Genomic DNA, 119911 nt, shown 5'->3' with positions numbered 1-119911 from the left:
TTGAGTTTCGTGGGGTTTGGTTTTTGTAGCTCTGCGTCCAAGTAAAATGCAATTACACTCGTATCTATTGCACAGCAATTGTTCCACATCTGTAGCTGTGGTGGTGGTGCTGTGTGTGTGTGCGTTGAAGTTATGTTGTGCAATTTCATATTGAGGTCACTGCTACTGACAGTAATTTATAAAAGTTTTGATTATTTTTTCTACCCGCTCGCAGAAAAAGGTCAAGAGTTTTGCTCATTTGTAGTCACTTGATGTTGGTTGTTTGGAGAGAAAGAGAGCTGTGCTAGATTAAATTGGAATTATGTATAAACAATAACTTTGGTAATGTACTATCATAGTTGAATAATGTAATTAAATATAAGAAATATAAATGTAATGAAAAGGAAGCTGTGCTAGATTAAATTAAGATTAGATTAAATTAGATTAACTTTGGTTATATACTCTTGAAAGGGTTTTTAGTTGAAAAGGATTTTAATTAATTAAGTAAATATAATATAAATGTAATTATTAAATTAATTTTATGTTTTAAAACAAATTTCTATATTTTCTATTTGATTTAAATATGGGAGGTACCAAGGCTATTTAAAACTTATATTTTATAAAATTATATCTGCCAGTCCAAGCTGTTAAAAACTCTGCTTTTCATTTGAAAGGCTTTCAAAATATGTCTAAAATATGTCATAAAATGTGTAAGGTATCCAATTCAAAGTAAACATTTATCATTATTTCCAGAAAACCCCCTAGAATTGTTGATACGCTTAAGAAATTTATTGTTAACTTCTTTAGTTACTTTTATAATGTTAAATTATATATTTATATATAGTATATAATAAACACATGTTATCTTGGATTTCAAAACTCTAGCACCTCTCATTACTGGCTTTTTAAAAAATGTTCTTTTAAAACAAATTCCACAATCGACGAGAACTTCAACTTCCCGCTGGCGCCATCTACTTTCTCGCTGGCTGAAAATCCCCATTTTCACTCTCATTTTCCTCAGTGCGCAGACTCAACTCATCTCGGAGTCCCGAAGCCATTACTCATTCAGCTCAGAGCGGAGTTCGTACTTCACTTCTAATGTGAAACCAGGGGGAGAAGGATGTGTAGGCGGCTCAAAGGTGGGCAGCACTCGAGGCAAGTGCCAGCTTTGGCAAGGGTCTTGTTTTTAATGTCGAGAAGCATAAAAAATTATATATATAAATACGCATAAAAATAAAAAATATTAATAAAGGTTTTTGTCTGAGAGAGCGTAAAACTGATTGCGTGGCACTTAAATTTTTTATGGTCCTTGGCCGTTTTGGCCTTCAAGTGCTGCATTAACCTGCACCCTGTTGGTTGTATCCCTGGCTGTATTTAAGCGGGCCATGAAATATGCATGAGAATCTGTCTGACTGACCGATACGCCGCGATATGCGGATGCAGAAGTTCGGAAAACAGAATGTGCGACAGCTGGCGGGAAATCGGGGGACAAGGCCAAGAGTCGTCGAACTGTGAAAGCGGCTCAAACCAACTATATGTAACACCCCAACGCCCACTGCCCACTGCAAGTTTTCATATGTCTGAGAGCCAAGTGTTAAAGTATTTCGCAAAATTATATTTTCACCCGTTGCGAACTTTATTAATATTATTTTTATGATTATTATTGCGACCCTGGACGTGTGCTGGCATAATTACCCCAACGCCGTCCGGCTCGAAATTGGCCAATCTCTGTGATAATAAAAACGCATAAATGCCAGGGCAACAACTCCTTTGCCGCCAGCACATGGAAGCTCAACGGACAGCGACAATATTTTAATTAACTTAATTAAGCAATTTTTATTTGCCCACAGACAGGTGAGGCTGCCAACTCCCCCTTTTCGCTTCTGGATATGCGTGCTTCCATTGTTTGCCTTGTGATGAACTCGAAAGGACATTATGAATGCTGGAATTAACCCAAAAAGCATTATCTGTTGTGTTCGGGTTCGGCTGAGTCAGCAGAGAAAATTGTCACTGAATGTTGGGATAAAAGTAAGCGAACTTGAAGTGATTGTGCTAGATGTTCTTTGAATGAACATTAACTACATTGAAACGAAGTTGAAGATAAGTTTTCTATTTCCCATTAGATGAACAAATAGTTTAAGGATTAAAAACTAGTTTTATTTATTCAACAAGTTAAAGATTAGTTCAAGATATTTGTTTTTTTTGGCCTAAAAATAAGTCAAAGTCTAAGATTTGGAGGCGCTTTGAATTTTGTAGAGATTAGCTTGGTCCAGAATGGATAAGACTGCAGTGAAAGGGGTCGCAAATAGAACTGTAATGCAAAAGCTTCCCATGATGGTGATACTTCTCATTCTGTTTTTGACGATCGTCAGGGATTGAGTACTGCATTGTGGTTCTAACATTGCTTAGCCGCTTTTGAAAAGCAAAACAGCCAATTGCCCCAAGTAGAAGTATACAAAGTGGCGCGTCTCGTGGGTCACATACGAACCAAAGTGGTGGCCCACAATGCAGTGCCAGGTGGGATGGTACTTCCTGTCGAACTCCTTCTTGATGTACGCAGCAACGTCCTTCTCAATGTTATGCTTCTCCATTGCCTGGGTGGCAGATTCGATAGCATCTTGCTGCATCTCCTCGCACATGTCTGCATTCTTAATCACTGCCTTGCTATCCGACATCCTGAATCTGGACTTTAGGCTTAGATATACCCTATATGTTCTTTGGGTCGCGATTTTATATTTACCTTCTTCCCTGAGACGTCTTACTTTGGGGTTTGCTCAGTTCTGCTCTGCTTTGTTTTGCCCCACTACCATTTAATTTTTTAAAAGAAGATGGAAAATATTTCCTTTTTGAAGTATAAATCAAAAATGACTTTGTGTTTTCTATAAAAAATAGAAATCATATCGTTAGAGTTCACAATCAATACAAATGTTTTGTGGCTCAGAAAATTTTGCAGAATGGTTAAAAAATAAGATTCCAATCTCTTTTTATTTTTAGTATTTCCACCGTATAGTTAAGGGTTACTTGATTTTTGAACGACTCTGTTGAAAGTCACGTGATCAACATTTGAGGGTGGGAAACTCCCTACGTCTCCGGACCTAGGACGCCTTCAAATCACAATCGCATGACACAAATGGGAGGCCGGAATTTGCACTTAATATGAAATCCGTTAATTTCCTGACTGCTCCTTTATCCTTTATGCTCACTGCAAAAGGTTGTTAAATTCGATTAGACATGCAATCAGTGCACGAGACTTCAACGGCTGGGGGGAAAATTTTAGATTGAATTTTAATAACAGCATTGCGCGGACACTAATCAAGTAATGCAACCAATTTGGAGGGGCCTTGATGTGCAGGTGGACATGTGAGTGTGCTCCTGCCTTAACAACGACAACATCGTGAACAAATTTTACTTGTTTTTCCTAATGAATACGCTAATTTAGTGGACACACGCCATGTTTATGGTCGTGCTTATTTCTTCGGGCCCTGGTCTGGGCTTGGTAATCTAATTTATGGCATGTCTACTACGGGGTTTAAAACGGGTTTGCTCCTACTTCCTCAAATTTGCCATACTTCCCACTTGGCTAAATCATTTCCTATGCATCCTGAGACTGGATAGTGGAAGGATTTGGTAATTAGAAATGATTGAATGGCTGAAAAAATCACTTAAAGGGTTTAGGTTAAATATTTTAATATTTTATTTTCTCAGGAGAATGTTCCGTTTTCATTTATAATAATTATAATTTGAGTAATTAAACTTGTTATGAATAAAATAAGAAGAACATCAAATCCATCCATATTCTTTAAAGACTATCCTACTTTAAAAGTTCTCAAAAATACCTTGCTTTCTTTGAAGTATCTCTTGAATTCCTCGGACCGACTACCACCTTTATAAAATACCCAAGAACGAGTTGATCCCACTTCAAGCACTTTGCCTGCAGTGCATTTTCTGACAGGACTCAATTGTGGAAATGAAAAATAACTTCATAACCGCATGTTAAATCTTTTCTGGCCCAGAACGCCCCGTTTCCTTTTCGGGCTTTGTGCCACATCCGCAGAGCAAAAGCTCAGGGAGAGGCAACACAATCGCACAATATTTCCGGGCAGAGGTAATAAATAAATTGCATACGTAATTAAAATCGACGACTCTGCACAGGACTCCTCCGACTTGGGCACCTCCTTCTCGTGATGCCGACGCAGCAATTACACCAACATCGGCAACAGCGGGAACAATGCCAGGAACAAAAGTTTTCCGACTTGACTTGTGTGCTGTGTGTGTGCTTCCCCTTTAACGTCAACTGTATTTCTTTTCCCATTTCCCCGCTCCTCGGCGGCTTTTGTTGCTGCTGTTGCCTGTTGGCAGCTCTTTTGTTTTTAAGTCAAGTTGCATGCGAACAACATGGAAATGGTTAATGGAGGTAATGGCGAAATGGGCTGGAAGGTAAGCAACGCCATGTTGAGTTCCCTCTATGGTTCCGAGAATATTCCCTATATAGTCTGGAAAGAAGTCTTTAAATTTTACGTAGATAATCTTTGTTCTTTTAATTATAAAATAAATAAATTTAAAAGCTAAGAAATTACATGATTATTAATTTCCAGAGAAAATTTTAGTTTAGAGAAATTTTTAGAAGACTCTTCGAGCTTTCTTCATATTACTAAGTAAAGATAGAACAAAACCTTTTTTTTTAACATTAAACTCTTTGCTTTATTTCTCTTAATACTCCATCAAATATTTTAAAAGGGCATCCCAAATTTGGTGACAAAAAACCGTAACTTTTTGTTGCTTTTAATTTCACTTCATGAGCAATCAACGTCAGCGTCGACGTTACGCCTTACTTGTTCAACAATTTGCATGACAAAAGCCCAGACTCGAGGATAGACCACGTCAAATGTCGAATATCTTTCACGATTCTGCATTGTTGTTCTTTTATTTGACAAAAGTCGCGAAAAGAATTCCAACGCTGAATTCGAAAACAAATGTACAATGCAAACATGCCGTGAGAGAGAATTTCAGAATTCGTGGAGCCACTTAAAGACCTTAAAGACGAGAATTATGAAAACGTAAATGCTCTGGTTGTCGTCGTCAGGCGAGCCATTAAAAAATCAAAACAAGTTAACGGCAACGGTAACCCAACTAGCCGAGGCGATGGCGATGGCGAAAGGCGAACCGGAAACCGGAAGTGAGAACAGGGCTCAGTGCCGCAAGTTTGCGGTGGCGGCATGCGGCATGTGCAGGAAGTATACCCCTCACTGGCGTACACACAGAAAACACAGCAAGGAACCAGGTCTTTGGCGATGGTGTACAACCCATGTATGTTGTTGTGGTTGTGCACTCCAAGAACACTAGTCGAGCTTCTTATATTTTAAAATAGGTTAATTATGTTAATCTTATTAGAATGTTTTGAATACTAAGTCTGTCAATATTTTGGCTTTAAAAACCATCCTAAAAGATACTAAGAAGTTTGGCTAAAATCGAGTTGAAAAAAAGACAAAGATTTCGAGGATTTAAAGAGAGAATAATTATTTTAAATGAAAAGAAATAAGTTATTGTTTTCGCAACATTTCTCTATTGATAAAAAACCATATTGAAACCTAAGAGTAGAGTCAAATTTTTATAGTGTGACTTAAATCCCGTTCCTGGCGACTCCAGACTCGCGATAAAAAAGAAAGATTATGGAAAAAGACTCAGGGTCTGGGGCTGATGTGTGTTAGTCTCTGCCAGAGACCGTGTGTGAGTTGTGCTGACATCGGGTGACCCTTGTTCGCGACGGAGGACAACAAACGAGGGTCACTTGTCCTGCCCACACCCTATACTTCCGCCTTTGGGCAACGAGTCATTGACAACAGCAACAGGAAGAATAAACTCTAGTCCGACATCTCTGGGCTTTAAAAGTGGCATTCTACTTGCCCTTGACCAACTTGAATTTGGCCCAAGCAAACGACTCGTCGTCTTCTGCGAATATCTACACACTCTACACTCCTGACTGGGGCAGATGTCAGCGTTTTGGCATTATAATGCCATTAACTTTGCCATAATTCAGTGCTGCTGCGTAGTTTCCCAGCGACAATTTATGCATAATGAGCACGGTCTTGTCCTGCTCCATACTCCATGCACATGCAACTGGCAACTGGCAACTTGGAACCCAATGAACAAAGTTGGCGGCAGGAATTCGATATCTTAAAAAAACAAATTTATAATTTAAAAGAGAAGTAAAGTGTATGTTATACCAAAAATAAAAGTTAAATATACAAATCCTACTTCAATATTCAAATATTTCTTCTCTAAGCTTAATTTAACCATCAAAACTGAAAAACCGTTCGCTGGGTTACACAGAAGCTCTCCGAAAATGAGCTTCTTGTTGGCAATGTCGCCCGCTGGGTAACTGACTGTAGTCAGCAGTAGTTGGCAGAGTCATAGCCACATAGCTGGCAACAAGCTGACTTGAACTAAGCCAGCCCGGGCATATTAGCAGGGCATATGGAAGCTGTACCTGAGAGGAGGGGGCTGGTTCTAGGGGGGACCAGAGGCAGGTGCAATTTCTTGGAAACAGCAAACTGAAAACGGAGTTTCGGTTAGCATATGACTTGCATTCTGAGCTTAAATTTCCTACTCCCGACTCGTCAGCGAATATTTTTGTAGTTATTTGCGTTTCATGGTTTTCGGGGATTTTACTCTCGACTCGAAAAATATATATGGCACCGTACACACACACACACAAAAAGTGGGAAAAGGGACACGAAGCGGGGCAACATTTTCACATCCTGCATATTTGCATTGGGCAAATTAATTTTGCCTGCCATATTTACACTTGCCACTCGCTCTTGGCTCTCCTTTGCCTCCATTTTGAATTCGAGTGTAATTGTGTGCGTGCGCACCCATACAAACATATTTGGTTAATTAAAAATGGCTGCAGAAATATTTGACTTTTATTGCAGAAGGCCTGTTGCTTAAAGTTTCGTGTTGATTAAATTAAAGTCATCTATCTCAGGTCGTAGATTAGCTTATCTGGGCTCGAGGGAATTGTAGCAGGCTAGTTTATAGGGTTTAATTATAATTTCATTAGGAAAAGGTGGTCACAGGTTGGCTGAATAAATTCTTATGCAAACAAGTACCGTGTAAATGTCAACAATATGTGCAACATACAGAATATTTGTGTACGCAACCCGCGCAATATTTTATTTCTCAATTCAAACACTATATTTATTTTGGTTGACATATCAAATATTTGCGTTCCATTAGAAATATTTATTGTTTTCATTACTTTGCCACAGCAGAGTTAACAAGTTCAAGTTCTAGAAAATGTACCTCTCTGCAAATAGAGCAAAAATACCATCACATGGCAGTGTTTGCATGCCCTTTGCATACTTTTTCCAACTGTTTTCCCACTACTTTCGAGTGCATTGGGGAAACTTTCACATTTGTCTGTGTCGCACAAGGCACAGATCAAAGTTTTCGGCTTAAATTTCTGCATGCACTTCAAACACGCAATTGGCATGTGACGACAAAACATACGAATCGAATTTTTCTTATCTGTCTGCTCAACTTTTTTTTTCGCCTTGTTGATATTTCAATTTGAAAAGTTTGACTTAGTTTCCTTAGCGTTGGCAGCTTTTCGATTAAAGTTTTGCATGCGGCAGATTAAAAACTTTCCTTTCCAAAGTTGGTGCAACTTTTGTTCCTCTCTCTCGGTTATTTTTTCCGTTTTCTGTGGGATTTTTAACATTTCTTGGCAACAATTGCAGGCATCACATCCAATTGCCAAGTGGCGGCAGCAACAAGCCACATAAAGTAAATATGTTCCCTAAAATGGGTTACTAGAGGAATTTTCTAAGAGAAAGGTCTAGCCACTAAAGTATTGTAAATTTGAATATAAATAGGAAAAAGTATAGTAAAAGTATAGTTGATATTTTACTCATAGAACACAGCACAATGCAATTATCAGATCTGTTTTCAATAGACACGTCACCTTTATTATAAATATATTCAAAATGTATTCAAAAACAACTTAGGAGTTCAGCCAGCCTTCTCTGAATTATTTTCAATAGATTTAAGTTAACTAAATTTCTTGTACGAGCCAAAAGATACTTACAGGCCGACAGGGAAAAACATTTTCCTTTTTAATGTCATTTAGGACTTTTTGGCATTTTCACTTTTGACGGTCCACAAAAAGACACAGCCGGCTGGGAAAAAAATTTAAATTTTTAATGCTATTTCAGCGTAATTTGGCAGTTCGTTAGGCTTGTTAAGAAGGCACTCACGCACGTAGCTACATAAATATGAATACCAACAAAGGCCGAGAGAGGAAGAGATGGCTAAAAGAGGCAAAACCAAGTGCCATATTTGTGGTTATTTGTGTGTGCGAGTGAGCCTCATGACACATCGTTACGCTTTGTTAATGGACCCAGGGCCTAAATAATGTGAAACGGAAGCGGGGAGAATGTGTGGTGGGTATTTCTCAGCTGGAAAAGCACTTCAAATTATATTTAATTATTTAGATCATGTTAATTTACAAGCATTTAAAAGGATGGTGACAAAAATCGTCAATTACACTTGACGGGAAAATAAAATGGCAAACAAAATAGGTGTTGTAATTGACAGTATTTCAGATAACATAAAAAATGTTTGTGTACAAATATTACATTTGTTGTTAAAAAACGTGTAAAATTTTGTGGTTTCTTAACAAAACAAACTGAACTTGTTAAACTCAAAATAAAATTTTTGTTAACGAGTGCAAGGACCTAAGGCTACTCTCGCACAATTTAATTTTTGATTTTGTTTGGCTTAAAGCGATGGCCCTCTCTCTGGTTCTCTGGCTGTCAGCACAAACAAACTCACCTAAGCAAATACGTCGAACACTTGGAAATGTCTGGGTGCCACACCCCCAACCACCCGTCCCTTTCCAATCCCATTTCCATATATCCAGAGAGGAGATCCTAAAATGTAACTTTAAACTGCCTGAAGCTAAGGCAACAACATCAAACACTTTGCTTCCAGCGTCAGCTCGAAAACTGCATGCGTGTGTTTACTCTGCGTTAATGAAGTTGTGCGATGGCTGCACTCGGAGAAAAATTGGAAAAGAACAAAATATTTTGTTTATTAAATATATTTTAATTTAGAATTATTTAAGAAAATGTAAATACGAAAGTGCTAAAGGAATTACTAGGCTCTTTAAAACCTCAAAGAAGAAATTAGGCCACAAAGATATATAAATATACACTGAATACGGTTTCTTTAAGCAATATCATTGCATACTTTTAGACATCTAAAGCAAAAAATTGCATACTTTTAGACACTTTTTTAAGGGTTTTTGAGACCCCTAATGATTTAAGCTTGGTATAAGATGTCTTGCCGCCCAAATCTATTGAATCTATTATAAACTCAAAGATAATATATTGTTTTATTTTATATTTCATCACATATTTTCTAATTTAATTTTCTCCTAACCCCACTTTTTTAAAGTGTAACCAGGGATGTTGGAAATTTTGATCTGGGAAAGTGGAAGGAAAATGAAGGCGGGCAGTGGGTGACGTTGTCTACGCATGCAGACAGCTTAGCGTCATCAGCGCCCTGGTTGGCAAAGGTAAATGGCAACTGTAACGTTAATACCGCTGCACATGAAGCGCAAATGGAATGAAATCGCAGGCAGCCAGACAGAGATAACGATAGCTATGCACTCTCTTTCTCTCCCCCCATAACTCCCGGGCATCAGACATCAATGTCAGAGCGTGTCTTCTATGCAATTAGTGCTTTTGTTGATTATGCTTCAAATGTGTGTTGGGGATTTTCGCTTATTTTTGTAGCTCTTGCTTGTAGGGTAGCAAGTGTATATTGGTGTCCTTTGAAAGCGTGAAATAAGGCTTCAAAAAGCAATGAAAACACGAGTCCTTTTACAGAGTCCTAATTATCAACTCATTATGTGTCAAAAGAAGACGGGATTTCTAAGTCTGTGTTTTCTATTCTTTGCTGTATTTTACCTTAAACATTTAACTTTATTTTCTTAAAGGGTATTTGTTGTTCGTACTTATTCTACATTTGTTGTAATGCTGTTAGGGAAAAACTTTGTCGTTAGCTGTTTGAGCATGCTTAATTAAAGAGAATTTTGAAATGATGAGCGAAAAATGTTGATGAAATATTAATACAGATAATGAAGGGTTGTGAAGAAGCTAACAGTGCCAGAAGATGAGAGATTTTACATATGTTTAATAACACATAATTTGTTCTATGTAAACCCAAATATTTAATTTTTTATGGTTCACCAAAGCACTTTACTTATCTAGACACTGGCAGGCTCACAATCCCTCATCAAAATGATCTATGTAGCTAATCGTGTAAAAAATTCAACAATTTTAACAAATGGCTCTCTAAAAAAAATATATTTATGTGTATTGAAAATAAGAGAAAATCGGAAATGGAAGCCTTTGAAAACAAGTTAAAGGGCGTACAAAAAATGGGAAAACATTAAACAGATTTAAGCAAATTTGTTTTGGTGCGTGGGCCATCAATAACTTTGGCAGCATATTTGACTTGTTACCCCAAGGTTTTTCAACCCTTTCCGGGGGTTGGTTACAAAAAAAAAAAAAAACAACAATTTCGTTTGGCTTTTCCGGTGGCTTCCACTTTCATGCTTTTGCTATCTGACTTGGGCTAATGTTTGCCCATCTCCAACTTCAGTTTCATGCAAATGTGCCCCACTTCGCTGTTGTTTTCCCCCGAATCCGCCCGTTTTTCACCCAAAACCTTCGACTAGGAGGGACGCTCAAATTGCCCGAAAAAGTATGCAACACTTGACAGTCTCTGGCAGCGACGTGGCCTGTGCTAATTTTGTGTTTCCTTTGCCTTAACTTGGCCCTGTGTAATTTTCAAATCGATAAGCAACAGAGTATAGAACCTACTCTGCTGCCTTGCCCTGCTTTCCTTTGTTTTCGCACAAAACTCACACACATATAGCCATATAATTTTGCATGAAAATCACGAAGTTGTTGTCAAAAAGGCATTTTCATACCTTAACGAATTTTCGCTCTGACGCTGTCGGAAATTTGTTGGCCACTTGAAAGTATTACCACAATGGGCGTGGTCGCACTCCCCCCAATATGGCGGCACAAACAATTTCCAAAGTTGTCAATAAAAAAGCCCAAAAAAATAGAAGGCGGTTTCATACTGCTTGAATATCTGAGCAGGTTGAACTCCCATCGGGCCCCGTGGAAATTATTTGTTGTCCTCGCCACCCGACTTGTCACCTGCAGTGAGATGAGCCGCAGCAGCGACAAAGGATTGACATACTTCAAGTGCCAGAAACTCAGAAACTGGAATACGCTGAAACCGCATTTCGTATTCATGAGCTTGCCAGCTTCAAGACACGTTTGTGAGCTACTTTTCCCGGTGACTAGAAATACTTTTATTTATTGCAATCAATCAAAACTTTCACTAGGATTTTCACATGGGGAAAGGAACACACTTTATCAGCAGAAAACCATAAAAAAAATAAGTTTATGAAAATTTAACATAAACTTGAAGAAACTATTTAAATTAAAGGATAGGTTGTACATCTGATGAGCCTGAATAATAAGTTTGTGAAGTATATATTAGTATATAATAGTGCTTTGTTTTTTAAACAAAAAATTGATAAATGTAGAATTTTTCCCTTTCCTTCAAATTTTTTTAATTTAATTTTTAAAACCTTTTATTATTTATCCTCAACTTTATACTTAATTATACTTTATACTTAATTAAATTTTTAATAAATGTTCTAAAAACTTTCTTTTATTTCCAAAGAAATTGTTTTAAAGTTTCTTGAGATTTAAAATGTAAATAGCCGGCAATTAGCTGGAAAACCGGCGGCATATGCAGGCTGAAAATCGTACACACACACACACTCTGGCACTGAAGCACACAAGGACTCACACGGCCGCATACGCACCTGCATAGTGCCGTCTGTCACCTGGCATCAATGCCCCAGATGCCGCTGGCGGTGTTTCCTTCCCCCGCATTTCCTTGGCCCCGCTTTTCCGCTTTTCCCCCCTTAAACTGCGAACCAAACAATGCAGGCAGCCAAGTGGGAGAGCTCAACAGTGGCCAGGAGGGGGATAGAGGCGAGGTGGCGTCATTGTGCCTTTGTTGGCCACTTTTTTTTCGCCTCCACTGTGTGTTAAGGGTACAGCTATGAGCAACATTTTAGTATAATGCACGGCTAACTTTAAAATTTATATTAATTTGTATGATATAAAGACGAGAATTAAGAGTTGACTTGGAATTTATTAAAGTTTCTTATATATATTAAATTTAACCTATACCACTATTATTGTACACACGCCTGTAGTTTTGTATGTGAGACCCTGTGCTTCATGGGGCATTGTGCGAAAGTGCGGCCCGACTCCGACTTGTTGCCACATCATCATCGTCATTACCATCGTCGGCATCGCAGTCCAGCACTTGGCTTGTAATGAGTTTGCCATTTTATTTTATTTATTTGTCCGCGCTTTGTTTCAGACGACAAACAGCGACAGCCGTGGAAAATTCCTTGCTGCATTTTAAATTCAAATTAAATAATGATTTAAGTGCCCCAAGAGGCTTTGTCAGCACACAAACGCAGTCGGCTGACAGTTAGGTAGGCGTTCAGGGAGGACCTTCTGGATGTGAATAATCCTGTGGTGGTGGGAGGTGGCGGTCAGGTGCCTCAGGTGTGCGCAGTCAGATAGTGGCAGATTCGCTTTATTCAAATGGATCTGTTTTAATTAAATTATTCTTTATTTTAAGGATACTTCACGAAAATAACCTTTAATCATATCATATTAACAAATATTGATAAATATTTAAAGAAAGAATATTTAGGATCTTATCAAAGTCAGAAATAAGTACATAATTCATCAGTATTGCCTGCTGACATACCTTAAAACTATTCCAGAATAGACAAATTGTTTTTAAATATTGAATTATGTGGAATAAAATTCAATTCAATTCAATTCAAATGTATGATATCGTTGTAGTATATCCTAATTCTAATAAAAATTCTCATAAACCTAACTAGTTTTCAAAATCACCAATATCCTTTCATTTTTGGCCTGACCCAGTTTCATTCGTTCAACTCTAAGCGAGTTTATTCAGTTGCAACATACGCACCTGTCGGTACTCAGGGCAAGAACCTCTCTGGCATGCAACCTAGTATAGAAATACTACCAAATCGGACGAAAATATAGAATGGAGAGAGTGTGCCAGCGAGGGAGACACGGAGATAGACAGCTGGACAGTTGGTGGCAAAAGGCAGAAATCAAATTACAATTTCAATATGCGATGCGTACTAAATGTCTGCTGGTGTCAGTTTTGGCTTTCAATGTGCAACATGCAACATTCAGCTTGATGTTTACAGTTTGTAGATGTGTTCCCATATATCGGGTATGCCTGTGTGGGTGAGTGTTTAAGAGTGTGTGTCTGTTTCTGGCTGGTACATTTTGATTTGGCGCACACAAAATGGATTTCTTGCCTGTCCATTCAAAACATTTCTATGTGGAGTCTAGAGATGGCAGCTGCTTAGATGCAAATAAATTATGGATGGAAAAAACCAATATTTATTGAGCAATAAAATGTAATTTTAAGGCGAATGTTAAGTATAACAGGTCATCATTTCCGAAAATTATTATTAATCAATTATTTTTTTAAGGTATAATATGGAATTATTCAAAAATACCTATTATTATCGCTAAGGAATACTGTTACTGTTAGAATTCCAACTTATCCGAGGGTTTTACTCATCTCTAATCCCAAATACAGTTTACGTTTGCATTTTGTGTGCGTTTCTCTGTCACTTAATGGAATTTATTACATTTTAACTGTGTGACAGGAGCTGCTGGTTGCAGGTTCAGACAGTGACAGTGGCTCCTGCTGCTCCTCCGGACTCCGTCTCAACTCCCCTTGAGCCCGCGCCCTGCCTGGTTCCGGGTGTCCAGCTCCTGCTCATCTGCATCAGTCATTGCCATGCATGGGAAATGCTAGCCAAAGTGTCACAGTTATTGATTCGACGCATAAATAATGCATGGCCAACAAGTGTGCCGGCTTGTTTATTTATTACATGATTTATTCAGGCAAACAACGCTCCAATTAAAAGCGTTTTTGAGCGATTAAGTGTAATGTCAAATCCCACAAACTATCCGGAGCAACTTTGCCGCAACTTAACGACTCCAGACAGCGATTATTAAATTAAAACGTGTAAGGAAAACTTTCATGTCCCGCCAAAAGATGGGCAACTTTTAACTCCTTCGTCCTCGTCTCTCATTTTTCTTCTCTTTTAATTTAATTTTAGTTTTCTTTTTGCAGCGCATAATTTATTGTGCGAGGCAAAAATCTGCTGCACCAAATTTGTCACATGGGATAAATAATAAGAAGAAAACTTTATCCGCAAAAAAGGCTGGCAAGTGGAGGAAGAGAAACTGCTCGGGGATTTGGGGCAGATTACTCATACGCCCGTTGGCAACTTCCACGAGCGGCGGCTGGAAAAAAACAGCTTCTTGTAATAGTGAGATCAGGCGAGCGTGAAATTAGAGCTAAGCTCATGAAGATGATGCGTGGAAATGAGCAAATTATCGTAGCCTTATCAACGGAAGGGATGAAGGGGTACCTACAAAAGTGACTAGAGTCTCCTTCAAAACTGTACAGTATTAAGGATATTTGCTAGCTGAAGTGCTGGGTATCTCCTAGTCGGGCATACAAGACTGTAGCTTTCACTGCGCTAATACGATCGTCGATCTGATCCGCCAGTATAAAACCTTAAGTTAGATTCCTTTGAACCATTTACGACACTTTAAGTTCATCTTCATCTCCTAGTTGAGAATCTCTGTGTTTTAATCTCTGTTCTTCTCAAATAGAACTAGTTATAGCTACTAATTTATACTTGAATATATCACTGGCCTTATTTGAAATGTATATAATTCAGTCTATATCCTATATAGCCTCAGTTTCCGACTAAATCCAATTTTCATCTCAAATTGCGGTCTGTATATGGCTTTTTAATGGAGTAACAAGAAAATCAAACCCAGATCTTTGAGCCTTTTATCACCGAGACAATTGTCTTGGAACCGCCACTAAATATGTCAAAATAAAGGCAAATTTATACACAAACTGATAAACACAAAAATACCGGGCCAAAGGGACCCGGAAAAGAAGTGAAAGAAATATAAAAGAGGGTACGACTTTTTGGCTGGAGGGGTGCAAAAGCAAAGCTGCAACAGTTCTTATCTTGACACTGTCATCTATCCGGCTGAAACTGGGGAAATTGGCCCGACACCGGAACTTTTCCGCCTCGGTCTGCTCTTCAGTTCCAGCAGCCATCTTCATCTCCGCTTGCCATCTCGGGCCGTTTGTTGTTGCCTTGGCATGCCTATCACTCGAATTGAATCAAATTACCTTGTAATCTTAACCTTAAGGTTATTTGCCATTGCCCACAAAAAGCGCTTTGTGCTCGACTGCGTTTAGTTACTATTTGAGTGGTGAGTGGAGAGAGCTGGCGCAGGAAGCGAAGGAAAGTGGGGGCAACTCCACCCCCTCCGGGAAGGTGCACCTTTCACACTTGTTCGAGTTTATATAAAAGGAAATCTAACATTACGCCCTATCGCGATTGCAAAGTTTAAGTGAGTTTTGTGCCAAGTGCAAAGCCGCTTGAGGTACCTGCCTTTTCAGGGCTTGGGGGATTAGGAAAGTGTAGCAAGTCAATCAAGAAGTTCGTGGGAGGATGAAATAGAGTATATTATTGCACTTTGCAGGGGAGAAGTTCTGCAATCCATCAGGCAATCGACACAGGAAATATCGGATAGCAAAGAGGATAAATAAATAAACTGTTTTTTGGAATGCTCATCTAACTAATTTATTTAACAGATATTATACAGTGAAGAACAGATTTGTGTACAACCAAGGAACATATCAACCGCTTATCATCCAATCGCCTCTAAAAACCATCGATCTCTACTCGTTGACTCCGTAAAGGGTCTTCATCAACTCGGGAACATACTCATCCCACCTGGATTGGAATACATTCCCTGCCACAGGACTTCCCAATTCGTATTTTTCAGCGAATTTCTTCACCTCGAAGTTGCTGTGACCATCGGCATTGCTTAGCTCAATTTTCTTCTCGTCAAAGTCCAACTTATCCGATTGCTGATATACCAGAATAAGGTAGCGCTGCATGCCGCTGTCCTTGGGCGGAAGAGGTCCGAAATAATCAGATATGGGTTGTCCCTTCATGATGTCCAGACCGGGCACATTAACCACCAACCAATGCAGCCAGGAACGGTACATGGGATTTTCGCGGTTCGGAGCATCGGGACAGATCATAACCACTGTGTAGAAGGACTCGTGATCGGCATCCCAGTCCAGTCTGGGTTGGAACTTTAGCTCTGTTGGGGTGTATGTCTTGCCCTCTTCAATATCAAAAGTGTTGTCGTATCTAATCTATTGTATATTTTTCATTAGATCAAATAATATTATCATAATTAAACTTACCCTGAGTAGTTCTTTTGGTGGCTCATCTAAAATGTCCGGCATTACTTCCATTTCCTTCATTATCCTTCGAACATTATCGTTATCCTCTTGACTCCGACTCGGGCAAAAAAAGCCCAAGAGCAGCAAAAGCAACCCCAGCGATTTCATAGCTAAGCTCTTCTATAAACTCCACTTCAACGGCTCTTTATATAGTCGCTTTATCAATAGTAAATACTATTAAGATAATTGAGTCGCAATTACGGCAATTTTCCACAGCGCTTTAAAGGGTTGCCGCACGACTAGGCAAATATTTACAATATATTTTGGCTGATTGGCTTAACTGCAATTGGAGCAGTGCAATTGATATTCATTCATTCTGACAACTAGCGGAAAATTACAGATAATGGGTAATGATCGAGCAGTTTTTGCATTGGGAGGATATTATATCTTTTTTAAAACTATTTAAGTTGTTTGTTTTCAAGCTAATTCCATTGGAACAATATTTTATATCGACATACATTTAATTATTACTTTTGAAGAAACTTAATCCATTATTTTAATTGCTTGCATTCACTTAAATTTAAACTCTTTTCCCCCCAATTAAAACAGTTAAGGCTAAATGAGTTCATTCAAGTTAAAACAATTAATTTTAACTTAATCAGAATGACTCTTGGCCTTGCTCACATGACTTCTCTCGGTTAAATCCAAGGCAAAAAAGTGTATATATATTATTTCATTATGGCTGGTAACGGATTACACAAGCTAAGCTAGCCATAAAATGCATTTGCATGCCAATTATAAAATATTCCAGCTGCTTTACACGATTTCCCTCCCCGAAGTGGAAAAAAGTGCGACTGGAGGAAAAAAGCAAACACAATTCAGGACTCTGGCAGGAGAGTTGGCAGCATGTGCGTCTAATGTGGGCACATTAGCAACACAAATGCAGGACGAAGACCGTACAAGACGAGAAGCCAAAACCGAGCTCCAAGCAGGAACTGAAACGGGAGATGGATCGGGACATGGAGGAGCCACCGGAGCGGAGGACTAGGACCAGAGCCACTCAAGCAAACGAACGCACTTAATTTATGCAATTTGGTTAACAACGTTAAAATAGTAGACGAGGCCAGGAGAGGGGCCCAAGGATGCCAGACATAAATCAAAATGGAAACAATAACCCGCCAGCGCAGGATGAGCGAGATAGCTCCACGTAGAAAAAATCACATTAATGAAATACTAATGGGTTTATAAATCACTAAATTATATTTAAAAATGGCAATTTCGCTGACATGGCGAAATGGAACGTGTTAATTAGAATCTATAAATGTTTTATTAATATAAAAAAGAGTGTTTATGTTCATCCTATATTCAATTACAGATACTCTGTGTTTACTCAACTAAAATGTAAATTTTTTAGGATAATAAAACCTTTTTTGTAAAATTAGTTACGATAGAATGTAAAAATACTACCAAAGAGATAAGGCTATCTTAACCAAGTCCTTTCATACTTCTTTCTCCCTGTGTACCCACATGTGCGGAGCGAGATGGGTAGTTTGGGAACTGTAGCGAAAGGAGTAATAAGGATAATGAAGCGGCAACGTTTGCGGCATGCAACCATGAGGCACTTGCCATGTAAACGATGATGAGCACGATAATGATGGCATTTCAATGAAGACACACACACTCTCCGCCTCTCTCTCAGGCTGGCGGGCTTTAGCCTGGCTTTCCTGTCACCGACATCGCAATTTCCATCGTCCCAGCTTTTGCTGGCCCAATATTTGCTCAAATATTGGCTCATTATTTGACATTATTATGGATTAATTAGCTTATTAATTATTTCAGCATACGAAGTGGGGCCCTCACTTGTGTTTGTGACATGTTGCCGTGATTTGGAAAAGGTTATTAATATTCCAGAAAGTAGTTGAAGCAACTGTAATTTATTTCACCGAAACGTGACTTTATTATTTTCAGGTTTTCAGTAAAGTTATTGCAAATAGATTTGTCGTTTTTAATAATTAAGAAATTATATTGTTATATATTAGATATTTTGTATATTTTTGTATAAGAAAACACCTCCAAATCGCGGCAGTTCAATGAGTTAGCAAAGGTTTCCGAATCAAAACTCAAGTGCCGGTCAGTGACCTCGTGCTCGGCTGAATATTCTTTGGGGCGCAATCCTGTGGTCCCCTCTACCACCCCTTTGACAACTACTTAGTTTGTTGGTAGCTGCGTTATCTGGTTACTTTTGCAAGTTTTCCCCAGCCAGGATTACTACCAGCATCGAGATAGAGTCTGCGTCCAGAGTTGGCAGTTATCCTATTCAGGAAACTTTCTCGTTGTTGTTGGGGTTCCCCGTAGCTGCGCACCGTTGTTGTCGCACTAATTTGCGTGACCTTTCGGGATGCCGGGCGGGGGGGTTAGTTGGATAACCAGGTAACCAACTAACCGGAGAACAGCAGCCCCAACCGGGCGGAGCAGGCAGCCAAAGCCTTTTGAATGGCATTTCATTTGCGACGCCTTTCAACGCTAATGCCATGGAAAATGCATAAATTGTGGCATCCAAGTGCTGAACTTGCGGCCAGAACAACGCTTCAGCAAAGATATCAGCTCGTTTAATTTTCCAGCTTATCAGTGCAAGGACTTCACTTGAATGCAGACTGCAAAATGTTTTTACAGAGAGCTTTGTTTAAAAGGGGAAAGTATAAACATTTTTAGTAGAAAATTTAGTTGCAGGGCTTCATTTGCAAGAAAATCGGAGTTCTTGTAACAGCAATGAAGAAGTATTTATATTATATTTTGTATTATTAAGATTGTAACTCAGAGATACAGAGAAAATATTTACAATAATGTAGGTATAATAAATTGAGAAAATATTTACAATGTGAAATATCCAATTTAGAAAAACATTTTCATTGAAATTGTTTCCCTATTTCCATTTGCAAATAATATCTTCTCAATTTTCTTCACTGAACTCAGCTTTGTATGTTTAGCTATCCCAACATCAAAATGAAGATGCCAATAAATGAAATCAAATCGAATGCAAGTCAACTGGAAACTTGGATAAGTCAAGTCAAACATTCACAAACATTCACACACACTTTTTATAACAAAATTAGGCAACTTTAAAGCGAGGAGCTATCCCAGTGGGATAACCCTTTGGTACCACATTAGGCTATTTGCATACATAAATAAATCAAGCTGATCGAAAACATATTCATAGTGCTAACCAGCTCTCAAATGCTTACAACAAAACGATTTTCCACTTGACAAAAGCTCAAGTGGCCCACGCCCCGTCGACAGGAGGAAATTCAATCTGTTCTTTCCATTTAAACAATTTTCAAAAAACTTGTTTATAACTCAATTTTTGCCAACACACACACATACATGCGAAATAACACTTAAATAAATAAACACAAAAAGTGCTTACCCAATGCCAAAGTTGGAAAATGAACAATTCCATTTTGCGATTGTGAATGGGTTTGTTTGATTGTGAATGGAAAATGGGGGAATGGCTGGGGGAATCCCCTTGTCTGAGTTTTGGTTCGCACGCATGTAATACACAATTGTTGTTACTGTAGTTTTCATTGTTGTTGCAGCTCTTAACATGGCACGCGAAGAATCCTCCAAAAACGAAATGGATATATCCAGGCGCTTTTAGCGCTCCTTCCTGCCCCACCGCCCCCGCGCGCACTCTGTATGTTTGCCAAGGGATACAACATTGAAATTGCCAAATGGTATTTCATACATCTATATCTATACGTTTGAGTGTGCCTTGTTCAAGAGGCGTGGCTCTGGGAATTTCTGAGTGCCCTAAAAAACTTTTTGCTTACTCCTTTTAACACAAAACACTTTTTATTTAATTTAGGCAAGAAATATGTGGGGTGAAGATTGCGATTCATCGGTTAACGAAGGTATATACATATACTATGGTTTTTACACAGAAAAAATTTTCGTAGGTTGAATATACTATTTTTGTTGGTTGAATTACAGTAAAGTACAGTCAATGTATTTTGTTGATGGATTTTTGACTGTATGAAACTGTTCAAAACTGTTGTTACAGTCAATTACAGTAATCCTTACGTTCCAAATGATGTGTGTATTTTGTTTTTGGCTTTGGAGATTGTAAATTACTGTTAGCTGCAGTCAAGATACTGTGCGTTTTACGTAGCTCAGAGAGAGAGAGAGAGAGAGAGAGAGAGAGAGAGAGAGAGAGAGAGATAGGAAGAAAGAAAGAGATACATTTTATTTTTATCTTTCTCTCTAGAAAGATCTAAAGTGAAACTGTAAAATACTGCATTTCACAATTTTCGTAGGTTGGGGCCTTTTTACGGCAGAATAGTGATGGATGTGGTTGGATTTACTGTAGAGCAGTCATAAAACGTAAAGCTTTACGTCGTTATACTGCAATCTACAGTAAAATCAACCCATGATATTAGAGTGGGGCACTCTAACTGTGAAATTGGTTGGACTTACTACAGGAATTTGTTCTGTGTATTAACAATCTACTGTAAATAATATCTTAAGCTTTATAGTTCGTGTATATAATATAACTTCTATCTTTCGGGCTTTAAAATATACGTTTTTCCATAAACTATTGATAACAAAATCGATCCAAGCACAATATTTATTAATATACTTAAGGGAGCATCTCTCCGATTCCGTTATAAAAAGAACACGCAGTTTGAATTTATGCGTGCCACAAAATCGGGGGATTGTTAGGGCCTCTCTGTTTCGCTTTCCATCATTCGTATTCATATCTGTTATTGACATTTTATGCATGACATTCTTTTACTTGCTCCGGTTCCCATTTTCCATCCCTTTCGGCTTTTCAGCATTTCAGCATCCTTATCCCATGTCAAGAGAGCAGCGGGCAAAAAGTTGGCCTGAAAATGACGCGAGTTGTCAACGTGAATTAAAATAATTGATTTATTTTAACGCAAGTTAAGCGAATAAACAATCCGAGGGAGAGTGGTGGGGGAATGGTTTGTTTTTCATTTTAAAAAATAAGTAAAAGGGAAAGCCATGAAAAGGGCAACCGCACTTGAAGTTGTCAGTGGCAGAAGAAAAACAAAAAGCCGCTCTTCTCCTTTTTGCGCAGTTAAAAAACAAATATAAATTTAAGGACAAAGAAAGTGGAAAATGTGCAGATGATGAAATTATTAGCGAAATGGACAAATTACTTAAGGGTTGAGGAACATTTCTTATCTCTACTGATGCGCAATGTTGTGTAAATTGTCAAAAATTATTAATTGCCTGGCTTGATGGCCCGGGGCTGGCTTTTAGGACTGTGGCCCTATTTTCCTCCCACCAACTTTAATTGGCCAATAAATGCCGCTACGAATGAGAATTAATGCTGCTGTTAACCGTCGGCGATTTGTTATCGTTAACAGCAAGTATTTTCTTGTTATTTTCGTTGCATATTCCTTGGCTTTAGGCCCTTTTCGGGAGAAGTGGCTGGGATCCTTCTGGGTTAATCGTTTTGTTGCCTGCTGGCTGGCGAATATTTTCTTTACTCACTCTTTTTATTAGTCGTCATTAATAATTTTATTGGATTTGCCTGGCAACTTTCGGCTGCGGTTCGTTAATAAAGACATAAACGCGAGTTATGCCATTCGGTGGTAGGGGAAAAGCATATTTTTTAATTTATGACCTGTTAATTTCAACAGAAATGGCTGGGATTAAAATTTTAAAAGCTGAGTGGGCTTGATTAAAAGTAATCGCAATTATAATCCAGAAGTCGCAATTGGGTTGAACTCATATTGGGCTTACCAAATATAACATTTATTTTGGGAATTTTGTCTGATATGTACATATTACCCACAAATTCAATTTTTCAATTGAATTAAATTTAAATTTTCGACTTTTCATTATTTTTCATATAAATAAGATACTTTTATTAACACATTCTATGTTTAAGCAATGTAGTTTTTCCTCCCTTAATATATAAAATTTAAACTTAAATCAACCTAGTTCAATGTTCTGCAAACAATTCCCCAAAAACCACTCTAAAAGTTTAAGGTTTATTTGGCTGAATTGCTATACCTTTATCTAGACATTTCATTTGTCCATAAGCCTTGCCTATTGCCTTAGTTTTTATCTCGGCTTTTGCCACAAATTGCATTCAAATGCAAACCGCAAGAGTCACATTAGGATGCACGGAGTCGTAACCCGATGCGGCCATACTTTGTCTTCTAAAACCTCTCCGCAAAAGTCCCCTACCTACCGCCGTTCACCCTCGATTTTTGGCCAAAATTGGAGCAGAATCAGAGTAGAAAGAGATAGCAAGGAGCTGGGAAAGAGAGAGGGAAGACTGCATGGAGCGAAGCTAAATTTCTGTTTTATTGCGGTTTATGAAATGGTTCATAAATAAGCATATGTGTGAGAGAAATGCATTTGCAGTGATGGTGTACGTGTACGGCACGTTTCATAGCAATAAGGTGGTAAAGATGAGCATCATTTTTAGATTTACGAACATTTTTTAGATAGTTTAAGGTGTTTAAAGTAATAAGTAGCAGCAAAAAGAAGTTTTTCTTAAGTTAATTAAAGAAAAGTAGGCACATTTTTCAGAAATATTGAATTTAATTTTGGGCTAAAAAATATTTGGTTTATGGTTTCAAGTTTTCCTGTTTTTTTTCCTTACAGCCCTGAAACGCACATTATATGGTTAGGTATGTAACCCCAATTTACGTCAGCATAACTGAATTTTTGCGGATGTGGAAAACCGAGGGAGACGAGAAGAAATTGCAGAAGGACACGTTGGGTGTTTGGGGATGGAGAACAAGTAAAATTTTACTACTGACTGAGTTTCTGGTTTTGCTTATTTCCTGCAACCAAAACCTCATTTTGGGGTATCATTTGAAAACTTCGCTTTAAATTTCGGAAGCTCAAAATGTGCTATTGCATTAAAAATTAAACACCAATTTGAAAGACTTTGTTATCGAAGCGAACGCCTTTCGTTGCCTTCCAGCGCCACAAAAGTTTTCGCCAATAAATAATGAAGAAAAATTTAATAATACTTTGCCGAGATGAAACTTGGCCATTATCAAACATTACCCGAAAGTTTGCTGTTCAAATTTTACAACAAATTTAACATTAATTTGACAATTTACATCGCAACAGCCAAATGGCCCCGGGACAGCGACACAAACCAAATGAATGGCTAAGTGAGAGACCGAATGAATATTCAATTTCAAGCTTAAAGTTTGCCAAATTATCCAAAGTAAATATTTTTTCTTATTCGCAATTTTCCAGCGGCGCTTTTTGATTGGAAAATTTCGGTTTGATTGGATAAGCAATTGGTTGTGGAATTTAAATAACAGTGCCACATTGAATTTGAGAGAATTTAAGTCGGAAAAGTTTGCAAATACCTAAGAGATGGTGTCAATGATATTACTTTAGAAACTTTTAATAGCTTTCATTAATTTATTTTATTTTTACTGTGAAGTGCAACTATAACACGCAGTGGAAAAGATTCCTAAGAGTTCCATTTTTCCCAGAAGAGCCCTTAAATTTGATTCACAAAACCTAGCAACCACTATCCATCAATAACCCTTTATTCGAGCATTCAAGCACTCGAAATATTTATCACTGCCTTCCAAAGGAAACAACGAAAAATGGGAAATATGTGTGCACTTTCATTGATTGAACGCTGGTGGACCCGACTGGACCTCTATTAGGCGCCCATTCACAGAGTCCTATATCAAATTTCACATCTATATTTTACCAAAATTCGCATGCACAATTCCCAAAGTGAAAAATCCCCGCCGAAAAGGGAAATTGGAACAAAAAAAATACAAAAAAGGTGAGGGCAGACCATAGAGAGACCATAAATTTTCCACTCTGCCTACGCTCATTTGCACAGCGGATTAAAGGGTCTCGTCGGGGTTTTGCACTCCGCAACTCCCCAACTCTCGGTGTCTCACCCACCATTTATTATGCCTTTGCGTAGGGATTTTCTTGGTTTTCGTTTCGCTATTTCTTGATTTTTTTGTTCAGTTCCCTCGTAGCGGAAAGCTTGCAAAAGTGATTAATGCAAAAGTCGGACTACAGGACTGGGCACAACAGACTCCCTGTCGATGGGACCAAACAAATTTGCCAGCGCGAATAGAAAACGCCGCACAGCTCTGGCATTTTTATTGAATTTCGAGCTCTGGAATGCGTCGTCTGCTGTATGGCCAGTCCTTTTACCTGAAAGGGCTGCCACTGGGCGTGGAAGCTCGAGTTTTGACTACAGCTGCGCGGATTAAAGCATGAAATACTCCGAAAAGCGGCTATCGACAGCAAAGAGTACTCGGGACAGGTGGCCACAATTGAACCTTAAAGCTAGGATAGAGAGAGAAAAGGCTGACTGAATCGAAAATTAAATACCCTTTAACATCGAATCTGGCCAAAACATCATGTTAAGTGGTCAAGTTAAAGGTAATAGCTTGCCATATTCTTGTTACAATTTGTTTTATGAAATTTATATAATAGGTAACAATTAGTATAATGCTGAGTAAAACAACATTTCGCATCTTATCTGACGATTCTTAGCTTAAAAATGTATTAATAAACATTAGTTATCTCATTTAAGCTTTAGGTTTTAGCTATTTACAATTAAATTAAATTTAAAATCAATTTCCTACCTTTTCAAGTAACAAGTTTAATTGAATAGCTGAAATGCCTTCGTTTTAAGCCCAAAACAAACACATTTTCAATAAATACGATAGGAGCTCGAGACAATAAAATGTCAACCGAATCAGGAATCAAAGATTCCAGACCACCCACACCCCCTGAGTCCTCTAAAAACTGCAGAGGGGAGGCACAAGGACTGATTCCTATCAAGCCATCAAACTGGCAAACGAGTCCTGTCGCTGGGGCTTAGACAAAAGTCAAAGGACCGGGGCCAAGTGTCAGTGACATCGACTGGGAAAATCGGAAAAGCGGATGGAAGGCAAGGTGGAACCACCCCTGGAGGTCTGCTCCATTTTAGCTGATGTTAGCCTGCATTATTGATGGTAATTTTAAAACGTGCCCTACAATATTTTACACATTTGCCGGATTTACAGTTTGTGTTTCGTCTAAAAAAAAGGAATTTGGGCTGTGGGGACCAAAAGCCCACGGATATCACCCCCAAATATACTATACCCTGTACACACCTCCCAGCCCAATCTCCCTTTTGTTTCGTTCGATTGACGCTTATCTTAATGGACCAAACATATGGCAATGGCGACCCCGTGGAGCTGAGTGTCGAACGTGTTGATAATTTAAATAAGCTACTTTCCATCTCCATCCGCCTCCACATTGCGCATACGCAGCGTTGGCCCGCCAACCTGCCTGTCGCCGTAGCGATAAGCGGCGGTAAATGATTTTTCGATTTCATATTAATTTTCTCTCGTCAAATCCCAGGGAGATTTGTGCACGAGGCGTGTGCCGGGCTTCATTAAAAGAATCTTTAGCATTTTTGCATGTATAGATTTTCCTTGTTTTAAGCGTTTGGGGGGAAGCACCATACTCTGGCGGAATTTACACAAATTCCGCAGATATTTGGTTAGAACAAGGGATGTGTTTTGATTGCTAATAGATCTCGGAGAGGGTTACATTAAATTGATCGGAAGCTCCCATGGGGCAGATATTTATTAAAATATGAAGAGTGTGTATACATTTTGAAGCTAAGTCCACAGTAAGTATATTTATTTGGCTATTTAATCTGTGTAAACTTCGTTTTTTTACTTTACTTTTCTGTTATTTGGAAATTAAAATTCCTTGCCTGCCTTATTAACAAAAATACCAAAGATGCCAAGGGGACAAAACCGTCCGGCATATGTGCAATTTGAGCGTATTAAGAAAAGCCCAAAAACCAAGGAGCGCACACACAAAAATCAAATCAATTTTAATTTGGGGAAAACAAGCAGCCAGAATAGCGGGGAAAATGCCAAGGCAAGCGAAAAGCGAAGGCAGGGCGGCAAAGAAAACAGAAGTCGGACAGGGACAGAAGAGCCAGACGACCAGGAGTCCACAGAGGGGCAGCAGACAACCCCTTGTTCCAGATACAACCCCTCGAATGTCTGTGCTTAGCATATGTGCATAAATCTCAGGGCAGGCGAGCCAAGGGGCGATATGCCGGCATTGGTCTTTAGAACAATCTAATAAAATGTCTAAACGCTTCAATGACAATTCGAGCATGTAAAATGGATGCACAGAAAAAAATACTTAATCATATCAATTCTTAATATAAAATACACTAAATAAAATGTCCTAGAACTGATTTCTGTTAATGAAAAACCACATATTTTAATTTGTATCCTCTAACTTGTACATTTTTTTTCTTAGTGTAGTGTATATACAGGAAAATACTGGGCAAGAAAATACGGAAATGGAGAGTATACATGTTGCATGTGGCGCTTAAACCTTGTTGTACACTCGCAATCAGCTCGGACCGCCTTTATTTCCCGCTCCACCACCCTGAAAAGTAGGCAATAATCGTAAGTGAAACTCCGAGAGCGGAGGAAAATCTGAGGGGGAGAGCTCAGTAGCTGACCCCTCAGCCGGGAAGCCCTTAAGACCTTCGCCTGCTTTAAGTTGTGGCGCTTTGTAATTGAATTAAATGAGATTTCAATATGCGGGCACATGCTTCAATGGATTGATTTAATCGGAACGGAAGGGGAGCATCGATGGTTGGAGTTCGATTATATCTTAAAGTTTCGCTATTGCTGCCACGGGCTATTTAAATGGAAATCTGTTCCTGTAAATGTATTTGAATTGAATATTACTCAAAAGGCCTTTCATCCTGTTTACCATCTCAATGAGCAATTTAAGTTGTCATGCTTCATGGAATGTGTACTTGAAATTCAGGTGAATGCTTGGGTTAATTAGACGAAAGGAAAATTGAGAAGAAAACCAGTATTAAAATAGTTCTTTTCAGGTTCTTTAATTTGTAGATGACTTAAAAAGTTATATTAGAGATATAAAATATTGAATAAGTATTCAATAAAGTTAGAAAAATGTATGTTTAATATCTTCAAGTCTGCATTTCTGGGAACAGTTTGTTGGAGGAGTTCGATCGTAAAGGTTCTTTGTATGATGATTGTGTGTGATCATTTTAAAGAAAACCCATTACAAGCTTTATTTCTTCCTTCCTTCCTCCTTTTTCATGATCATTTCCCATTCCAATTGTCTCATTTCAATTTGTTAACTCCCTTGCTAACTTTAAGGTTACATTTTCCAACTTTTTATTTAGTTTCTCGTTTTTTCTTGATAGACAACATGCAAACTTCAATCAACACCAGCAAATATCAGCTGACCAAATAGGGAATGGCCAAAAAACTTGGCTTTTCAAACTGTCCCGCATTGTGTAATTTTTCAACTTGAGACTGACAAAAAGAAGTGAAGGAAACTCAAGGAAATGAGGAAGAAGAAAAGTGAGGTAGCAAAAGAAAAGTTTTTGTGACTTCTTATCGTTTCTTCTGCTGTGGTGAAGGTTTTTCGGTGCCATTCAGGGTTGAAGGGGTGCTGACTTTGACCATTGTTTTATTTACCTGGCCACCAACTTTCCCGTCTCAGTGTGTGTGTGTGAGAGTGTGCTTGCTTATTTATATCGCATGATTGAATCTTGGCCAACAGGAACTTTTTCTATTAACTTTAATGCCAAGCAACCAGCAGCCCCTAAAAAAGACTAACCAGGTGTGTGTAGCTGTGGCTGTGCAGGGTATCTGTCTGTGTCGCTGTTTTTGTCTCTGCCTCCGACTGTTCGAGGACCCCTGTCCCGCCCGAGTCCTTGGGTCTGCCAAATGAACTTGATTTTTATCGTTTTCGTCTTGCAATTCCACTTTTCTTTTTTCCTCTCTAGTTTTGTGTGTGTGTATTGATTTCCGAAGTCTTCCACTTGACTTGACTTGACTTGTTCAAGTGGTTTCCATTGGCGTTGCCATTATTTATACCCTTAACTAGGGGTAATTACTACAAATTACTTTGGTTTCAGGTTAAAAATACTGGAAGCAGTCTAGGTAAAAGGGATTTTAAATTTAGTGTAAAAAATAAACTTTTCTTAATAGAAAATTTTAGTAATACAGAAGCTTCTTAGCATTCTATTCAATTCGTGAATAAAAGCTTTATATATTATTAACTTTGTAAGAAGTATTTAAGTTATAGATCAATCTACAAAAATTAAGTTAGAGCATCACAAACTCTCTTTAATTGTATAAAAAATCTTTTCAATTGTTTTTGCGCCACAGTTTGAAACCGCGAGCTAATGAAAGGTAACCAAAAGTCAAAGCTTTTTTCTGCTGCTTCAACAATTTTTTTGGTTCGGGGTTTTTCCCCGTTTATTTGGACAGTTTTCAATGAATTCCGCAGGTCGTTTGGCAGCTCAATTATTGATGACTTGTCAAGTTTCGGCTGGTAAGAACCGCAAGTAACAGGGGTGAGAGTTAATTAACACAACGAACTGTCCCACCCAAATATCTCTATAAGATTTGAGGGTTACGACGAAGACTGCCCTGCTGTTGCTTGGGAATTGAAAGCAATTATCTCAATTTAATTGCATGGCTTGGAGCAGGATTTCGAGTGCATTATGTAATTTACTCATTAAAACCATTACACATTTGCCTTGAGTACACAATGCACATGTCAAACATGTCTCACTCGCCCGGCTTGAGAGTGCGTGAGTGCGTGCGTTTAATGTAAAATATTGGCATTGTATGACAAGCTCATTAATTATGCTGCATATCGCAGTTTATCAACACAATCGTCTACTTTGAGGAGCCTAAGCCCCTAGCTCCCCGCCCCTCTGACATGGCCTCGCCTCGTATTTAATTTATAACCCGAAAACCCAAAGTTATACATTTTAACAGGATATGAATAAAGTTGAAGACAATGAAGGCAAATAAAGCAGACAGACAACTCAACAGAACCGGCAACACAGATAGACGGTCTGATGAATGGAGTGTGGGCACAGAGAGAGGTTAAGGAGATAGGAAGAGTCAGAAGATTCATTATCTAGCACAACAGATATCCAAGTGTGTGCGTGTCCGCAAGGAAGAGCAAGGATACAGAGGCCTAGATTTAGGGGAAGGGGTCAGTTAAATAAGCAAATTAAATGAAACAAGCAATTACAATTAAGAAATCGAATTACTTTTCTTTCTAAGTATATATTTATATGTTTGGTAAGGAGTAAGAGATGTTTTTAAATATTTATTTCAAGTTTTCCTTAATAGTAAAAGACTATTGTTAAATTGTAACTGAATCATCTCTTAAATAAGTAGAAACTTTTTATAAATTTGTAAAGAACTCTAAGAAGGTCTTGAGTATATTAAGACACGTAGTTTTTAGTTAAATAAATATTTATTAATTTTTGATCATTTCTATATTGGACTCCTTTAGGATAGGGACCCCTTCTTCTGATATCCCTGAGCCCATGGAGCATCTATTCTTTTCAGTTTTGCTTCTATGCGTATTTAATGAGCAGACGTGCGTGCAAATTTTGGCTGAGAGCAGCTGGAGTCTCGGGTGCCGCTTATGTACTTAAAGGAGTCTTGGCTCCCAACAGCCGTGTGTGTGGGTGCAAATACGTGAACGGCCAAAATGAAACCAAAACTTTTCATGCTCGATCGCTGAGGCAACAAAATAAGCAGCAGCAAACGTGCATTCCTCGACTTGGCCACTTAGAGAGCCAAGGACTACGTGCAAAAGTTTTCCATTTCCGCTTTGGCAAACATTAAAGCTGCCAGAACGAATTTACAACGAGCTGCGAGATACAAGGATTCGGATTCGGATTCGGGGATACAAGCATACAGGACACACACGCACGCCCGAGTCCTGCGAGGCTGCTGGGAGATAATCAATGGTCGAAAAAGGAAATGAGTAGCGCAGATAAATCAAATGCGAAAACGAGAATTCAGCAAATAAAACAGAGCGCAATAAATGGAATGCCAGAAAAGTTTAATTGCAAAAAGCGAAAAAAAACCAAAAACTGAACAATGAAATAAAATTATTGTGAAGAATTTCGGAAAAGCGAGTAATGGATACCACAAGTTAATGGAAATTTCTTTCGTAATATCTAAATATAATCTGAGAATTAGTATGTCTTAAGAAGGCATTCTATTATTATTTGAAAAGTTCAAGGTACCTTTTCAAGCAATTTATATTAAATTTCAGGCAGAGTCCTGCTAGAATAATCATTCTAAATGTATGAATTTCCACGAACAAAATTGAAAAAACCAGTTGTACGAGTCATCAGGATAAGTATTGTTTATGTATTTAAATCTGTATTATTTTCTTTCATCGTTCATATAAATTATTCAAGGAAATTTCTATAAAATCAAAAAACACCCAAAACCTGTTGCCCCAGCTAATCCTTCCCGATTTCTCTACAGTTTCCTTCAGCTTCCGGCTAATCCTCCGTATAAACTTTGCCCACTCTCAATTAGCGCCTTTTATTTCGGGGCGCCCCCAATTAAAGTCTTAGGGCGCCAGCCCAAAGCCGACGCCTTCGCCGTTCCGCGATTGTAAACAGTTTTGCCGCTGGCCCATAACTCTAAGCCAATAGTCAACATGGGAAAATAAAACAAAAACAGCGGCCAGACGACACACTTGACGTTGGGGCTGGGGTTTGGCTTGGGCTGTGTGGCCCAGGGAAGCTACTTCAAATTTTCAACAATAGCAAAATGAAGCAAACGAAGCAACGAAGCCACTTTAAGCCCCGCAAATCCATAAGGCAAACAAAATGGATTTCAAATAGAGAAGCGCGACCAGGATGAGGCTGAGTACCCCAGCTCCCCGACTTTTCCCCCGTCCACAAGCTTCACTGTAGTGCGCGGCAACCGACTGAGACGAAACATGGACGAAGGGATCCATTCCATGGCGGTTGCCATTGTTACCCAAAACAGTGGGTCAAGTGTAAGAGGATAAGGGAATATAAATACTTTATAAACAAATATTTTAGCTACACATTTTAATAAAATTCAGAAAAAATATAAAGACACAATAGAACTTATAATTTAAGTATGTATTCTTTACTTATATCTTTTAATTGTTTGCCCCACTGTGCAGTGTCGATAATGCCACACAATATTTTCACAGCGGTTACACCAAGAAGGCAAATTGGCATAGAGTGCGGGGTGGAGTCAAAAAATAGAGGGGATAAGGGAAAAAGCCGCCATCGGGTGTCAACATCGCCAGAAGCGCAAAACCAAAAGTTTGTTTTTCCGGGATTTTCCGTTTTTTTTTTCTTTGGTGTTGCTCCATTTCTTTGTTCTTTCCTATATTTGTGTGTACAGCTTGAGGCTGCGCCGCTAGTCTGACATTTCTGCCAAGGAAAATTGAAAATTTTCTACTAATCGCAATCGATATGCCTTGCCAAATGTCACTCAACCAGCAGGAATGGGGAGCAGAGCTAGAATGGGAAGGACGAGGGGAGGGCCTTGCTCCACTGGCGGCTGTCTGAGATTCGTTTGCTGTGCAAACAAATAAATTGAAGAATACTCGAAAATTAAATAAATATTTGGCATTTTTCAGCTGCAAATAAATTACAATAATGAATGAGTCGCAAGCGGATGAATAAGGCATTGTCTTGGAGTCAAGGAGTGAGACAGATAAATTACAGTTGAGTTGACAAATTAAGTTGCCAGCAGCTGAGGCGCTTATAAATGGCTAGCTAATAAGATTTTCCGTTTTGGTTACATTTTAGCAAGCTTGGAGAGTTAATTGAGATGGGTTTTACACAAGTTTATTGATTGAAAATGGCAAACTGTCTTTGGAAATAAATACTAGGAGAAATAGTGTAAAGAACTTTATTAAAATATAAATAATAACATATATTTGAGGTCCCCAAAAACATTGCTTTTCTTGTGGTGAATCTTTCTTACTTATTGGAAATTACTAAAATTATAATTTCCTTTTACCCATACATTTTTTAGGGAAGCTACACTATTTTGGCATATCGTTGTATTTTATATATATTTTTATATATTATTTTTTATATTTTAGCTTAGCTTGATTTCCACCTGAGGTGCTCCTACATTTAAAGAATCAATCGCTTTAATACCCCAACATCCTTTGGGCGGCCAAAAGTCACACACTCGACTGGAGCCGCATCGGGGGCAAATTAAAATCGACGCCCAATAACGAGGCCATGCCACGCCCACCATCAGCGTCACATGCGTCCATTCATGGCAGCCACTGCCACTGACTTATATCCCAAGGACCCTCTCAGCCAAAGGCGTAGCTGAATATATATTAATAGGGATATAGAGCTTTAAACTAAAATTATTTAACAAAAATATGATTAGTCTTAAATTGGCTTAAATAAATTACAGATTTGTATCTCTTAAATATGAAAACTTTAAATAAATACATAAAATTGCTCACAACTTCTTTAGAGAGGATGAAGGGTCCCCTCTAGGCGACGCCACTGGGTTATATTCACCGCCCGGCAGACTCACCGTGGAACAAGAACAACACTTTGCGTCGTGAGCATAATTCACAGCTGAGTGAATTTTAAGTGGTTATTGCAAAAGTTGGGAAAAAGGCGGCATCAAGTAGCGAAAGTGTTGGGCTTTCTCCTTTCCCTCTCGCTTACGTATTGAGCGCACTTTTTATTGAGTTACATAAAGGAGTCGTGTGATGGGACGCCGGTGAGGGGGCGGCAGGGACTGACGTTCGTCTAGGAGAAATTAGGTTAAGCATTATAAATAATTTTATTAGCCCTAATTGGCATGAACTTGCAGCAAATGCCAGTCTCTCTCGATAAGATTGGCAAAGCTCAATATTTTAGAGATGACAAAGTGAAAATAATTGTACAAAAAACCTTAAAAACAAATTGATTTCTTTTCTTGAATTAAGATTAAAAGAAGAGATATATTTTTATGATTTAAATTGGTGCATTTCTGAACTAAATAAATCTTTTATGTAGATTACAAAATAGTAGAAACTCAAGACTTTGTGTTGTGTGTAATACAATTTTCTAAATAAATCTAAAAATTAAGATCAACTCTAAGCTAAGAGTCTTTTTGTTTTAAAAATAAAGAAAAAGACTTAATCGCTAGTTATATTTTAGAAAGCAACACCTTTTCCAGCAATCACACTTCCATCTCTAGAATTTGCGTCACGCCGAGCCTTGGCAGTTATGATTGACTGACACGCGCTCCCCGGGAAATTCGACGGGAAAGTGTTCGGAACCGGCGCCGCCAGACGGAAATGATTATTATATAATTGAAATTGATAGAGGGCGGGACTCATTGGTTAAGTTGCTTGGCCCACTTCAATTATTCATAAATGGGAAAGAATCCAATTTAATTCCAATTAAAGATGCAAAACCATCTGTGCTCTCGGTCTAATGATAAGCCAAAGGCCAAATGAGAATCTTTGAATGGGGACTTTTCACATCTTTTGCCCACGAATCCGAGTCTCCAAGCAGGATCAGGAGGGAGAAACGTGCTCAAGTCGTTTTGGAGTCTTGCCAGTTGAGAGGGAAAGCAAAAGAGTCGACGGATAAAAAGTATTGGGAGTGAAAAATAAAACAATGTCTGAGCTTAAATACGTTATGTTAATTTAAATGGTTTTTAAAATTATACAACCAACCCTATAAGGCATATTTTAAATTTAGTATCAATAAATTCTCTCTGTATTATTTTCATTCAAACAATTTTATAATCCTCCCCGCCGTCAGTTTAATTTTTGATGTATTTGCCAAAATTTAACTGGATTACATTCGAATCAATTTCATGCCAATTTCCAAATACCAAAACATTTGGATTTTCGTTTTAATTATCACAGTTCCACAACGAAAACGCAATGCAATTAGCATGGAATAGAACATAAAACCGAGTATACCAAATACCGACAATTACAAGGAATTTCAGCTTTAAAATGGCCAGCAAATTGCCGAGTCAGAAATTAAATGAACTGATCAGTAGTTTGAGCTCCATGTGAAATGGTTCGAATGAAAAACGGGGGGTGGCCTGTCCAAGGCCTTTGTAAAATTTCCAATTGCCAGTTGCCAATTACTGAGAAAAGTGCACGGAAAATTCTGTCTGCCTGCCGGCGCTTTTTTGTGATGCTGTACCAAATTGAATATGAAATGAAGAGAGTATTTTTTGGGAAAATTGTGAAATTCGGCAGTGATGAAACTAAATGCCCAGCAGCTAGCTTACCAGAGGAACGCACTAACAATAAGCAAACATTTTTGCAATGACAACTAAATAAACTAAGCAATCCTAGATGGAGACAGAGGTAGTGAGCAAACCAATACAAATACTTTCAGCACTGCACTGTGAGATGAATTTACAGCCATTCTGTATTATTATTTATGATTTATCCCATATTTGCAAAAGACTGTAGAGTAAGGTCCTTAATAGTACTTAAAGTCTCACTAATAAATTACTCAAAATAAGAACATACTATAGTTTCCAGTTTACAGTGCACCTCCCAATCCATCGATTCGAAATGGACCCACAAAAATCAAACTGACAACAAATCCCAATGACAAAATCAAGCAATGGCAATCGATAGCTTCCACAGTAAATGGTCATGTTTCGGTCTGGCAGCCAGGACGAGTCCTGGAGGGGGTTCCGGGCAGTCCACGGGGGTTCGAGGACGACTACGAGCACGAGTAGTTCTCTCTGTCGAAATGTCAATGCAATTGTCATTGCCTTCCCCCCCGAGAATCGCCCTGATTGTAGTTGCTCCTCTTGTTTGCCGTATGCATCATCAATTCGGTCTGTCCAGTGGCAGGGTTTGTTTTTCGGTAGTCAGGGGACGGAGCTCCTGGACTGGGCTCCTGGCAGCTGCTGTGGCCTTTCTTATTGATGGGTTAGACAACTGAAACGCAATAACCCATTCGTACTACTTATCGGATGAGTTTGAGTCCGGAGCAGGTGCTGCAGTTAGCCAGCAAAAGGTTTTCAATGGGCGATGGACTCTGGTTCTTGAGCTCTAGGTGAGATTTAACTGTTTTATTATTTTAGAGAGTCCATAAAAGTTATAAAATTCATCAGGTGTAGTGTTAAACTATCATAATTCAGATCATTGCACATTTTTCAAAACATTTAGCACCCTTAATTTCATATCAGTTTCCAATAATGCTTCTTAAATTGGATATTGGAAAGTGCCAAATTGACCAATAAAAACTTTAAGTGACCAATTATCACGTTAACATTTTAAAGCAATTTACCTGGGCCATCGGGTGACTACATATAGCCCCCAAATGAGACACCTGCCACTGGGAGAGCTCTCACCAATGCAGCTGGGGGAATCGGGGGGTTAAAAACGAAAATAATTTCACCGAAAATTCCCGCCTGTTGACCATGGCAACCAGAAATGACGGAATTGCTCGGCCAGACGCAGATTCCAGCCCCTGTTTGGACCCCTTTTCCACACCCAAGCCGCCATAAGCCGCTTAAAAATCTGAAAAGGAAAAAATCCTGTGAAAATATAAGGACATAAGGGGACAGAGAGGGAGAGAGAGTCATTCAAAAATCGCACTCGAAACTCATTACAACAAAAGGTGCTTCATCAGGGAAAGGTACCAATACCAGTACTGGTGTACCGGTACGGTGAGGCCCACTTAAGACCACCCGCGGGCCACCGCCCGTAATCAACTCTTTTGCCATTGCTGCAGTTACCTTACCCTTTCATTCTGCTCTCTGTAGCGGTTTGTCGAACACCTCTGATTGCACTGAAAGAAAATTAGGGGAAAATTAATTCTTTAACTTTATAAAACTGAAAAAGAAAAGTTAATGAAATTTCCAAATATATATCTAAAATATATTCGATGACATTTCTAATTAAATATTAATTTCATTTCTCCCTGTGCATGGCTCCCTTTTCGTTTTCACAACTCTCGGGCGCCGTATAGAAGGAAAAAAGTTGTGAAAAGAACAATGGATGACACGACACTCCTGCAGCATTGCACCTCCTGCCGAAGCCGCTGCCGGCCCTGGAGCTCTTGCCCATGTCCATGCCCCCTTCAGGTCCACACAGTCCCACCCGCAGTACCCGCCCCTGGACGCATTCTGCTCCTGTCAGCCTCACAATGCCAGGGCACTTAAGCCATTGCTTTTTGATGCTTCCCTGCAGCCCTGTTCGTTCGGTTTGGCTGGGTTCTGTGGGTGTGGCCATGGGGGTATGGGTGTTAAGGAGGGCCTTGAAGGAGGAAGAGGATGGATGAGGGGAGGGTACGGGCACAGGGCTGATTGTCCCAGTTTCCGGTGTCCTCCGTGTGGGGATTTTTCTCATTTCGCTTTGAGAGTTCAGCGTGTCAGGGGGCGAAACCCATTTGCCTGTCTTCTAAAACTCCCTCCCCCGCCTTCGATATATGTGTCCGTCTAGCTGTCGCTTTCCAGCTCCCTTTCGCCTTCAGTCACTTATTCTCTTTGTGTGTTTTGGGCCCTGGTCACGTGGACAGGTACCAATAATTCTGATAATGCACAGTGGACAAAACAAGGGGTGCGTATTTTGATTGGTTTAGAATTCGAAATTTATTTTACATTGAAAGTTTCACTTGGTAGATTTTCAGTAATATAAAATGAAATGTGAAGAATTATATAAAAACATACATATATGAAAATTTAATTAACATTTTATATATTAAAAAGGACTCTCTAGTATGTGAAGTAAGATAATTACACAAACGTTAAATAAATAAAGTAGACATTAATCCTAAGCTACAGATAAAACAATCAACAAAATCCAAACATTAGCGGCAAATGGAAACTAGTTAGTAGTTAGTAGCCTTAACTAAATTAATATAAAAAAAAAAAATATATAAAAATATTAAAGTGTTTCTGCAGCTTCCCACCGCCTGCAGTCGACTTCTTCTCAGTTTCAACTCCTGCATCCGTTGACGTTGTCAGCAGGTAGATGTCCTGGCGAGAACTCGACATTGTCCCCAGTCTGGATGATGTCCCAGCCTGCCCAAGTGTGTGAGGTGTGTGTATGACAATGATGGTGTTGGCATTGACGTCATTGGCATTGGCGTTGTTTGGACGCCGGCGTTTGGCATTCAACCCGAAGACTAGACGGTGGGCCAAGGGATGAAATCCTGCTCAAATGCAGCCCCATTATTTATGCTTTTTAGGTATGTGCTGCAAGCTGAGTGAGAGGGGGTATCAACCTACCAGGTGAAGTCGGACCTCACCCCCTTCGATTATGCCTGCAAACATCTTCAATTTGCAGTTGTCGTACATTTTAATTGTTATTGTTATGCATCTCTGGGTTCAGGACTGCCCTCCGTCCGATCCATAGGATAATTGTCCTTCAGTTGGCTTTTAATTTGAATGGGCAGCATTTGAGTGTCCCTTTGTCCGGCAATTACTTAGCATTAGATTCAGGATCAGGCCCATAACCAGCAGCAGGATTCAATAAGCCAAGAGCCAGGGGCAAGGATTCTTTCATACATTTTCAGTACTAAGAAAATATTTTAGGAGAAAGTTTCTTTCTACAATTTTGTTGAATTTTCTAAATACATTCGAGCTTAGGATTTATATTTAAATTCCTAAAAATTTAAAGCTATATATAACCAATTAGGACTTATCCTGGAAAATTGTATTCCCCTTTCCCAAGCTATCAGTAATTGTTCCACGATTTATTCATTGCCCATTCATTGTCGGTTGAGCAAATTGAAAAGAAACCCGAAAAAAGTTTCCCAGTCATAATTAAACAATTCAATAATACAATGGAATGGAATATCCTCGGGGCACCAAGTTTTCCCTGCCCCATTCAAATGATGCTTGAAACCGGGTAAGGAGCGGCCAGAGATAGAAAGATAGTTGGGAAAATCGTGACTGAAGAGGGGGCGGCGTTTGAAAACTTACGGAACAGAAATTCAATAGGGCATGCAATTCAAGAAATTATTGTGCAATTTCAATAACTTTCCAATTGGGTTTTCAATTTGCTGCACACTTTTTATGCCATTTTTCCGTATTGAAAACTTTATTTTATCTATTTTTGCGGTAGGTCCTCCTCCAAAAGAACTTTAACAACTTCTTCTTCATCGTCTCAGCTCGTCCATTGTGCGAAGAAATTGACGATTTCCATTTTATGGACAGTAGTTATTCGAGAGCCGGTCGAGAGGGTCAAGTTGGCCAAATTATGACCGTGTCTGGGCTCGAGGTTATACCTGAATAATAATCACAAAATATGGCGCCATTGGGCTGCAACTTTGGGGGGCTTAACTAGGCAAACAATTCTTTTAGTATGGCGATGCATAAAAATTGCATAAAATATCTAGCTCAGGCCATAAGCCGGTATGCAAACAGCCAAGTACTCGTCCAGGCCAAAAGAAAAACAATGCAATTTCAATGTTCTGCCAAACACACCTCTCTCTCTCTTCCATTTCCCGGAAAATATGCGCCATGGGCGAGCAAACTTGTTTAAAAAAAAGAAAACACGGCAAGAAACAGCAAGAAACCTTGGCCGGGTAATGCATGAAAACGAAAGACATGATATATCCACTAAATGTATAGCAAGGGAGACACTGAAACTGACTTTCTTTCTAATCTAAAGCTAAAATTTATATATAAGGATTCATGATAAGGAGGGGGTATCTACTAGTCTCACTAGTTATTCGTTGAACAATAATCCCTAAACTTAATATATGTATACTTTACCAAAGAGTATACAACTATATTCCTATATATACTATACTATACTATACAATTTGATGTTACACAGTTTAGTTTCCATTTTGATTTCTTAAAAATCCGTTCAGTGTACTTTTAAGGATGTGTGTGAGGCATTTGCATTTGGCCGGGTGCTGCATCGGCCGAAATATGTACGTGCGCGTATCTAACAGATACTCCTTCTTGGCCGGAGTCTGAAGTTTGTCTGTGGCCGTGGGCAAATTTTGCCGTCTTAAAAGGTAAGTTTCCGCATTGAAACAATATTTGCGCTTTACATTCTGCCCGCGGGGATTCTGTACTTTTGGGGATGCTATGAGACGGGATGGGTTGTGGTTGAAGTGGGTGGGACAAGGTAGGGTGGTTGCTAGCCACTCATGTTGGCCAGCACGTGCCGCGGCTTTCGCAGTTTCGCAGCTTGGCCTAAACCAAAACCATTAATCAAACAATTAGAGCTGCGAGGAGTTCGAACAAGCTCCAGCCCTTTCCTCGTCGTCGTCTTCCTTGGGGGCGAAGCCCCGCCCTTTCATTTGCATAAATTATGGCTTCATAATAACCGCTATTTATAATTTTCGACGCGGCTGCAAGTGCGTCTACGGGGGTGTTTGTCAAACCCGCCCCCGTCAACACCCCCAGCAAACACTTGAGGTGCTTGAAAAGGATTAAACTTAATGCTAGTTGTTGGGTCAAAGTCTATTGTTAAACCAGGTAGAGTGTGAACTGTGATAGAGGGATTTATACGTGAGCTTTAACATTAAACATAAACCTGAGAACAAGGAAAAATCAATATCTCCTCAGGCTTTAGTTAACGTGGAAGTGAAAAGTAAATTACTTATTAGTGAATGCTGTGACTATAATACAAGTCCCATTTAATAATATACATTATTAACTTTATAAAGTAAAGTAATTGTTCATTTATTGTAAGAATAATACCATTTATGTGTTGTCCTTTATAATTGAATTGGGAAAAGATATCCTTTCGATTTTTATCTTTTCTCAGCCACAATCTCCTCCTCCAACCTGTCATCTACCATCAATCTCTGCCTTACTTAAGCCTCCTTCGAGAATGTGTTCATATTTTTTATGCAAATTGTTAAACCATTTCAAAGGCAGCATACTCGATTACCTTGATGCACATTTACATGCCGAATGAAATTAATTCATAAATAACAAGACCTAACACGAGTTTAGTCGAGCAACAGCCAGAGAGGCAAACAAACAAATATATGAGAATTATGCAAATGATATAAACGCTAAAATCAACTTGGGCCTTTTCAATGAAATTTCCACGGGGCACACAAGGCACGGAGCCGCAGCTCGAAAAGGATTCCCACATTCACATGCCACTCGCAGGAGCGAAGGGAAGCTTCTGATTCAGGATGGCAAAGATGGCCCGAAAGTCTTTCGAGTGGGAAAGCGAAAAACCCGCAAATGAAATGAAACGAAATGTTTGCATAAACGATTTAATCGAATTCCAATGCAAATTCAGTTAAATTTCATTTCCCGTACGGCGAGACTGGCTGGAGCGGAGGAGGAAGCTGGCATTCCGGTTCCGGAAATTAGCATAACACTCGCGGTAATACAATAAAAAGAAAAGGATACAGATGCCTGAGATATCCTGGCTGGCAAACGAAACGAGCACGGCGCCAGGCCAAGTGTAAAGTTCATTTTCAAATTGCTGATATACGAAATTGAAATAGGAAGCCTGCTTTTACCTTCCAAAGGAAACCCATTGCGAAGGATGACTGGGAAATTACGAAAAGGCAGGCAGCTTAAAGGGTATATTGGGATTGAAAGGACATTTCTGCTGCTGGTTTTAATAAAAACTAAATAAGACTTTAGATAAATAATTACTCTGAGTAAAACTTAAATATTGCTACCATATTTTAAGAATCTGTTTAATAGAATTTAAAGTCTGTCAATAGGGTATCCGACTATCCGCCTTTCAGTTATCCTTTTCCTTGATCCCTTCAAGGAAAACCTCATTTTCAGCAGAAGCATCGTTTATATTTATGGGAATTCTTTTTCTTTGCCGGATTTTTTCTTTTATTTTTTTAAATTTTGTTTGCTTCTCCGCTGGTCGCTTGCCTAATAGAGCGACTCAATTAATGAGGCAAAGTTTTTCCGGTCTCCGCTTTCCCGCGCTCACCATTCCAACATGCATTGGCCGAGCTTTGCTGTTCGCCAGGAACTTTAATGAAATCTTGACACGGACTCTAGGTAGGACCTAAGCACTCCAAGGACCGCCACTCCCCCGAAAAATGCCCCCCATCCAGGCAATTGTCGCGCAATGAATTTTATTTTGCTCTTTACAAGTTGTAAAAAATTAAGCAAAGAAAGGAGGCACAAACTTGGATTTCCTTGTTTTCTGTTTTCGTTTTTTTTTAAACAAGTTGTTGGCAAAAAGCCAGGAACTTTATATGGCCTGCCCATAAAGGGAAAACTTCCCCTTGAGGAAAATCCGTTAGCCGAATGAAAAAAATAGTCGGGAAAAACTTTATTTGCCCGCTCCCGTTGCATATTCAAAGCGTTCGCTCTCCTCCTGGCCATTTCCCTGTCCAGTTTCGTCCGGGTTTCCTCGCTTTCCCTGCTTTCCACTCCATTTTCGTGGTCTCTGGTCGCGCATTTCCGTTACATGCCAAACACTTTTGGCCTTTGTCCCGGGACCACAAAAGTCACCGCCTGGCGCATACAAATTAATCATTCGGTCAAAAAGGTTTGAGTGCGAGCGATTTCGCGAGCACGAAAAGTAGAAGGAGTGCAGCAGCGTCGTTCTGGCTCTGCCCGGCAATATTCTCGCCAGCTTTTGGATCTCAGCGGGCCTTGGGATTCCCATCACGTACGCGACGTTTTTATGATATACCAATTTTGACATAATCCACGTGGATTACGAGCCAATACTCGTGCCAGCATGCATATAGATTTAGGGCCGAGAGCGAAGTTGGCTTTCGTCATTCGATTTGCTTTTTTGGCACTCACTTCATGATGAGTGTCGTTCTAAGTTGATTGAACTATTTCCGGCTTCGCACTTTGATCCAAGTCCCAACAGGGATCTCTTATTGCAGGGCTTTTGATTAGATTTAATGCTGGAAAAAGTCTTTTAAATTTTAATAAGTTTTATGTGATGAGAAAATATCTGGAAAAGCTATGTAAAAACAAGATATTGTACAAGATCACATAATACATAGCTATTGTGTTTTTCAAATACATTTCAGAGCTTAAACTAAGACCTTTCTTGTCGTATTTCATTATTTTATTAGAAACATCTATATTCATTAGAAAATACCTAGCTTAAACATAGATCCGTATATTGATTGTGCGATTTAGAGGCCTTTCTCTTAAAGAAAAAAACATTATAAAGCTTCAACATTTTTTGTGTAAGACTTTAAATTTACACTTCTTTCAGTCGCTTCCCTTTTGTTGTTCCTAATCGATTTAATGGAGCAACCTTAATCGTTTCAATGTATTCCAGTTACCCTTTCTCCCTTTTCATTTACCATTTAACTCCATCGCGTTAGCCGCTTGTAATTTCATTTTGCATCATAATTTCATTCCAGCACTTGGCACTAGCCACTGCAATGGCAAAGGTTAATGCACCATTTGACTGTCTCCTCTTTGGACATTTCCGGTGAGTGTTTTCAAGTGCAAATGTCCAGGGGATGCAGTTCCAGGAGGGGTTACTAATAGGTACAGGGGTGCAGGGTGCAGGAGCCAGTGGGAAGGTGCAAAGCAGTGCCAAAGCCGGCGACAACAACGCCATCATCCTCATCAACAGCTGGCTGAAACTGAAACCCTCGTACGGCATATGACAAAGTTTAAGTGCTTGCTAAATCCATAGATTTCATGCTGGCAGTCGTGGCAAACATGGCCACACATTGTGCGAGACAACCGGCAACACCAACGACAACAACGACATTGGCAAACAACGAGGTGTTGGGTAATGTGCCTGCAACAACAAGAAGGCAGCAACAATTGTTGCAACAATAGTATCGCATTTCAGTGTTTTTACTGTGGCATAAAAACAAAAGGCAAAAGCCGCAGTCAAACAGCGAACTAACACCGAGCAGCAACAAAGGCAGCGCAAGTGCAACTACAACAGTAGCAGCATGAAAAACACAGCAAGTGGAAGCACTTGAATCGACTCTACAAATACCCACTAATTACACGAATGTATATCATTAAGATACATAAAATAAATATTATATTATAGATAATATTGAAGAAATATTTCCTTTATTACAACGTTATCAGGAGTCCTTTCAGAAGTAGGCTCCTTCTATCTATATATACCATATACCCTTAAACCCCACCGAGTACCAGGTATAACCAAAACAATTCTCGTTTCGCAGTCTGGAAAAGTTTTTATTCCCCTCCCGCTGCACCTCCTCCGCTCACCCACTTCGATGGCTGATGGCTGCACGTAATTTTGTTTTTGTCGCGACGCAAATATGTTGGCCATAACAAGGAGCAGCCCCCCTCTGTCTTACCTTAACCTCACAGCGCGCAGGGCTGGGCGCCACATCATCGCACTTGTCACTTTAACCTTGCACGGCCTGTCAGTGGCACCCTCGCTCCGTCTCTGTCTCTGGGGTCTGAAAATTTGCGCAAAGCGGCATGGAAAATGAAAAGAAAAGCCATAAAACCAAAGACGACGCGGCGAGCAAGCAAACAGCGCCGTAAGAAAAAAAACAATGACGGTGAGCTGCAAAAGACAAAATGTTGCAAAAATGTTGTAACTGAACGAAGAAGAAATTCCCTAACCGGAAAACATAATGTAAAATGAAATCGAGCCAGACTAAGACCTAGAGTTTAGCTGGGACTAGACTAGGATCTGGAAAAAAATTAATCTAAATATTTAAAAACATATTTAAAGCTGAAATCAGTAATAATGAATGTTCTGTTTGGATGTAAAATACTTGTAGATTTAGTTCATAATTTGTAAGAACAATTGAAAAAGCATTTTGCAGTTTTCTGGAAATCCCCCAAATACCCCCCTTCGGTTAGGGTATTCGAAGCGAGCACGAAAGGAGCGTAAATATGCCTGTCATCATTTTGACATCAGCTTCCTGATGCCGGCGCAGAGTGGAGCGGTATGGGTAGTTTTCAGCCAGGCCATTACCATAACTATAATGCATATTTCAGCATCGAAGTCAAACATAAGACCGGCTCCGCAGAGCCTCCTCATCGCCCCATCTCATCGTGTCGTCGTCATCATCATCAGCATCAGCATCAGGAGGAGTGACGGGAACGATTCCCGCTGTCTACTTGGGGCCTCCTGCCACATCGTGTTGCCGTTGTGGAAAATCCCTGTATCACTTTCGCTTGCGCCCCTGTTGACAATCTCGGTTTCAATGTGTGTCCACACGCCAGTCCACCCACATCTCCGCCAACCTTATTCCCTTCCACATTTAGTGTCTGGGAACATGCCTGGGCATATTTATGCCCGCTTTCCTTGTTGTCTTTGCCTCAGACCCGTGAATGAATGGCAAGGTTTTAGCATAAAAGTTTATTGAACTAACGCTAAATAGATGGCATCGCCTTAGGAAGGCGCAGGAAGCAGGAAAGTCCCCTTTGAAATATATAATGGTTCCTGCCGGAATATCTGCAGGTTATGGTATCTTCCAGTTAATATGCGTAACTCAATAAAAATCTTAAAATATTTAAATAAAAAGGAAGAAGGAAGAAGATGAATGTCAATGTAAGAATCTTTTTTTAAAACATTTTTCTAAATATTTTTTGAGAGTTTATACAATTTTTGAAAGATTTTAGTGACAAGCTCTTGGATATTCAAGTGTCTGTCTATTGATTTAATCTCACTTTAAATTAAGTGCCTAATGCATAAAATATATTTAATTAACGCTGCGTGAAATCCGTTTATTAGTATTTAAACTGTATGTTCGTTTTGATTGAATTAGTCTACTTAATCGCAATTTTTCTTTAACTCAATTTTTTTGTACAAATACAATTTTCATTAACACGAACGGCCGCAGAAATAATGCAGTTTTTATTTTGATACCCAGCGTAGTGAAAAAGTGAATAAAATTAATTAAACGTCAGCTTAAGCGACATATCAGTGCAGCATTAATAAATAATCAGCGATAAAAAAAGGTTAAATAAACAAAAAAAAAAATAATAAATTTAAAAAAACAAAGCAGAAAACAAAAAAGACAAAACAAACAACTTTCATGGAGGCCATAAACAACAAACTAATTAAATATGCATACAAAAAATGTATTTATTAATATAAGCATGCAAATAGCGAAGAATGAATGCCCTATAAAAAAAAAGTTGACAGTTTTTATGATACCCGGAAGAACGGAAACAAAAACCGTATAAAGCAGTAGATTGATAAAACAGACCGAAAAGATAGGCTACGCTTTTTGAATGCATTTCAATACGCCTGTCAGGCTCGGCTTTTGTCACAAAAACTGATGGCTAAATAAATCAAACCATTTTAAAGCTGAAATTTAAGCCAATGTCAACATATTTTCATTGGTTAACCTTTCATTGTTACACTACTTTCTTTCTTATGTTGACTTTTCACGAGAAACAAGGTTAATGAATGGTTTTAAATTAAACTAAAGCACATATATTCGGCATCATTCAGCAAATAGTTTGGTTTGCTTTGTTATTTACACATTTATTCTCTTACTAGTAATGAATTACATTATTAAAAGAAGGATTTTGTATTATATTTTAAATATTATTTTCGATTTTGACATAATATTTTAGTAATCTGTTTGTAAATAGTGTAAATAATATATAATAAGGCAACACTAAGAAACTATCTAATGTAAATATCGATAAGAAACTGTGCACTCGATCGAAGAGGTTAAACAAATTCACATCCTTCAAAGATGAACTTAAGCTTTCAATATTTAAATATTAACCCCTCGAAGGCTTATGCTAAGCAAATACATATTTTGTTCGTTAGCGTATTTAACATTCCACACCCTAATTAGCTTACAATTTTCCCTATTTTCCTGGACAGAATTCCTCTTTATTTATCGCCACCGCCCAAACACTTTGGCCAAATTAAATTGTCAATTATTGGCAAACAAGCCACTGGGCGGCGGCTACTAGCGAAAGTCATGCCCAGGCCCATAAAGTAATGAGGACAACCTCCGATGTGCCACGCCCCCGAAAGCCACAGAGTCGTGCATTTGTTTGCTTGTTGGTTGAATGAAAAATATGCAAGCTGCAACCGCAGCTTTAACTAGCACCCGACGCATTTGTCATTCTTGGGGCCAGGACACCAAACACACATAGGACACACACACACACATACAACCAGCCCGCACCGCCCACACACACACACCGCGCAAGTACAAACAAACAAATATATGCAGCTGGAGGGATTGAAAGAGAGAGAAAGTCCTGGGAGAGGCATTCGCAACCGTTTGCCAATATTCAAATGGCAAAAAGTCAGACATATTCTCATTAACATAAAACATAAATATTTACTTATGCCACATTCACACACACACACACACACATTCACTGGACATTTCTATTTGAGTTGGTCGAAAGGGATTTCCCGCTTTCCTGCAGACATTTCCTTGCCTTTTGCATTTTTACGCCATTACGACGTGCTGTCTGAGGGCTGCGGTGGGGTGAAATGTGTGCTAAAATGCCATTTCCATAAATGCAAATCAGTTTGTTTACCCCAACCCAGCTCCAATCTCCCCCTTACATATATATCTTCCACAAATAGTTATAACTTTTGAGGCGTTGCTACCCGCCGAATAAATTTATTCCGCTTCTTATTCACTTTTTATGTTGTTGGCCAAGTCGATGGGGAGACCCAACCTGCGAGGGGGCGTGGCCAAAGTGCAACATGCAACGAAATTGATATTCGCTGGTTAGTTATGGGCTGCACGTAATTGAAGATGAAACGGATTGGCTTCGCTCGATGGTGGGGCTCGGAATTGAATTTTTATCAAGAGATTTTGCGATAGGTTACACCGGGTGAGTAATCAAATTACTCAACAAAAAAGTCTTTCTAAAAGCAAATTCAGATTGAAATAACGTCCATAAGTCTCTATGGACTGGAAGTCCAGAGGGAGAGGGAGAGAAAGAGAGCGCTTACGGGATCATTAAAGGCTGGAAGCGGGATCACACGGTCTCTGGCGTAAACATTATCCCTCCCCTTGCGAGGATACGCAGCAAAATCCGGCTCGAAGGACCAAATGTTTGGAGGGGGGTGGCTTTAACCTGAAATGCACTCGAAAATAAGAACACGTAGACTTTCGGGGTTTTAAGCGACGTGCGTCTAGATGTTTATTTATTCGTAGGTAAATTGGTACTAAATACAAAGAACAAAACTAAAGCTAGGGAGAGCGGATTGGAAGCTCTATAGACGGGAAGTCCGGAGGGAGAGGCAGAGCAAGAGAGCGCTTACGGGATCATTGAAGACTGGTAGGGGGATCACACTGCCTCCAGAAATTAAACGCCTTTCTGGCGTGAACAATTAGGATTAAAGATACCATATAGATAGTATAGTAGTAGTATTGCTTTAAAAGAAAGAGAGCACATTATAATTTCTAAACACAGGGTGTAGTGACCCACTATACAAACCCAACCCATATAGCAAAAGTAAGCTAATTGCTAAGAGCGCCATAATCGTTTGCTTATCGGTAAAAGTAATCGAGGTTACGCCCCGTACATTAACATTTCATTCAGTCAATACCCTTTGATACCCCTGCCATATCATTATAATCAATGTCTTCATTCCATGTTTAGCACAAAAACAAAAAAGGAGAAGGGAACACCAACAAGTGGGGACACGTACCACCATCATTAAATCAGAAACCAAACAAAATATTATAGACCCGACTGAAAAACGAACCGCAGACCCACACACACACATACACGCTTTAGTAGAGGAAAACCAAAAACCAGACTGGACCTCAGACCCAAAAACAAAAACAACAAGAGCTCCTCGAGGAAGACGGGACTATTGCAACAACGCCCAAGTCATTAGAATTCCTTTTTTGAAAATTTTATGCACAAAACTTGGGAAAAACGAGCAGAAGAGCAAGGGGAGCGAGACCAAAAAGCAAAACGAATTTCATTAAATTAGACGTAACGGAAACAAAGTCGTTAAAACTTGGCAATCCCCAAGGGGAGGTGCCTCCGCCCCCTTTAAAATGCAATGCTAACGATCCACCAAACGAGCATTTGTCGCAGTGTGAGTGTGTGCATTTGAGCCGAGGGTCCAAAGGGGGCTTCACAGGGCTCCTCAATGCGTAGCGCATTGTCCACTTGGCGCTCTTGGGCCTTGGACACTAACCAACCGACCCATACAATGGCATTTTAATAAAACTCAGGCGAAAATCCCTTAACAGGGCCACCACACTCACTCTGTACCCGTCCGCACTTTAACAATTTCCGTGAGCACATTTGAAGCGGTGAGAAGGTAAAAAGCCTGGATTGTGAAACGAATTCTTAATACCTCTTAGGACTGGTGTCTATCTTTATTATTCAATAATAATAGATATCTGACCAATATAGGTATATATCAGATAAGTTTATCGTGGATCAATTGGGTTGTCAACCCTCTTGTAACGTATCTGACTGAGAAAAGTAACAGAGTTCTTTTAAGAACTCTAACATCTGACTTCCTTTCTTCTTTTGTTAGCTCTTTAAAATCGTCTGATGTATTAACAAATATAACTTTGTGTACTCCAATTCGACTTGATTCATATGTACCCTGTAACTAATGCACATAACTACCTTCCTTACTTTTCCATATGCATTAGGAGACAGATCCGTTGGCTACGTTTGAGAATCAAACCGAAACCAGCTTGGTTACTGCCGCCCGAACTCGTTGCTGCGACCCTTGGGAGCATTGTCTGCTAATAGAGACTTGAGTGAAGTGTGTTCCTGGCTGTGTGTGCTGGAGGGGATTCACACGGATCCAAGTCCACCCCAGTTGGCAGTGGTGCAGTCCCTGTGACCCATGCTCATTTCATGCAATGGCAAATTGCCATTTTTAGTTGGCCATTCGATGTAACCGAAACTGGCTACCATTTCGACCATTGCCATCCCACAAATTAGTATAATAAAACGTTTCATAAAGTGGAGCTATACACTTGGGGAAACAATGGCAGAGGGGTGGTCTGCAAAAGATTTCTCGCATTTGGCTAGGATTTCAGTAGTAGGTCTTACATCGCTGTCTTCTCGAGGAAAGGAAGAAAGGAAAACGAGGTATTAAGTTTTTAGGAAAGGTTCATATTATAATCTCTGAATTTTTTGCTCATCAGATCAGATACATTATCAGCAACATAAGGAATATTTGACACTTTTTATTCTGTTTTAATTTAATAAATAAGAAACGGGTATTTCTTAGTCGAAGCCCTGGACTATAGTGCCTTCTTTTTATGCTCGTTTAATAGTTTTGTTTGCATTTTTGTGCTGGAAGCTCTCCTTCTTTACGGCCACTAAGTATCCATTACATAACGAGGCGGGTTCTGTTCAGTTCAAGTGGGGCGGCGACCCCCTCTTTGCGCCTCCACCCCAGCCTGGGATATTTATTACAACGCTGCTCCGAAAATGTCATTCGAAATTGTATTATCCCCTGGCAGAGCGAGCGAGGGGCGTCAATGTCCTTAACTTCTTTGAAATTGTCGCCATATTTTGCAATTAGAATAGACGTGGAATAGGGGAGAAATTGGGGGAGAGGAGGCTGAAGCTAAGGAGGATGACAGCCATGGCGAAGGCGACGTCTGACACATTCAAGAAATTACAACGGCAAAGGCCCGCGGCAAAGGACTCACAAAAGGCGTCCGAAATGTATTTTATGGCCTGTTGAAATGTCTCGCGCTTTGTCTCCGCATTGTCCCTTTCCCGCCAAGTGTCCAGGTTGTCATGTCTCCTTGGTCCTGGAGGATATATACATTTCTCATCCTTTTGGGCCGGGGGCGGGTAATGTGTTGATTGAATAAACGAGTTGTAAAAAGTTGAGTCATAAACCGATTTTGTGAATACAACAAAAGGCAAGTAAGAAATGTATTCTTCACAATATTTACTAGTAAAGCTTGGTTATAAAATGTTTTAATTTAACGTAATATTATTAGCAAGCTTTAATAATAAATATTTCCTTAGTTCTCTCTGTATTTAAATAAACTAAACCCTTGGCAATCTTTGCTCTAGTTACATGAAAATTAAATTTAATTTTTGCAAGTCCAAGTCACAGGGCAGTCACTCCAAAACAGGTAACTTTACTCCGAGTGACTTCCATTTGTCCGATCCACCCTCGGCCACTCCTCAAGCTCATTTATTTTAATGCATTTTACTAATTACTCACCAAAGGCAGAAGACGGACAAGAACTGGCCAAGAACAAGAAGTTGAAGTGGCAGGAGCACCCGGGCGAAGGGCAAATTAAACTTTTTGACTAACTCGACATGTAAGTTTAGCCATTTAAAGCCGAAACCACGGCCAGCATTTCATTTACTAGCCAAAAGTTTCTGTTGGGGGCATTTAATTAGTGTGTATGTACGAGCTCTCGACTTTTGGGGAGAAAGTAGACGAGAAATGTGTAATCAACCCTTGAGGGTCCCCTATCCCTGGCCCCAGCTAAGCTGTGCTGGCCATTTTCAATTAAGTTGTGAATGTGTACGGGGAAAAATGCCAGGCAAAAAGTCGAAAGAGTCGAAAAATCAAAAATAACATAATGGAGAAATTAAAATGTTGACTCTGCCTTACAATATACGAAAATTCCCCACTAGATTTGCCCGAATTTTTTGTTTCCTGCTCCCCAAATTCCTGGACATTGTTCCTATTCCGATTCTCTGTCTGCAGCACTTACATTTTTGCCTTCGTTGTTGTTAGCCATTGGGGAGTCTAAATGAAATTGGTTTTGCACAGCCAACAAAAGTCAATTTACAAAATTTCTTTGCTTTGCATGGTAGGTGTAGAGGCAGAGGTCCCTTGTTTTTGGAAAATCTTAGGGCAAGGGGAAACAAAAGCTGTTCATTACATGGCTTTGATTTTTGAATAGCGATTTTTGAAATGGTAAAAATTTAAATGTAGAAAAATATAAAAATTAAATGAGGCATTTACTAGCAATTATATCAACAGAGCTCTTGCTTATTGTTCAGCTATTGCTTGAAAGAAAGTTTTGAATCAACATAAAATCTATTTAATTTCTTTACAAACCCTCCAGAACCTTCCTTTTCCCAAACTAAAAGATTCCTCATTCATTTATTATGATATTCTGTTTTGTATTTTTGTGGCCACAAAATGTTCTTGGTTAATCTCACCAAATAGCTTGAGCATAATTTTCCTATCGGAAACGAGACTGGTCACAGTCCAGATAGCTTCCTCTGGATTTATACTCATTTTCCTCTGGCTTGTGCAGGAGCGGGCCACTCCATTGGAGTCCATGGAGCATTTTTATGGTCACTCAAATGCGCATAAAACTTTGTCCCCCGCATGTGAGTGTCTCTCTCTCTGGTCTTTTACGACTTTTTTTCTTGTGCTGCTCTGTTCTGCCAAAAGCTGCTGATTAAACTTTATGGCAAATTTGCTGAATCAGTGCTTCGTAGAGCCCCCACATCATCGCCCTGCTTCTGCTCACACACTCCACTGACTAAATACAATCAAATCAAAAATTCCAGTCCTCACATCACAGCGGCAATGTTTTTACGATGCACCAAAATTTGTGGAAACTAATTTTGTGCAAATAACGCTAATAAGGCGGATATTTACATTCACTTACAGTGGTGTTTCTGCTGTATTTTGAGCAGATTAATAAGAGCGTTTAATAAATAAATATAGTAAATAATAAAACTGCACTGTGGCACACTTTAATTCATACATTTCCATATTGAAATGAGCTCTCCTACCCAAAGTTTATGATACTTACTGTACGCACATGCTGCTTCCATGCCACACCCCTCCCGTACAATAACAAATTCAATATAATATTATTTACAAAATGCATTTAAATTTTATTTGTCACATGTGTTACATGAACATGGAGCGCCGGGACAACGGTAAAATGTGGAGGGCAAAAGGAAACTTTTTAGTTGGCGTAATGGGAGGGAGCGCTTTGCAGCATTATCCGGCTGTGTCATTGTCCTGTTTGTCCGTATCCGTATCCTCGGCTCGATACGGGGCAGCAGCTGGCTAAACAAATTGAGAATTGATTCTTTATAGACCATTAGTTTTGATTATACAATAGTTGGTGGGAGTGGACCAAGGAAAGGTCTTTTCGGCTAGACGACATTCAATTGAACGCTTCAACGCCTATCGGGCAATTTGGTGCCGAAAATTATGAGGCTGCCATAGCTATTATAGTCCCACGATATATGGGACAGTAGTCCACAGGCTCCAAGGAGAATGTGTGTGCGGCGCCCATGTCCATGATAAATTTGGGCTTATTTATCGGCCTGGCCAGTGGCAATTGGTAGCGGCCAGGCCAGCAGCACAACGCACTGCCAGCGAGTGTTTCGGACACTAAGGCTATTTGTAGTTTCGGCTTGGCTAGCTCCTCCGTCAATGGGGGATGTATGTATGCAGGGTTGGGGCAATCAGGGGGCATCCGTCCGAATTCCGGGGGTGTCGAGGCTAATGGCGTGGGCCTGGTCACTGATACATTAGCCAGGCATTGGCTGCAGCTGCTGCCGTTCGAGCGGCAAAAGCTTAAAGTTCAGCCAAGGGTAATAAGCCGTCAGTGCAGTTAAAGTTTCCAATGTTCCGGGGAAATGGGTAACAAAGGAGAGATTTAACATGTGCTTAGTTTTCAAAGGCATTGAGAAGCAACATAATCAATACCAACTGAATTTCCACGGTTCAAACTTAAATTTTAAAATGAAACAAGGCCTATTGACGGCTTTATTGCAACTGTTTTTGTTTAAAAACAATTCCAACTATGTTATCGCTCGTATTCACAAAATGAAATTAAAGAAAAAACTTGCAATATTATTACGCTTCATTTGATCAAATTGATTTTCATTCATTTTTTCTTTTTTTTTTTCATTTGCCAGCTTCCATTAATATATTATTTTATTTTAATGCATCATTTGGCAGTAATTTCAAAGAGCACGAAGGGGATGCAAATATGGAAAACCAAACATAAACTGTCGGCAACAATTTGTAGAATTGTTTTACAATCCGAAAACGAGCAACAAAAAATCAATAATATACAAAGGGGGAACTTAAACTGAAATCTCTGTGTTTATCTGTGTTTATCTCGAATTTCCAATTGCAACTGTTTATAGTTTTGGGGGCTGGAAAGTGCAGGGTCTGTGGGGATAAAGACAATGTCTGTTTTCCAACCCGACATTAATGATTTTGTAGGACAAATTAGGCTATGCAGCAGCAGGGTAAAGAGCATAATTAATTAGCTGGTCAGCAGCGCTGGAAATTGTGCCGCTGGCCAGGGGGGGAATCAGTTGAAAGTTTTGTGGCCAGTCCGCAAAATAGCTGGGTTTACCTGCAATTTCCTCAAATGAATTCAAATCACAAAATCCATCGAGTTGTCCAGAACCATGTAGGCACAACTGTGCCGACGCCAAATGGTCCTGGCTGCTGAAATGGAAAATTTGCGCAAAAATTAGAGGTTGATTTTTCCGCAAATATCTAACCAAGTGGCTAAATAAAGTACGATTCATAGCTATAGTTCTTGCTATTTTGAATTTTGGAGCTAAGCTTATGAATTGGGAAAACTATAAGACTATATAGGTTAGATCAAAGCACTATTATTATGAAAAATAAACAAGAAAGGAAGCTAACTTCGGCACGCCGAAGTTTGTATACCCTTGCAGATTGGTTTTGATGTTTATATTATAGATTTAAATGCTGAAAACACACACAAAACAGACTTTCATTACATTTTACCTATACTTATTATGTTTACAGTTTGACAGTTACAGTTTTACATTCCCAGCTTTACATTTTCTCCACATTTACCGATCGTTTATATGGCAGCTATATGATATAGTTGTCCGATTTTCATAAAATTTTTACCAAAATTCTGAAATAATAAAAAAAGCTTATATCTAAAAGTAGATAAGAATATGTTGAAAAACAACGAAGTTATAATTTTTTTCCTATTCATTTGCCGATCGTTCCTATGGCAGCTATAAGATATAGTCGTCCGATTTTCATAAAATTTTTACCAAAATTCTGAAATAATATAGAATGGCTATGTCTTAAAAATGATGCAAAAATATTGAAGAACAGCCAAGTTATAATTTTTTTTCTAAAAATTTATCGAACATTTGTATGGCAGCTATATGATATAGTCGTCCGATCCGGCCCGTTCCGACATATATAGCAGTGAGAGTATATAGAAGACTATATGCAAAGTTTCATTTAGATAGCTTTAAAACTGAGGGACTAGTTTGCGTAGAAACGGACAGACGGACAGACGGACAGACGGACAGACGGACAGACGGACAGACGGACAGACGGACGGACAGACGGATAGACGGACATGGCTAGATCGACTCGGCTGTTGATACTGATCAAGAATATATATACTTTATAGGGTCGGAAAGGTCTCCTTCACTGCGTTGCAAACTTCTGACTGAAATTATAATACCCTGCAAGGGTATAAATATAAACTGTATACCCCCTTCAATGATACCATTTAAAAACTATTTTGCCCAACACAGTCCGTTTCATAGTCATACAATTATGATTCGAACTTTTTGCTCTTCGTTTTAGTATTTTGTTGTCTTTATTTTTAGGTTTTCTCATTGCATAATTTATCAATTAATTGATTAGTTTAATTTATTTTCTCTTTTTCAGCTATAGCGCATTATTTGCTGTAATCCTTTTCGTGTTTTTTGTTTTCTCGTTCCTCTTTTAGCTATTCAAACTAAATCTAGTCTCAGTTAATTACATTTTAATGCTTTAATTACATGGTTTAAATGTAGGTTTAGTCATTCATTTTTGAATCGTTTATGATATTTTACATTTAACAGCCTTATTATTAGCATTTCCTTAGCTTCTCTTGCGGGAGGTGACTCTTTAATGTTATTATTTTATCCATCACACAACTAATTTTGCCTCGTGCATCGTTTATATAACTCTAATTAAGATTTGCTCGTTAGGGTTGGGTATTCTTGTTTGGCTTTAACATCGTTTTACTTTTCTGTGGGAGCACTTGCCGCAAAAGTTCTTAATTTTTTGCTGCAACTTCTGACGGCTTCCGCTGGGATGTACTTACTTTAACTACTTCTGTGCTATTTTGAGATGGTTTCCGGCTTCGTTTAAATTATTATTTGCTTTGTTTTGCTTGCTCCAAATGCAATACTCTAAATGCTTCGAGGGATAAAGGTTTTAATATGTAGATATAGTAGGGGATTAGTATTTACAAGCCAATATTTCTGGGTTTGTCTGTATATCTTTACATACATTTTCGTTGTTGTTTTTATTTTGGGGCTTTCTATTGGATGAACTTGTGGATCTTCGTGGAAGTCTAAGAAATCTAAGGGTTGGTTTTTGTATAGAAGAAGCAAAGGTGTTCTAATATTAAGTAAATGCACTATGGGTTATCTAGATTGCAACAAAGATTTATTTAAAAAGCCATGAAATTGTGTCAACTGCTTGAATGATATGACAAGTACCTTTAAGACGAAAAGGAAATATTATAGAAAGTAGTTTTGGTATTTTGAAAATAAGAAAAATCTCAAAACTAATAGATTACCATCTTTTTCTAGGATTTTAAGAGAGGTGTTTTGCCATTGAAACTCTAGAAAACATATTAGGAACCCTAAGCTACCCTTGCAACTAACCACAACCCAACTTCCACCTGCAAGCTGATATATAGTATAAACGCTTACATTTTTTCCGCTATCGAAATTCTCGGGGTATCGGGTGTATCTTCTCTAAAGTATTGAGCAACTTTCTATTGACCCAAGCGGTAAGCTATGGCTTAGACATTGGCGCTAGAACCGAAACTACTCAGGAATTTGCTATCGCCAGCTAAGCTGTTCACACTAGCTAAGGACTTGTTGTTGTCACCTGAGCCGGCCAGGAATGGGTGATGCTGCTGCTGCTGCTGCTGTTGATGCTTGAAGGACTGGTAGGCGTCCGAGCTGACTGCCGACCAGGTGCCGTCCTTGGCCTTCACATACAAGTGCTGTTTGCTCGGCTGCTTGCTGCCAAAGTGATGATAGTCCCCGGGAGCAGCGATCGAGGCACTGGAGGCCCAATCGTTGAGCAGCTGATTGGTGGAGTTGCACAGTCCCAGGCCGGAGTAGTCGCCGGCATCGGATGGGGGACCGCCGGTTAGAAAGTCGAGGGTTCCTCCGTTGCCGGAACTTGCGTTTGTGCCCGCACCTGCATTGTTCTGCCTAAATCCGGACTTTCCCAATATATTATTCTCGCTTTTGTAGAGCGTCTTGGGCTGACGTTGGCGCCTCAGGGTCCCGGCGCCACCCCCGCTGGCCATTTGGGCCGCCAAGGTGGTATTAGCATAGGCTCCCAGTCCCTGCTTCAGGGCATTGCTGGCGAGGAGCAACTGCTGCTGCTGGTTAAACGGATTCGTTCGTTCCGATTTCGTGGCATCCAATTGATCCATTTTGTTCTCGGTTATATTGATCTTTTTCAGCTTGGCCGGGGAGGAGGTCACAATGGCTGTGCTGGCCGTGGATGTGGTCATCAGGTTGGGTTGCTGCTGCTGCTGTTTCGATTCGAGGCATCCGTAATGAGCACTTGGCGGAGCTGAGTACATCCCAGCCGATTGATAGTCATTGCTCTGGTGATTGTTGTTATTGCTACCACCCGGGTTTGGTTTTGTCGCATAGCGGTTCTGGTAGAGCTTGACATTGGCCACCACATTGGTGGTGGCATAGGCCCCGCAGCTATCGTACAGGGAGGCCGACGATGGCCCGCCCGCAGACGAGGGTGCTCCATGGGTGGGACTCTTGAATGTGGAGCAGGCGACTTCCGCATAATCGGGCATATTCAGGGGCGAGAGTCTGCAATGGAAGAGAGAGAGAGATGTGGAATGGCCACAATTTAAAATTGATTCAAAGTTAGGAGACTATGGAGTATGATTTCTTTTCACCCTAAAAATCTTATAAATTAATTTTATAGATTTTCTATCTATTTTAAAATCTATTCATTCTATAATGTTGTTTTCATCAGTTTTATTCAATCAATATATAACTGAATGTCTTTTTTTACATTATAAAATGTTATTTATAAAATTTACTCATCATCACATATTCTTATATTCAATATCTCGCAGTGCAAATAATTTTCTGTGAATTTATGCTTGTCTGGGGTTCACATCACCAATTTCATAAATCATTCGACGTTGTTGTTGATGGGAGGAAATTGCTTTTGTTAGGCAGTGAATGCAACTCCGGAAATTATTCCCCACTCACACCTGCTCATTAAAAATTTGTTGCTGCAATTTCCCTTTGGGCACCTTCCCGTCCTGGCTGCAATTTGGTTAAATGTGGCAAATACAATACACAAATTTCGCCATTAGCATTTGCCAACTTTGTAATTAGAGGGAGGAGAAGGAGGTATAGGAATTAACGTGGCAGCAGCAACAGGAAATGGAAATGGAAAAACCGGACTCGCATTCAAATCAAACTTTTATCCATGCGAGTTTCTGGCAACACAAAAAATTAGCGAGACAGAGGGAAAAGCAGCGAGAGAAACTTTTTTATTGCACAAATTTTTGCACACTAATTAGCTAATGAGATAATGCTTATCTATCGCTTTGCTTTTCCCAATGAGTTCTCGTAAAAATTTACTGAAACGTTTGCGAGGCGAACAGTGGGTGGGTGGAAAACCCAAATAGTTTTGGTAATTTCATGGTGGTTTGGATAGTTTAGAAACTACCAAGGAAAGACCCATTTACAGGTCCTTTTTCTAAATTTAAAGCAGAGAGATTTTGCTAGAATTTTTTGCATCATTATCCTTGAATTCCGTCAAAGACATATCATTTTATATCCGATACGGTTGACCCAATTATAAAACACATTTCAGAGGAAGCCTCGGAGTGTGCAAAGAAATTTGAAATGACTCAAGCTATTAAGCTGTGGCCCTAAGGACACCGGGGGAATATGAAAATATGGAGATCTGAAGAGTCCCCAGTTCCTTCCCCGAGGACTATCAATTTTTAATTGTTAATTTAGCGGTGAAAATTGCGTTTTTCCAGGGGGGTTGGCAACGACTCTAGCCCCTCAAATCAGACAACAACCCGCGAAAGAAATTAAATATTTTAATTGGAAATTTTAGGTAATGACGGCGCCGCTCGTCGCACGTGTTCCGCGGGGCTGGGGGGGGGGGGTGTTTATGTAAACAAGGGAAATAAAAGAAGATCCTGTTCGGGTGTATTCCTGCTTATGTTATACTTTTTACGACTTTACAACGTTGTTAAAAGTGAGCAGCAGAGGGAAAACTTCGGTTCGAAGGAATACAACGGAAAAATTGAAACGGAAATAATGAAAATCGCGTAACGGAAGTGGCAACGGTATTCGAGGGGGAAGTCGTCGGTATGCGAGGGTGGAAGGTAGGAAATGCTCCAAATTGCAAGTGAAGTGGAAGGTGGCGGATATTCCTTCATGAAAAAAAAAACAGCAGAGCACGGGAAGTCTAAACAAATAAATGCGTAAAATGCCGCAAATAAATACGCTAAAGTTTTCCGGGTTGAGAGAGCGAGACAGACAGGTGTAGGCGGAGTAGGACAGCAATATGTCGCCAGCAGTTGCCACTTTTTTATTGCCTCTTGTTTGGATTTTGGTTTTATTTCGTTCTGTTTCTCATTTTTTGTTTTGTTTTATCATTGTTGCCGCAACGGTACATTAAGCTTTAAGGCAACAAAAGAAAAACACAAAGGAAATGTGCTTTTCCTTTTTATAAATTCCTAAGTAAGAAGTACAAGAAGAGGGGATGGGCAAGTGGAAATGGGTCGTTTGAATATGGAACTGGGATTAGGCTCAATGGAATTAAGATGATTAAGGAGAAATTCGTAGGTTTAAAACTTTCGCAAGGTTTTCCGAGAATCATTTGACGAACTGGCAGAGTTTTTCCTTTATTGGTCTGTCAGTTCGAGGAAAGTTAGGATTTAATATTGGGATTGAAAAGTTTAAGAGTTTTGTCGAATTCAATGACAGTTTAAGCTACTTGAATGTCGTCGGCATGTTGTTGGGAATATTTTGGGAATTAAAATGCTAAATTTGGTTGACTTGAGCATCTTTAAATTTAAGAATGTATACGATATATTAATGTTCAATACATTCCCCCCCAAAATGAAAACTCATTAGCCCTGAAGGAGGAACAGCAAGTGAGGAAAAATAAAACAACAGCCAAAAGAAACAAGAAGATAAAACAGCCCCGGGAAATATGAATGAAATGCGTATATGGAAATTAAATAACGGCTGCAGTGCACCCTCCTGCCATCATGCCACCCCTCTGCCTGCCCCTCAAGTAACGTAAACAGTTCGGGGCCGGTGTAAGTTACCATGGCCCAAAGTAAAACCCGTTCAAGTGTAACAATTTAATGGCGTTTGTTGTTGCTGCGGTGGCTTTCGGATGGTTCTCTCTTCGAGGGTGGCTCAGTCCTTGTTGGGGGAATTTTAAGGGGGCAGCGGTTGCAGCCCCACAAAATATATTTTTTACGATCCGGCTCGTAAATAGTGCGATGGATCTTTTACTTAAACCAAACGTGGCCCCCTTGCTTGTTGTTACACAGAAAACAAAAAATGTTATTGAAATGAGCACAATCCTTTCCCCGGGGAAATATTGTAAACTGTATTCAAGAAGTCATGCTTTCAAATATATTAATTTCCTGTTATTAAGATTTTCTTTAACTGAATTTATATGGAAATATAAATAATTTCTTGTTTCCCATCCTTTTCTCATATATGTAAGTCTACCCATTTAAGCCTTCTGCTTGCTGGCCAATTTTTATTGTAATTAAACAGTCAGCGAAGCGCAGACAGGATATTAAGCCAACTTCCTGGGCTGATAAACAACCCGGGCCTCACCTCTCGTAATCAGGCAGGAGCGTCGGCTGTTGTCCCTGTTGGGCGGTGGCCTGTGCGTATCCCGGAAGTTGCTCCTTTGTCGTACATGTGCCATTAGCTCCTGTAACCCCGCCGCTGCCGCCGCCGCCAGCTCCGGATCCCTGTCGCCAAACGCCGCCGGTGGGATCGATCCAGAGACCATTGGGGCCAGTTGCCGCTGTCGAATTTGAGCCAACGGCACCGACGGCTCCGCCTCCATTTAGCGGCAATGTTGGAAACTTTCGCACGGTTCCGATTGCGTGATTGCCTGAAATAAAAAAAAAATACGAAATACGGGAGACTGAATATATCGGAATGGCGTCTATGTGTGTGCTGGCAATGATTACGGCTCGTTAAAACTAAAACGGAGAACTGACTGCCCGGGGTTTGCTCAGCTTGCGCTGTTGTAACGTGCAAATAATAAAAGACGGAAATTACTTTTTATATTCAATTGGCAAAAGCTTTTGCACGCCCTTTTCCAGCGAGATTGTAAATGCCCTATAGTTGTTAAGCTAAATGGGTATGCTGGAAGAGCAGGTAAGCGTTTTATTTTGGCTCATAAAGTGCCGACTTTATAGTTAAGCCAGGATCTAAGAAGGAACTTTAGTTATTACTTAGTTATATCATAAGAATTTTCCATTCTCTCTTCTAATAAATATATAAAAATTAAACGATTAAATTATACTTTTTACAGGGTAACTTTCTTAGCTTCTAGAAAACTACAAACTCTTTGTTTTCCTGCTTATATTTAGACTTCTGCAGCCAGACAATTGATGTGATTTTCACGTGAGCGCTTGTCGTTTTTATGTACGATACAGGACCCCCTTTATGGTGGCTTCTTCTCTCCAAATAAAAGCCAAAAAACTCCCCAACTGCTGCTCTAGTTATCGTGGCTTGTTTATCTTTTTATAGTCGGTTTAACCTTGGCGCTGTGGCTTACTGCCAAAGATTATTACCCTTGGTTTTTGGTTCCTTGAGTCTTTACAATGTTATGAGTGCGTGTCCTGTGTCTGCAGTTATTGTGGCTTACAAAATGGCAACCTAATTGAGACCGGCCATAAATGCTCGAGTCATAAATCATAGATTACGGAGTGGAGGAGAGCTGGGAGCAAAATGCTTGCATGTCCCAGACCGGAATGGAGATTGTCCCATCAAAGTGGAGTATAAGTTAAGAGGGGCAAAACTCTGGAGAATAAATTTGGACTGGAATTATTTATCTTACTTCCTTGTAGTTAAAGAACTTTCCTTTTAAATTCAAAAGATTTTCAATATTTGCAGCTATCGATGTTCATTTAATCTTTACTCCATGGACACCATTATCTACACTTAATGTGCTTCCTATTTACAGGCTCGTGAAGCCTTAAATATTTAACGCTTTACACCCTAAATTGAGCTTCAATACCCACCGACCGCGCTGTAAATCTTCACACAAAAAGGAACAAGCAATTACCATGCAAAAAAGGAAAAGGAAAATAAATATAAATTTAAATTAAAGTTCACTCACCATGTAAACTGCCCAGCGAGGTCTGCTTGATAAATTGATAGCGCTTGAATAGAACCAATGCGCCCAATAGAAACACAATTATGGCAATGATGGAGCCCAGCAGGACGATAAACCAGGTCTGTGTTAAAAAGTCATCGGCAATATCACGACTGATGGGATATCTGCAATAGACAACACAATAAAGAGCCCGGAATGAGAACGGCTATCGGGGCTGCGGATGGAGCTGTGTACGTGCCCGGGCGGAGGCTTAGTTTAATGGTCGCAAAAGTCGTTGGCCATTGTCGTTGGCTGTTAATGGATTGATGTGGACCTCGCTGCGACACTTGGCAGTCAAATGAGCAGCGCCACAATGCCCACACAAAAGCGAGTTACACTTGGCGAAATATATTATGGGAATCTTCTCCGAAAAAAACCAATAATGGTGCTTTGGACTCTAAATTTAACTTTAAAGAGTTGTGTAGCAAAGGTAGCAAATCCTTTTCTCCCAGTGCACCCCACTCACCTCGTGTAGCCCGTGTCCAGGGACTGGGTGCGTGCATCGATGCGGAGGACAGCCGGCTTGCTGAAGGGTCCGACTCCCACCCGGGTGGCCGCAGCCACTGCGATATAGTAGGTGACTCCCGTGGTGAGGTTCGCCAGCAGCAACGTGGGGGTGGCCGCGTCTATGGTCATATTTTTGAATATCCGCGTCGTATTGTGCACGTCCAGGCCTTTGACGACCACATTGTAGCTGGTGAGGATGCCTGTTCAATGGCGATTTTCCGAGGGTGTTGGACGCAAAAGAGAGAGAGAGGGGAAAAACTCACACAAATGAAATTAAATGTAAACAAAAGAAAAACGAGTTCATCCGCATTGAAACGCTCCAGTGAAGGTATTTTGACAAAGAAAGTGACAGGATTACTTATGAATCTCTGGGGGAATCAGGAAGCTAAATTATAGTCTATTATTCTGGATATCTGGATATCTTGGAAACCATAATCAAAAATGCTACATTCTACATGTTTAAATATCGTTTGCTTTTAAACCTAATAATCCCATACTTATAGATTACTAACCATTGCGAGTCCGATTCGGTTGCGGGGGTAACCACTTCAAGAAGACCGAGGTGCGATTGAACTGAATGGCTTCCATGCCATATGGGGGTGCCTCCGGAACTGTGAATAAAATATATAGATCAATTTTAATTTTCAATCAAAATTAAAACAAATCAACTAATATTTCATTATATTTTGAATAATATAAACTAAAGGATGGTTGGTTCAACCGAGGCCTTACCATCTTCCAGGGTTCGCACCCGCCGGGAGTTAGAGGGTTTCCCTACGACGCTCTTGTAAAATGGCACAAGAAAAAACTCGTACGTAGAGGCCTTTGCCAGTCCAGGCACCGTGCAGGAACTGAGTCCCTGACCCTTGTTGAGCAGTGTTACCATCTTGTATTCGCTGGAGTGCAGCTCCCGGGCGTATAGATAGAAACCCTCGATGTACTGGCCACTGTCGATATCCCAAGAGAGTCGCACTGTGGTCGAGTCACTGGCATTGGCCTCCAGTAGCTCCACGATATCGTTGGCTTGCAGCAGGGTCTCCACATCGCTGAGAAGGAGCTGCGAGGTTCCAGAGTTCTCGCTGCCGTCCCGGACTCCCACCAGTTTTCCTGCCGTTATGGGTTCCGAGATGGGTGAGGGTGGCGAGAAGCCGAGAGAGTTCTCCGCTCGGACAATGAACATGTAAGCAGCTCCCTGGGTAAGGCTTTCGACGGTGAAAATCGGTTCACTCAGTCGCGAGGCTATGGGTATCCAGGTTTTGCTCTGATTTGTGCAATACATTTCTACACTATAGCCCAGGAAGGATGAAGCGCCAGCTTTGTCACTCGTGGGCCAGACAATAGTCAAAGCCGATGCCGTGGCATTCAGCACTTTGGGTTGTCCCGGCGCAGTGGGACATTTGCTCTGCTCCGGAGCTCTGTAGAATTTGATATTCGGATTGGTGGGCAGTTCTATTCTAAGGAAGCCACTCCACGTCGATTTACCGGCCCGCGAACTGGCCACACAAGTGTACAGTCCCTGATCCTGTTGGCGATCGAGATCGGATATTATCAGATCGCCAGAAGTAGTAATATTCAGCTTTGAACTGGGTTGCACGGGTATTCCGTCCCGGTACCAGGATATCGTGGGACTCGGCAGACCGATGGCCTTGCATTGCAACGTGGCCAAGGACTTGATGGGCAGAGTTTGGTTCACAGGACCCGATATTATAATCGGGGGTGGGCGGTCCTCCTGGGAGTCCAAGCTCAGCTGAACCCGCGACGTAATGCTGGCCACTTCGTTCATGGCATTACACAGTATCACCAGGTCCTTATCCGTTCTTTGGAATCGGGTAAGCGTCAATATTGAGTGACCTTCTTCGGTGTTTAAGCTGTGAAATCGATCCAATGGCGGTGCTCCAGGGAATATGAGTGTACTGTTGTTTTTGATGGTCCAGAAGATAGTCGGCTTGGGGTTTCCACTGGCTCGACACTCGAACGAAGTGTCCGCACCAAGTTCCACGGATTTGCTCGCAGGACGTTGGATGAATTTCGGGGGGGCTACAGTGTCAGTGCGGGGAGGAGGAGCATGGGTAGACTAATTAGCTAAAGTGCTCGACTAGCGGTTGTCTAACATGAGGTAATCAGGTTCTGGAATCTCCCCAAAAAACTTACCGTAAACGGTCAGAGTTCCCATGGCAGTGATGGCACCCACGACATTGTCAGCCTCACAGCTGTATTCACCTTCATCGGCGATGGTGACTCTCTCCAGCCTTAAGCTTCGATCCTCCAGAACACTAACGCGATCTTTAATAATGAAAAATATTAAATAGGAAATTAGAAATTATTCTTATCATTATTCTTCTCTTTGAACTTACCCAATGGCATGTTACCGCCCGAGGCAGTGCGCAGCCACAGAACATCGGGCATGGGGTCGCCACCCACTCGGCAGGGAAAGGTCACCGAGGCCCCCTCCAGAACCGTTTGATCGTGCGGCCCACGGATGATGTACGGCTTGACTGCAATGGAAATAAGCCAACGGGGGAAATGATAAGCGGCAATTTAATCAAAAACCTCAGCCCAATATGGCCACGTAAGCAAAGCCCAACCCAAGTCACATTCCAGCAAATTGGACATGACACATTGATTGGAGGTGCTTGGATTGGGTGGCGGTCGAGACCCTTATTCTAGCCATTAACCCTAGAACGTACAAGAGGTAATCCTCTAAGGCAGGCTTTTCATTTTTCAATTTATGGATATGCAAAAATATATGTAGGGAAATAAGAAAAAAAAAAAAACAGTGGTAAAATATAAATATTACAAAATATAAACTATAAAAACATCTATTCTTAAAAGTTAACTTCAACAGATTCAAAATGTCGAATGAATTTAAGCAAATGTTCGCTCTTAAAACTGAATCTAAATAATGGTAGCTTGTTTAAACTCCTTGGAAAATATTCATAAACATTTATGAAAAATCTAAAATATATAAAACTCAAAATAAAATTCTGTTCAACCTTTTACGTTTGGTCCGAAAAAAGGCACCCTGGCATTTCATGGGTTAAACAGCTTACCGTGCACTTTGAGCGTGGCCAGCGAGGACTCGCGCACTCCGACAGGATTCTTGGCTATGCACTGGTATTGACCCTCGTCAGTCTGCCGGGCATCCTGGATGGCCAAATTGCCGCCGTCAACGATGCGTATTCGCTTCGAGCCCTCCAAATCCAATTTCTGTCCGCCCTTCTTCCAGGTGACTGTTGGCTCGGGAATGCCCCGAGGCGCGGCGCACTCCAGCAGGGCGGTATCGCCCTGGGCGATCCGGGTGTTCTGCGGCTCCAGGCGGAACTCATCACGGAGAACTGGACAACGAAAACAAAAAAAGGAGGAGAATGTGGCCATGTGAGTGGACGAAAGATGAGCAAATGATTATTACGGAGGGACCGAGCTGAGTGTGTGTGTGCGGCTTGGCCCCTGTCCATTTACTGGTGGTTATAAATTATCAGGGGGTTTTTGCATGATAAATGCCCCACGTCGGTGTCCCAGTCATTCCCTGTGTCCCCTTCCCTGACCTGCGGCTATCCCTCTCCTGAGCGCGTGTTTGCGGCCTGACAGCAAAGATAAATTGTTGGTAAATGGCATAAATGTGATTTTTATACGCCTCGAGGAGACCGAGAGCAAGAGAAGAAAGATGGCCTTCTAATTTGTAAAAGAAAAAAACTCCATTTCTACGCAGCTTTTCGATGATGAGATTGATGGAATTTGATTTGATTCAATTTGGCCATCAAAATAAATGGTTGATGACTGGAATTCGATTAAAGCCAGGTGTTTTAATATTAATTTAAGAGCTTTGAATAATATTAATGAAAATAAAAGTCAATATGGGAAAGTAGATTGATTTCTTTCCGTTGATATTAAAATAATCTCAAAAGCTTCTAGTTCAAAGAATATATTCTATCTTTTAAGCTTTCAATAGAATTTTTTTCCATTTTAAGGGATTCCTTTTCCTATTCCTGTGCTCCATTTTATGTCAAAATCACTCTGACTGCACTACTTCCGTCTGAAAAGCATTGGTAAAGCTCTCTTTCGCTGTCCGCCTTTTGCATAGTAAATCAGAGTATTATCAACATTTTGCTTTAGCAGTCGCAGATTTGGAGCGACAAAAGCGGAAAGCAGCAGGATAATTCAGCTGCTCCTGCCCCCTCGTCGTCCTTTGTGTGTATGTGTGTGTGTGGTCAGAGGGGAATGCTGTAATTTGCACACACCTCAGAGCTCTATTTGTCCTGTGTGCATATAGCAGAAGGATGTTCCGGGGGGCAACTCAACTCTGGTGTAATAAATCAAGCAACTTTCAAGCACTCCAAAAGCGTAGCCAAGTAAATTTCTCGACTTTTTTCGGCTCTTCTCGTTTGCCCTCAAAAGCAACCTTTTGTGCAACGAAAAAATATATAGTATATATATATATTCAACGAATAAATCCATAGCGAAAGCAGCTTTTACGTAAATTAAATTTCGCTTTCTTTTTATTTTTTGTAATCTACAAAGTGAATAAGCGAATTCTTTTACTTTTTTTGTGGCTCTTTTTTTCGGTTGAGATTTCCCTTTGCTTTGGTTTAGTTTTTCCCATCGTGGTTATGCAAAAATGTGCTAAAACCATGACTTTTATTAAATTTAAAGTTGAAGCGTAATAAATCAGCATGAATCAAAGAGTGCCGGCATGAGCAGCCTTCAGCCGTGAAGGAAAAGTGAAGGGAAATTTGGCCAACTTCCATCCCTTCCCTTCGCTTCCCAGCAGCGACCCCATTAAAGTCGTGGCAAAAGTTTTAATAGAAACCTGTGCCAAACTCGGGACCCCAAAACCGAAGGCACACACACAGCAGGAAACACGCCAACCATCAATAAATTAATCAAAGTCATAATCAGTGTCAGGTTCAGTGCCATTGGGCAAAAGTTGTGTAGGCCTCGTCCTTGTCCGTTTCGTTATATTTCCCGTGGTGGGGTCACGTTGGAGGCTCCTCGGAGCGGAAAACTCCCTGCGCCGCGTCGCTCCAAAGGTGCAAAACGCTTCTAGCCGCAGGATTCGGACAGCTGCTGATAATGAGTTAATAATTGACCGTTTATCTATATTTATCGTGGCCATAATATGCGTGCCTGTGTCTATGTGTGTTTGTTTATGGGGAGATTTATGATAGCCTGCCAGAAAAGGCAACTACTTGAAGTCGGCGACGTGATCAATTTAAGCTAATGAACAGACTGTTCTGCGATAATTGTGAAGCACTAACGGAAAGTTATGCCGTGATTACTATTTATTACGTCATTGCCAAATTTAATTGGGGAATTTAAGGTGTTTCTAGAGCTCTCTTTACTCAATTCTTAACTGTTGTAATGATATTTTTAAGGCAATAACGATTCTTTTGAATGGATGTTATAATAAAATAAAAAGTAAATCCAACGCAAAGACCTTCAATCATTTCTCGCTTTGTCAGGACCTAATAACCATAATTCTGCCTAGTAAGACCTCCAACAAACTGTTCATATGGTTGCGAAAATGCCGGAAATAATTTCCCTACAATTTTCTAATTCCTACTCTTTAGCATACGGCTCCTAGAACTCACTCACCCATCATCCTTATACAGAGGGAGTCCTTTAATATCAGGTCAAAGGCTGCGTGTGTGTTGACAGCGCTCAAAGCGAAATTGCGCTGACAACATCAAATGTGTATACTTATATGTACACACAATGTGCAACTTATGTTTACTATTGACAAACTCCCGACCACAAAACCAATGATAAAAAAAAAAGGAAAAGCGGAGAAAAACACGTGAACAAGTGCGCCCGCCTACGATTCGAGGTCCTGCTCCGGTTCCTGCTCCAGCCCCATTTTCCTCTTTTATTGCCTAACCCAATCAATGTGAACGCCTTTTGCCGCTGCCTTTGCCAAGTTCGCCCCCTGCTTTTTAGCCACCGCAAGCCGCAATAACGACGTTTTAACCAAGCAAACAAATTTGACGTGCTTTTCGTGATTTACATGCAAATATTGAAAAATATTCCCCAGGGATATATACCGCAAAAAGCAAACCCAAGCCGGGTTGAGGCTAAACAAGACTCGAAACGGAGGCGAACGTACAAAAAATAAAAAAGAAAAGGGAATCTAACATGAAGGCAAAATAAACTCTGCACTGAGCAATATCGATTTTCATGTGGGAGGAGAGCCAGGACATGACAGGCAGGAGGACAAACAGACAGACAGACGGGAATGAAAAGGCAGAGGCAAATAAAAGAAATATTAGCCAACAAAAGACAAAGTGGCGGTCTCTGTCGAAGGTACTACAGGGGAACCTCAGAAGTGTGGGTAAAAATGGGTGCTAGATATTACTTTCTCTGCCTCTCCTTGATCCCAAATGTTAAGTAGTGAGAAATTGTGTCCAGCACATCACTAAGATTTTAATATAGTTAAATAATGGAATGATCGATCAGCCTATATATTGTTATAATCTCAAATTTATCCTAGAAACAACTGTCTAAAAACTGTCTAAAAATTCTCCCTAAATTTGGGTTACAAATATCAAGCTTTTTATATCAAAATATCAGTTTTTCCTTAATTTCAAGTCAACTAATTTATAAATTTTGATTTTCCGCTTATATCTCTTCTTGCTGCGATTGTTTGTGCATTAACCCATGGCATTTCCCATCAAAACTCATCTGAGACCTGTCCCAACTCACAAATGGCAAACCACTGTGCTTTCTTTTTTTTGGGCATATGGCCTAATAAATCCAGCACACACACAATTTTTTTCCCAAGGCCTGGACAAGCTCAGGCCATCAGACCGAGCTTGAAAAACCAAAAAATAGCTGGCAAAAAACCGAACCGAAAAAAAGGAGGAAAACTGAAACGAAAACGGGTTAATGGAGGCAGCAATAGAGCGTGCCGAAAGGGGCAGGATCAGGACGGGGCGGGGGCGTGGGTCGGCAAGAGACCTCTGTGAAGACAAGTGGGTGCGTTCGAGCGTAAAACTTGTAAACGCAGCAGCTCCACAGCTAGTTAGTTAAGTGGGCGGGAGCGGGATGGGGGCTTGGTGTGTGGTGCTGGGGCGGCAAGCTGCAAAAAAGGGCAAAGCTAGTACGCCCCCCGCACAAACAGCCCCCATCCCAACCCTCTTGACACAACAACAAGAACACCAGCAGCAGCAAAAATCAACATCAATTTAGAATATTAAAAACGCACACCACACGCTCCAAAAGGAGGAGTGTAAATACACTGAAAAAAATAGACTAACTTCTTAAAGGTGATAAATTTTTATAGATAATTTGCAAAGAACTTGTAGAGCGTCATTTAATTCTAAATGTAATTTACAAGTTTACGTTTATAAATGTTGCATGTGTATTTTCATCTGACTGTGTTTTTTTTTTCATGTGTAGAGGACTGTGGGGACTGTGGCTTTGCGTTGACTTACCCGCCACTTGCAGCGTGGCATTTCGACTCCTTGCCACGCCCAGTTCGTTCTTCGCCTCACACCAATAGATGCCGGCATCTGTTTCGCGACGTGAATTGACAACCTGCAAAAAGATGTGAAAGAAAAAAGACGGTGGCATAAGAATGAGTTAAGGCACAGGAGACAAGATGGAGTAAAATAATATGTCTGGGGGCTTGAGAAACGAACATGGGCAGGAGGGGCCAACTGGGAGTAATTTTAATTGAAATGAGCAAGTTTTATTAGTAAATGGATAGGATTTTAGTGCAGATAATTTTCAGGGTACATGGGTTTTGGAATGGGATTTACTCTTACTAAGTTTAAATCTTAGTTTCCTCAGTTTCAGAATTAAATTGTAATATTTAAAATCTTGGTTTATTAATGTATGTCTTTAAAATTAGCTGAAACTACTTTAAAAGGTATTATTATATAATTTTATGTAACTTTAAGTTTTCTATAAATGGGTTTTCCCATAGAAAATTTCTTAAATTATTTTATGTATTTTCTTGATTTGAAAGAGAGTTTTCCAGTCATTTTTCTTTTCTGTTTCAAGAAATCATACCGAATTTCTAATTTCTCAAATGGCATCTTGAAAGTACAGACGCCAAGACGTTGATTTGCCGGCTCGGCAGGACCTGTTTTTCGTCTTTCGTGAAACATCCTCCTTTTAGCCTAACCCCTTGGCTTTTGCTGGCCATAAAACAGTCAGCAATCTGTTGTCTGTTGCGCGTCTGCTGCCTTCAAGTGCTCAAATCATAAAATGTCTCTCGAGCAACTTTATAGTTACTACATGCCTTGCGCCCTTCATTTCAGGGGCTCCTCCCCCTCTCCTTTTGTGTTTGATGTCTACACTGTTTGTTTATTTGTTTTTCGGAGCACAAAAGAATTCCCCAACATGCGCTTAAAATTAAATGTCAAACTAAGTGTGCTTGCCTGTGTGTGTGCCATATTTATCTGCTCCCTGCAGCAGGATAAAATGAGAAGGAAGCAGCAGCAGCAGCAACAAAGTTCGCACAATTTACACAACTTGTGCCCCATCCAAGTGAAATTAAGTGTTGCGCTAAGTGAAGATGACAAAAGGGTTCTTCAGCTGTATTATTCTTTCATTTAATCTTCCTTCCCCAGCTGTATACACACACACAGCCAGCGAGGATGTGTGCTCCTTGAGCCGCGGGTGCGCTTTATAAAACAAATAAGTTAGAGCGCCTCAGGCTTCTCGATTGTCATACTTCATATGTGCGGGTTGCGAACAGAACAACGGCTAAGAGGGGAAGAACAACAGCTCAAAGGCAACGAGATTACGTGGCACAAAGTAATAGTAATGTATTGTGGCCCAGACTTGCAGATAGATACATTTAAGAAGCCCTCTTTTGTCTAGCTGATTTATCAACAGTAAACCAAGTTTAAGTCTTATCACCACAAAAATATTACACCTTTAAAGGCGAAAGACAAGAGACAAAGAACTAATCTATATTGGTCATCTTTACGCTTTCTATTAATTGTAAAATTGTTGTAGCTATAAGAAAGTATCACTTTAATTTACTTAATGCCATTTATCTACAATATTAGTTTATTATTTTTTACCTAATCTGGTTGAAGTTTGGATTTTAAATTTACTTTAAGCTTCTTTTTCATTCTCTCTTCCAAAAACCACCGCCCAAAAACCGATCCTTTCATTTGGAAACCAGGCAACGTTTTTTTTATACTTTTCACTTTCAAAATCAGGCCAGATTAAAGTAAATCCCACTTTCTGCCTCAACTTTTGCTTTTATTCAGCTTTGTCAACTTTGATAAGACAACGAAACCAACTTAACCAACTCAAGCCAACTATTCCCGCTGACCCATTTACATCCAATTTGCACCATCATCAGCTGGCGAGCTGAATATTCAGCATACGCAACGTGGGCCCGGCAAAGGTAAGCCAGAGCTAAGCTCATTAGCTAGGCACGGGGAGGACTCCCATTAAAAATTGAAATGAATTACACGGGGGAGAGGCAGACGAGGTTCCTTGTCAGGACCTAAGGAGAGTAGGGGATAAGCCTTGAATAAAATTAAAACAAAATACGTTGCAATAGCAACGGTTAAATATAAAATAAATCTAGAGAATAAGAAACACCTTAAGGAGTATTCAGGTTGTAAGGTTTAATTTCTACGATTTTAAAGAGGAATATTATATGAATTAAGAAAGATATAGTTAAAATATAACCCAAAAAGGTTAAATTCTTAACGAAGTTTTAAAATATTAACAAAATGTAAAAATATACAAAAAAAGTTTATCAAACAATTTTCAATTTTGAAACGCATTGTGTCCCACATTTATTTTTAGTCGCTTTCCCTGGAAACATTTTTTTTTTGCTGAAAATTTAATTTGGGTTTTGCGAATGTCTGACTGGGAAGAATATAAAAAACAAGGTTATAAAAAAGAAGAAACAATGAAAGAAAGTCGAAAGAAAACAATGCCAAAAGTCACATAAATTTATTTATATCTTTAATGACTTGAGCCAGGCGATTTCCTGCGAATTGGTTGCGCTCAGCGGATTTGTTGTTGCTTATATATTTATTGTTTGTATTACGCTGCTGTTGCTCTGTTGTTGTTGTTGTTGGGCGGGCAAACATTGAAACTGATTTGACACCAAAGAGCAGCGCCGCAGCAGCGGGGAAAAAATAAGAACAGGAGCAGCCAGGGGAAAATATTTGCCGTGTGCTACGTGCAACTTTATGGTGGGGAATCTTTTTTATCCGGGGTGACACAGGGGGGAAGCTATAAAATATATTGGCTGTATCTGTGTGACTTCCACAGCGAGAGTGTGTGTGTGTGCGAACAGAAGCGCGTTGAAAACACGCTTCCGTTTTAATTTAAAATACCCATAAATTTTCAAACATTTCATTTGGGAGCCATTCCCGTTTTCATGTTGTAACATTTCGTAATTGTCTGGTGCGTGTGCCAGAGGGAGACACAGGATGCCGCTCCCTCGCTCCCCCTCACGTTCTGTGCGCACTTTTAGCCCCAACTCTTGAGTGTTTTATAATTTGGTTTAAATTTTAAAGCTCGTGTAAAATGCGACGTGTAAATGGTTTTAATTGAGCCTGAAAACGAGTCTGAAGCGAAATGGAATTAGGCAAATCTGCAGGTTCGTTGGCGGGTTGATTTTGGCCAAAAGCGCTTTTGCTTTCATTTCGAAAACGTATAAAGGGAGGGGGAAAAGCAACAGGCTTTGTATGGAATTTCCCTTTAAAGCATTAAACTTTAACTTGACTTGGAAAAATATTTAAGAAGAATAGATTTAAACCATGAAAGAAAAAAACCTATTGAACTTTTTCAGCATAGTTCTGTTAATAGTAATAGGTAATACATAGTAGCTAAGAAAAATATTTTAAAAATTGTAAATGAAAATAAAATCTATATAACGGAGAAGGAGTATTTTCGGGTTCTGCCATATCGATATGTAAAATTCTGAAACACCCTACAAAGATTATAGATCATAAATTCCTTCAGATCTATTTCATTGGTAATTCGGCAGTTGAACTAAATCACCGTTGTGCAATTTTTCCTGCATCTAAACAATCTGTTTTGTGAAGTTCAGCAGTTCGGTTGAAAAATTCAGTAGATACGTCAGCAGAGAGAACCATAACAAAAGCTGCAAATTAAAAAAGCAGAAAAGACGCAAAACTTGCAATAATCAAAATAAATATAATTTAAACAAGAAAGGAAGCTAACTTCGGCACGCCGAAGTTTGTATACCCTTGCAGATTGGTTTTCATATTTATGTCATAAATTATAATGCCGAAAACAGACACTAAACTGAGTTACATACCATTTTACCTATACTTATTATGTTTACAGTTTGACAGTTACAGTTATACATTCCCAGCTTTACATTTTCTCTACATCTGCGGATCGCTTCTATGGCTGCTATATGATATAGTTGTCCGACTTTCATAAAATGTATACCAAAATTCTATAATAATAAGTAAAGCTCATATCTCAGAGTAGATGAAAATACGCTGAAAAACAACGAAGTTATAATTTTTTCTATTACTTTCCCTATCGTTCCTATGGCAGCTATAAGATATAGTCGTCCGATTTTCATAAAATTTTTACCAAAATTTTGAAATAATACCAGAAGCTCATGTGTCAAAGTAGATTAAAATACGTTGAAAAACAACGAAGTTATAATTTTTTTGATTAATTTCCCGATCGTTCCTATGGCAGCTATAAGATATAGTGATCCGATTTTCATAAAATTTTTACCAAAATTCTGGAATAATATAAAAAGGCTATATCTCAAAAATGATGAAATAATATTGAAAAACAGCCAAGTTAAAATTTTTTTTCTAAAAATTTATCGAACATTTGTATGGCAGCTATATGATATAGTCGTCCGATCCGGCCCGTTCCGACATATATAGCAGTGAGAGTATATAGAAGACTATATGCAAAGTTTCATTCAGATAGCTTTAAAACTGAGGGACTAGTTTGCGTAGAAACGGACAGACGGACGGACAGACGGACAGACGGACAGACGGACATGGCTAGATCGACTCGGCTGTTGATGCTGATCAAGAATATATATACTTTATAGGGTCGGAAACGTCTCCTTCACTGCGTTGCAAACTTCTGACTGAAATTATAATACCCTGCAAGGGTATAAAAATAAATACTATAATAAATAACCAGCTAAGAGGGGCTATCAACCCATCTAAACAGATTGTTCAAAACCGCATTGGATATAATGCATTATGACTAACACAAAATCATTATCAGCGCTGACAAAAGACCCACTTGTAGCCTGGATGTGCCAGGAACTCCGCCGCATAATTTGTAACTGAAGGTGGGATCAATTATTATAATGCTCCGTAATCTAAATCATCCGAGATTATGCAACGGTACGCGGTTGTCCTCTAAGAAACTAATGAACAACGTGATTCAAGAGACGCTCATCAAGGGCAAATTTAAGGGAGAGGAGTTCTTATCCGTGGGAATTCCGATTATTCCAACAGAGCTTACATAAAATTCAAAACAAACAAAAGGGTCAACCAAGGAAAAAAAAAATAAAATAAAATAAATATATATATGTATATTTATATAATATAATATATATACTTAACAGGGGGAAAAAAAATACAAGGATGTCTTAATCCAATGAAATCAAGAAACACACTGCCAGTCTAGCTCTGAGCACCTTGCTTATATAGTACGATTTGATTTGAAATATAACTCAAGGGCTTCAACGATTTTCTTAGAACAAAATTTGATTTAATTTTGTATTAGGCTGGCAAAGGGTCACACTTATTTACCGATATTTGTCCGATACACAAAATATTAAACAGTATACAGAATAAAGGCTACCAAATACATTCTTAAATTTCAATTTAATTAAAACAAAATTAATTTATTTTCCTGTGTGTTCTAAAAAGTGTTGCAGCTTTTCTTCAAAACTCCCACTTTCCTGTTAATCTCCTCATTAAAAAACCGCTTTCCTTCCTCTCATTTTGAGCCTCTGCCCTTCGCCCTTTACTAATTCAATCATCCAGAGGGGGATTTCTTCAGCTTTGCTCTTCAGCCCACCGCACCAGTTCCTTCCGCCCATTCATTAAACGCGGCTCAAAAGCATTACTCACTCACACCTCGAGTTAATAAACAGCCCTGGAGGCAAGTGGAAAAAAAAAAGCCATGACGCCAAAATCGTCGCCTCGTTCATAAAAATATAACTCATACGCAGCGTTGGCCCCGGAGCATACCACTCTACTCACTCCCAAGCCTCGCCACTCAACTCGGCTCAAGCCCCTGTATTTATTTATATATGTGCATATACATATATAGAGAGAGATTTTTTTATGGAGCCGCGAATGTGTCGAGCGTTTGTAAACTCATTAAAATGTGCTCACTGTACAGTGCAGCGCATAAAGTTATTTTCTCCGCCGGCGAAGAGATGAAGGGGAAACCGGGCATTAACTTTTAAGCCTCGACGGCTTTTTAATTAAGACATCCTCCGGCCGCACCTCTAGAATGCAATCAGCTCGGTTCCAAAGTCACGCTTTGATTTATTTTCACAGCCCCCAACCCGCCGGCCCCAGTTGATTGCCTCCTTAAAGCAGGATAAGAACTTTCACGGAGGGAACGGAGTTTGCAGCGGGGGAAACTATTGCCAAATGTGGCAGACATTTAAATAAACGTTAAGGGCGGACCAGAGGTGTGGAAATGGGGTGGCAAATAAGGGAAGATATATCTATAGAATAAGTGATAGAACGAGAACGCAAGGCATGCAAGCACTTGAGAGTCAGACAGAGCAAATATGGAGCTTGGGTAACTTTAGTCAAGGACGTGGAAAAGGATGATGTCTCAGCATCCACTGACATTGTAGCTAAGAAACTTGGTATAAGCAAGGAATTGAATATAGAGTTGTATAAAGTTTAATATTTAGATTTAAATAAAATAATTAATAATTAATTTGAGATATGTGGTTTTTGGGCTCTCAGTTAACCAGGTTTTCTTACCACTTTATTTTCTTTCTTTAAGCCGAAATAATCGAGTCTTAAAGTTTATAATAAATTGTCTGTTTCAATCTTCAAAATTGATTTCTTCAAGTCTGTGGTAAAGGTGATTTCATCACAAAGTTCAACACCACTGGCAGGACTTGAAGGACTTTTCCAGCAGATGAAGTGTGGAAGGCAAGCAAAGTGCTGCCGACAAACACAAATACACTTGGGCACACACGCAGACATTCGTTACAAATGTGTGAGTGTCTTGCCTTGGCTTCGTTTCCTTTTTTCTTCCCATTTCTCCTGTCGTGCAGTTACGTAAATTATTGTCTGTCTTCCCAACGCTCGCTCCGCCATGTCACTTTTCACTACGCTTCCAGCTCGGCGCTCCTCTTTTTTTTTTTTTTGTTGGCCCCAAAACTCCTACACACACACACACATTGTACATGCTTTTGTATTTTATTGCATATTCCCTATTCGCTTGTACATTTTTCTCCCCCCTCAGCACTTAAAGTTCCCCGAAAAAAGGACGAGGAAAACTTTCTTTCTTTTCTCCCCTTAAATTAAAGAGGGATTTTGTTTTCATCTCCCGCCCGCTCTGCTCGGCAGCAACATTTGATAGTGTTGCATACTGGCCTCCTTGTTAGACGAGTAGTAATAATGTCTGGTTGAAGTTGCCTTCGAAGTGGTCTGGCACTTATAAGTAAGATGAATTGTCCTCTTTGGCAGAGTGGGAAAAGCTGCCGGAATTAGAATTTAAATTATGCCTCTGGGGAGCAATGAAATGATGTGAAATATATTTGTGTTTGTGTTTGAGTTGGAGTTCGTGCAGCATTTCCACAGAGTGTTACATGCCGGGAACAGTTGTAAATAATAAAAAAGATAGGTCAGGGACCCGCTAAGCGAGCTGCCATAAAATTTGGCTGAATATTAAAAAGAGTCCGGCTATGCCTAGGGCAGAATAATATTTTTCTAAACGATTCAATTTGAAATTTATATATTTTTGAAAGTAAATTGTTAGTTTTTAATGCCAGTAACAATGATATTACATTTATAAAATTTTTCTAGTTTTAGTTAAACCTCCAAAATCTTTTCAAAAAGTTAAAAAAAGTTTATTAGTTTTTCTTTCAATTACAGCGAAACTTCTTTCAGCACGAACATTGTCACACCCTGCATAGGGAAAGGCAAAAACACATTAGAAGCCAGGATATGGGGCCACGACACCCGAGGAATTAATTCATTTAAAAGTCGTTAGAAGACGTCCACAAAAAAGAGGAACCAAGGGATGGAAACATTTTGCAGGCAGCTCCGGAAGCCAGAGTCTGGAAATGCCAGTGGCAACATCAGAGGAAAATGCTCAAATCCCTTTTTGCACTTAAGTGATAAACAAATACAGTGGCATGCGGCAAAGCAAATACAAATGCATAAGCGCCAGACGCCGAGCACAAGGCATCTCGGCAGATCGAGTGTGAAAAGTGGCAAGCTCAGAGTCGATTCCCCACTGCCCCAGGATCTGGCCCTGAATCCTGTATCCCCGCAACCAAGAGATTCCATCCCCAGCAATTGAGACTGCGATTCCAACTGCATCATCAGCATAATCAACGCGGCTCCCGTTGGCTTTTTGCGTCGTAAATTTGCTGAGTGCTCTGCTCAGTTCAGCGGAGGGGAAGAGGAGAGGAGAGTCCGTGCCAGACCAGGCCAGGGAGTCACTCTTAGCAGTCACTCATACTTGATACACCGAAAGAAAAGGTGTATAAAAGTTTAGAGAATGAAATATTCGAGATATTTACTAAATCCACTAAGGATTATCATCAAACGCACCAGAAAACAAATTTAAAGAAGTCTAAAACTGTGTGCAAAACGATATATATGTTAATTAAAATGTTTCCAGAGTTTTTACAAATAAAATAAGTTTTCTATTTATACATAAATTCACATTGATTTTGTAAATTTATGAATTTATCAACCCGATCATATAATTAATTCGTGTTAATTTATTTTATGATATTAAATTTTATTTTTAACTTTTCGTAAATTCGTTTTTATGATATATACTTTATGTATAAAATTTATAATGCTAAAAATTGGTAGTCAAAGCTATCTCTTTCAAAACACACAATCAAAATTATTTATATAAATTTGCTTTTCATATATAAAATAAATTTAGGCTAAAAAGATACAAAAATTAAGGTTCTCCAAAAATCACTATGTTTTCTAAAGCCCTTATAATAAGTTTAAAGAAAGAAAAAGCAAATTATTTATAAGTTTTCTAGTTTTGGGTTATTTGTTTTAAGGATCCTAATGACTTCTTTAACACTTTCCATAAATTATTTATTGATATGACAGAAAAAACAGTATTGTATATGGATTTTTATCTTCTGTAAATATTAAATAATCTTTAAAACTATCTACTCCTCCTTATTTTTTCTCAGTGCTCTGCTATCTCGCTCCCTCTCTATCAGAGCTCATCAGGCTGAAGCTGACTTTTGCTGGCTCCGCTTCTGCCAGCTTCCGTTACGTCTTTATTTGTCTGTCTGTCGTTTTCCTTTACGTTCTGGCCTTTCTCTCACTTTCTCCCCCTCCGCACACCCCCACCCACCCCGCTTAATGTTTGTTTACCTTGCGTTAATGAAGTTGTTGCCCACCGCCGACGTCGACTGAACAATTTTTCTGCAAAAATATTTTTGCAGCTCCCCAAATGATACCGACAGAGAGACAGGCGATGCGGTGGCAGGGCGGGGACTGAGAGTTAAAAATAAAAGCAATTAGTTTGTTCATCACTCAGCAGATGGCCCGGCAAAATGAATATTTTTTTAAGCAACTGACAGGGTCTCCTCTCCTCTCCACCCGTCTCTTTCTACGCTGTCGCCATCTCTTTTAATATGAACGAAAGCGTGGAGCAGGAATAATAATTATGCATGCAAATAAAAGAGAAGGACTGTTAAAGGAAAAGGCAAGCCAGAAAAAAATAATGTAAATACACCAGAGGCCATTTAAATAGGTTTACAAGGAAATGGAAATATTGAAAATGATCTTCCTTATAATGTAATGTTTAAGTAGCTTTATTATTTGTACTATCTAATATTTATTTGTAATTTAAACTCTAATTAAATCTAATATTTAATCCATGCTTTTACTGGCTTTTATCTTTAACAAGGTAATTAGTACTCTTTTTCACTTTAAGTATTTTCTATAAATACATTTGCTTTAACTCTTAATCATAGATAAATACTCCCTCTAAATATGTACCCTGTAGTTCTTATAGAACGTTCCTTTTGTAAATATTATTACGTATAAAATTATTAACAATTTTGATTTTTAATATCAACCAAATAGTTTACCAAATTTCTGTTAACCTTTCACAATATTTGTTCGCTTACCTTGAGGAAAAACAGGCCGCCAGCTGGGAGTGTGATGCGATGCGAGCCCGGCAGGATCTTCAGGGGAACCCCGTCCTTGTACCACTGGATGGTGGGCGTGGGGCTGCCCTCGGCTTTGCAATTAAGCGTGGCTGGCTCGTGTCGCGGCACCGTCGTATCTATTGGATGCTCCACTATCCGCGGCGGATGCGAACCTGCCAAAGAAATGCAGATGCGGGAGATGGCGTTGAATGAAAAGTTAAATATAACAAGAAAGGAAGCTAACTTCGGCACGCCGAAGTTTGTATACCCTTGCAGATTGGTTTTGATGTTTATTTTATAGATTTAAATGCTGAAAACACTCACAAAACAGAGTTTCATTACATTTTACCTATACTTATTATGTTTACAGTTTGACAGTTACAGTTTTACATTCTCAGCTTTATATATTTTATACATTTACCGATCGCTTCTATGGCAGCTATAAGATATAGTTGTCCGATTTTTATGAAATTTATACCAAAATTCTAGAATAATAAAAAAAACGTATATCTCAGAGTAAATAAAAATGCGTTGAAAAACAACGAAGCTATAATTTTATTTCTATTAATTTCTCGATCGTTCCTATGGCAGCTATATCATATAGTCGTCCGATTTTCATAAAATTTTTACCAAAATTCTGGAATAATATAAAATGGCTATATCTCAAAAATGATGCAAAAATATTGAAAAACAGCCAAGTTATAATTTTTTTTCTACAAATATATCGAACATTTGTATGGCAGCTATATGATATAGTCGTCCGATCCGGCCCGTTCCGACATATATAGCAGTGAGAGCATATAGAAGACTATATGCAAAGTTTCATTCAGATAGCTTTAAAACTGAGGGACTAGTTTGCGTAGAAACAGACAGACAGACAGACGGACAGACGGACAGACAGACAGACGGACAGACGGACAGACAGACAGACGGACAGACGGACATGGCTAGATCGACTCGGCTGTTGATGCTGATCAAGAATATATATACTTTATAGGGTCGGAAAGGTCTCCTTCACTGCGTTGCAAACTTCTGACTGAAATTATAATACCCTGCAAGGGTATAAAAATTGCGGGGGGCTTGGGGCAGGGTTCCTTCCGCTTTCCGCTGCGCCAGTCGGTATCATCATCATCGCCAGCGGTTTGTTTAAATGAAAAAAAAAAAAAAAAAAAAAAACAGTAAAACGAAAAAAAACGCGCACGGTGGCAAATGAAAACAATGTTAATGCGCATTGCCGTTGACGTTGCAAATGAAGTTGCAGTTGCAATGGCAAAAATGGGGGCAAAAAAAAGTAGGAGGAAGGTCCTGGACGCTCAAAGGATTCAGTTTGGAATTAATTTGTTTAGATTTGCATATGCGGCAAAGGACACCGGCAGCTTAGCTCCTAAGTAGTTTTTTTCTCTGTATAATTTTCCTACTTTTGTTTTGTTTTGCATAATGCAAACGTTGGAAAATTAACTGGGTGGAAAAGGGCAGAAAGGGTAGAAGCGGGTAGAAATAAGCCAGGGATTAGCATAGTCTTTGTTTTCACCTGAAAACTTTATTTCTAAATTCAAATAATTTGCTGGATAAGCTGGAAAATGAACTTTTAGCAAGCAAATTAAGGAATTTAGAACAGAACTTGTGCAGTACTTTCTTAATCTTAAATCGTTAGTTAATCTACAAATGGCCTGGTTTTTCCCCGCCATTCCCCAATTTCAATTCTTCAGATTTGCGTTCCACCCTCGACGAAATCAAAGGAAAATCCATTTTCAGCTGGCAAGTTGCTTTCGAATCCTTAACACCCCATGAAAGCCGATTCAGAAATACTTGCGCTATCGCACAATCTTTATTTGCTAACCGCAGACCAACTCGAGTGTTTGCTGCGAGCAATCTGTCAATGGCAAAGACATAAATTTCAATTTTCATGCCATATCTAAACAATTTGCTGTCACCCACACACGAACACACGCCAACGGAGCGGGGACTGGAGGGGGAAAAGCAAACCAAGCAAGATGCAAAACTTTATCCATATCGCTGCTGGAATCTATAAATACTATATTCGAATGCACTGCAAATAAAAATATTATAAAATTCCCATTTATGAATAAAAAAGAAAAGGTCTTCAACTAGTTTCAAGGATATTTTGCAAGCTTAGTTTTCTTGTCATAAATTTAAATACTTCAATTTAAGCTCAAAAGTTTCATTTTTTTAAATACAAAATCCTTTTCCCGCAGTGCATTCCTTTATACATCTATGCAGGCCACGCCGCGTGAAAATTGATATGTCAGAAAACGTTGGAATATTGAAACGTTATTTAATAAAAGGCAGTCGAGGCAACATTTGTTGCTCTTCCAGTTTTTGTTGCCGATTGCACCACGACAACGACAACGAAAACGACAGCAACAAACAGCCAGGGGCCAGAGTTGCATGTCATCCAGAAAGGAAAACAACAACGCCAGCACCAAGTCACAAGCTGGAAATCGAATTTCGGATCGGAGTTCACAGAGAAAATAACGCGGAGATGGGGCCCAGCAGACGTGTTGCATGCCCTGCCAAGGGGAAGTTTCCAGTTCCACCCCCGCATGGGTGGCGAAAGGAGAAGGGTCTGTGGCTGGGGTCAACCAGCAAGACGACATGTCAATGTTATTTCAACAACGAAAATGAAAATAAAACACTGAAGTGGACTGAGAAATGGAATGGGAGTTATGGCAGTCGAAAAATCAACATGCAACGAAAAACCAAATATCAAATAGTGGAGAGCAACAAAAAATGGGCGAAAAAGAAAAGGAAATAAGGAGGCATATAAAGATTGGGGGTAGGGTGAGCACATTTTTAGGGAAAAGTTTCAAGGAGCGGAAATAGTATACCCTTTAACAACGAAATGTCACATAATTTGATAGAAGATATTTGTAGTTAATTATAAATAAAGATTATAAATAATTATTGCCATTAACTTTAAATATGTTATTAGTTTAGTGTATTACAAATATACTATTTGGTGTAGGTTTGCATACATATATATTGCTATAAATCCACTAAAGAAGTGTAGGTTCTAACCTAAGTTATGTTTATTAATTACTACTATTTTTTAGGGTATGAAACGTAGACAGTTCATAGAAAACCCCGTTTAATAACTTGTGTCCTCCTAGTTTTCTACAACAAATCCCCAAGCAAAGGAGGCACAACTCGTGACCAAGTGTAAGCATTCAATGTGTCCGTCGAGCACAATTCGAGGGTTAAATGTCGCATGTGGGGTTGCCGAAAAAAAAAGCACAGAAGGGGGCGGCTTGTAAGGGGCGTGTTCACAACCGAAAGTTGCTCAACCATGGACACAATTTTTTTTTTTTGTTTTGTTTGCCGCTACTCCTGTTTGTGCATATCTTTGCTGACCAGGCACAAGGACCACGACCGGGAACAGGACCAAAGTTGGCTTGTGCGGTTTGGGCCCTGCGGTGATGTTCAACACCTAAAAAAAAGGGTTCGAACGAACGGAGACGGGGACGGGGACCTTTGTTTTGATTACGCTTCATTTTCCAGTTTGTTTGGGAACATCCTCCACCAAAAAAAAAAAGAGAGAGGAGACGAACAGCAGCCAGGGGAAAAACTTTGGCGACTTGTAGCTGAATAATTCAATTAGCAAACAGAGCAAATTTGCCAACAGCGGCGATTGCAACCAGATCCAGATGTGGCCCAGAGGCCTACTAATTTAGTTTTAATTGCATGCCAAGGAAAGTTGCACGGCCAAACACATTCGCCTGCATATATGCATTTATGGGCGAAACTAAAACACGACGAAGAATGTAACGACATGGAAAATGCTAGAAATTTGCATAAAAGCAGCAAAGGCATTTGCCCAGCCCTTATGCAAAATGCATCAAATAGTGCAGGGGCGGCGTTCTGGAAGGGGTTTTTACTGGAGTAAGCAACTAAAATGCAGCCGGAGTGCCAGGACCTGGATCCAGGGACCCGAGCGCCGAGTCCAAGGACCAAGACGTTGTCGAAATGCCTGAAGAAATTGCTGCGAAAGCGTTTCGCCAAACTGGGTTTCACTTAACAAGCAAAATATTTGCTGCAATTTCCTTAAACATTTTCTTTTCCTTTTAGCAGACAGACGAAAAGCGAAAGGGGGGGCAAGGGGGTATGGTGACTTGAGGCATGTGTATGTATTATAAAAGCACACATTTGACCGGCTACCTCTCGGGCATCACTAACTAAAGTGGGTACATACGAGGTGAAGCGACAATAAACCCTGATCAAAGTGAGATTTGGTGATAGGAAACATAGTGCTGGTTACTTTCTCGTATAAATTATAGTATGATCTTTGAAAAGCAATTTAATTATTCCTATAATAGATGTACCAAATATTTAGTTTTTCTTTTATGACCTTGATTAATTGTTTAAATAAATTTATACATTTTGTTATTATGTTAATTCATAACAAGAGTATATAGACTTCATTGTGATGTCTAAAAGTTCTCTTACGAACACCGTTAGTTGTTGTTGTGGCACTGCATAGTTTGTTACCGACGTCGGCGGGTCAGAAGCTAAACAAAGGCTCTGCACCACACACACTCACACACTCGCACACCCCCTAAACCCCAGAAGAGTGTGTGTTCCTTCAACGCCTTGGCAAGTTGCTTATGTGTTGCATACTTCCAAGGGGCTCGCTTAGCTTTAGTTTTTAGCTTTAGCTGCTTTTGCATCATCAATCAAAGGCAGCCCCATGAGGAGGAAGTGGGCACCCACCCAGCCCATTGTTGGTTTAATTATAGCCCTGCTCTAAGACTTGCTAATTGTTTTAGTAGCATACTTTTCGACGTACAACTTTTGTTGCTGCCTTGGGCCAAGGAAGTGTGTTAGTTGGGCCTCCTCCGTTCCCTTTCCGACTTTGCAGCAAAAGCAAAGTAGAACGGCCAATGCAATAATTAAATTTTTGCTATAATTTACGTGAAAAGCAGCAGAGGCAGCAACAGCTGCTACACCAAATGAGTCTTGTAGGGAACAACAACAACAGCAGCAACAATAATAATGGATGGATGTGGGCCACTCTGTGATGGAGCAGCTATCCGAATTGGACGAAATATGTTAAGAATATGTATATTTAATGTGCCAAGAGGTTCATTATCTACAATTTTGTGTGTCATGATTAAATTCTGTCTTTCTGGCTCGTGTGTGGGTGAAATGCAAGGTAATTAAATAAGGAATAATTAATTTCGTTTGGCAAAGAAGCATTTCATGCAAAGGCTTTTAATTTAAAGTTTAGGCAAATCAAAAGATTACTTAGACTTTGTTTGCTCTCCAAATGGTTCCTATTTATGCATTGGCACATTTATTTAAAATCTAGCAAAATTCCACCTCTTTCGAATACAAAAATGTCCAAGTTTCCCTTCCCCCAACTAACTAACCACCGCTCACGAAATGCAAGTAAAATTAAACTTTTGTAAACGCCTCATGTTCGTGTGCCGCAAATTGTTTCCGGGGATGTTGTCGAGAAGTTCTTTCGTTGTTCTTGTTTAGTTATGAATCATAACGACGCACACCCAGCGCTATAACAACGGGAGAAACAGCCCGAAACAAACCATAAATTGTACCATTTTACTCTCTTCTAGCGCAGACAAGGGTGTTTGCCAATGACTCACTTCTTTTTGGTTGTTTTTTTGTTGTATATTTATGTTTTATTTTCCTTTTTTTTTTGTATTTTGGGCGGTGTGGTGAAGTGACACTCTTTCTAATTGCTCGTAACACCCCCAGACCGAACTCGACCATTGAAATGTTCAAGAGTCATGATGCATTCGACTTCCCAGGAAACTGGAGTTTTTTATTCCATTTTATTTCGGACTTTATTTATGCTTAGACAACTTCGACTTGTGCATATAGAGTGCAAATAATATAAATAATTCAGGGCGCACGGGAGAGCGCACACATTTGCATTGAGAGCTGAGCAGAACGTTTCGGGACTCCCCTGGTAAATGCATTACAATGCTGCAAGAGAGTTGCGGGGCACACAAAAATTGTGCAAATACTTGTGGCATATGTGTACACAGAGAGAAATATTGCAGAATATTCAGATATATTAAATTATATATAAATATCTCTAGTAAAGTCGAAGTAGTATTATGATAGTTTCGAAAATCTTCGACTTTATTATTCCCATTTTTAAGTTAACAAAATTTACTCGTTGTGTACATTCTCCTGGTATCCTTTATGGCCATGTGCATATCTATTGCCGCTTCCACATGTGGGTTAGTCTGTCTGGAGAGAATCATTGCCAACTATTGCTCCACATTTCGGTAGGCCCTTGGCCCCTCTCCCCCGCAATGGAGCATGTGTCCAATGGGTAGCATACATATGTACGAGTCCATGTAGAAGCGATTGCACTTGGCTCGGGCTTTGGCTCTAGTTGGAGCCTTAACGGCAGCTTAGTCTCCAGCCAGCCATACCTGACGCCCTGCCAAACACACCTGGAAAAACACACTGCATCGCACCCTCGCCCTCGCAGAAACACTTTCCTCTGGCATCGCACATGGCAAATGCAAAGTTTTCACATTGAATTTTCCGGCGCAGCGCATCCGGTGACAAATCCTTGGACGGGCTTCCTTGTCTCTCTGGTTGGGTCTGTGAGTGTGTGTTTTGGGTGGATGGATGAAAGTGTCAGTTATCCCAGTTACAATTCCCAGTTAAGAGATATCCAGAGAAAGAGCGCAGGCTTTGCTGCCAAGCTTGGAAAACAGATGTGTGATTTCTATTTTTGGCGTTTACTTATATTTAAGTCAATTCTTATTGAGTATTATATAATTCCATTTTTTTTTTTCAATTCACAACCCTAGCTCTATTTTTCCCTAAGGAAGTGTATTTTCTTAAGTTCTCACGGGCTTAAGTTAAAGCAAACTATTTCTAGTTGCATCAGCTTCTTTTTCGTGCCACGAAACTTTGTCAACCGTAAAATGTTACGACGCGAATCTGTTTTACTTGCTCTCTGCTTTTCTTTTGCCACTGAGCAGCCACAAGGATGTTTTTATTTGCACACGGGGACATTTGCAATTCCAGTCGGGCGATGGCTCATTAAGCAGCAGCAGCAGCAGCAGCTGAAAAAGGATCCGGGAGCAGGAGTCAAGGATCTGCCAGCTGTCAAGCTGCTGTGTCAAATGCTAATTAAAATCAAGCGCCATTCGCTTGTTCAAACACAAATCCTATCCGGGAACAGGTAAACTGAAATCGGGAGCCGGGACAGGCAGACAGGCAGACAGGAGACCGTGACCAGGCGCCATCATCATCATTATCCCTGTCATCGTCAACAGCAATCAAGATAAAAGATAAGTTAAATGCCAGGAGGGGGTAGTGGAGTGGAATCGGGAGTCCGGGGTCCTGCCTCACTTTGTTGCTTGTTTGTTTTGTAATAAAGTCCTGCAGGGTAACCACGACCCCTTCAGCCCCCCCGATTTCATCATTCCGCCGCCACCGCGCAGCATCAAAGAAAACTTGGGCTTTTTGGGGCTAGTGATTTGAACGCTTGATTGCTTTCAGTCAGGACAAGGACGAGGACGAGGACGTGGACGCGGATGAGGACGAGTACGTGCCAAGCACCCAGGATAACGCCCCCATAACAGTGTGTTCATGTTAATTTCTATCTGCCTGATTGCTGGGGCCCTGCCGTTGGCCTCTTTCCCAACACGTTCGCCTCATAATTTCGGAGTGAAAATTTTCAATTAAACTTAATTGCATTAAAAGCGAAGGGTTCAATCTGTCGTTATAGTCGTTGTCCCGTCCTGTCCTCGGTTATCCTTGTTTTTTGTTGTGATAACGATTGGATACGATCCACCCCCTTAACATCCTTGGCTGGGCTCCCTTTCATTAGTTTGTCCCCGGCTTTTGTTGTAGCTTTTTACGGTCTCTGAAACTTTTTACGCTGCAATGCGTTTTATTTTTCGAGTCCTTGGGAGGGGGTTTCAATTTTGGGGATGCAGAGTGTGCGATAGGGTTCGCTTTTTATGGGGAGGTGCGAGTTTTTGGGGTGTTTCGTGCGTGGGAGTGCGACATGGACCCCTGTGAAATATGGAATAATTTAGTGTCGGCCCCCGTTTTATGCCCACTCATAAGTCATTAAGTTTTTCCAGCCGCCGGAACATTATTTTGAATTGGTTTCGGTTGGTTGATTAAAATTCATGGCGTCATAATTTTTGGGCTTAAAAGAGGAATTAAAAAATATTTATAAATAAATTGACACTTGTTTATACTTGCCGAAGAAGTCAAGTAATTTGAAATTGGATTAAAACCATACAAAAATTTTATTTTTTGATTATCTGTCACCCGTTTTATATCCTTACTTTCGATATAACACAATCCTCTTCAGTTTATTAATTGTTTTTGACTTCTGTTACTGTTCTTACCCAAACCAATTTATCAGCATAAAAACCATCTGAATGAATTTCCTAACCACTGAAGTAAGCCCAACACCCTGATGAATATATTTTACCTAACAAAAAATTATTCTGCGAGAGGACCAAGCCCCCACTAAAGCTTCATAGTCCTTGAAAGAGATAGAAAAGCCTAGAGGTGTGAGCAGGAATCCCTCTCCAGTATCGGAATCCGCTTCAACACCTACAGTGCCCGCAAAAAGGACTTCCACTCAATCTAAGCGCTGGGCAAACATTTTTGTCGCACTCTTTTAGTTTTTTTTTTTTTCTCTTCTCTAAGATTTTTTTGTTCCTGTGTAAATTGCAACGCATAAATCTCTGTGACAAACAGACAGAAGGAGAGAGTGGGGGAGAGAGAGCCAGATGAAGAGGACGAAGGACAAACACTCAAAAACACAATAGGAGTGACGCGACAGCCATTTTTCAAAAACAAAACATGCATCACAAAGCGCTCCAACATACAAAAAATGGAAGCGGAGGGGGAAGTGTGAGCAGAAGTATTCCGAAAAAAGCACTTGATGGTGCAGAAAGAGACGGGCGCAAGCCTGAAGAGAGAGAGAACGCATGATTGTCTTAATGGCTTCGACATGTTTGCAAAACGACTGTCAAAAGCAGGCTAGGGAAATGGCAATGGCATTGGGCACACACACCGACATGGTCACGGGGAGACGAAGATGGAAAAGGAAAGGAGCTGCAGCTGGAGCTTCAGCCTCGCCTGAATTTGAAGCTGGAGCTGTACCAGCCCCAGAACATGGCATCAAATCACAGAATCTGGCATTCACAGTTCCGCTTCAGTCACTCAAAGTCCTGGTTTCCCCCCTCCGATTCTCCGGCTGTGTCTTTTCGATTTTCTCGCTTCGTCTTCGCTTTTGCCTGTCGGCAGCTGTGAAAGCGATTAGGGATGGGAAAGGCATTCGATTAAAGGCTAGTAATCGATTACACATGTCCTGTCTTTAAGGGTTTACGATAATGGGAATTAATTGTATAGCTTTAGTCTGAAAACGTCGAGGTAAATATATAAAAATGATTTTTTAAAGGAAGCTTTATTTATAAAAATACTCATAGAAATCTTTGATTTAAAAACTGAATTTATATATTATTTTAATGTATTTTAATAAATGTTCGTACCGTGACACGATGCCATCCTTATGGGTGACACACTTGAGCTTGTCATATGTCTACTTCTTGGCTGAGTTTTCCTTACTCGTTTTTTCGGCGGCTCGTGCATCACAAATCTATGTCCTGACAGCAAAGTCACTCAGTCAGGCAGCCACACACTTGATATGCCCCCATCCCGGCTGGCATCCAAATTCCACTCCCGTGGAGTTGCTACTTCTCCCAAAAAAAAAGAAGAGAAACCCAATCGCACACTTAGACATGTTCGGCCTGGAGGGTCTATACACACGTTGCAAATTGAATTTTTCACCTGAATGCGTTGCAGGGGGGAGTGGGTAGTCAGGGGGTCGAGAGACTGCGGGGTTGGGGACGTCTCGTCTGTCTGCATGTGTAATTATCGTTATCGATATCGCTCATACGCCCAGTTGGCTGCTCTTGCCGCTGACAAACTCTGACAAGTTGCGTTAAACTGCTGGAGCTGGGCGAGCATTTAACCCTCGTTAGGCAAAATCGAAATTAACGCCGCCACATTCGTCCTGGCCATGTGAAAAAGGACACTTTTAATGCGCACCCCTGACAGCTTTCTGCTCGGCCTATGAAGTTATTAAAAGTAAATTAGGGTTGCTAACCAGCAGAAACCGAAACCGAAACCAGTTCTGCTCCTTCTCATGGTAGATGGGTGGGTGGCTATATCCACCGCCCACTCCACTTTATCCTTTATCCTGCTTTGTTAGGGTTGCGTGCCTTTGACGCATTTCAGTTGCTTTTGCTTTTGTTATGTCTGCGTCTGGTTTTGTTTTCGGGTCTCGGGTTCTTGTTGTGTTTTCTGCTCAACTTAATTGTCAACAAGGGAATTTTTAAAACTATGCCGTAGTTTCGCTTGTCTTTGGGATTTATGCTGCAAACTTTCAATTATTTTCAGATTTGCTTAATTATGGCTTACTCCAGGTGATGGCAGTGGAATGTCCTGTATATGTAAGTGATTTTTAAGTGGGGGTATTCCATATTGTCTGAGCGATGTGTCAATCATCGCCTGATTATGAATGCAACTGGGTTACAAAAACGCTTTATGAATAATTCAGGAAATATCACGGAATACCTAGAATGGGGCTAACGAATTTGATTTTAGCTTGGGGCTTTGGAAATTCCCTGTAAATGTTTCGACGATATGTAATTTTGGGTTATTTATTAAATAATAATCAAATACTTAACTTTCAAAAGAATTGTACAGTTAATATTTAAGGGATTTAACTTTAATTTTATATGATTATCGTTTCATCAGCAGTAGGATAAGATCTAGTATTAAAAACTTTCTTTCTTACTTATTCTGAATCTATCATATCCACATTTCCAGGGTATCACATTTGAATTCCACTCCAATCAGCCGGAGAGCCATGCTTAGCCACCGCAGTAAGCAAATAAGTTTTTGGGTCTGTCAAACCACAGAAAAGAGGCAAAATGGCGTGGCACTCACACACATTAAGATTCAGACACAAAACACACAGATACACACCCATACAGAGACAGGCAGCGGCACACCTTTGAAGTGCAACGTCGAGCCGCGGGCCAAAGTTGAAAAGTGCGCTTGTTAACATTCCTTAATTGCTGTTGTTGTCACAGGAGCGACAGAGAGGGGCTAAAGACACGGGGAGACAGGTGCCAGAGGAGAGGTGATAAGGACTACGGGACCCCCTCAGCAAGGATGTCGACAAGGCGACAATGACGAGTGCAATTATACAAAAACTACTTAGGCGCGCTTCCTGCCTGCCTGTCTGCCAGAAAAAGATGGCCACGAGGAAACGCGAAGGAAAGGGACGATGTCGTTGCAACAAAATTGAAAGAAAATTCACTTTCGCGTTTGTAAATTTGTCAACATCCTTGAGAAAAGCAGCAGCGCAAGCAGTAGAAAATAGCTTGGGGCTGGCAGTGACAAGTGCAGGATGCAGGCCACAATGCGATTTCAGTTAAGTCTCTTATAATAGGAAACTCAAGCACTTTGGCTCACAAACAGCAGGCAAAACGGTGACGGAAACAGGAATAGGAACTGGGTACAGGATAAAACACTGACGGAAATAAAGATGTATTTGTTATGGAACGGAATATAAAGCTTATCAGAAGGAAGTAAAAGACTGCAGTACCAATGAGCATAAAGTTTAAATCAACACTTTTTTCTAATTATAAATTGAGAAATGAGGTAGTTACCATTATTTCTGAAGCTTTCTTTCAGTTTTCTCTATATAATTCTATTTCTCGCAGTGCATTGTCAGCCATTGTGTTGCCCAACTACATTTGTCATTAAGTCAATAAGCGCATTGTGCTTAAATGCACATAAAATAAAGCCTACAATGGAGAGCCGAGCAAAGCCATAAAACGAGCATAACCTGAGATCCTACATAAGAGGGGAGAGCGGGAGTGGGACGAAGAGGACCTGGACAAGGATGTTACCGAGAGGAAGGATCCATCTCATGTGCTGGCGACAAAGCCGATTTATGCCCAATTGGATTTGCTGCTAAGAGCCACAATTCATGTTTTTATGACCGGATGCCTATTACCCAAGAAACCCAAAACGAAACGAAACGAGACGGGAGCTGTTGTTGTTTCGTCTTTTTTAATAAATATAAAATGTCCTGACTGGCCATACAAAAGGTAAGTCAACAAAAGCGAGGGGAATGGAATGGAATGCTTAGCTTAGGCCATTGATAAGCAGCTTGGACTCGGGTCAGCAGGCATGTCCTTTTCTTCCTTTTCATTTCATTTCTTTTCTTTTCTTGCCTACACATATATATATTTTCTTTTTTTTTTGTAGGCTCATATCAACAATATCCCTGTCGTCGGCCTTTCATTCGATTTGCTTGTTAAAAAGCTCAAATTTTATGGCCTTTCCGTATCTTCTTGTTTGGCTTCTTCTTTTCTTTTCTGGGCAACAAGTAAGTTTATCGATTCGACGGCAAAGGACAATAAAATGGGCTTGGCTACAATCTGCTTTCCTGGCAATTTTCCTGGCGTTCATCATCGGGCCAGCTTTGACATTGATAAATTATGCAGACTTCTGGGCTATTTCCAGCGCAACAAATGGCCACGTCGGGAAAGCGCTGCCCGCTCTCAGGCCGCCCGTGATTTTCTGCGCCAAAGTCAAAGGCAATGAGTTGGGAAAAATTATAAGTCATAAAAAGCCAGCAGCAAAAGGGTTAACAAATGCCATTTAAAATTTAAGTGCCCCAGAGATGGAGCCGCTTAAGGATTGGGTAGCTTGGGATTGCCTTGATAAGAGTTTTCGAGTTAAAGTTTTATGAAGCGACTCGTAGAGACTAGATGTAAAAGCGGAGGGAATATTTAAGTAGACTGGGAGTAGCATATAAGAAAGGCGAATGCTAGTAAAATTCTGGTAAAATTTTTAGTAAAATTAAAGTGTTTTAAAAATGGTAGCTTAGCTTTATCTTTTATTTTGGATGTATTTTAAGATTATTTTGAGAGTGATTTTATCTTATTTTGAATGTATTTTGGGCGCCTTTTAGGTGTAATTTGGACGTATTTAAGGTAAATATATTTGTGATGTTTTTCTGAATGTATTTTGTGAGTGTTTTGAATGAACTTTGGTATTTTAATAAAAAAATTGTCACTAAAATAATAAATCAACTAAAAATTAACAAAGTAAAAGAGAAACTAACTAAAAGTATTGTTGAAATACCAATGCATTAAGTTATCAAAAACCACTCTTTTATGTGTTTTAAAGTTACCTTTTGTAAAATATCAATCTTCATCTATCTTAAGGTCATTATTCAAGCCAGTTGTTATGCGAAAATGAAGTCCTGCAATTATAAACTTCATTCTCCATTTCTGCAAATGCTTCATTCAGCTTTTGTAAATGTCCTCGAGGGAAAACTTTTACGCCCCCTTCAATTTTAGTTTGTCAGCTGGCAGCCCTTGCCTCATCCACTCAATTTCGTTCATTTCCGAACTCTTCCATCTGCTGCACTCCAATTTATAACCTACATTTAACATTTGCTGCACTTAAGGGGAAAAGAGGGCCAGCCCCATGCACAAGCTGCTTACGCCATCGCCCTGCAATTTTTGTTTATGAATTGACAACTTTGACATAATTGACTGCCAGCGACCTAAAGGACCAAAGGAAAAGGTCTGAAAAAATAAAATAAATAAAATTGCAGCAACCCATAAACACCGCAAGTCCTTGAGTGGCAACCAGAGTGGGGTCGGGCGAAAAAAGAAAACGAAAAAAAAATTAAAAGCCCCGCAATGCGATGACGATAATGAAGAGGGAAAAATTACAATCTGGAGCAGGGACCGCAAGGCGACGGAGCCTGTCCGCCGACTATTTTTATAACAATTTGATTATATTATGAATTTAAGCATTCTTCTTCCGCTTTTTGGGGTCGTCATCTTCATTAGCGCATTAAAATGTCAATGACACTTGGTCCGCAGGTCCAGGGATCCCTTTCCGGCTGCTCCCGGCCAAAGGGTAAGTATTTGAAAAATGCGCGAGAAATGCGAGCAGCAGGGAAGAGGGGAAGCCCAGACATCATCACTGACCGCATGGCATTCTCGAAGCCGTCTTTTTTTCCACACTTTTTCCCCGCCGCCTTCACAGTGCTTTATGATTGCTCGGCGGCGTTGAGAAAAAAAAAATAAGGAATGAGGAAGAGGAGGTGGGACCAGGACCGAGACTGGAGGATATCAAACTTGTCGTAAAAAATATGCTCGACACTTGTTTATGTCGCCATACTTGGACACTCTACAGCCGAGAGGACACAGTGGGCTGTCAGGGCTTAAGAAAAGGGTTCAAGAATGTAATTTAAATAGAAATTTTACTATATTTATATTTTTAAGAAGTTTAAAATTTCTTCTAAATTATATTTGATTCTTTTTCGGGTCTCACTTTATTTTTAAAAAGTTAAATCAAAGAAGATGACTTTAAATTCGTCTATTTCTCAATATTTGTTCTATAAAGTAGCCTTCTATTATTGCATTTTAGCAAGCATAACTTTATGCTTTTTTTTATTTTAAAACCCCATTATTTTTTAGGGTTATCTGCATGGCTATATTATAATAACCAATTTTTGGAATATGCAAGCGAAAAACTTTTTTCTCTATCGCCGAGAGTGGGAAAGTTTCGCTGTGGTTCATTATGAAAATGCTCTCGCTCCTGGCTTTTGTTGATGTTTTTGTTTTCTACATTTTTGCGAGTGGTAATTTTTTCGCCTCTTTCATTTTTAATGGCAAACTCGAGCACTTTAAAGTTTTGATGGCCTCACAGCGCCTTGGCCAGTGCTTCAGCCTTGTTTTTACTATGGCAATTCATTAGGCTCAATTGCCCCGCTCCTTGGCGCTGATGTTGTTATTTTTATTGCTGTTGTTGCACTTTCTGTTACCCGCTGTTCCATTGTTGTTGGCCTAGTTCGGATCATAATGAAATGAATTATGTTTTCACATGGCAAACACTCGAAGCTCAGCGGGTAATCGCAGGCCAGGGGAGAATGCTGAAGAGGATTAGCCTTGATAAGCCTTGTTTAGGCCTGACACAAAGGCTCCAAGTGAGAGAGGGAGAAATCGCTTAATTAACTTAATCAAAATATGGCGATTATGAGTACAGGGCCCCATAGTTGTTCGCTTTCAATGGCATCCTGCATGTCCTTTTGTGGCCATTGTTTACTCACTGCGTTTGCCCTACAAACAAATAAACAAGCGAGTTTTGTCTGTGCGCCTCTCTTCTATTTGTATTATGACAGCCGTTCAATTGATGCAGAAATTAATTAAAATTTTCCCTCGTGTGTGTGCCTGAGTGCGCGTGTGTTTGTAATAGGAATATCTGTCTGTATTGTCCTTTGGCCCAAGGCTAAGATAAATTACAATTTACCAGGACCAAAGCTGTGAACACAAGTGGAAACTGGTAATTGCTTTGCATTGGAATCGAGCGTGCAAATGCAGTAAAAACTGGCTTAAATAAACAGATGATTATTTAGAGGCTTTAAAATCAATGAAATGTATTTGAAATTGCCTGAAAATATAGGTATTTGTGATGTCGGGATAACAATAGTTTAAATCAAATTATAATGAGTAAAACTTTCACAATTCATTTCTATTGAATTAAATTGTTAATTTTGTATCTGCTTACATTCCTCTAAGAAGTTTGTGGCCAGTTTCCACTGTGACTAATAAACTCCCAAGTAAATATTTTCACTTAACCGACTTGCTGTCAATTTTGTAAATATTTCTATATTTAATAGACTTCAAATTAATTCCATATTACTTTATTACTGGCTGGCTGGCTGGATCGTTTTCCCTCAAGGAATAAATACCTTTGGCTTTTCAATTAACTAAAGGCTGGCCAAATAATACCTACTCTCTTGTGAGACTTCCCCACGGACCCAGACGCAAAAGAGCAAAACTCCTTGCAGGTCCTTTTCAAGCTATTTCGAAGAAAGTCTTAAAGGCAAACGCTGGGGTCCGCTCCGACATCTAAAATAATTTAACCCTTTTTTCCCCCTTTCTTTTAAAGTAATTTAATGCCTGAGTTGGAAAGGAAGACCCTGCCCAGGTCCGCACACACATTCCGGTGAAGATATGGCAAGTTTTCCTGTCTGCCATTGATGCCGCAGGGCAGGAGCGGCAGAAATAGATTCGGGAGCTGAGGAATCACAAGCTAGGCAGAGATACATGGGGAATATTTCATGGCACTTATCAAAGGCAGCAACAATTTAGGTTAAATACTCATTAATATTCCGGTCTGCCAAACTTTTTCCTACTCCCTCCCGGCTGCTTCTGTGTTTTTGCCAAATAAATTTATGCCCTTTGCTTTTGGCCGCCGCCAGGCACGAGACCAAAATATAAGACAACCGACTCGAGTCGGGTCCTTTCTTGGGCTGCCTTCGTCCCAGCCAAATAAATAAGCACACGCACATGCCAACCCATACATACACAGCCGCAACTCCTTGTAGAAATTAATTTTGCGTAGCCTACTTTCTAGGGGCCGTCCAAAAATGAGCGAGAGACCGAAACCGAAACAAGCGGCCCAACAATTTCCCATGAAAATGATAATTGCCTGGTAACGGAGTCTACGAAATGCATAATTTATAAATTAAGCAAAGTTTAAGAAAGTTAAAACGGAAAGTATGGCAAACAACGGGGAGCCATTACGGGAATATGGCATACAAATTGGGCCAAAAGGATGTAACAGATATGGCAGAGGAATCATAAAAACGAATAGCTTTAGAACAGACAATTACCGGATAAATTCAGTTTGTGGTTTTGATAATACATATAATATGATGGCAAACAAAAGTACTAACGTACGTAACAATACAAATATTTTTTTAAATTTTATGTTTAACTCAAAATATTTTACTATTTAAATTCGTTCACAGTTACTACATCTATTCTCCCTGCTAAAAGAATAACATAATTGCAGAAATTGACTTTAAAATATGTTTATTTTTAAGCCTTAAACATGAAATAGCTTCAATTTAAAATCATAAAAAAGAAAGACACAAAAAGAAAGCCTAAAGAAACTGCGACAAACAGGCTGGCAGAATTTAATTTACTCAAAGAAAAATACTTGCCGAAAAGTATTTAATTTTCTTTTCATTGGACACACACGCACAACAACGGAACACACGTATGTGTGTATGTGTATGCAGCCAACCCACTAAAATGCCAATATATTTTTTGCTTCAAATTTATTGCATACTTTTGAGCGCCGGGGAAAAGCGGGATAGGTGCAGGAGCAGCGACACGCGTGTTGTCGGGATTTATTTATTTACTCCTTCCTCCATATCCTTCATCCTGCATCGGCGGATTTTGTGCGCTGATATATATTCTGACATGCCAAACGTGCGGGGGGAAGGGAAAACTCGACGAAGATAATGGGTGGCCCGAAGAGGATGTAACAACAAAATGACAGGATATTATTCAATTGAATTCGTTTACATGCCTGAACTACATAATAAAAATGGCCTTTAACCAAAAAAGGCGAGTGGAGCGTAAAGAACGCAAATTGAACAGCGGCAAAATGGAAATGTACACAAGTACGAGGGCGTGGATGTATGTTCGAGTATATGTATATACGGAAAATATGAAATATCTTTTGTATCATTTGTGTGGAACGTTTTCCTCCTTTTTTTTTTTGTGGACCAGCATTTACATTTACATATTCATTCCGCTCACACGGGGAGTGTGGGAGCCCCCTTATTAAATGCGCATATTTTATGCAACAAAAGCAGTCCGTCCGCTTGAGTCATGGCCCTGAGTGAGTGCCACTCGCATTGGGAAGCCACGACTCGTATTCATACTCATTTCGGTTAGTTAGCCAGCCCAAGGGGGACTTTCAGCTTGTTCTCGTTCTCGTTCTCGTTCCCGTTTCTTGCCAAAACATTTTCCACTAATTTGTTTGGCTGGCAGAAAGGATGGTTGCGGGTACTTGGGGGAGGACACGACGGAACTGCGGAAATTGTTTTGCGTCTGGCATAAAAGTTTTGCACACACGAATTCCCATTTGATGGCTACAACTTAATGGTGAGATAAGCAAGAGTTATGAATTATAGTTGGCAAAAGTTTTGGGCTCTGTGCAGGAAGTAATCAATGCATTTCGTACATAAGTATGTTTGGACGGATGAAATGATTCTGGAAATGCCTCAAGTTATCCAAGAGTTTTGGGCCAATAAATGCAAATCAGGAAATATGCTAATCCGGCAAGTTACTTTGAGTTAAGCAGAGTGTTGAAATTACTTCTGGATTCCTGAGTAGATGTGTGATTTTAAATCAGTGACAATTAAAAGGAAATTCTTGTAATTGTAAAGATTTCCACTCTGCATCTTCACTTCTAAATGGATTTTGAAAGTAAGATTGTATTCTATCTTCAGATAATTTTTATAAATTTTAAATATTGAAAAAGTTTCTAAATCTAAAACAGCTTACATCCAAATCAAGTAAAATTCAAAGAGTGTGTATAGTTTTCTTTTTGTTTCCTAAAACACCCGAAAACTTCACTTTAGAAAAAGTTCTTTTTTGACAAATTTAATTAAACTTTATAAATAAAATCAAAGTAAGCCAAAATATATTTTCTTTAAATATTTTAATAAATAAAACCTCAAATAAAGTTGCTCAAAAATGACAAAATTACATATATATATATTACACAAATTTTAGAAATATAGATTGAATTGTAAGTTCTTCATAAACTCAACTTCTTATTAATGGTAAAATGCTTTAAAATTTTAATTTTTAATGATCAATAATTCGAATTATAAACAAAAAAAAGTATTCATAAGATTTGTCTGCGTTTTGAGAGCAGATTCCCAGACATCCTAGGCTATCAATAAACCTGCATTCAGATGCATTCAAGCCTGACATCCCTGGGATTCCTCCGGGTTGGCTTTGATGCTTTATGCCCATTCAACACCTTGCCGGCAATCATCATAAATATGGTATGCCGGGCTCCCAAAACATCTCGGCCAAGTGAGTTGGCTGGAGTTAAATGCAACTCATTACGGGATCGCACAGCCATACAAATGTCATACATTCACGAGCTGGCACTTCTCTCTGTTGAGCAATTTTCTATGGAATATTTGCAATTGCAGCAGGCACTGAATTGCACTTGAGGGAAAGGGCAGGAGGAGGAGGATGAGGGTCCACAGCGAGCTGTGGCAGGTGCACAAACACAGAATGCCGGGCAAACACCCAGAAATGCAGGGAAGGAAGCAAGTAAATCCATGGCCAGAATGGGTTTTTATTCAGTTTGAGTTGTATGTTTTTCTTTCCTCACTGCCTGCTTACCTTGTGCATGGGTCCACTTGAGCAGGAAAACGATGAATACGAAACGTAAATCCATTTTACGATTTTTTACAGTATTTCGCCTTAAGATAAACTGGCTAAAAAAGCGTTGCAAGAGCATTTATTTGCCCAGCTCCCGCACACACTCACAGCACACGCGAGGGGAGCGACTTCCACAGAATATATAGATATATATATATACGGATATATATTCTCGTGTTGCTTGACTTTTTCCTCGACTTCTTCGTAGTATTCTATTCGCACACAATTCGTTACATTTCCTCCTACACACAGCACGCCACACAGCTGTGGGAGAAGTTCACATTTCGGTGTGCGGCCTAAACGCTTCTGGCCAAATTTGGCCAGAGTCTAGCTGACACATGTTCCTAGTGTTTTTAAATTATTTAAATTTTACTTCAAAGGTCTTCGCTTGTTTATATTTCCTGTCAATCGCACACGAAGTTGGCTTTCATGCCGAAAAGCCCGACACGCGCTCACCTTCAGTTCGTTAACCGTTGGCGGCAGTAACCAAAACTCAACTGAACGCTTTGCGTTGGCCAACGTTGATACGTGGGGGTCCTTTGGAACATAGCCACCGGGAACAGTCCACAGCAATGTTCGCCAGCGTGGTGAGTTCCGAGCTTCGTCGCCGCTCGGCTTTTGAACTTGTCTGGGGAAATCGAAGGATACTTTTCGGAGTAAATTCCTGCAGGGAAATCAGCTGTTCCTAGCGGGGCAAAGTTCGGGGTAAAATTGAGAAAGAGAGCAAGAACGAGAACGAGAAAGTAGCAGTTAGCAGTTGTAAATAAGTTTGGCCGGGACAACTGATAAAAAATTTGAAAAAAATCTAAAATATGCGGAGATACTTTCAGAAGTCACTAGTCAAAACTCTGCTAGAAAATCTTACCTTTCATTGTTAAAAATGATTAATTTTCATCGAATTTAGTTTCCAAAAAAATTAATTTGCATTCTTGTAGGCAACATTTCAAGGGTTTTTAAATACGTAGTGATATCTGTAGCATCCTATATGGTTTCTACCTAAAATTCTAAATTACATTTATAAAATTTGAATTAAGTTGAATTAATCAGCATTTAAATAAATACTAAAATTCAATTGAATATTGAAATTAATTGAATTTGAAATTAAAATAAATTTTAATAATTGGCTAACTATTACTTAAAGTAAAAAAAAATATTTTAGATATTGTAAATTTGTATGTTATTTTAATTTAAAATCTTTCAAAAATTTTAAATGAGTTTTTATTCAACTTTAAATAAAAATATATAAACTAAAATTAATATATACATCAATTTATACTCCAAAAATTTTATTTTACTTTAATTATATAATTAAAGTAATTTAATTTAAGTTTCTGTATAGCAGTGATTCCGGCCAAGTTTGTTTATTATAAAATGCCTAAGCATAAACATTTGTTGTTGAATCCTGCCGGCAAAATTGTTGAGTCTGCGCACTCCTCAAATAAATAAAATTTTCGGAGTTACAACCGGAATTCCTACGCTTCCTGGTTGCTTACAAAAACAGAGAGAAAATGGTGAGAAAACTGAGAGAAATGTTTGCTGATTGAGAGTCGGAAAGAAGTAACGAGTAAAATTTGAATTTTAATGAAGACCGTTAACTGCAAATGCACGTGACATGAGGGATTCTCAAAATAGTTAATTAACAAGACTTAGGAGTAAGGAATACAAACATAAATTAATTACAATTAAAATTAATCGGTGTGCATGTGATGACCCATATATATTTAAGTTAAAGGGAAATTAAACTATATATTAATATTTTTCAGATTTAATTATTGAAATGTTTTGTTATTTATTAATCAATTATTATGGACCCATTGTTTTATTTATTTAAATTTTTTCGTTTGTGATTCATTAAGCAACCTTCTATATGTTTACTTATAAATTGAAATAACTCCACATAAATAAGTTATATTTAGCATGGATTTTACACTTTAAATAAACCACAAGATCTCAGTATATTTATATTACTCTCTCATTTTTATTTTATTTATTTATTTATTCCAATATATTAGCTCAGATAATACTACTTCAAATATCTTAAAGGTTTCTATAGATTTCAAAATAAATCAAATTATTTAAAATGTTTCTAAGCCTAATGGAATTAAAGGGACTCAAAGGCAATTTCAGTCTTCTTATCAGAACCTTATTCTCTATTTTCTAGTCCCGGAAATGTCCCACATCTTATTTGCATGACTGACGACGACTCGCCGTGCTTTGTATTCCCCAAAGGCATTAACCATTTAAGCTTCCTGTTAACCCGCATTTGAAGCCAATCTGCTGAATCGAACCAAACATCAGTGGCATAGTTAATTAGGAACCAACATCGTCGTCTTTCACCTGCCGATGCCACCCACCTGCACCGCAATCAAAATTAGCTCAGTGGCTTGCGGCAGTGCAGCTTTTCTTCCTTCTCCTCCGTGAATGAAAACTGGGGGCCAATCCATTCTAGATCGCATAAACAACAATTAAAACGTTACAAATTGCACATACAAACAACCTTCAAAGGGCCCCCATCCTATCTTTTCCGAACAATAAGTATTTTCTTTTTTCTGCTCCTGTTCTACCTTCTTTTCTTCAATTATTTCCGATTATTGCCAGGCTGGGAATGGGGGAAAAGTAGGGGGGAGTTGAGGTGGATGCTTCAAAATCCATGTTAATTGCTATTTTGCTCCCATTGGCTTTAAAAATCCTTGCAAGGAAACTAACAACCGGGGGTCAGATTTTCCTGATTTTCCATTCATTCTCTGCCAGGACAATAACAACTCTGAGGGAATATCCTTGTTGTTCCCCTAATATACTTTCCCTTTGCTTTTACTCGTGGGAAAAGGGAAACCGGGCACCGTGGGCAGTGTAAAAGGAAGAAAGAGAGTCGGAATAGAGCACGAGGGAACTCCAGATAAGGGAGCAGGATATATGTATATATCTCTATGGAGAGGCAAGAGAAATTACAGTGACGACCCAGTAAAGTAAGTTCGGAAGATAAACTGCAATCGAAGGACGTTGACTGAATGATAAATTACACTTGACAATGGGCACCCCACGTGCGTGTGTGCGGGTGTTTGTCTGAGTCCTGTCCAGGATTCCATTTTTTCTGTGTTTTTTTTCAGCCCCTGCCTGCCTCTGTTGCTTCCTTTCCTTTGCTCGTTTGTCATAAGTTTACTTTTAATATAAAAGTTTCCTCGCTTTGGTAATGTTGAAAAGTGATCATCGTGATAATTATACGGCCATAACGATGGGGTGCTATTACAGTGGGACGAAAACGAATATAAACACAGGGTTTTTGAGAGTAAGTAAATTTAAAAAATAAATTTAAAATTGAAGAATAAGGTGTAAACTAAAAAAAGAAAGCTCCTTGAAGTTGTTTGATTAAAATATTCAAAGATTAACTTAAATTTATGAAAAGGTATTTTTAGATGCTTCAGAAAAGTTGTAACCATTCTTCCTCCTCAACGTAAGATATTTTACGTATTAAATTCCAACTAATTTATATTAAATTTAATTTACAAATAGATTTCTCGATGTCAACACATATTTCATAAAAAGTTTTTGCATTCCTTGACACCTCTCCAACTACTGTGGTTCCGGCGAAGATTTATGTGCTCATGTGGTCAGAGATACGAAGAAGCTGCAAAGTCCCCCGCCAGGAATTCGTATTGCTCCCGGTGTGGGGTTTCTTGAGTGCCAGGACCTCGAGTGTGTTTGTCAGCTGGGTTTGCGTCCAGTGGCGGAGGGTGGTGCCACGTGGGTGGGGTAATTATGATGGCTGGCTGCTGTCTTGTGGGCGGCAGCTGCTGTTGCTCTACAGGAGATGGCAGCGGCAGCCCAGTTTCACTCATTAAGGATATCCGTGCAGGAAAACAATGCCAAACCCAACGCTCGCCCACACCAGCACACAAAAGCCGTTACAGTGTAGCCGCAGAGGAGGGAAACACCCAGCTTTTCACCGCTTTTCCCCAGCATTTTCTCCGGTCCTCCTTCCTCTCCGCACGTAATGCATTTAGTGGCTGCGGTTTTTGAGCTCTCACAGCTCTCGCATTGTTTGCTCTTTGGCCTCGTCTCTCGCCCCCAGACAAAACAATACAAATTAATTTTGCTGCCACGCCCCCACACCCCAAAAGGGGCTGTGGCGGCAGCAGCAGGAACGGAAGAGATTCTTTTCAGCCAAGGCGATGCGACGGCCCAGAACTTGAGCAGTGCACGGAAGTTCCGGTAGAGCCCGGCTCTTTTCCCCTTTTCTCTCGCAAAACTTTTCAGCCAGGGGAATTATATCAAAAGTTGTGGCGGGCGGGGGGAAAACGGATGCTGGGCCGGGGGCTCAGTCCCAAAGAATGTATACCCAAAAGTGTTAATTCATTTGCCTTGGCATAATTTTATTCATTCGGGTTTTGCTGTTGAATTAAAAGTTTGGCCAGCAACTGGCATAACAAATTATAAGAAAATTGTGCGAGGTAAGTGCTTAAATCCATGGGGAATTATTTATGTTAGCCCGAAAAATAGCCTAGTAAATATGGAGAAAAACCATAGGCAATGGAGGTGAGTTCAAAGTTTTAAAAGAGTAAGCAAAGCTTAAACTTTTAGAATTAAGCAGTCGGAATTCTTCTAAAGGCATTCCTATTTGTAGATTTGTATTTGTGACTTTGGGCGGTCACAATCAAATCAAAAAGTTCATCTTAATGCCCGATACTTCAGACAAATGATCAATGAGCAAATCACTTAGCATAACTCGGAGAGGGAAATGCAAAATGTTTTTCCACTCTCCCGCTTCCAGGATGTAACATAGAGGAGAGCTTTTCCAACTTCGAGTGTGATTGATTGCGAGGGAAACGTAATTGAAATGCCGGGGCTCGCTGAATAGACAGTGACAAAAAGGGAAAGTTTTCACTTGGCTTTTCCCCAGTGCCAAACGGAAGTTTTAGCACCAGGCCAGACGGCGAGCAGACAGTGGCTGTCGCTGTGCATCCACAAGATGCATATCTCCTAGTCTCTGGCTGGGCGGAAAATCATAAATAAAAGGTGGCGAATCCCAGGGAATGCAAATGCGAAATCAATCCCGAGACTTGGCATTAAAAATGCAACAACGTGAAAGCGAAATCCATGCTGAGACAAATCATAAAAACACAAAAGAGCCGAGGACCAGGGCAAATTGCCAGACATAAAATATATCAAGATACGAACATCTGGGGTTGCTATTGCTTCTTGGAGCGTCTGGTGAGGCCGCCACTTAACTGCAACAAATCGGAAAATAAGTGGAAAATATTGCAGGCCACAAGATTGCTACGTCTTATCTCAAACTCCGCACACGGCAATAAGTGGCTCAAAGACAGAGAAACCAATTCCGATGACCTCTTTAAATATTAATACGCGTGCTGTGATTGCACTGGGAATTGTGATTGACTTTTTAGACCTGGCCAACCCCCGTGCATTCTGTCTCCTTGACATCTGAGCTACCCCCTCGGTATTCGAGCAGCTAAATGCACAACCCCCGAAGAAGCCGGCAGAGACAGGAAGACGCCACTCGGGCGATGCCGACGGTCCCTGGGGATATTTTTCCCCGCCAGCCAGCCTAAGGAACAAACTTTGCACTTGAGAATGTCTGGAGAGGGCGGGTCACAATTCGCCCAAAAGGTGGCAAAGTTTTTTCTCGATTTGATGGGGAGGATGGCAGGAGCTGGAGCTAAAATCTGACTGAGGAAATTCCCCAGTCCATCCAATTAAAATCTTGGCTCATTGCACATGCAATATCCGTACGTACCTGTTGGCCACGTTCTCTCATTTGTTCTCGTTCGGTTTTTGTCAATTAGCGCAATCAATTGTGCCACAAAAAACGCGAGTGCAACCAATTAAATACTAATTTATTGAAATCAATGCCAAATTAGTTGCAAATAAATGCTCAATAAAGGATAATTTACATATGCAGTTGCGGCTTGAGCTGAATATTAAATCGGAAAAAATTAGTTACTTGATTAATAGTTCTTTCTTTTCTCTCTGATTTTGAGGGGTAATTAAGATACGGCTGGTTAACTAATCTCCCAACTAAGAACCATACTCTTTTATTTTTTTGTTAAATAAGATATCAAACTCTAAAAACTTTCTAATGCAAATTTTCTTAAGAGAATCCTTGTTATTTTATTTATTTTCCATTTGGCATCAAATAAATATAGCTATAAAGTGCAAGCCCAACACAATACCTCAAGGTTAAGCTCTCTTAAATTCTTAGTTTTTACGATCCGCCCATGGCCATGAAACGAACACAAGCATTCCCTTAAATGTAGGATCTTTCGGATTTATTAAGCCTCTTTGCCTGGTTTATATCTACCAGAATGTTTTTGCATATTCCATTAGTCCGAGGGTGGTTCCACTGTGGCAACAAACATCAGCTGACCCCGCCTCCTGGCGGAACAGAAGAGGTCCTTCAGTGTTTGGGGGAAAATTACCCATAGACCGTAGCCAGTTTTATGCCCACTTAATAGTTTTGTTTTTGTGTCTAGATAATGGTGCGAGTGTGTCTGTGTGTGTGTGTGTGTGTGTGTGTGGGGCAGGCAAATGACTAACCAGAAATGTGAAGATGCCTTCGCTATATACGCTCCCTGCCAAGTGTCTGGTAATTTATGGGACCGAGCGTCAAATGGCAGACGCGGCGGATACTTGACAAAACCCCAACTCACTTGCAGTGGGGAAACGAGACAAATACCTCTTGATATAGTATAAATGTGTGCCTCTGTCGTGGTATGTGTTTAGGTTTAAATTATATTAAACTGCCAGCGTGGCATGTGTCCCATTTCAAATGGGGTCCCGGGCCCCAAGTACCTCAAATCTAGAGAGAGAATGGCAGGAGGATGAGCCAGACCAAGCACAGTCCAGAAATTGTTTTCATTATGTGTTACCTCAAGCACTTAAAAAAATATTTAAAAAAAAACACATCTTTTTGTTAAAAAAAATAAAAATAAAATACAAAAAAATATTTAATGCATTTTTATCCATCATTTTATCAATAATAATTAAATATTTTAAATTACGTAGTATTTAAAATTTCAGAAATTCTTAAGGATTGCCAAATATTATCACATCAAATTAAAGTTTAGTCAATTTTATTTAACAAAATACTACATCTTCTATTAAATCCATTGAATCTTTGACATTTTATTTAAGTGTATGCAGGGATACAAAAAGCGAACTGACCAAAACGAACATTTATCATTTCTTCTTCTGGGCTTCGGACACTTTGCCTAATCCTGGCCAGAATTTCCATTTAGTGCACTGCAAATGTCAAAAGTTGATGCCAAAAGTTTTCAACACTTTATACCCCCAAACCCCCAAAAGAAACGGTGGAAGATTTACCCAGCGGGGGTTGTCTAATTTAAATTGGTTTGTTTTTGTCTGCTGGCATTGCGCTTTTTCACCCACTCCATGGTCCATGCTGCTGCTGGTCCCCGACAATTACGACTGTCGCCCCTTTTGCTTACCTTCCAGTGCGTTTTTTCAGTGGGTCCGCTCACGCTGTCGCTTCTCCTGCAAAACTTTTTAACGCTCTGGGGATTTCCAGGGAGCCGATGGGGCAGCAGGAGTGGCGGTTGCCAGCGGTAAATGGTAGCGTTTACTACCTCTTCGTATATGCTGTCGCACATTTCATTTTTGCTACGTCGAGTGAAATTAAAATGCTTGTTTTCACTTTATGCAAATTCTTTCTTAAAAACGACCAGAAAAAAAGGAATGAAATCAAATGAAAAGCCAGAGGGATAGGTCATTGTAGTCGACGGGGGAGTATCCTATAATATGGGAAATTATTTTCACTTATTTGTTTTCCTATTATAGGGCTTTTATATTGTAGTTCTTTATTTTATTTTTACACACCAGAACTTTCTGAACTTATTGCACAACAACGCCGACAAGAAGTAGAGATCGCAGATCCCCAATATCCTTCTATCGATTTTATCGATATACATATGTATGTGTCTACTTATTCATAATAGATTGATTACACTTGCGCTAAGTGGTGTTTCTACTATGTTCCTACACTATTGGTTGTTTTTTAAATATTATTTTAAATATATTACTTTTATTATGTTATTATAAAGGCTCAACTATATGCTAAATCACTAAGCCTAGTGCAACAGTAAAGATCAGAATTCAACCTTTCCTCGCTTGTATACCAGCGAGAAATTTCCGGAATTAAGACTTGGGAATTTTTAGAGTACTCCGCATACACTGGCAAAACGCTCATATAACAAATAAAAGCTGCAAATTTTATTTACTATTAATATTATATGTATAAATAAAGAAATATTTTACAAATATTTTTAAATAGTTTAACCATAAATGTACATAATGTCAACGTTATATTATTTTCCCTCCGCTACACCACATTTAACCCTATGCACTTCCAGGGTACCATAAAACCCAGCAAAGACTCGCTGAGTGCCCGAATATGTATTTAAAAAAAAAATACAAAAAAAAAAAGAACAACAAAAAATATAAAAGAACGTGGAGCAAATAAAAATGGCGCGTATTTACGTTTGGGAATATGTAAATAAGCGTCCGTTGTATTTATTTTCTTTGGCTTGACGTGGCATCCGGACAAAGGGGGTGCTGGTGCTCGCTGCTGGGGAGAAGGTGTTTGTTTGGTTTGCTCAGCTTTCGTTCGGCTAAGGGGAAGTTTTCGGTACTCGTGGGGCTTACAAGCTATTAAAATGTCGCTGCAAGTACTTAACTGCTTGATGTTGTCAATTTAAATTAAAACCACTGCCGCAAAAGTTACGCAACCAGATGGAGGACAGACTTATAGACAGGACCCCCATACACCCCACATTGGGAGAAGGGGGAGACCCTGTCGCAAAAGAGTTTGGGGCCAAATGGATATTGCACAAGGAGAGCATGCGTGGATTAACAATAAAGGTCGCTGGAAGCCTGGATGGGGCGCCGAAACTTTTCTTTATGACTGCACTCTCTCCGGGCGTCTATATGCTAATGGAGGCCGGATGGGCAAACTGGGAAATTAAAAAGTTGCCGGCTAAGGATCTGAAAATGTCTTGTCATTAGGGAAAGTGGCTTATTACGAACACTCGCCAGAAAGGAGTTGGGTGGAAATTCCCAACACTTGACGTAATTGTTTCCGAAAAGTTTCCGGGACTCGACTCATACATTTTATAATTGAAAGTTTTCTTTTTGGGCGGCAATACGTTTTATTTAAATTGTTGGCAATAAAGTACTTCCTTGATCATTGTTTGTTAGTCTGGAGACAGGATGTCTTAACCTTATAAAAAAATTTTGCAAAAATTCTATTTTAGGAAAATTATTTAAGTTCCAACTAACTTATCTAACAAATGGCAATCTTAAACGATAAAAACTGCAAGCTATCGGGAAATATAAATACGTTTTTACGCGAAAAACAAAGTAGAAAAAATATATAAAAATCTCCTACCTTAGATTAAATAAATAAGAAAGGCATAACTGGAGCCTGTCAAGATCTGTGTGTCTCTTTCTTCTTGGGTTGCTGTCCCTTTCGGTGGCGTAATAAGCGATTCGGCTCAAGGCATTTTAGTGCACAGACACAGACACACAGCACGCACACATACACGTAATCGCATAAAAGCAGAGCCAGGACGTGCTCTGATTTTGTAAATAATTGCAATGACGATGTCTCCTTTGCCGCGCGATTTTGCTCGTGTCCCGGAAAAACAAGCTCCCGGCGCCGAGTCAAGCCCACGACCACCGAGCGCATGATAATATTAATAATAGTGGTAATAATCATACGCACTGTATGACGAGTACACATCCAGCCATAAAAAGGAACAAAAGAAGGCAGCTGAAAATCCAGCCGTCGTCTGACGCCTGCTCCTGTTTAATATGATTAATGCTCCATCCGAACAGACTTGGCAAAATATTTACACGTACTCGCCCAGCAGTTTTTCCTTTTCCGCATTGAGCTTAGCGGGTCTTAGACCTGACAATGTGAAAAGTAGTTTTGAAATGCATTTTCAACGACATTTTAAGAGGAGTGTTGATGCGGTAATGAAGGATAAATTAGAACATGAGAAAATGGGAGAAGAAATAAGTTATCAACAGCTCTACATATCCTTAAAATTCGTATAATATTAGATACCTATACCCCCAAAAAAGTTTGCAAAAAAACTGCTCTTTTGAACATTAAAAATTATAATTTAGAAGAGTATTAAATTGTTACACCCTAAGGTATACAAAAAATTCGTTCCGTATTATCAATTTGACTAAGGCGAACAACTTCAAAGTTCAATTTTCCAAGTTTGGCTATCTATATACTACAAATTCTATGGAAAACGTTGTCACATTTCAGTTCAGATCAAAATTATACAGTTTATGGAATAAGACTTGCATCCATCTGTCTGTTATATTTATGTCTCTCTCCTATCCTATCAGTATCCACCATAAAAACCAATAGTGCATCTCCCCCAATATCCCAATATCCTTTTCGTACAACTTATTCTCCTTCGCTCCAGCAAGCCACCGCAAAGACGTACAAAGTTTACTTTGAATTCAATGAACCAAGCGAAATTTGCCTGACAATTAAACAGCTTGAGATGCCAGAAAAGCCGAAGAAGTAACAGAGGGAAATATTTCATTCATTCCACGGCTGGCAAAGGAAAAGTTTATGCATCAAAGTTAGTTGTGTGGCGCCCCAAACTTGTGCAGCGATTTCTGTAAGCGATGCGATCCACAAAAATTGGATGGAAGGCAAACGAGATGCAAGGGAGTAGAAACCAATTGCGAAGTTTTCAGCAGAAAGATGAGGGAGAACTTTCCAAAGGTAAATCTGTCTCCATCTCGCCCTCTTCTACCATTGTGAATTTATGCCTTTTGGCTGCCAGCTAGTCGGCTGCATAAAAAGCGACACAAAAATAGCAAAGGTAGGAAAATGCAGTAGCGCAGAAATTAAAGAATAATATTTTCTTAGGGCCACCGACGAAATGCAGGCGAGCGTTAACAGCAAAAAAGCACAAGATAAACACGAATCGCATGAGTCCCGGGGAGAAGGGGAGGAAAATAGAAAAAGGACTCTTTAAAAACGCATAAATTGTCATTGGATATCGAGGGTGGATTTCAAGACCTTCCACCCACATCTTTAAGTGTTATTCTTTGGCAACTAACCCCTATGAAAGCAGCTGCGGCTGGGGCTGTAATACGATATGTTTACTTAAGAGGAAAATACGGTGGCCCGAAACAGGTAAAAAGCTTTTGTCAATCAAAATGCCAACTGACAGTTGACAGAGTTTTTGTTTTTAAAGCTTGCATAAATAAGCCATAAATGGGATGATCAACAACATTACACGAAAGAGCATTGGATATAAAATAAAGGAATATTTAAATAACCCGACTAGGGCATAAATCTGCATGCAAACTAAATGACAACATGCGTGGCACAAACAACAATTGCATCATCAAGCCGTGACGTTTGACAAATGAGCCTTAACCTTCCCCCATTTGGCAGAGTAAAATATTGCAAGTACACACACATCCAGCAGCGTGTGTGTTCAAGGTACATCAAATGGGTGTAACAAAAGCAAAAATGCCAACGGAGCAGTCAGCCATCAGCAGTTGCTATCTAGAGATGGGAAAAATCTAATAGTGATCGAGGATAATATTTTGAAAAGGGGAATAGATACTTAAATATCTGGAAAATGAATGAACTATAAAGGAGTAGCTTTGTAGCTTTATGCAATATATATAAATCCAGACTTAACTACATCCTACACAGATTGTTTATTGTCAAAAGACAAGTGCAGGTTGTTTTCCCAGTCTGTTTTGCTTTCCCCAAAAACCAACTTTTCTAACAACACTCTTCAACGTTTGCACACAGAATTCAGACTTGGGAATTTCTAGTGCACTGTTTGCAACAATATTGGTTATTTTACATGATATTTTAGCAATTTCAAAGAGAATTCATAGGCTTTAATCCTTTATTCCAAAGAAATCCCTTCTCTCACGCAGCCATCTCCAATCAGAATTCCCATTTCAAGAGTCGCCTTTATTCTGAAATGAGACGAGGAGAAGACAACTGCTACCCTCACTCCCGCAGAGTCATAGTCGGAGTCAGCACAAAATTCAGACAGCCTCCGCCATTCTGCAGTCCTCAGTTTGCCGTCGCTTTTTATGGCAAATTGTCAGCGCTGTCGTAATTTTTAAGTTAAAAAATTGTTAAAAAATTTTCGTAGCATTCATTACCATGCCAGCAACGCCCGACCACTCACTCCTGCACTCACTCACTCAGCCCGGTTCAGTTCAGTTTGGTTTGGTTCGGTTGAGTCGAGTTGAGTTGGGTTCACCCCCGTCTGCGATGTCTGCGTGTTGCACAATAATTTATTGCCGCACAATTGCAGCTGCCACACATTCCAATGCACTTGGCGCCCGAGCAGGCACACCGAGTATGGGTTGCGGGCTTTGGATTCCCATCTATGGTGGAATGGGTCTCACTCCTTGTCAGGGCACCCGCGGCGCTTGTAAAAGCAACTCACATTTGGCGTTGATTTCCAGCGGAGGATGCCGGCTTGTCGTGCTGTCATGGCATCGCCCAAGCTATCCCAACTCCAAAGCACATACCCATCCCTGTTACATGAACGTAATGTAATTTTAAATTTATATTCCCGACTAGATTAAGGCACTGCTGCCAGCAAGCAGGGATGCACAGAATTCGTACTTCCTAATGAACTCTTTTCGGAGAGATTGGGAAAGATAAACATTGCAAGGGAGTGTGAAAATGAGTGAGGATAAACTGCCTAAACTAGCATAGCATATATTTTAGGATATTTACAGCGTATATTAATGTGAAATAGTTAGAAATTGGAAGTAATACCAAGCTACAATTATAAACTGAAAGGATAAACCTTAGTATAGCCATGATAAATTCCTTATTTCATTGCATAAAAGCTGAAAGCATATCAACATCAGTGATATGCCATATTGATTAGCATAAATATTATACCACATTTTATTTATTAGTTAAATATGTCAAATTGATAAATATCATATGGTTTTTGTATCCTTTGCCTTCCCTCTGCTGACCATAATCAAATGCAAATGTAATCGGATATTTTGCAAACATTGTGCACCCATACGTCTCCGACTTGAAACTGCTGCCATTTACTCCACAGCCATTAGGGATGTCCTCGATAGGGTGGTCTATTCTGATGGATTGATGCTAAGAGAAAGAGATTGCGGTCTGACAGTGGCTTTTGCGGTCTTGTTGCGCGTCTTCGTCCATTAGTGGAGCTTGCGAAAAGTGTCAATTACAACAGATGTCAGAAACAATCAGCGGCGTAAATAAGTCATAAGACGTACACACACGTGTGACATCGAACCCGGTAAAGTTCAAGCCCCCCTCCAGCCCCGTGCGGTAAGGTAATCAATAAGCCTGCTCCCACCGATTGCGTGCGGCTAATTAATGGTTGGAGGATGATGGCAGCACCGGGGAAAAGGTGTCAGATACAAAACAAAGACATCGCGGGTCAAAACTGTTAACAGTTGAATGGGCGAGAATTATGGAAAACTTGGCTTGGTCATTGTGCGTGTTTCAGGCCAATCAATACCCAAATTGTGGTAATCAATTTTAATTAGAGAGACGCAGGCCTGCAACCCTTCAAGCAGCTCACTTAATTCTGTCCAAATCGAGCCGAGTACGAGTGGAGTGAATTGAATGCTCCTGAATCTGAATGTGACTGGACTGCCATTGACGTAGTCAAAGCGCAGCTCATAATCTGAGCATTATGTTCGGCAAGCACTGCTAGAAAAAATCCTGAACAATTTAATAGAATTAAACTAAGTATCTTTGAAAAATATTACTTAAAAGAAAGACAAAAGAATACTGTAAAACTGTTGTACAGTGCTAAGAAATAAGGTTTTATTGACTTGAAACTATAATGACTTAATTGTTTTTGTTTAAGTTGTCGACCTTTTCACTTAAACTAAGGTTTTTCACAATTAAATAATTTCTTGCAGTGCACACTAGCGTTGTGATGAATTTAGGAAAGGGGAATTGAGCTGGGATTTTTGCTTATGTCAAAATTCGAACAATGGCCAAGTGGCTGGCCCAAAATTGAGGCTGACAGCCCTCATGGTCGCCTCACCCACATCCAAATCGAAACGGATAGACAGCCGGGCACATACATACAAGAGGGATCGAGTGGGTGGAGATTTGGGGCAGGAGTGGGGAAGACCATTGCACGGAAATTGAAGCTGAAACTGCCAGGGGCCAGGGGCTTCAAAATTCCATTATTAAGATTAGACCAATTGTTGCTTTGAATTCAGATGCCTTGAATGCATAACGCTTCATGTTCAGCTCATACCTCGAACAGATTAGGAAAGTTTTGGCAATTTCATTAAGGCATATGCATAGTCGATCAATAGGTGTAATCCGATTTCTAGAAATAACCTATTTAACAGGGAACAGACCAAAGAAAACCAAACAATATTTTTTTAAGAAATCCATACATATGTGTAGAACACGTATTAATTTTTTTATATTTTTAGAGGTTTAAATCCAAATGCAATTAGAGATATACAAAACTTTAATTATCTAAATACATTCTTTGAAATCACCAAATTAAAATTTCATTCCAATTCTTAAAAGTTTTAAGTCAAAACCCTTTATAAGCCATTTTCATACACATTTCTATACACATTTTGGCGAAATGTTGAACCTGATAATGTTGCCAATCTGCTGAGGTCAAAGTTGGCACTGCAAAGTAATTTGAAAAGTACACAACATTGGGCAACTGGAGCAGCTGCTGCTGCCAACTGCTATTAACGGTAAATGACTGGCCTAATTTATGCACCTTGGTCCACACCCACACCCACCCACATAGGCACACACATGCGGTAGTAGTAGTGAGGGGAATTACAATTGTATCGCAGTCAACATTTCCATTGCCATTTCCATTGCCGAGGAGGAAAAGGGGGAACGGTAACACGCCGCAATGCCGTAACTTGATGGAATAGCTAAGCCAAAAGCCAGCCGCACAGACAGGACTAGAACTCAACCGAAACTACTGCCCGCAGTACCAGAACGAGAACCAGGACCCCCTTCCATCCGTCATCCATCCAGGAGGGCGGGGGAAATTGCTTTACACAATCGAAACGCACGAAATGACAATATAAATCGAGGGGCGGAACTAATTTTGGCAAAAGACTCGAAATAGGCCGGGCACGACCACAAAAACCAAAATGATGATACTTGAAGGGGGATGGCGTACGGCAAAGTAAAAGAGGAGGAATGCACAAGAAGAATTCAGTATATATCCAATAGGACATAAACAAAATCTTGAACATAAACTCACAGTTTAGAGCTCTGTCTAATCTATGAATTCCCTTAAAACAAAATAAGAAACTATTAGGCCAAAATAACTTTAAATTCCTGATAAAAAATGTAAAATCCCGGTGTATTTGGGGTGAGTTTCAATTTTCTATTAACTACGCTAGTACAGAGCTTAGCTTAAATTCTTTATTAAAACTCAACTTAAACCTTACCAAATTTGCAAATACTTTCTTCCAGTGTAAAGACCAAATAAGGGTGTACAATTTCAGCTGGTGCTACGTCTGAATTGGCCAAAATTAACGCAACGAGTAGAAAACTTCTTGTATACGGAAATTGCGTAACTACGCATTAATGAAGAAAAATTGCAGTACGTGGAACGAGAGGGGTTGGAAAACTAACTCCTCCGCCCAGCACCAACTACGGCTCCCCAGTTGAAAACAGGCAGCAACTAACTGGGAAAACTTTCGGAAATTGGACGACACTTTAGCCATAAAAGGCCTCTGATTTATGCCAATTGAAGCTCGTCCAGGTAAACTGCCTCATAATGAACTGAAACTCCGAAATGAAACCGATGCCAGAGGGTGATTATCGCAGCTTCCACTGTGGCCAGTAGTTAAATGGATGGGGGGTATACGGGATTAGCAGGCCGCTTTGATCATCATCGTCATCTAATCATCTATTATTAGCAGACCTGAAGTCTGGACCCAACCATTCTTAATGCTTTTATGGCCGTCATTAAATCCTTGATCAGACAGATGGAGACATCTTCCATTTATAGCCTTGGAGCCGGCTGTTTCTCCAACTATAATCATCGTTTATCATCTGTTGCCTAATTAATTGTAAAGTTTTTCTCTACTTACTGTGAAATCTTTTGCGCCCATTAATATTGTCACAGATGTCGTAATTGCCGGGACAACGGGGCGAATGATTAATACATCAAAGTTTTGCAGTTGTAACTGCTGAAGAAAGTCGGCTTGGAATTGGATGGAGTTTAAAAAAATATTTAGGTTCTTTTTAAATAATAATTTATGAGATTTAAATTTTTAGCTTGGTAATTTATCTAACATTTTAACAGAATTGTAATAATTTTATTCTCTTAATTTTCTTCCCATTTCCATTACCCTCAATTTGGTAACTTTAAAGCATCCTCAAATGGAAACCAAGCTGACTCCTCCTCCTTCTTCTCCTGGAGTGGGTAACGATTTCATTTATAAAATTAGTTTTAATAATATTAATAATATCATCACTTGGCAGCGCCCACCAAAGAACGAGGAAGGTTGAGAACAAAGCTGGAACTCCGCCGCCATAAGCCGGCTTTGGTTTTTGGCTTTCGACTTTGGCTTTGGCTTGGCTTTAGCATTTTTGGTCATAGTTCAACGCGTACAAGGAATTTGCACAAAGGCGCCAAGGCAACCCTGAGAAGAGGCTCGTCGTCGTCACTGCCCATCCCTGATACCGGCCGGAGGCTTATGCCCATTGTTTGCACTGTGTTGCCAATGCCAACCATCAGCAGCAACATTATGCAGAAGGCTCCCGGGCTAAGATCTGGCCACAAGTTTTAAAACTGGGAGGCTGTGTGGAGGTCCCACACACATTCCCCATTCTCCTCCCCCCCAGCTCCCATTCATCTAACAAATTTCTCTCTCTTTGTTTAAATTTTGCGCGCCGGAAATTTGCTTATCGCCGCTTTTCAGTTGTGGCTGTGAATGCCAGTGGAGGCGTAAAAATGGGGGGGCTGGGGCCCATGTTTTTCGAGGGGGCAACCAAAGTCAATAGGGAGATTAGTGCGGCGGGCATTGAGCTGGCACAGAGCTGTGCTAATTGAGCGACGGGTCATGGCAACAGCTTAAATCAATAGAACCAGCGCCCAGGCTTCATTCGATATTCAGCCAAAAAGAAAGAGAAACTTTTCAAGGGTTTATGCGGTACATAAATTAGCAATTGAAGGAAGAAAGAAAGTTTCGAATTTAAAGTTTCTTAAGGTTGAATATAGTAGTTTAGGGCAGGGAAATATTACACAGTCTATTAACAGTCACAGGAAAATAATAATTAACACTTAATTTTGTTAATTTCAACACTTTATTGCGTATTTTATTATCTCATTTACACATTTTTTATACTTTCCTCCGCATAAACATTGTCTCTACAAAATTCCCAGCCCGAGACCGCCGCCTCCTGGCTTCTTGCCTCTGTTTCCACCGCCACCAGTTCCAGTAAGGCCCCCCAATCCCAGCGTGTTGCCTACTCCGCCCAAAGTCTGACCCAATCCTCCGCCCAGCTGTCCCAGGATATTACCCAATCCTGCACAGCTTGTAGAGGTCAACGGGGAGAGTGAGGCACCGAGGACGGACAGCTCGCAGAAGCGAAAATCATTGGAGGTCTCCACTTTTGAGTGGATTTTAATGAAAGGAGTGGCCTTTCCTGTGACGCTCTGAAAGAGAGATGAACCCTTGTCATCCTTTTTGCTGCCTCTGTTGGCAAACTGAACCAGAAGATCAATTAGGTTATTCCGAACCTTGAGATCCTCGGAGCTCGTTAGGCGGGTCTCCTCCATGGGAGTGCCAAAGATATCATTAGCATCGAACATATAGCCGAGCTCATCGCCATGACCCACTGTCTCCGGTTTATCGTGGGCCGTTTCCGAGACAATTGGTAAGCCTCTCAGGAAATTTATTCCCTTCGACTTGGTTCCATTATAGTCGAAGCTGTACATAAATGCTGGAGCGAGCTTAGACCAAACCTGAGTGGTAAGAACCGCCGGCAGGTTGAACAGAACATCCGTGGTAGACTCGACGACCTTAGATAGAACCTGATCCACATTCAGGGTCTGAGGCACCTTCCAGAGGTCCTTCAGTGTGGGAGTTAGAACGCTTGTCAGTCCCGGAAGTTGCGGCTTGGCAATCTCTCCCGTTAGCTTGTCGATCCTTAAGAAGCTGGTCAATTTGTTCAAGGACTCGCTGAGGGAGCCCAGGAACTGTTCCGCAGAGCCAAATACCTTCTCAATATTCTCCACTGTCACGGAGTTGCTGGTCTCGTGTTTCGTGACACCTGTGAGTAGGGGAATCCCCGAGAAATTGCTCTTCTTCAGTTGCTCTTCCGGTTCACCAACTATGAGGCTCGGCAGTGCTCGGCCATCGTCCTCGCTTTCGATGTGCGGCTGGAAGCCCACATTTCCCGTGAGTCCTTTGACAAGGGCACGTCCGGCTAAACGCTCAGTTTGGACTTTGTCATCATTCCGGATGATCTCTTCGGCGCTTTTCTAAAAGAGAGAATATTTTGATTAAAGAAATATTCAAATAGAACTTTCATTGAACTTCACATATCCATGTATGGACATCTCTACATCAAACATCAACTTACTCCTCTCATGCAGTTGACAATCTCCAATTCATTTCCGGTGGGACAACCATTAATAGTAGCCACCTCCTGGACACTCTGAACGGGATCCTTATCCATCGCGTACTGTGATAGGGCAGTTCCAGACATGGCCACCACTCCGTGAACTTCGCCAGCACTCTTCGCCGTCGGTGACATCGAGAGGTACATGGCACTAGCTGCTCCGGAGCCATGGCCAATTGCCTGAATCTTCTTGGGATCGCCGCCAAAATAAGAGATATAATCAGTGACCCAACGGAGGGCGGCTGCCAGATCGAACATGGCTAGGTTACCATCAAACTGCTTAGTGCCATCGCCCATGATTCCCAAAGATCCCAGGCGGTATTGAGGGGCCACCACAATGGCCCCCCTTTGGGCCATAGGAGTGGCATCGTACTGGGCGGCGGAGCCATATCGATAGCCCCCCGGATGGATCCACACGAACACCGGCAGACCCGTACTCTCATCCGGCATCTGCGGGGTATATACATTGAGCAGCAAACAGTCCTCATCGCCGATAATTCTCTGGGGCATCTGCGGATGTGGCTGAATACAGGGCGGACCATGTCGGGTGGCATTAAAGTCTCCGCCGAGTCTCTTGTACACCGGCCGGGAGTACCTCAGGGAGCCCACGGGTGGCTCTGCATAATGCATGCCCAGGAAACTGTAGATACCCGTATTGGGATTCCGGAAGCCCTCGACACGGGCATCGCGATTGAAGAGCCGGGCGAAAATCACGGGATCGTCGACCGGCGGCGCCTTCGATTGCTTGCCGCCCACAATGCGTTTCACGCGAATGTGCGAATCTTCTGCGGACCCGCACCTCTCCAAGGTCACTACTAGTATCAGTAGTAACAGTGGCGAAAAGTTCCGCCTCAGCTGCTTTTGCATTTCGTTTCGCTCGATTGTCAACTGGGAACTGAGCTCAGGCTAAGCTCGCACTAAAGTCCCAGTCTCAGTCCCAGCTCAAAACTGAGCGAGGCTGACAACTGGCTCAGCTCGGCGATAAACAGCAGCGAAAAAATAAAACACTGAAATGATAAAAAACAAAACAAGTAGCGAACCTAAACTTTTGCGGCCGCCTTGTTTGCGTGCCTCCAGTTGGATAAGACCATGTTTGGGGCAGCGCTTCTCCGGCATTCCAATCACGTACTTTACGCCAGTTATAGTTCACTGAGTCACCGAGAATCTGGAATTAGCTTGGGGATATTCGGACAACTTTTCAGCAAGCAAACACTACATTAAAGCTTCAGCTTCCAGCCAATTCCAGAAATATGTATTATTTCTATTCGCCTTTAAAGACTTTTAAAATTATTTTTAAATATAAAAACAAGTAATTCTTAGTCTCTGAACCTGTTTGTAATCAATAATTAATTTCTTTGTTACTTGGAACTTGTGCATCTATCTGTGAGATTGATGTCTCTGCTCATCTGTGGATTTGAATGCTGGCAATTACATCGGAGACAATTTGCTTGCATTCTGTTATTACTTTATTCCCAGCGTAAGCTCTCATCTTCCCCGAAAGCGGCTTCTCAGTGGCAAACTGGTCAGTTTGGTTTTTCCCATCGCATTGTAGTTGTTTTGCCGACGAATGAAGTTGCTGTTCGCTGAAATTCAATTGCATGAGCACAATAATAATGAGACTTTAAGGCCGGCAGCGGTCATTGTCTGTAAATGGGAACCGGGGAAGCATATGGGTCCACAATGCCATATTTTACAGCTGTGCCGCATTATCTTTTGCCCAGATGAATTATATTCTTCAGCATATTTACAGCTAACAGACTGGAAAAGGAGGCTGAGAGGAGTCGGCAAGCCGAAAACGGATGCTGGCAAATATCATGAGGCAAACGCATGTTGAGATTTCAAGTTTCTTGACCCATACCCCCCAAGTGCAAAATAGAGCCAGTTCCCGTTCCCAACCCCCCAGACTCGACTCTGGCCGGGGGGATTAGGCCGGGGACGGACAGAGCGGCACGCGCTCTCCTAACTCTGACTTGCGCCACTCCGCCACATGAATCTCAATGTTCTGTTGTCCAAGGGAGTCGGCCACGTACGGCAGCTGATTTGTCCCAGTCTCGGCTTGAGCCATCTCTCTTTCCCTCATCCACGGGGACATATATATTGTTCTCTCGGTTTTGTACTCATTATTGCACTGAAAACAAATTTTATATAGAATTATAAATATACAGATTATACATAAAGAAATGTGTCATTATATATTTAATATACAAATATCAGAAAGTAGTTTTATAAAATAGTAATAGAAATATTACTCGACCTCTTAAGCACACCCACATTATTCAATTTTAAGGAAATAATGCTTAAAATTATAATTTAATCAGGAATTATTTTAACATGTCCCAGCAATTTCGTCTTGTGTAATTCCAACCTCTCTCTGCTCTCGCATGTGTCGCAGACAATGGCCAAATGACATTTAAAGTTACGACAATATAATTAAGTATACTACTGGGAGTTGACGCCAGCCAAAGCGGACCAGAAGCTGGAGCAAGAGTCCTTGCCCTGGCCAAGGAA

The 119911-nt window shown here is 40.0% G+C and overlaps 4 protein-coding genes and 1 long non-coding RNA gene across 10 annotated transcripts; 1 reads left to right on the top strand and 4 right to left on the bottom strand.

Annotated features, from left to right (window-relative positions):
- Positions 1–2114: 2114 nt before the first annotated feature.
- Cdlc2 (Cytoplasmic dynein light chain 2) lies at positions 2115–2875 on the bottom strand. Its single transcript, XM_017166420.3, has 2 exons — positions 2720–2875; positions 2115–2666 (listed from the first exon to the last, which is right to left on the bottom strand). Exon 2 carries the CDS (start codon positions 2652–2654, stop codon positions 2385–2387), a length of 270 nt encoding a protein of 89 aa, XP_017021909.1. The 5' UTR covers positions 2655–2666; positions 2720–2875; the 3' UTR covers positions 2115–2384.
- A 12925-nt stretch (positions 2876–15800) lies between these two features.
- Positions 15801–16602, bottom strand: a5 (antennal protein 5). Its single transcript, XM_017166437.3, has 2 exons — positions 16462–16602; positions 15801–16410 (listed from the first exon to the last, which is right to left on the bottom strand). The coding sequence occupies exons 1-2, from the start codon at positions 16519–16521 to the stop codon at positions 15925–15927; spliced, it is 546 nt and encodes a 181-aa protein (XP_017021926.2). The 5' UTR covers positions 16522–16602; the 3' UTR covers positions 15801–15924.
- A 38213-nt stretch (positions 16603–54815) lies between these two features.
- robo3 (roundabout 3) lies at positions 54816–98813 on the bottom strand. 3 transcript variants are annotated; one of them, XM_017166475.3, is made up of 12 exons: positions 98686–98813; positions 79367–79560; positions 69486–69588; positions 65109–65393; positions 64413–64553; positions 64210–64341; positions 62791–64095; positions 62571–62669; positions 62018–62258; positions 61516–61676; positions 59994–60279; positions 54816–56966 (listed from the first exon to the last, which is right to left on the bottom strand). In XM_017166475.3, exons 1-12 carry the CDS (start codon positions 98801–98803, stop codon positions 55919–55921), a joined length of 4113 nt encoding a protein of 1370 aa, XP_017021964.1. In that variant the 5' UTR covers positions 98804–98813; the 3' UTR covers positions 54816–55918. The 3 variants fall into 3 exon arrangements, with proteins under 3 accessions (XP_017021964.1, XP_070140213.1, XP_070140214.1); XM_070284112.1 differs by lacking the exons at positions 69486–69588; positions 79367–79560; positions 98686–98813 and adding an exon at positions 65604–65931; XM_070284113.1 differs by lacking the exons at positions 69486–69588; positions 79367–79560; positions 98686–98813 and adding an exon at positions 65468–65528.
- A 10146-nt stretch (positions 98814–108959) lies between these two features.
- LOC108074406 (uncharacterized) lies at positions 108960–110442 on the top strand. 4 transcript variants are annotated; one of them, XR_005991116.2, is made up of 3 exons: positions 108967–109604; positions 109671–109921; positions 109983–110442. It is a non-coding gene; the product is annotated as an uncharacterized lncRNA (long non-coding RNA). The 4 variants fall into 4 exon arrangements; XR_001770693.3 differs by having other exon boundaries at positions 108968–109604; positions 109652–109921; XR_001770692.3 differs by having other exon boundaries at positions 108970–109504; positions 109652–109921.
- Positions 110443–116064: 5622 nt separating this feature from the next.
- On the bottom strand, positions 116065–118307 carry LOC108074393 (carboxylesterase 1E). Its single transcript, XM_017166418.3, has 2 exons — positions 117365–118307; positions 116065–117263 (listed from the first exon to the last, which is right to left on the bottom strand). The coding sequence occupies exons 1-2, from the start codon at positions 118268–118270 to the stop codon at positions 116148–116150; spliced, it is 2022 nt and encodes a 673-aa protein (XP_017021907.1). The 5' UTR covers positions 118271–118307; the 3' UTR covers positions 116065–116147.
- Positions 118308–119911: the final 1604 nt, after the last annotated feature.

This window comes from Drosophila kikkawai, chromosome 2R, assembly GCF_030179895.1.
Source record: "Drosophila kikkawai strain 14028-0561.14 chromosome 2R, DkikHiC1v2, whole genome shotgun sequence".
In the NCBI taxonomy this organism is placed as follows: Eukaryota; Metazoa; Arthropoda; class Insecta; order Diptera; family Drosophilidae; genus Drosophila; species Drosophila kikkawai.
This window is presented reverse-complemented; position numbering and strand designations above follow the sequence as displayed.

Excerpts from the sequence above, each read along its gene's own strand:
- Cdlc2 (XM_017166420.3), bottom strand. The coding sequence starts at position 2,654 with ATGTCGGATAGCAAGGCAGTGATTAAGAATGCAGACATGTGCGAGGAG.
- a5 (XM_017166437.3), bottom strand. The coding sequence starts at position 16,521 with ATGAAGGAAATGGAAGTAATGCCGGACATTTTAGATGAGCCACCAAAA. Across the intron at positions 16,411-16,461 it reads CACCAAAAGAACTACTCAGG|ATTAGATACGACAACACTTT; the intron begins GTAAGTTTAATT and ends AATATACAATAG.
- robo3 (XM_017166475.3), bottom strand. The coding sequence starts at position 98,803 with ATGCTCTTGCAACGCTTTTTTAGCCAGTTTATCTTAAGGCGAAATACT. Across the intron at positions 64,554-65,108 it reads GGCCACGCTCAAAGTGCACG|TCAAGCCGTACATCATCCGT; the intron begins GTAAGCTGTTTA and ends TTTCCATTGCAG. Across the intron at positions 56,967-59,993 it reads CTCCTGCCTGATTACGAGAG|ACTCTCGCCCCTGAATATGC; the intron begins GTGAGGCCCGGG and ends CTTCCATTGCAG.
- LOC108074393 (XM_017166418.3), bottom strand. The coding sequence starts at position 118,270 with ATGCAAAAGCAGCTGAGGCGGAACTTTTCGCCACTGTTACTACTGATA. Across the intron at positions 117,264-117,364 it reads TTGTCAACTGCATGAGAGGA|AAAAGCGCCGAAGAGATCAT; the intron begins GTAAGTTGATGT and ends TCTCTCTTTTAG.